The sequence below is a fragment of the Euleptes europaea genome, chromosome 4 (genome assembly GCF_029931775.1).
Source record: "Euleptes europaea isolate rEulEur1 chromosome 4, rEulEur1.hap1, whole genome shotgun sequence".
NCBI classification, from domain to species: domain Eukaryota; kingdom Metazoa; phylum Chordata; class Lepidosauria; order Squamata; family Sphaerodactylidae; genus Euleptes; species Euleptes europaea.
In genome coordinates this window covers 160259-283433 of record NC_079315.1, presented here as the reverse complement: position 1 = coordinate 283433, position 123175 = coordinate 160259, and the positions used below count along the sequence as shown (strand labels likewise).

The window sequence follows — 123175 nt, the reverse complement described above, 5'->3', positions numbered from 1 at the left end:
CATTTGAAGGGATAATCAAAGACCCAAAGTTGCCTGCAAAAATTTACAGCTGAAAGAGGCAGGTTTGGAACCCCTGTTTTAAAGGCTTATTCTATGGTCTTTTAAGCAGCGCAAGCAAAATACTGGTAAGAATAGCGATTAATGGGCACTGAAAGAGAAACCTTTATCCTGTCACTGGCTGGAAGGCGTTGGGCTGACACCATCTATGTAATCCAAACACATACTGTGTCCCTCCAACCTGAGCGGCTAAAAAGAATCTGGAAAGAAACTGGTTTAGCCCAGATATTTTTGACCCATTTGCTACTTTGGGGCAACCCTAATATTAAAATCTGAAATATTTTCATGAGTTAAACAGTGCTGACCTGATGAGGCTCCCGCTGAGAATACGGACTTCCTGCCCCTCCTGCAATTCGTTGGCAGCGTCTCCCGTTAACCCACCGCTTTCATGTTCAAGAGGCACTTGAAGCTTCACATGACGCTTTGTCTTTTTTGACATCTGTAGAGCCATTAACCAAAAGCACATACATATTCATATGCCCACCTGATCATGAACCTAAACTGATGGAATGGGACAGAATTTGAGTATGGAACTGGATATACAAATTCAGAAAGCAGTCCTGGCAAGAAATACTGTGTAACATTAAAGTGCTTTAGACCTTAGATTTATTTATTTATGTATGTCACACATACTCTGCCTTTCTTGCAGGGACTCAAGGCGGATTACACATAGCCAGTTCTTTCAGGGCAAGGTACGCAGTAGGGGAAGATGAAAAGGTGGGCAGATACTTTGGATAAATTCAGGAAGGTAGCATTGGATTTGGTGAGATAGTGTTTGGATGACCCTAGAGCCGTGTTGGCGAACCTATGGCACGCGTGCCGACTCTGGCACGCGTAGCCCTCTCTGCCGGCACGCGCCCGGCCGCCTCCACTCAGCCCCCGGGGAAGCAACCTTCCTTCCCCTTCCCTTCCCGGGCTGGAGGCGAGGGGTCGAGGCGCGGCTTTGCCTGGCCCCGCGCCACGGGCGGTCCGCAGCGACTCCGGATTGGCTCCTCACGCCCGAGGTCGGACTGGGAGGCGCTTCAGAACGGGGGCGGGGACAGCGGGCGAGCCGGCAGCGGTCGCCCTCAGGGCCCGCCCGCCCGCTGCAAAAGGCCCCTGAAGGCCGGGCCGCCACCTGCGGCACCTCCCCCGCTCGGCCAAGAGGAGCCGCCGCCGCCGCCCCGGTTCTTCCCAGCGCGCAGCCCAGCCGAGCAGCCCGCGAAGCGGCGCCGGGGAGCGGGAGCGGCCCATGCGGTGGGGGGGGGCGTGCTGCGGTGATGGCCGGCGGGACTTGTGCCCAAGCAGCCCCCGCAGCCTCTGGGAGGAGGAGTAAGAGGGCTCCTGGCCCAGCCTGGGCTCCGCTGCAGCTGCCAGAGAAACGCAGCGCAGCACGGCCCTCTCTGAAGCCGCAGCGTGCAGGAACGCTGCGGCCCCTTTAAACCCCCGCTCGCCATCGGCAAGAGGAGGCGGGAGGGAGGAAGACGCTTCCCCCAAGCTGGGAAGGCGAAGCGTCCCTTGCACGCCGCGCGGCACAGCGGTTGAAACCTCTCTCGCCCGCAGCGGAGGGAGGGAGGGAGGGAAAGAGGGAGGGGGGAAGAAGAGGAAAAAGCCAGTCGCTTCCTCCCGGGGGCGGAGCATGCGCGTGGGAGCCGATCAGGTGGAGGACTTTTGTGGACTTGGCGGGGGGGGGGGGAGAGAGGTGGGAAGGCTGAAGCCCGGTCGCAGGGAGCCGGCTGTGTGTGTGTGTGAAGGCTCTCTTTTCTTCCTTTTTCTGTCACTCTCCTATTCTTTCTCTCCTCTTTTTCTGTCTCTTTCCCCCCCTCTTTTTCTCTCTCCTTTTCTTTCTTTCTTTCTTTCTTTCTTTCTTTCTTTCTTTCTTTCTTTCTTTCTTTCTTTCTTTCTTTCTTTCTTTCTTTCTTTCTTTCTTTCTTTCTTTCTTTCTTTCTTTCTCTCTCTCTCTCTCTCTCTCTCTCTCTCTCTCTCTCTCTCTCTCTCTCTCCTTTCCATGCTTCCTTTCTTCCTTCTTTCTGTCCTTCATTCTTTCCTTCCTTCCTTCTTTCCTCCTTTCTTCCCTTCCTTCCTCCTTTCCTTCTTTCTGTCCTTCTTTCCTTCCTTCTTTCTGTCCTTCCTTCCTTCCTTCCTTCCTTCCTTCCTTCCTTCCTTCCTTCCTTCTTTCCTTACTTCTTTCTGTCCTTCCTTCCTTCCTTCCTTCCTTCCTTCCTTCCTTCCTTCCTTCCTTCCTTCCTTCCTTCCTTCCTTCCTTCCTTCCTTCCTTCCTTCCTTCCTTCCTTCCTTCCTTCCTTCCTTCCTTCTTTCTGTCCTTCCTTCCTTCCTTCTTTCCTTACTTCCTTTTCCTTGCTTCTTTCCTTCCTTCCTTCTTCCCTTTCTTTCCTTCTTTCTGTCCTTCCTTCCTTGCTACTTTCTTTCCTTCCTTCCTTTCCTTCCTTCTTTCCCTGCTTCTTTCCCTGCTTCCTTCCTTCTTTCTGTCCTTCATTCTTTCCTTCCTTCTTTCCTTCCTTCCTTCTTTCCTTCCCTGCAGATCGACCGCAGGCTGCAAGCTGTGCCCCCCTGGCACCTTGGTTGCCTGGGCCCACCGCTGGCTGCCTTCCCACCTGGGAGGAGGGGGAAGACCTGGGGGAGCTGAGGCACCCTCCAAGCCTTCTCTGCATAGCCTCCCCTAAGGTTGCCAACCTCCAGGTGGTGGCTGGAGATCTCCTGCTATTACAACTGATCTCCAGCCAATAGAGATCAGTTCCCCTGGAGAAAATGGCCACTTTGGCCATTGGGCTCTATGGCTGTGCAGTCTTCCTCCCCAAACCCCGCCCTCCTCAGGCTTCACCCCCAAACCTCCCGCCAGTGGTGAAGAGGACCTGGCAACCCTAGCTTCCCCCCACACACACACCAGGAGATCTACGCCCGGTATGGCCCCCGAATGATGTTATAAATATGCAAATGGCCCTTGGCAGAAAAAAGGTTCCCCACCCCTGTTCTAAACTAAAACCTCAGTATTCAGGTTAAATTGCCGCATTGGCACTCGGCGATAAATAAGTGGGTTTTGGGTTGCAGTTTGGGCACTCGGTCTCTAAAAGGTTCGCCATCACTGCCCTAGAGGTAAGCGGTGTTTTTGGTCTGAAGAGAAAAGGTATGCAGCCACCAGGGGGTCCTTACTGCGGTCTGGTCCCCTCTGTGTGCCATTTGGGTGGAGCAGGGTCTCGGGTTTGTTTTTCTTCCAGGTTCTCTCCAGGTCACCTGTTGAGCCAGTGTGGCTGAATGAGGAGCGGCCTGCTCTTTCCCTTCAGTCTCTGCCTTGTGTCTCCTGTGGGCCACCCTTCCCTTGCACAGGGCTGACCCAGCTTATGTGCCTGCGGGGGCGCAGTAGAAGGCAGGCTTTGACCCCAGAACCGAGGGCCACTGTAAGTCCTCAGTAGCAGAAAAGTGAGCACCGACGAATGAACGCTCACCTTCAGTAGCTGGCCTTGGTAGAAACAGAAGGGTTCCGTATGTCCCATCTTTATATGTTGATCTCCGTAAGAGGCCGTTTTTGTGTCTTTCAGAATACCTTTATCTGGTTTTCTTAGTTGCGGGTTTATTGTGCTTTGGCCTCTCTGGTCAACAGTGATGTGTGCTGTTCTGTAGTCAAAGATTAGAGCACTAAAAATAAACCAAAACAATGCTCTGGAAAATGTCCTGGCACTGAGCTCTTCTGCTGCCCCAATGAACCAGGGGTGAAAAGGCTCGGAAGTGGAGGATCTGTTATAATATTCCAGTAACTTCTATATTCCAGTAATCTATGGTGAGACCACACTTGGAATACTGTGTACGGTTCTGGTCACCACACCTAAAAAAGGATATTACAGAGCTTGAGAAGGTGCAGAAAAGAGCAACCAAAATGATTAGGGGACTAGAGCAACTGTTCTATGGGGAGCGGTTAAGACGCTTAGGGCTGTTTAGCTTGGAAAGAAGGCGGCTAAGGGGAGACATGATAGAGGTCTATAAAACTATGCATGGTTTGGAGAGAGTGGACAGGGAGAAGTTTTTCTCCCTCTCAATGCCAGAATGCGGGGTCATCTGCTGAAGCTGGAGGGTGAGAGATTCAAAACAGATAAAAGGAAGTATTTTTTCACACAACGCATAGTTAAATTGTGGAACTCCCTGCCCCAGGATGTGGTGATGGCTGCCAGCTTGGAGGGCTTTAAGAGGGGAGTGGACATGTTCATGGAGGAAAGGGGTATTCATGGCTATTAGTTAGAATGGATACTAGTCATGCTGCAAACCTATTCTCTCTAGTATCAGAGGAGCATGCCTATTATATTGGGTGCTTTGGAACACAGGCAGGATGGTGCTGCTGCGCTCGTCTTTTTTGTGGCTTCCTAAAGGCCCCTGGTTGGCCACTGTGTGAGCAGACTGCTGGACTTGACGGGCCTTGGTCTGATCCAGCAGGGCCTTTCTTATGTTCTTATAACTTGAACTATTATTAGCGCAGTAAGGTTATAATAAAGTTAAATATACTGTCAGGCCTTTGCCTTTTAGCTGGAGTAAAGGCTCTTGACATGAGTTAGGCCAGGTTCTGGCTACACGTCAAGTCCTTGGTTCTCATGCCTATGAACGGTGGGTACAGTTTCGCTCATCCTGTTTTCTGCAGCTGCGGTAACGTTTAGTCTGTCTTCCTGGGAACCACTTATCTCGGGGTTGCCTAGCAATGTTTTACCTTTTCAGTCCGTAGTGTCTTAAGCATGTAACTTGCCTGTGTTCAGACATTACCAGCCTTACCTACCTGAGGGTAGTCAGTTCTTTAATCTGTCTTTTGGCTTCTAATAAAGTCCTACTGCTTCAGATCTACCTGTCTGGATGAGTTTGCTTATGGGATGCTAGGGACAGACGCTTGATCCTGACATATACTTACCAATTCTGTTATATTTTTAACGCATGGTTCGCCTTTCTCACTAAGATTCAAGGTGGGTTACATAATTGTGGGGGGGAGGCAATAAAGCAACTTTTTATACCCCCCTCAAACCTCAGAATAGGTAATGACATTTTGAAACGTATTAGTTAAAAACATCAACTTAAAAAGGATCTCCCGATTAGTCCCTGATCTCCCGATTACTCCCCCCACCCTAAATAAGATCCTGCCTTGTTTCCATCTCTGCTGTTTCTTAGGAGGTAGAGCATTTTATAGCCTATAATGCTTCTCCACGGTCTTTTGGGGTTCAAATGCTGTACCAAGGCTACTCTGGGGTTACTGTAGAGTTCACAACTGGGTGTAAGGAAGAAGGCCATCTCTACGGGCCTGTGATGTTCAGGAATGTAAAGATGAGTATTGACCTCTTGCACCTTTGTCTGGGTGGGGGGAAGAGAGCTCTGGAACACTTCAGAATGTCCGTCTGGCTTGGCCTACAACAGTAATGACCGATGAGGCGGCCAGCAACATAAAATGTGATTGTGTCTATAACTTCTGCTGAGTCCTCCAGTTCATTCGTTGGACGCCACAGCTGCTGGGCACTAATTTTTCATGACTGTGGGCTTGGTGTGGAGTTAGTCCCAGCATTGGAAAGTAGGGTATCCCATTACCAATCCCTTGAGTGAGCCAAATGCCACTTCATCCCCAAATCCCTCCAGGCCTTTCCAATAGAGTCTGGGGTAAAGGTCAGGTATCACGCACATTTAACGACACTCTTAAGACTGCCTGCACCAATTGTCTCCCCTGCTCTGGATGTGAGTAGATTAATGTTAAATATAGCAACGGTTTCTTCTGCGGTGAAGCTTTCCTGGAGCAATCCTCTGTGATCACTGTATAAACCCAACCATATGGCCAGCCCCAGCATTCTCTTAAAACCATTAGCTAGGATCTTGCTGCTGGAAGACGACGAATTTACAGCTTTTGTGAGGCTTGTGTCCAGCCACTGATGATCATAAGTGAAAAAATTTATTGCAAGCTTGAATAAAATAACATTAGGATCAATATCACCTCAGAAATACACCCACTTCTTTCCCTATGTCTACTTAAACTTCTGTATCAAAAGACTGTGTCCATTAAGAAGGCCAGGTTGGTACCGTGCTCTATGAAACGGGTATTAACAGTTTTGCATTGTGCGCTGTATTTTGGAACTCTTAAAGTGATCGTATCTTGGTAGTTTTAGGAACTGTATGTATGTATATATACCATTTGATGGCTTCTGTATACTTCTGGGAGCGCCAGCTTGGTGTGGTGATTCAGGTGTCGGACTGCGATCTGGGGAACCCAGGTTCTAATCCCCATTCGGGCCATGGAAACTTGCCAGATGACCTTGGGCCAGTCACACACTATCAGCCTCCACCCCTGTATACCTTTTGGTATACAATATGCTTGAAATTCTGCCTGTTTGTGCTATTGTGCCCTATAAATGCTCCATGAGTTCATATGAATATGCCGTTCATCTTCTTTGAAACATGTTGCAAAACTTCTTTGGGAGCAGTTTACTTGGGTCCATTGGCCAACACAAATGCAGCCGCAGTCTGTCTGTGCTCTGCCTTCCCTACAGAAGCAGGGATTGGGTGCCCACTTGAAGCCTAGTGGACATCTGCAAAGACGTTTGATCTGAGAGCACTGCAGGGAGGGGGAAGAGCAATGTATGCATGCGCTACCGGCGATGGTGGCGTTCATGTATTCCCATCACTCTGAAAATATTATGTATGTACTACCCAGTGTCATGGTACTGGCTTTTTTTAGTTTAAATATGTTTACTGCACAGTATCCTATGCAATGTGGCTTCAGTGCTATGATTTTGGAAATCTATTCTTGTAATTCATGCGTAAGCCCTGAGATCGCCCAAGCCCCATGTATCCTCTGTTAAATTCTAAACTTAATCCAGTCTTTTCAGTGCATTCCTGAGCTCGGGACCAAATGGGCTTAGGAGACGCCCAGACCTGATCACCGTGCAGACTGGCATGGATGCCGGTGTAGTGCCACTTGCCCCCCAGGACTACTGCGGCAGCGCGGCCCTCAGACACCAGCTTGGCCTCCCACCAGCGTCCTCTTGGTGCAGGTCCTTGTGCCAACGTTCCAGGAGGCATTCCCGGGGCTGTGGCTCAGTGGTAGAGCATCTGCTTGGCATGCAGACGGTCCCAGGTTCAATCCCCGGCATCTCCAGTTAAAGGGACTAGGCAAGTAGGTGATGTGAAAGATCCTTTTCTGCCTAAGACCCTCGAGAGCCTCTGCCGGTCTGAGTAGACAATGCTGACTTTGATGGACCAAGGGGCTGATTCAGTGAATGGCAGCTTCATGGCATTAGCAGGGTCAGTTTCTGCCAGCCCCCAAGCCAGGTCTTTGTCTTTTCAGTTTGATTGAGTCACGTTCCCCACACCTTGCCGGCCCCTCAGTAGCCCCTGATAGCTGCACCTAAAATTGTCCCCCAACCCAACAATCCAACAGACACCACAAGTCTTTACAGGGCTCTTTCCCTCAGCCGTTCGCCTTCGCATTTGGCCACCCTTGGGACTCAGACATCAACTCTGAGCCAGGCCAAGGCTCCGTCTCACCCAAGGACCTTCCCCCCTCCCCCATCTTCAAAGAATCCTAGTCTGCGGACCCCCCCCCTTCTTTTTTAGTCTGACAGGTGACTGTATTTTACACTGTCCCTTTTATTCCCCCTTCAGGCAGCGTCTCTCCTCCCCTTCAGTATCTTTAGGTACGACTGGATTGTGCACCAGCTTGTTCTGGGTGTCTCTGACATTCTGCTGGATCAGCTGCTTAGTTTTGCACTGGCTCTCTAACTCTCTGCTTTTCATTGTGCCTGTCCCTTTTATTCTAAACAAGTGGGAACCCGCAAGGACTTGTGGGAGGCATCCCATTTTTCCCCTCCCCCATTGTTTGCTCTTTCCCTTTCCTGAAAGCCCCCAGAGCCTCTCCCCTTTTCCTGGATCCTTCTCTCCTTCTAGGGTTGCCAACCTCCAGGTAGGGCCTGGCAATCTACTGGAATCACAACAGATCTCCCAACTACAGAGATCAGTTCCCCCTTAGGGTTGCCAGCTCCAGGCTGGGAAATTCCTGGAGATTTGTGGATGGACCCTTGGGAAAGTGAGGTTTGGGGAGGGAACCAACCTCAGAAGGGTATGATGCTTTAGAGTCCACCCTACAAAGCAGCCGTTTTCTCCAGGGGAACTGATCTCTGTCATCTGGAGAGCAGTTGTACTTTCAGGTGATCTCTGGCCCCCCACATGGAGGTAGGCAACCCTCGTTCCCCTGGAGGGAATGGCTGCTTTGGAGGGTGGAGGCTCTGGCATTGAGCCCCTCTGAGGTCCCTCCTCTCCTCCAACAGGATGTGTGTGGGTGGGGGCTGCGACTCTTAGTGGAGACCTGTTTGACATCTCCGTGAATGAGGTCGATTTGGGGGGAAGAAAGTCGAACTGGGAGATCTTGTGGCAGACAGTTGACGTGGGAATAAAATAAGTTTAAGTATAGATTATACTTGGGAGGAAATCCTCAGGAGTGCGGAGTAAACATACTCAGTGTCAGATGCTTAAATTGCTGTTTGTGGCAATAGAAAGTGGAGGGTTATTCTGGTTGCTGGAGGAAATCGAATTTGGCCACGAGGATCAGGTCTTGGGGACCAGGTCTCCCATGCCACGTTTCAGAATGGAAGACCTGGAATCCTGGCTTTCCTCACAAAATGCCTTCTGCTTTCTTACACCATTAGGCCACTGCAGACAGGAGGGGGATGGACAGGAGGGGGACACTTTAAAAAAGAGAGACAAACCTAAAAATAGCGCTGAAATATGGGTGTGATTCTAAACTGCCTGGAAAATTTGCCCCACAGCCCAGGCCTCTTTTTGGAATTGAATCTTTTACAGTTGCTCTAAAAATAAGATTAGGATCAGTGGGATCAGGCTACCTGTCATCAGGAACACCTTTGCAAGTGGCACTGTTCCACCCTAGGGGTGATGCTTGGTGTTTTGATGGTCTGCCCTTAAAAGAGTACCTCTCCAGCTATGGCAGCACTTCCATTCTGCCGGACATTATTTATTTATGCATTACACTTTATCCTATCTTTCCTCCAAGAAGATCAGTGAGGTGTACAGAATACCGCTTTTTCATCCTCTCAACAACCCTGTGAGGTAGGTTATGATAACTGTCCCAGTTCACCCAGCAGACTTCAAGGGAGAGTGAGGATTTGAACCTGGGTCTCCCAGATCCTAGTCCAGTGTCCTTAATCTCACGGCCATGGGTGTGTGTGCATGTAGCACATTAGCAAATGTGTGTGCCCGTTTTGCAAGCCAGGCGGATGCTTCTCCTGCTATCTGTAGCCACAAGAGAATCCCCTGACTAAGTAGTACAATGAAATGATTTGCACATGTGGTTTCAGTACCCACGTTCTTTCCCTAAAACGAGTCTACAAGTTTCAAATAGGGCAATCCTATGCAAAACTATTCCAGTAAAAGCGTGTTGAAATTAACGTTCTTAGATTGGATGAATTCTGTCGAGGGTTACATCGTAAAAATATCACCTTAACTCTAAAGACTAGAGATGTGTGTTTTTTTAAAGGAACTTTTTTCATGATGTTGAATGTTGCCTTTGATACTATATTCAATATCCATGGGATACAGTTGTGTCTGTGTTATGTGCCGTGAAGTTGCTTCCGACTTATGGTGACCCTATGAATTAATGACCTCTACAACGTCTTGTCGTTAACAGCCAGGCTCAGGCCTTGCAGAGTGAGGGCCGTGGTTTCCTTTATTGAATCCTTTGGATTGAAATATGGTGGCAGCCACGGTTTTCTTCTTTTCTCTTTCTTTCTGTGCACACCGGCCAGGTGAACAGTTGTATTCACACAGGCGTCAAAGCATGGGGGTGAGTTAGTGGTAGGGAGTGGTGATGGGCGATGATGATCTTCACCTTGCAGTGGTCTCAAAAGTCCCGGGTTTCTCTGTGGTTGTCATCTGTCAAAAGCAAGGCCGTTGCTTCTGCCAAGCGGGGTGTTGTAAGCATTGATTGAAATGTTTAGTTGCTGACTGCGGTCAGGAAGCCGGTGTCAAAAGACAGCCCATTGTTCTGAACGATGTGACGGTGACTTGATCTTTAGCCAATTTAGTCATCCTCCCCAAAACACAAAAACCTTCTTCAAAGCTGAAAGCGGGTTGAATTACTTACAGTGTACAATTTATTTAATAAGAAGACCCAACAGACCAATGGCAAATTGCTGTCCCATTCTATTTTGCAGTAAGTGTTTAGCTTTGTTCAAAATGCCAAGAGATCATTAGACTTTTGCTGTCTTAGTAAACCTCCTGAAGCTTTTGCTGTTATAGTCTCAATTCTTTGGAGACCCTGTTTGGGTAGAAAGGTGGCACCGAAAAGTTTTAAATTAGTAAATGTGCATGTGGCTGGAACATAGATATGTCTGGGAAGGGCTGAAAGCATCCCAGGTACCTAAATGTTTAAGTTTCCTGCCCTGTAGAGGCAAATTCCCAGCATTGCATGTGTGTGAAATGGCAGTGGTTTTGGCCATGCTGGGAGCCACCGTGGGTGGGAGGGTAGTCTGCAGACATTCTCCCTCACGGGAAGACCCTCAGAAGATGTGACTGCGCAAGGCGGGTGTTGGGAGGGGCCCCCCAGCATTGCCTCCGCTAGGCTCTGTCCGCTCAGGTGTTCGTATGTACCTTTTATTTGTGCTGGGAGTGCCTCTTCCATTGAGTGGTCATGGTGTCCTTTTCTTTTGGATAAACTTTGAAGGCTTGGGATAACCTCAGCAAAAAAGTGTACAATGGAGACATGATGAGGCCTTGGGGTGTGGGGGGGAGGCCCCTCTGGTTTTGCCGGGTGTCGGATTGCTCGGCGATGCACAAAGCAGTCGGTTTGGTGTAACTTGGTTGGACCTGGGCTGGTAGGGTTCCATCTGTGCGAGAGCCAGCGGGGTTAGGAGCAGTGGACTCTAATCTGGGGGACCGGGTTTGATTTCTCATTCCTTCACATGAAACCTGCTGGGTGACCTTGGGAGGTGAGAGTTTTCTCCAGACTCTCTCAGCCCCATCTACCTCACAAGGTGTCTATTGTGGGTAGAGGAAGGGAGGGCCTTAAAGGTAGAGAAAAGCAGGGTATAAAAACCAACTCTTCTTCTTCTCCTTCTCCTCCCCCACCTCAACAAGAAGCTGATCTGGGAACTTGTAACAAGGTCATCGTACCCTTTATTGGTCCTGTTGGTTTGAGTCACGTAGCCAGGACAAGCTGCAGAACAGGATGTTAAACTGACAGTGATGGGAGATAGGGTTGCCAGCCTCCAGGTAGTGGCTGGAGTTTTTCTGGAATTGCAGCTGACCTCCAGACTCCCAGAGATCAGTACCCCTGAGGGAGGGAATGGCAGAGTCGGCAGGCGAGCTGCATGGGCGTCACGGCCCTGCTTGAGCCCTCTCCCTACCTCTGCTTTCCCCAGGCTCCCCTGCCAAACCTCAAGGAATACAGGAGAGAAACCATTAGGAATAGGAGGATGGCAGTCTAAGAGTAAAAAAAAATCAGGATTCCTGTTCAACAGGGTTATGGATTCCAGCTTCAGCTTCCAAGCTGGATGTCTGCTCACCCATCCGCACTGTTTGATTAGGGACCTCTCCTGATATGCTGTCTGCTGATAGCATCGTTTGCCTTTACTGTGGCATGGCTTAGACATGTGGAAGTGCGTCTGTAGGTGCCAGAGAATGAGTCCTTTTGAATGAATGCAGCAGTCTCTGCAGCAAACGTTGCATTTCTGTACACGAGTTCTTATCTATGAAGTACTGCAGTGTATAGTTTCCTTTGGGCAACTTGTGAACACTGTCCTGGTTGTTTTCCGCTGGGAGAAGGGGCACTTTCTGCTATTTGAATGGGACCCCCCCACACACACACACCACACCCTGTTGAGCTCCCAAAATGCTTGTCCAGCGGACAGGGAACCCTCAGGACAGGGAATCCTCATGGGGGACGGGGGGTGGGGCTCCGCAGTGGGTCTGGGGAGTCAGCAAAAATCGTTGGGTTTAACCCAGGATTAGCAGCTGTTCTACGTTACTAATTCCAAATTTGATAATGGCAAGAAAAACAAATCAGCTTTAGTAAGAACAACTAAGTATTTGAAGATGCTCGATGGAGCTAATGTAGGACAGAAGGAAAGTTTATTGTATGTGGCCAAAGGCTGCTACAATCAAAAGAAAAAAAAACTGTGTACCAGAGGAACATGAAATACAAGAGTGAACAGAAATTACAACAAACAAATTAAAATGAGCAAAACATATAGTGAGTCTGTAAGAGCTGCGCTTTCTTGAAGGGAGTGTTTTGTGCAACACCACAAAGCCCCCACAAAACAGAACGTAACAGACAGTAAAAGAAACTTGCCTCTCTTTGTTGTGTTAGTTGGCTGGATTGTGGCTGCAGATGATATATAGTGAATATGCCGGTGATCGTAGGAGGTGAGTCAGATTGTGAAAAGGACGACGCAGGGGAAGAGGTGGAGGGATCCGATATCTGAAGCTACCGGGTATTTCAACTCTGGATGTAAAATAGGTCAGGATTCCTCCCCTCTGCCTTGATGCGTTGAAGGCAGGATCATGAGAACTCCTTGCTGTGCCTTTTGTATGTTATTGGGCAGTAGTGAGGGTTGTGTGAGCTGCATTTCGGCCGTGGTGGGCTGGCCTGGCTGTGGTTTTTCTAAGGGTGCCTTTTGCCTCCTGGCTGAGCGAGGCAGAGCAGGAGAAACGCAGGGATGGAGCGATGACAGGAGGAGGACATTCTGCGGCGCTGCGAAGGAAGGCCCCAGCGAGGCGGACTCCGGCTGTCACTTTAAAAAACCCCGACCTGCTTGCTGGAGGAGGGGCGGCTTCCTGAGAATCAGGTGCATGTCTGTAGCGATGATGTCATCTTTCTCGCCAGACCTGCTGGAGGGAGAGCGATGCAGAGGAGGGAACGATTTCCTAACAGCAGATCTCCAGCTGGGAGAAGTCAGGAGTGAATAGAGCACAGCGAGGAGTTTGTAAGTATTTTTTTGGGGGGGGGGAATTGCCGAGGTCATCCGCAGTCTTCAGGCGTGAAGGTGACACAGACTGCGGGATTCTTAATTTAGGGCTGGGGAGAGATTGTAGATGCTGGTTTGGAAAAGTTTTTTTTTTTTTTTTAAGGAAAAGGCTGGTGTGTCCCCTGCTAAGAGCGCCTAGGTGCTTCCTCACGACAGCCGGCCTAGGGTGCTTCCTTCCTAGAAAAGAGCATATTGTGTGGCTCATTGAGGGATTCCGCCTGCTTCTTCAGACCGTCAGGAGCCAGTCCTAGAGAGCTCACTCTTGGTATAATGTGGCCACGTATGTCCTAAAGTGACTTACATCAATTTAAAACTAAAATGGAGATAAATTTAAACATCAATGCATATTTGGGCTTTTCAGAGAGATCTGGGACAGGCATGATACAAGATGTAAGCTGATTGAGTTTTTCATGAAGAACAGTGAGCCAGAAATGTTTTAAATAAATTAAGTAAGCGTGGTCCACAAATTCCTTACAGCATAAATGGTATGGAGTAGGTGCATTATGGGTTGGAGCAAGGATTGCTGTGCTCCGTTCTGGGTTAATGATAATTTTTTTCGCTTGTGTACCTTTGTGATTCTGTACCTGTGCAGGCCGTAGTATTGAGGCATCCTATAAAGCTCTGGAAAGCTTTTAGCTTATGCTTTTGCACAGAGTCAACCCTGAGAAAAGCACAGTACTTTACAGTAGAATCATAGAGTTGTAAGGGGCCATACATGCCATCTAGTCCAACCCCTTCTCAGTGCAGGATCAGCCTCGAGCATCCCTGACAAGTCTTTGTCCAGCCTCTGCTTGGAGACTGCCAGTGAGGGGGAGCTCGCCACCTCCCTAGGCAGCCAATTCCACTGCTGAATAACTTGTACTGTAAGTCCCCCCTCCAACATCCAGCTGGTACCTTTCTGCCCATAATTTAAACCCATTAGTGCAAGTCCTGTCCTCTGCTGCCAACAGGAACTGCTCCCTGCCCTCCTCTAAGGGACAGCCCTTCAAATACTTAAATAGAGCAATCATGTCCCCGCTCAACCTCCTCTTCTCCAGACTGAATATTCCCAAGTCCCTCAGCCTTTCCTCGTAGGGCTCGGTCTCCAGGTCCCTGATCATCCTTGTTGCTTTCTTCTTCCTCTCCATTCTGTCACATCCTTTTGGAAGTGAGGCCTCCAGAACTGCACACAATACTCCAGATGTGGCCTTACATTTTACAAGAGGAAATACCCAAATCTGTAACAGTAAAGGAGTTTGCAATCCAAGACACAGATCAGGGGCTATGGAACATTAATGATACTAACACAATAGATTACTGGATTCGTAGTGGGCCCTCATCATGTCAGAATCATGATAGCAACCTTTCAAACTCAGGCAGAGTGCATAAAACAGCTGGAGTAGAGAATACAAAGGCAAGGTATTTATCAAACAATGTGTTCAAATGTGAACTGCGGAATGGGGAGTGTGTAAAACGTGGATGGCTACTCTATTCACCATCCCAAGGCCATTTGTACTGCTTTGTATGTCACCTATTGTCTAAGAAAGAATCTCCCTTTGCAGCGGAGTATACAGCGGGACGATGACATCTTCAGATTTGGATGTTATGCTCCTGTTGATACACTCCAAGACCGCATTAGCCTTTTTTGCCACTGCATCACACTGACTGATCATAGTCAGCTTACAGTTTTTCCATGCCCCAAGATCTTGTTCACACACACTGCTACCCAGAAATGTATTCCCCTTCCAGTATGCATGCTTCTCAGTTTTGTTCCCCAGATGTAGAACTCTGCACTTGGTTTTGTTGAATTGCATCTTGTTCACATCTGTCCACTTTCCCAGTGTATTCAGATCTTGTCGAATTCTGTCTCTTGTCTTCTGGGGTTTTCACTACTCCTCCCAATTTGGTGTCACCTGCAGATTTAATGGGTAGTCCCTCCACCTCACCCAGATCATTTATAAAACTACTGAAAGTACCGGCCCCAGAACCGAGCCCTGTGGCACCCCACTGGACACCTCCCTCCAATCAGATTGAAATGCCATTGACAGCTACTCTTTGGGTGCGGTTCTCCAACCAGTTCCCTATCCACTTCACTATCCTAGAGTCCAGTCCACAGTCTTCCAGTTTACCCATCAGAACATTGTGGGGAACCCGGTCAAAAGCTTTACAGCAATACAGGTAAACAGCATTTATGGCATCCCCACAATCCAGTAAGCTTGTCATTCGATCAAAAAGATTGGTCTGGCAGGACCTGTTGGGGACAACTGAACTTTTAATGATAACATGTATTTGAATGTATTGTTGATCTTTTTGTTGCCCTGTGGTGCTTTTTAAAAATTCTTATTTAAACTGTAGTAGAAGAGATATGTGAAAAGGATAGAATAAAAACGCTAGTTTAACATCTTGGGGGTTTCTGTTTAACTACAATGTACAAATCTGTTTCAAGCTGGTGCTGCTTTATTGACCTGATTCAGTTTGTACAGATTTATTTACTTTGAAAAATTATAATCAGATGTGTTGGGGGTTTCATAGAAGGAAAGTAGTATTGGAAAACTTGTTGCGCAGTTGTAAGAAATGCTTTCATCATTGTTGTGCCCTGTGCTTTATGCCCAGGGCAGCAGATGCTTAAGTTTTCTCCTCTCAGATATTCAGATATTTGCTTAGTGTGGCACAAGCTGCTGCAACCAACTCGTTGTGCTTCTTTGGCATGGAAGTGCTGTGGTCCAAAACAGTTAGTTATGCAGGCGTGCTTAGTTCTGCCTGTCTCAGTGGAGCTGCCAGTCATGGTGTTTTAATGTTGCCAGTTTAGATTCATATGTTCTCATGACTATAATTTAATCTATCTGCTGCCTGGAAAAGGTAAGGCTGTTACTCTATCCATAGTTTATCATTTAACAGCTGCTTTGAAGATATGCCGAAAGTTATAATCAAGTTATGCCTAAAGGCTCATTTGCATATAAGCGCTCATTTTGCACTGGGACTCCTATGTCCATGTGAACATGGCTCAGAATATTCATCCAAATTTGTTGGATATATTTCTTGTTGAAAATGGCGAGCACATTTATATTTATTAGTTCAGGCAAAAAGAAATTGCTTCCAGCTCTTTGTAACGTTATAGACAAACATTACGAACATTACAAACATTACGAACCTGTGGCAGCGGGTAAAATGTTTGCAAACGAATAACTTCTGTGATCTCCTTTGTGAAGCTGCAGTGCCCTAGGATTAGTTCTGTGTTGGTGTGTTGTAGCAACATAAAACAGAAGTTCGGTGCCACCTTATAGTCTAAGAACATTTATTCTAGCATGTGCGTTCATGAGTCAAACCTCATTCCGTATGCACGCATTCATAAGGGGAGGAGGATTGAGGACCGAGAGAGTCTTGGTGTGGAGCCAGCCATGAATCTTTCAGGTGTAATTCTCTTTGTAAGGGACTGGAACCGGTTTGATTATTACACATAATGGACGATGGTATGAGACAGCATGTTCAGAGCAGCCAATCAACGTTTCTGAAACGTGAGTTTTATTGAGTAACAGAAATCACAGTCAGTAAGGAAACCCCTGCTCCCTTCGAGCCAGGATGACAGAAAGTACCCTGTTTCTTTTCTGATGACTGCATTTGGATTAGGATTCACTATGTCATATATATCTCAAGGTTTATTCATTCTCTTGCAGCTCTATATAATATTTGTTGTATTTTAAGACAAATATAGCAGCTAATTAAAAAAAGAACATTTGGATTGTTAATTGTAGGCAAGTCGATATACAGCTGTCAAGACAAATCTGCCGAGTTCCTAAGTAAAACTTATTTAGATACCCTGATGCCAATTGTACATTCTCCTTGTAAAGAACGAGTGGCCCAGGCTGGCCCGATCTCATGAGATCTTGGTGATTTGAACCCGGGTCTCCCAGACCCTAGTGTGAAGCTCTAACCTACACCACACTGGCTTTGACAAGGCAGCTGCTGTTGAAGAGTAGGAAGCAGCCAGGCCCGGGGGAGCCAGGCAAGCCGGGTGGCAGCAGGCAGCCTGGTGGTTGCTGCCAGGCCTGGCCCCAGGGAGCCTCAAGGGCCAAAAACGGGGCAGAAGGGACCCTGCCCCCTCCCCCTGCCTTTTACTGACAGCAACCAATGTAGAATGCTGTGGTTGCCGAGCAATGGCCACGGAGGGCTTCCGTTTCTTAAAGCTGCAGGTGCCTCTTTTATCACTCACCTCTCTGCCACTCAGCTCTGCCCCGCCCACATACTCAGACAATTACACTACACCTGCGTAGGTACTCATACCTTTCATGCTGCCACCATTCAAAATCAAAAGAAAAATATTCTGTTGCACAAACTCCAGTACGTTGAGACTAAAAACAGGAAAAGGCACATGTTTATGCAGAGTACGTCACGTTGTATAATGTTTAATTTTAGAGGGCAGTCTGTGGCGGTCTCCCGCTCCCTCGGTCTTACAGATGAGTTCATACGTTCTAAATTTTCCAGTTGCCTGGCTTCTGAGCGTTGGGTTTTCTTTCTGAACGAAGGAACCGAAGGGGGGGGCTCCCCTTGGCCTATTCCTGGGCTCTGAGAAGCTGCATTACAATAAGGGATGGAACTGGGGGCAGGGGCCTGTGGAACCCCTTCTTCCTCCCGAAGGTGGGGGCGGGTTTGGCGCTCGCCCACTGGACCCCTCCTCTTCAGCCTGCCACAGTGCTGCGCTTTCGTGGTGCTGCCAGTCGTCTTCCCAAGTACAGTTTTTATCTAAGATCGGTGGTGTTGGGGTGGGTTTCTGCAGAAGTATACCACTTTGTGCGCGTGCTTGAACCACTGTTGCTTTACAGGCTGTCTTTCTACTGAGTAAGTGAGGCTCACTTCTGGATTTGCATCTCAATTGTCTTCCGCCTGTCTCCTTTTTGTTTTAGGCCGCTGTATGAATCTGGCTGTCCTTTTGGCACGCCTGTCAGTTCCTGTGGACCAAGGGGCTGCACAAGCGCTTGAGCAAAGCCCCTCGGGGAGTTTCTCGCCCAAGTCAGGGAGAGGCGTTTCTTGGGTAGAATCTTGTCTTGTAGGTGAGAGTATTTCAGCTGGGTGGCCGGCTAGAAGTTCTCAGAGACAGAATTCCAGATCCTTAGCTGTTGTCATCCCATTCTAAACTGTTGCCTTTTCAAAACATGCTGCCAGATTTTAATGGTGGAAGCAAAATACAGATTTGGCAAAATGCATTTACCCACACAGGCAGTATTTTTTCTAGATGTGTCATCACGCATGAAATCCCAGTCTAATTCAGTAATAATTCAGTACTATTGCATTGTTTACTGGATATTGTATGCTGTCTAACTGATTCTTTTCTGTATCTTGGAATCCACCTTGAGTCTCAGTGAGAAAAGCAGGCTATAAATGGAGTAAATAAATTAACCTTGGACTTTCTGCTTCTATTTCATGAGGGTGGTGATTTGATGGAGATGTGAAATGGTGCGGATCTATTGTTCTGTCTTCTGCAGACTTCTTTCCACTTTTCCTCCCAAACGCACTAAGCAGGCTGTGGGGAAGGGCCATGGCTCCATGGAAGAGGTCCTGCTTGGCATGAGGAGGTTGCCAGGTTCAGTCCCCAGCATCTCCCAATGGAAAGGATCGGGCCTGAGACCCTGCCCGAGACCCTGGAGAGCCCCTACCACTCTTGAGCAGACAGGACTGGTGTTTGGTAGATTGATGATCAGGCAGATTCATGTGTCCAGGCAGATTCATGTTTGTGATTCCCGTGCGGTAGTTAGAGTGTGGAGACCTGAGTTCAAAACCCTGCTCACCTGTAAAAAGCTTACAGGATAACCTTTGGCCAGTCACCGTTTCTCAATTTTATTTTAATTGATCTGAAAGAATTGCTGCGAGAATGAAGTATGTGTGTGAATCACCTGAGCAACCCTTTAGATAAATGTTGAAATAAAAATAAGAGAATGGATTAGGTGTGTGTCTTTAAATATTTGTGCTTGGCCCTGTTTCATGCAGACATGTGTAGAGCAAATTAAGTGCATGCAATATTCCAGAAGTTTAATGTGTGATCACAGTTTCTCTGAGGGTGTACAACCATTGAGGCTGATCAACAGCAAAACGATAGCTCTGATTCTGACTGGTACTTTATGCTCAATAATGGCCAAGGTTGCTATTTTTCACCTGCCAGTTTCATTTTAATTGCACAATCGTGGTGTATAGAAAGCAAATCCAAAAGCATCCTTACATTAGCTCAGACAGAGGCCGTCTCTTAAAGCTCGCACCCTCCCAAGATCCTTTGATCTCAGTGAGATTGTACTGCTGAGTGGTAGACTTCATAAGATGCACGGTGATCCAAGGGATTATGCTTATTCTTTAGGTTAAGTGTAGAGAGAAGTTGGGCTCCCTACCGTGGAATCCTTGTCAACTGAATTAAATCGTGTTGCTGCTTATCAATGCATGTATTTAGGAAATAAGTCTGCTGTTAAGATTGGTTGCATGAAGCCCTGTTAGAGGCTGTGCTGCAACGGAAAGCGGTCCCGTCACAGCTGTCCTGGTAGCCAAGAAACCACTCTCCTGGTTAAGTGGGTAGAATTTCCCGGTGCTTCTTGGCAGAGTGGGGGGTGGGTTTGTGACAGGCATCTTCCAATCCCCCCCTTCTCCTTTCTATTTTCTCCTTTACTGTTTTCTGCTCTTTATATACGTGGGTTGTTTCTTTTTCCTCATCCTCTCTCCTCTCCATATTAGTTCCTCCTTCTTCCCCTGCTACGAACTTGGCTATTCTCAGTGTGTTTTGTTTGTGGCTTCTTTTGATCCGGCCACCAGCAGCTCTGAAGTTTCAAACCCAAACACCAGATTTCCTGACTTTGGAAGTTGGGGCTTGTGAAGCAGGTTGCTGCTCTCTTTCCTGATAGCCTTCATTTCAGTTGTGAAGTTTTTAAAAGCAGCTTGTAAACAACCATCTGTGTCAATCGTTCCTTATTCCTTTTGCAGTCCAGGTGACTGTAGAAGGATGTAGAGCATGACATGCGAGAGGTAAGGGGATCTTTTATTGGATCAATGTCTGTTGATGAGATAGGAAATAGTAATGAGTTCTGTGCAAATTTAAATTCGTTTTTGATAACCTTAATTTTGCCTTGGTCCAGGCAGCCTTTTTGGGTGTGTGTGTGTGTGTCTTTTCTCCTGCAAAAAATGTTGCTTCTGAACTAAATTGCAATTGTGAAACTCTTTCTGCTCGGCTATGACTTACGATAGAGAGAGAGAGACAGCTTCTTCTATGAAACATTATTGTTGTGCTGCTTATCAAGAAGCTTGTATCATCTTTGCATAAAATGTTGGAGGTGGTGAAGCGCTGACAGATTTTCCCACGTTCTGGAAGTGGGAACTGAGCAGATGGCCCAGGGTTTGAATAAAACCAGCACAAGAGGAAACAGCTCTTCCTCTCAGCCCTTACCTTGAAAGGCCCTAAGAGATTTGCTTCTTAGTTACAGGGAAGGAACACCTGCTGGGCATTTCTTTTTAATGTATGGGACTTTGAGGCTACCAAGTCACATGATTATTAAGAGCACAGCAGGTAACTCTTCTTCCTGTTCTCTTCCCCATCCCACACAATACAAAAATTGCAACTTTTCTACACCATTTTGTAATACACAGTTAAACTACTCTTCCTCACTATTCACTCTTCTATGAAGACCAAGGGCAGTTCCACCTCTCTCTGTGTATGCCACATGAAGCTGCCTTATACTGAATCAGACCCTTGGTCCATCCAAGTCAGTATTGTCTACTCAGACCAGCAGTGGCTCTCCAGGGTCTCAGGCAGAGAGGTCTTTCACATCACCTACCTGCCTAGTCCCTTTTACTGGAGATGCCGGGATTGAACCTGAGACCTTCTGCATGCCAAGCAGATGCTCTGAGCCACAGCCCCTTCCAAAATCTTTTGAGACAGAGAGCCTTGGACTCACATGAACACATGAAGCTGCTTATAGTGAATCAGACCCTTGGTCCATCCAAGTCAGTATTGTCTACTCAGACCAGCAGCGGCTCTCCAGGGTCTCAGGCTGAGGTCTTTCACATCACCTACTTGCCTAGTCCCTTTAACTGAAGATGCCGGGGATTGAACCTGGGAGCTTCTGCATGCCAAGATGCTCTATCACTGAGCCACAGCCCCTCCCCTAAATAAATAAGGGGAGTAAGCAATCTCTGGACTCACATGAACTCATGAAGCTGCCCTATACTGAATCAGACCCTTGGTCCATCAAAGTCAGTACTGTCTACTCAGACTGGCAGCAGCTCTCCAGGGTCTCAGGCAGAGAGAGATCTTTCCCATCACCTACCTGCCTAGTCCCTTTAACTGGAGATGCCCTTCTTTTGTTAAAGACAGGTGTGGTTCTTGCATATTATGGGGAGCACTGAAGCTATGCATGGTGTGAAGGCATGTCTTTTTCCAGGGCGGGGGGTGTTGATATTTTGGTGGCTGGAGTGTGGCTGTCTTAGGGAGCAGCAGTTTCTAAGGGGCGATGCCATAAGAAAATGATGCTGCATCAAGAATCTTCTGCGAAACCTCCATTGTTCTTGACTGATCTCCTCCTCCTCCCCTTTTGCCCTCTCTTTTTAATATGAAGGAGAGGAGGCCTCAACTAAACACTGTTTGTGAATGCTTACTGCCTTATAGTATTTTGATGGCTTAGAAATTGGTGCTTAAGCTTGTGCTGGACTTTAAAAAAAAATCTGTGGGTGAGGAAAAATTGCAGGGCAATCTACTGTTGAAGCATTAAGGAGCAAATGTGCTAACTTTGGTCCTTTCCATGTGTTCTTTGTGTACTGGAATATGCGAGAGTTACTGTCCTTAAGGCATCGGAGCAGGGTTGCCAACCTCCAGGTGGTGGCTGGAGATCTCCCACTACAACAGATCAGTTCCCCTGGAAAAAATGGCTGCTTTGTACGGTGAACTCGATGGCATTGTACCCCACTGAAGCCCCCTTCCCAAACCCCACCCTCCTCGGGCTCCACTCTCAAAATCTCCAGTTATTTTCTAATCCGGAGCTGGCAACCCTACATCAGAGGTCGAGGTGGATTTGTCTCTGGATTACTAACATTCCTATGAACAAATTCTTTTACCAGAAGTAATTGAAGAAGAACTGAAGCATGCTAAGGGTTTATTAAACTGATACGGCTGAGTGTAAATTGTCTTTTAAGCCCATGTTGTCTCAAATCACCTGATTTTGTTTGTATCTTCCAGTGAATCATAAAATTTGCAAAAGGGCATGCACGTATGTTGTTTCTGTCTCCTTTGCCCCAGTCTGTCTGCTGTGCTTGTCTGAAGCCGAATTCTCGTTGCGTGGCCCCCGTCCACAGGCAGAGCCCCTTTGTAATTAACAGTGTGTGTCCCGCTTTCCATCTCTCTCAAGGTCATGCTAAGCAGGGTGTGAAAGAAACTCCAAGGCATAGATGTTTGTTATGTTTCAAGTGAAGATAATAGAGCTTGATATATTAATGATTGCTAACAACACAACTTGTTTTATAAGCCTCTTTCTCACATAAAATGCCATAACGTTATGCAAACGTGTGTGTGTGTGTACTCCTGCTGTTTTAAAAAAAATCCCTGTGACAAATATAAGTTGAAAATATGGTAAGACAGTGAATAGGGTTGCCAGTGCTTGAAATAAAAACGATTCTAGTGCTTGGGCAGGGCCCAGAAGCTGAGCTTGCATGTCCATATGGGCAGCCCTCCCAGAAAATGTTCTGCTCATCTACACTGTTCTGCCACTGCAATACCATCCATGTATAACGCGTGACACCCCACATCATCCAGGCCTCGACTCTGCCACAGTCACAGAACAAGAAATTATTGGCATAATGATCAAATCACTCAAAGTGGGGGCGCCACAATCCTAATACTTGGGTATATATTGTATGGTCAAGAGATTAAGCATGTAGGAAACTCACCTGTTCACACGTACGAAGCGAAACTATTAAAGTAATTAATGGGAATGGGAAAGTAAGTCTTTCTTCATACAAGTCACAAATGTTATAACAAGAGCTGTCAGGTGAAAAATCTTCCAGTACTTTTTCTTCTCCGTGGAAAATTTTCCATCTCTAAAAATTCATTGTTTCATGAAACAAATATCAATGAATGGATGCCTTTGCCAGCAGAATATTAGATAAGCTTGGCAGTTTCAAAGTGGTACTGTAATGTTTTTTAGGGGACTATTAGAAGAACTATCTGAGAGTGTACCATGTATGTTTTATTGATTAGTGAATCGGGGAAGGAGGTAAATGCCAAAGTACTTGTAATAATCCAAATAAATCGGGTTGTGAATTCTCCTGATTGGTTCTGAAGTCAAATTAAAGTCAAAGGTAAAATTTGTATAGGTATGCCTCTTCTCCCACAATGGAAGAGATATTGCAGTCACCAGTCTGATATGAATCTAACTGGTACTGCAATTAAGAGCGACAGTGAAACTGAGATGCCCCAGAGACCCTCCGTGGCAGAGGGTCAAATTGTGAGTGGACAACCACGTCCCTGGCATATCTTGCTCAGTTCTTTGCATGTGCTGAAAGTCACGCGTGCAGTTGTTTTCAGTGCCATTGAGTCTCTTCTTAAATTTAAACTACGTAAGGGAAGTGCATGCGATATGGTCTTTAAGTTTTATGGGTATTTTTCCAATGAAATATATTTCACATATTTTTTATCCCCCCCCCCAATCAAATATATAAGCTCAAGTATTTATTGCTGTTGGGAGGTAACATTAACCTGAAATCGTCCTAACATTTCTTTACTAAGTCAAAATAAGTATGCTAACAGTGCATTCCTAAAGCGAGTTACTCCAGTCTAAGCCCATTCATTTCAATGATTGAAAGGAAAAGGGATTCATGGTTGTACTCTACCCCTCTACACCACGCTGGCTCTCATGTGCCCATCAGGATCATATTGCCTAATTCAGCCACCATTTATAATTATTTACAACCATGAATCCCTTCAATCCTGTGCATCACCCTGAGCTTACCAGAGAATGAATGCTATCTAAATCTTTGTTTCCCCACTCCTGTGCGTGATGCCAGCTGGGTGATTTTGTGCTAGTCACACTCTCTCAGCCCCACCTGCCTCACAGGGTGTCTGTTGAGGGGAGGGGAAGGTGATTGTAAGCCAGTTTGAGTCTTCCTTAAGTGGTAGGAGAAAGTCGGGATATAAAAATCAACTCTTCTGCTGCTTGTGCTGCTGCTTCTTCGACTGGCCCACATTCTTACGGTGTTGGTGAAATGCCCACCAAATAGTTTTGGAGTGTTTCTGGACAAGCAAGTTCTTCCATCAGGTGCATAGGTTAGTTCTTCCATCAACCTCCCCCACCCCAACGCTTCCTTCAGGCTTGCATTATCAACCAGTTGTGTATCCAGGGAGCAGTAGGAGGCTGTATTGCAATTGCCCACCTTCATTGCGGATGACTCATTTCCCGGCTTGCTGTGCGTGGCCGTCGTGGATCCCTGTCTTCAGTCCAAGCATTGTTACTTGTTTCCGGATTCTTTCTCCCTCGCTGTTCACTAGGTGGCCTTTCGAATCAGCCACCCGGTTGGGCATTCGCTTGCCAAGTAGAGCGGAGGGGTTTGGAAATGTAGGAAGAGGGGGGGAAGCTGGTCTGCGAGGGGGTTTGTCCAAAGGACAGACAGCCAGGTTGTTGCGGCGATGTTCCTGGGCCAAAGAGGCCTTTGGCGGCTCCGTCAGTGGAGAGAGCAGATCCCCCAAATGCCGCCTCTGTTACTTTCCCTTCCCTCTCAGCTTTGGGGCAAGGCCCCGCCTGCCTGGGCCAGCTGAGGAGTTCAGCAGGAGGGAGCTGGCAGAGAGTGGGGCCGCCATTGCGAAAAAGAAGAAGAAGAGCTGGTTTTTATATGCCGACTTTCTCTGCCACTTAAGGGAGACTCAAACCGGCTTACAATCACCTTCCCTTCCCCTCCCCACAACAGACACCTTGTGAGGTAGGCGGAGCTGAGAGAGCTCTAAGAGAGCTGTGACTAGCCCAAGGTCTCCCAGCTGGCTTCATGTATAGGAGTGGGGAAACCAACCTGGTTCACCAGATTAGCGTCTGCCGCTCATGTGGAGGAGCAGGGAATCAAACCTGGTTCTCCAGATCAGAGTCCACCGCTCCAAACCACTGCTCTTAACCACTATACCATGCTGTGAGAAGAAACAGAGACCCTCCCCCTTTGCTGTAGCCTTTAAAGAGCAGCCTGGTGGCAGCTACGAAATGAAAGGGAGGCGGGTGGTGGTGGGTGGCTGGCGTTGGCCTCCCCTGAGTCAGTGAGAGGAGGTGTCTTCCCCTGCACTCCCCAGGAGAGGTGAGCACCTCAGGCCCCGAAGGGAATACACCTGGGCGGAAGGGGCCATTGATAGGCTAGCTTTGCTTTTAGTCACGGTGATGGCATTTGGAACATGTTGCTGGTTTTCCTAACCCTTTAAAAATGTCCAGTAGAAACCAGAGGGAGTGGAAGCTTCTCGCTGGGAACAATTGAGCTAAAGATTTGCTGCTTATTCAGAAATCTGTAATGTAATTAATTTAAAGTATGAAAGTGGCCGTTGCAACAACTAAGTGGACATTTCTTTTCCCTCCCTTGCAGTCCTGCATTTCCTGGCTCACCTCCCCCCCCAACTGTGGGGGTCTGCAGTGTGGCTCAAGGTCGTGCAACGTGACACTCATGTTACGTGTATCTCTCAGCTATGCTAGCAGTGTATCTGATAATCTGATACAAGGTGGGGGATATTGAATATGTGCATTACTAAGAAGCAGCCAGGACTAGCTAATTAATACCTATGGCTGTCTCGGAAGAAGTTGTGGAAGAAACTCTTTCTAGGTCAGTTTTCCATGGGAATACTTTGGAAATATTCCCCTGACTTTAAAAGCACACGGACACCCACACCCATAAATGAGTTTAATCCAGTCTTTGAAAGGCCTTGTTTCAGATATTACAGTACAATCTCCCCCCCCCCCCGGAAACAGGGTTAGCGTTGGATGGAGGGGGCTCCTTCCTGCCTCTTGACAATGAGGGTTGAGCTGGGGTGTCCGCCTGGAATAGGACCCTGCAGGTGAATCCCCTGGTTTAATTTTTTTTGAAGTTGTTGGGTCCAAGTGGCAGGGCAAACCTGGATCAGTTGCTCAGGCGGTCGTTGTAGTGCTTTATCGCCAGTCTAGCTGTGCAAGGAGAGTTCGTAACAGAGAGGAAAACTGAGTGTGAGAAATATCAAATGGATAAAACGGCTTTAAGGTCGCTGAGCAGGCAGGAAAGTCTCGTTTGTGGGCGGGAGCCGCTTCCCTCCTGCTCACCCCGGTGGCCTGGCTTTGTCCTTCTCCTGGGCTTTTTCTTCCCATTCAGAGGAGGATTCTTGCAAACAAGTATTGCGCGATGACCCGGGCAGCAGAGCTTAGGGTTCTGTAGGGCAGCGAGGTTGTTTTGCTTCGTTTTTTGATAGACAATTTCATCTCACCGCGGTGTCTGTGTCACAAGAGTGCAGAGGTAAGAATTGTAGAGCAACCTCCAGATTAGCGGTCATGCAGTTTAGAATGGCTGATTTTAAAATAAATATAACATTGCTTTCTCTATGTTTCTGTTGCCCCACAAAGGCAGTTTTTGTAGGAAGCCTTTGAACCCTGCCCTGTTTTGTTTATGGCAGCATGTTAGAGGGAGGAAGGGGCTGAGACTAAAGGAAACTGGGTCTCAGTGAACATCTCTAGAAGAGGAGGGGCTGCCTTAGAGTGGTGAGGCAAGGGGGGGGTCTGTTGGTAGCCCCTTCCGCAAGGCCCGGTGCAGTTGCTAGAAAAGAGAACTTTGGTGCAGCCAGGATCACCTTCGAGGCCGACTGCAGGCCTTGCCAAGCCGTCAGTAGGTCAAAAGGCCTCTTTCTGAGCTCTCTACGCAACCAGTAAGAGGGATCTTGAAACATGAGGTGTAAATTTAATTTGTAAGCAATTCTGAGCTTAAGTTCTTAATTTTTAAAAAATGTGTTTTCCGTGTATGTGCCTAAAAACAAATTGCAGTCACCACTTGGCTGCAAGAATTAAAATGGTTAAAGTATAGTACACTTGTATTTTCATCATACATAAGGATGCGCTCAGTACAATGACAGATTTATTTATGCTATTATGTTGCTTGACTTGCATCTGTTCTGCTTCTTAACGCATCCTGTATTTTACAAAACATATTTTACAAAACATATTTTGTTTACTAGATGATTAACAGTCTCCTTATGATGTTTTGTCACGCTGGGGCAGTAGAATTCATTCATAATACTGCAGAGGAGAGGCCTTTTGGAAAATTGAGGATACGGTAGTCCAACTTGTAAGTTACATGGGCACATGTTCCCTGGCAATAGATGGTCAGGGATAATACCTTTTTTGCTCACTGTGCGGTTGGGCGCAGGAGTATAGTGTCTTAGAAGGTATCCCCAGTACTCATTTGTAGTCACCGTTGACTCTACTCCTCATCTGAGCGTAGAGTGAGGGCTTCCTGTGGAAAACAGTGAGCTGGGCCCTGGAGAGCGATCTGGGACAGAACGTTTTCCAGTACTGTGTTTTCCCATGGAAAATGTCCTACCCCACATACGTGAACATGATCTCTGTTAATCTGTTGTTTGGGTTGTTGTACTGCAAATCAATTGTGTTGAGTGTGGGTGTGTTTGCTGTCAAGTCACAGGTGATTTCTGGCAACCCCAGAGGGGTTTCAAGGCAAGAGACCTTCGAAGGTGGTTTGCCATTGCCTTCCTCCATGGTCATGGCCCTGGTATTCCTTGGAGGTCTCCCGTCCAAATGCTAGCCAGGGTCAGGGCTGAGAGTGTGTGGCTGGCCGAAGGTCACCCAGCAAGTTTCCATGGCCCGAGTGGGGATTCGAACCTGGGCTTCCCAGATCCTAGTCCAACACCTTAACCACTACATCACGCTCACTCTCATAGCCCCAGTGTTTGTGCAGTTCTAGGCTACCAGGTGGTATATTTGCCTTCTTTTGCTAATAATATGAAAATATTTAAATTATTTATTTAAATTGGAATTGGGAAACAATTTCCAGTTCATATTTTCCCAGACTAGTATCATGACTAGTAGCCATTTTAGACTAGTAGCCATGGATAGCCCTCTCCTCCATGAACATGTCCACTCCCCCCTTAAAGCCTTTCAAGTTGGCAGCCGTCACCACATCCTGGGGCAGTTAGCTCCTTGTTTGCATTCCCAGGCATTTTGGCTGTCGTCTCTCTGTCAGAGGTCATCTCTCTTCCGATGCCCCCCATGCCTGCTTAAAAGGGAGGAAAGTTTGCTTATTACCTGCATGTTAGTATGATTGTGCGTAAACTTGCTTACGGAAGAAGACGGAGTAGCCTAGCAGTAATTATGTTGGCTTGAGAGTGGTCCTTGAATAGTCAGAATTCTTTCTACCTTCCTGTGTGAAGTCTGCATGCTGTTTTTATTTTAACTTGCCAGATAGGCTCTAAGCAGAGGAAGGAGGCATGTTCTGGTAGTTGCTGGTTGGGGGAGAGATCTTATTATTTATTTATGTGTTTACTTTATCATCCACCTTTCTCACTGAGGCTCAGGGTTGGTGTACAGTGTAAGTCTGTACAATTGGAAAGATGAGACATCTAGTAAGCAATGTAATAAGACTAGGATTACAGAAATCTGAAACAAAGCATAAAGTATGACATGTTACACAATACAGCAAATTGCAATTAATAATGCAATTAATAATAGTAATAAATAATTCAGCTAGAGCAAGGTAATACATAGAGCAAACAACCGTAGTTTAGGTCACAGTCCCATTCCCTTTATAAATGTGCCTTCCTGAACCAGTTTGTAATAATATAGCCTTATTACTTTATAAAAATGCCCTATTGAACAGTTTTGTTTTATGTAGTTTGTAGAGTGGCAGAAGCGTGGGAGCCCTTCCTGCCCACCTGGAAGTCAGTTTCAGGTGAACAAGGGCCAGAGGTTCGTCTGTGAAAAACTTGCTTTGGGAATTCTGCATGAGGCGAGGAACATTAGTTCTAGAATGCTCTCCCTGGACGCGCGTGAGCCACCAGCTGATCCTCGTTCTGTGTTTGTTCTGAAAAGAATGCAGAATAATTTTAGAGATTAGCATTGTTCTTGGTTCTCTGCTCTTTGTATTTCAACGTAGTACAAAGTTGTAAGGTAAAATCGTATGAAATACAGCACAGATAGGAGTGGGGCAGACATTTTCCCACACCTTTCATGTCTAATTATAATGTCCTCATTTGAGCATTGTTTTTGTGCGTTTGATGCTCCCCCCCCCCCGCCTTAGTGTACCTGTAATTAACAGGGGTATATTTTAATGAGTGGCAGTCATTAGATTCATCAAGTGCTACTTGAGATGGCTTTGAGTCTTGAAGAAAGAGTTGGGTTGGTATTTGGAGCTGCTTTGAAACAATTCTTGCGTGTAGTTGAGTGTTTAGGAACGCTGCAGAACTGGTTTGTTCTGAGTCTTTATACTGACGCTTCCTAAAAGAGTGTTGATAAGTAGCTGGGAAGCTACATTGAGGGACGAGGAATGGCTCATTGAGAAGCTGGATTTCACTTGTCCTGCTGCTCAGGGGCAGGGGGGAGCAATCCTAAGTAGGGCTACCCATTTTAGTCAGTAGAGCTTTACTTCCAGGAAAGTGTTGTTAGGACTGCAATCCCTGAGATTTAAGATGTATATAATTTGATTCGTAGGGACGTGAAATGAACGAGCAAAATCCCCTTTAGAAGATGGCACTTGAGGGCAGGGTTACCATCCTCAAAGTGGAGCCTATACTTCTGAGAAATACAACTGATTGGACTCCAGACGACAGGGACCAGTTCCTAGGGAGAAAATGGCAGCTTTGGAGGGTGGACTCTATGGTATTGTCCCCAGCTGAGGTCCCTCCCCAAACTCCCCCTCACCAAGACGACCCCCCCCCCCAATCTCTAGGAATTTCCTAACCCAGAGCCAGCCACCCTATTCAAGACACTAGTAGGGCAGAACCAAGGAAGTTCACAGAATTTGAGAATCTGAAATAGATTGTTCTGGAATATGTTCTCTTTTCTGACATAAATCTTGGTGAGCTGATTTACATGAAAACGTTTTTCTTTTCTTTTTCTTTTTTTGCAAAATGTTGTGTCACAAATGGCCGTCTAGAAACTCGAAGAAGAGTAAGTGCACGATGAGAGATACGGTAGCCTGTGTGCCTTCTTAAAATATTTAAATTTTCCAGTAGTCATAGGAAACCCAAGCTTACCTTTAGAAATGTCTGCAGCACCAACGGAGATGGCCCCTCTGGGCTGCCATGGGGTTTTTCTTTTGCCCCTGAGTTTCTGGTAGGAGGTGAGGTGACGGCGCTGTTCTTGGCAGAAGAGAGCAAAACCCAAGTGAGTAATTAAGTGACGCAAGCTTTTGATTCTCTCTCTCTCTCCCTCTCCCCCCCCCTCTCTCCCTGTACTTTCTGGCACAGCCGGGCATTCCACTTTCAAGAAGACGAGTGCGGTAGAAGAAGCGGCTCAAGTTGTGTGCAGGAAGTTAAGCGAACTTCAGGAAAGGAGGACCTTCCCTACTCAGAGTAAAGGACATCGTTCTGGAACCGCTCCTTTCTTGGTGTATAAGAAGCCCAGTTGCCTGTATCGGTGCTCCAGTGAGGAGCAGCTGACAAGAGGCAATCAAGACGTCGGTGTTGGTTTGCCTGCTCTTTTCTTGGCGGGGTTTTGCTCACGCGCCTGAGAAGGTCACAAAAGAACTACAATAAGTCATTTTTACTTCTTCCAGTCTCTTGTTGATCTCCAGCAACCGTGCTGTTTGCAGAAGTGTTCCACTGAATTAAAAAAAAAAAAAGACTAAAGGATGGTACCGCTGCCCATGGATTATTGAGCTTGTTTTTCATCGATTTAGATGTTAAGGCAGGTGCTTCCCTGCGTGAGATGCACTGTTCTAGTGGCGTTGACTGGATTGAAAGGAAAAAATACAAGACATATATGTAGCCTCATGAAGTGTAGGTGAGCAATCTGGAGAACAAAATTTTGTTTGGGGATTGCACAGCGTCATTCTTGTGCTGAACGAAAGTGGCGCCTGATCAGAATAATATCCAGGAATAAAAACACCTGCGTGCTGCAGAGCTCGATGTGAAAGATGTCTTGGAAGAAGAACTATTTTTCTGTGGGACGGGGCGGCGTGCAGGGAATGTTCACACCACGCAATGCAACATCCATCGCACCTAGTAAAGGCCTCAGCAATGAGCCAGGGCAGAATAGCTGCTTTCTGAATAGTGCGTTGCAGGTGAGCGGTCTGGATGAACGTCTGTCTGCCTGTCTTTCTGTGCACGTTTCCTCTTTCCTTTGTTTCACTCAGCTGTGCCTAAAATACGGCTTGAGAGCATCTATGAAAAAAAAAAGCAATTACACAGAAATGTTGAACGCTGTCCCAACCCATCCCCTATTGATCCAGGCATAAGAGTGTACTGGTACAATGAAATGTTTTCCTCTGGGATTTAAGTCTTCGTATTGTATTTTGCTACCATTGTAAAAGCACATACTTTGAAACTTACATAGTTTCAAGCGGGCAGCTGTGTTAGTCCGCAGCAGTAGGACAAAATACTAGTCCAGTGGTACTTAAAAGACGAACAAACTTTTCAGGGTAAAAGCTTTCGTAAGGTATGTGACGAAGTGAGCTTGACTCACAAACACTATTTATGCCCTGGAAAATGTTCTAGGTCTCTCAGGTGCTACTGGATTCGTATTTTGTTTTAAAATGTACCTGTCTTTTGAATGTTTAGGTAGGGTAGGATCCATCGGATGAAAAAAGGCACATGGAAATCTGTTCTCCTAGTTCTGCATTTTCTGTTATTTTAGGTGTTCTGTAAAGAAAGGTGATGATTTTGTGCAAGTTAATTAAGAACAATTTTGAAAATATTTTCAAAGAGTTAATAAAATATTATTTAGGGATTACCTATGATAGAATGAGAGAGATTGGGGTTAACACTGGCTCTTGACGTTTTGCCTTTTAAACAAATTGCCTTGTGAGAATCGTGTTCAGTAAGGAGGACTGGGTCCTATATTACACACCCACTAATATGATTTGAAAGCTTATTGCTTGATAACAAACACTTATTTGTTAATAGTTCTTTGGATTAATTGAGCAGTGTGTTTGTCCACTGGTAGCCAGCATTCTGGCTTTATAGGAAGGGATGCTAAAGTATATGATCATACTGTTTGTTCAGGAATACTAGCCACTGCACACTGCCCTGAGCACCATGGAGAAAGTGTGGGGTAAAGATCGATATCCATCTCAGTGGTAGAACCAGGATAGTTGTTCGATTGATTATTCTTACCTCTTAGCTGTTTAGGTTATAAGTAGAAGAAACAAGGCAGCTCATAGAATGACTGCAAGATAAATAACCTCGTGTTGGTTGGGGACAGAAATAAGAGTAAGGGAGACTATAATAATAATAATTAATAATGTATTAATACAGACACTGACCAGCAAAAACAAACAACCAAGCAAACAACAACAGCCACAATAGATAATAAGAAAACCACAACAGCAGCTACCACTGGGGGGGAGACTATTGCGTTTGTGTCTGGCAGTTGCCCCTGTTTCCATTTGTTCTATAGATTGAGTCATATTGTTTTGTTACGTCATTATTAGGCCATAGCACAGGGTTTATGTTTCACGGAAAAACTGTTGCGTAAGAAGCTCAAGACAAAGGAACGATTCTTTGGTTGCCTAGTCTGGAACCCGAGCCTGGTGAACAGGTTACGGTTTTATTGGTGCGCCCAGATCTTGACACTGGAATGATACAGACCCCGTTTGTGAAACGGAGCATATTTTTCTCGAACTAATTCACAACTACTTTGTAGTTCTCTCCCCCCCCCCATGATATTGATCCTTTAAAACTGATGAAATGGTTAATGAAAGAGGTTAGGAGATGGTTTTAATGAGTGAGGTTTGTTAATGTGTTCAGCTCTTGAGATCCTGTTTAAAACTAGATCCTTGCTCAGCAGAAAGAAAAGTGTTTATGTATCTTTGTCCACATGGAGTCCTCAGGAGTCACCTTCTTTGCATTTTGAGTGCATTGTACTTCATCCGCTGAAAGGTTTAAGATTTCTTGAAATAAATGGGCCATAAAGGCAGGGGTGGGGGTACCAATGCCCGGACTAAGAAGTTACAGAGGTGGTGGGAGGGCCCGGGAAGTCACAAACGCAAGCAGGGTCTGGCATCCTTTAGTTCATGCGTAAAATGACGGATGCCCATTCTCTGTTAGGTGCTATCAAATCACCTAAATACTTTTAATTAATTTATTATTTGTCTAATTTTAGCCAAACCTTCTTGTCAAAGCATTCTCCTGTTAATTTAAAAGTAACCAAATAACCCATGTTCTGCTTTGCTTTTATAGGTTCTCTGGCATCTTGATATTTTTCGACGCAGCTTCCGACAACTTACAACTCACAAATGCATGGGAGATTCCTGTATATTTTGTGCTCTCAAAGTAAGCAACATAGGGAATGAGGGGAAAACTCTCAAAGTCCACGTTAATAGTTCAATCTAAGTACAGCATCAAAAGAGAAAGCCAGGTTAGATGCTCCTGGAAGAGAGAGAACAATATTACAGCAGCCACAGCATTTGATAATTGTAGGGTTTGTCTATACTTCAGGTAGTGTGTGCCCCTGATAGATTGGGCGGGGGGGGATTGTCAGGTATAGAGATGCATCGGCCTTCATGTTTTGCCTCCATCCTTTGAAAAAGATGGTTGGGGCAATGAGATGTGGTTGAACAGCATGGGATGGAGCTAGAACAAAGTTGCAGCCCCCTGTCTCATAGGTGGTCCGTTTTAATTTGTGAAGTGAAATTTAACACAATGGACGTAAAGTCTAACTGCTGGTCAACGGACTGAGAGGCATGTTGGCTTTTGTGGGTTACTGTAACATGAAAAATAAGATATTAAAAGTTAGTTCCTTTCTTTGTCAAAGAGTGGTAGCTTTCTGTTGCACTGGAAATTTCTCACTTTTTAAAAAAATCTCATAAAAATGCCTGTTATGATATAATGTGCAAAATTACAGTAAACTGGTTAACTGGAAGATGGTTAATCAGCAAAAACTAACAAGTAGATTCCTAGTAGAAACAAAGCCTCAAACACAACAACTGAACAAATTTCAACATGTTGAGTGTTCAGAATAAATAAGAGATCACTATATTAAATGTTGTATGGAATGTGATGTTATAACACATTGTGTATAATTGTGCTCTGCAGAAAATGACTAATAGAGCAATCCTGAAGGGTGTGTGTGTGGATGGCCTTAGGAGCCAGTGTGACCCCGCACTGCCGTTAGTGCCGCTTGCGCTGGCTAAATGGGCACTAACTCTGGCGCAGGGCCACTTATGCTGGCGCTGGGGAGCCACACAGCAGGGCCACGCACAGGCACTGGCACAGCCACCGCAGCATCATTTCCCTGGCGCAAGGGCTTGTGCAGGCGCCAAAGGGGGCATTCTGGGGGGTGGGGCTGATTTTAATCAGCTCTCTGAGCCCTTTTGCCCTGGGAACACTCCTTTTTGCCGGTGCGAACATGCCCTTGCAAACATGGTGGCACAGCCCTGAAAACTGCATAGAGCAATTTCACAGGGTTTGGGGGAAACGGAATTTTTGGCTTGCTGCACCTGGCCAGCAAGCCGCTCAGGAGGCGGTGTGGCGGTGCTATCTCCAGGACCCACTGCGACTACCCCCCCCTTAGGATTGCGTCATAAAAGAGAAGCTTCAATAGCTTCTTCACCAAGTTGGTCAAGCATAGAGCGGACCAGTGAATTTTTGTTTAAATAAAAGCAGGCCACAATTTGGTCTATAGTACAGGAATAATCCATATTTGATTTTCTAAAACAAAGATAATAAAAATAGAGGATGGTCCTAAAAAAAAAATCTGGCTGGTCCATATCAGAGAAGACAAGCCTCATCCTGCATAGGATGCCCCTAAACATTTATTTAATTTTTGTCCCTCCTTTCCTCCCTATATATATAATTCTCCACTTCTCCATTTTCTCATCACAGCAACCCTGTGAGATATATCAGGGTGGGGGAGAATGACTGGCCAGTGCGTTCCTTGTAGGAATTTGAACCTGAGCCTCCCCAAGTCTAATTGATCAGGGCCCAGTGCTGTGAATGAATGAATGGGTAAACACCTTCCTGCCTCCTCTGTGTAGAATTCATGTTCCTAGTGGGTGGTGTCGGGAAAAGAGGGCCTGGGGCTAGCCTGTGCAATAGGCCTCTGGAAGGGGGGATAGCTTGGAATTTTGAAAAAGTTATTCTCAGTTGGTAACCAAGAGGATTGGTAAGAAGAGGGGTCGAGCAGCTAGTACAGTGATGGCGAACCTTTTAGAGACCGAGTGCCCAAACTGCAACCAAAAACCCACTTATTTATCGCCGAGTGCCAATGCGGCAATTTAACCTGAATACCACCCCCAGAGGGGGCCCAGAGGGAGAGGCTAGGGTTGCCAAGTTCCTCTTCGCCATGAGTGGGAGGTTTTTGGGGTGGCGCCTGAGGAGGGCGGGGTTTGGGGAAGGACTTCAGTGCCATAGAGTCCAATTGCCAAAGTGGCAATTTTTTCCAGGGGAACTGATCTCTATTGGTTGGAGATCACCTGTAATAGCAGATCTCCAGCTAGTTCCTGGAGATTGGCAACTAGTTCCTTAGTGTTTTCTCTCTACATATCAAGACAAATGGAAAGGTGTTTGGAGGATAGCTTGTGGGCACTTCAAAGGTGGAATAGGACTACACACCCCTCCGCCCGCACAGACCCAGAGGGTGCCGGAGAAGCCGCTGGAGGGAAAGAAGGAAGAAAGGAAGGAAAGAAGGGAAGGGAGGGGGAAAGGGAAGGAAGGGAGGGAGAGAAAGAAAGAAAAAGAGAGAGAAAGGGAGAAAGAAATGGAGCAAGGGAGAGAAAGAAAAGGACAGAGGGAGACAGAAAAAGAAAGAGGCCATTTATGCATGGGAGTTTTTGCCTTGGATTTGCCACTCGGTGGGGCTCGGCGGCAGGCTTGTGAGAGGCGAGCAGGGTGGGGCAGAGGGCGCCTCCTTCGCACCCACCGACCAGCCATGCCCCTCCGCCCGCACAGGCCCAGAGGGCGCCGGAGAAGCCGCCGGCCATGCTGAGTGTGAGCGCTCGGTTTCTGTTCCCCGCTCTCCCACCCGCCTGGCTGGCCGCGCACACTCCAGCGGCGGCAATGGCGGCAGCTTCTGTGGGAGAGTCCGGGGGCCACAGCCAATGATGACGGAGGTTCCCCACCCCTGGGCTACAGCCTCCCCCATCCGGGGTGGGGCAGAGCCGGAAAGGCCAGCGGCTTGGAGGAACAGTGCGTGCCGGCAGAAAGGGCTACGCGTGCCGGAAGTGGCACCCGTGCCATAGGTTCGCCAACACGGAGCTAGTATTTGGGAACACTTGTTCTTACATTGCTGGCCTTTAGTGAACATTGGGGTTGAACTTAGTTCCCTGTTCTTCTGACTGTGTGCCTTGGGTCACTTGAGACCATTTTTGTTTAGTTGACAAATGAGCAGTTGTTGTTGTTGCTTGTTTTCAGAATTGCACCTCTGATCTGGTTAGACCTCACCTAGAGTATTGTGTTCAGTTTTGGGCACCACAATTTAAGAAAGATGTAGACAAGCTGGAACGTGTCCAGAGGAGGGCAACAAAGGGGGTTACCGCACTTTGTATTCCCAGCGATGTATTAAGAGTTTGAAAATGTTATAAAAAACATCGCTTTAAAAGGGTTTTTGGATACCACAGCTAATAAATGGTTGGAAGACGTCTTCACAGCTAAAGGGGCCAAACAAAGTGCGAACAGTATTTTTTATAACGTTTTCAAACCCTTAATAAATCGGTGGGAATGCATAGAAAGTGCGAACAGTATTTTTTTATAACATTTTCAAACTCTTAATACATCGCTGGGAATACAAGTGCGGTAACCCCCAAAGATGGTGAGGGGTCTGGAGACCAAGTCCTATGAGGAAAGGTTGAAGGAGCCTGAAAAGGAGAAGACTGAGAGGGGATATGAGAACCATCTTCAAGTACTTGAAAGGCTGTCATATAGAGGATGGTGCTGAATTGTTTTCTGTTGCCCCAGAAGGTCAGACCAGAACCAACGGGTTGAAATTAAATCAGAAGAGTTTCCATCTAGACATTAGGAAGAATTAGAGATGAAGAGTTAAAGCAGTTCCTCAGTGGAACAGGCTTCCTCAGGAGGAAGTGCTCCTTCCCTGGAGGTTTTTAAGCAGAGGCTAGATGGCCATCTGTCAGCAATGCTGATTCTGTGATCTTAGGCAGATGATGAGAGGGAGGGGCATCTTGGCCATCTTCTGGGCATGGAGTAGGAGTCACTGGGGTGTGGGGGGAAGGTAGTTGTGAATTTCCTGCATTGTGCAGGGGGTTGGACTAGATGACCCTGGTGGTCCCTTCCAACTCTATGATTCTATGGTTGGTTGTGAGGGGCGTGTGCTCAGGGCTCCTTCTTTTTGTCACCCCAGCTGCCTCAGTGACTGCAGGACCCAGTGAGGCGGACGGAACACTGGAGCTGTTTTCTGATCTGGTTTCCCTGTGGGGGGGCGGGGGGGGGAGTCTGTCGGGCACAGTCCTGGCTTTCTGTATTCATCTGCTGCATGACTTCAGACTGGTGTTTATCTCTGCAAAGGGGAAGAGGGAGATGGAATTGGTCTGCAGTTCCTAAGGGTGCCACGAAGAGCGTGTTGGCCTTCCAGGGAGTATCATGCCAGGAGGTAGGACAGAGAGTGTTTTGTTGTTTGTGGAGAAGAATGAAGCATTGATTTGTAGATTCTCTTAGAGCTTTTGTGTTAGAAGTTTTTCATATGCAACAAAGGCCGGAAGAGTTCGCCTTCTAGGCAGAAAGGGTGTTTTTCTTAGGAGAAAGCCAAGGTACACAACACTTGGATTGAGGTCAGGGACAGGAACTTAGCCAGATTGTTCTGGTGTTAGTAAGTGAGTCAATACGGTGTAGCCAGAATGGATTTTGTATATGCTTTGGTTTCTGAAGCTCTTCAGCAATCATGGCCACCTTCATATTTTACCCCAGAATGTCCTCCATGAGGCCTAGGTGCTTCCTTTGCTCTCTGGGGAAGTTTTAATCTTTTTCCGGGTGCCCAATCTGCTGCTAGATGGCCCACTGCATGTTTGTGCCATGGAAGCTGCAGACTGCCAAGGCCAGGAGAGCCAGTGTGGTGTAGTGGTTAAGAGCGGTGGTTTGGAGCAGTGGAGTCTGATCTGGAGAACCGGGTTTGATTCCCTGCTCCTCCACATGAGCGGTGGAGGCTAATCTGGTGAACCGGGTTGGTTTCCCCACTCCTACACACAAAGCCAGCTGGGTGACCTTGGGCAAGTTACAGCTCTCTTAGAGCTCTCTCAGCCTCACCTACCTCACAGGGTGTCTGTTGTGGGGAGGGGAAGGGAAGGTGATTGCAAGCCGGTTTGAGACTCCCTTAAGGGGTAGAGAAAGTCGGCATATACAAACCATCTCTTCTTCTTCTCTGCTCTCGATAACGAGAGCGGGTGCCACAGACATGATGCTATGGGAGCAGCTACTACTCGGGCTGCTGGACTAAGAAAACAGAGGGTGCATTTAAGGTGCTTACATTTCTCTTTGCATCTCCTGCCCTCCCCTGGTCCTGTCACCTGCAGTTTACTTGCCGTCGAGATGAAGGGCAAACAAAATGGGCCTGTTTTAGATCATTCAGGAGTTTTTTTTTTTTAGTTTTTCACATTTTGATCCAGAAGGGTTTCTACATTTCAGTTTATTGCTCACACCCCTCCCCAAAGAGGAAGGGTCCAATACGTGTTTTAAACCACCTTCCTTCTTTTCTGTACAGGATTTATTTTTTTTATTATGAATGATGTCTCTGCCGCTTGCTTCAGAGGCGTTCAGAGACTGAAAAATGATATTCCAGATCTGCAGGGTTCTGCAGGATTTGAGTGGTGGCGCTTCCTTGAAAAGTTCACTCTGTTGGCATCACTGTCAGGCATAACAGTAAACTAGGGTTTTATACTGTATGAAAAAACCCCTGTGCTAAACGCAGATCAGATTTAGTTCTCCGTTACATCCCAGCCAACACACTGTGGCTTCTTTTTCAAAGCTGGGTTTGAAACCAGCTTCAAATGTTGGTGCAGTTCTGGTTTGGATGGGGAAGCACAATCATAGTTCCCCTGTTTGGATGTAATGATGAACTGTGGTTTGTGCTAAAGCAGAAGTTACTGGTTTCCTTGCAGCCTGAGAGGAGAAGAAGAAGAGTTGGTTTTTATATGCTGACTTTCTAAACCACTTAAGGAAGAATCAAACCGGCTTACAATCACCTTACCTTCCCCTCCCCACAACAGACACCCTGTGAGGTAGGTGGGGCTGAGAGAGCTCGGAGAGAACTGTGACTAGCCCAAGGTCACCCAGCAGGCTTCATGTGTAGGAGTGAAGCGGGTCGTGCTGTTCAGATGACAGGCTCTTAGAATGTATCACTTACTGAGAAGTTATCTTATTCAGCCAATCATCGAGTAAGCAGGACTCAACAACTTTACCTACTTTTAAAAAGCAAGTCTTTTTATTGATATACTTCTAGTAAAATATGTGTACATGCAGATTATCAAGTCTTTAACACTTCTATAAAAACTCTTGTCAAAATACGATGTACGTATTAACAACGTTTGAAGTAAAAGCAAGCAAGTCTTACATAGTATTCAGTTTCAAAATCCAACTTCTAAAATATAAGTCAACTTATTCTGATTCAGTTCAAAGTATCTAATTCATAAAGTCTAGAGTAATGTATTTAAGCCATACATACCAGTCAGCCTTTTCTTGAGAGCCTTTGGAAGGTTCTGATTCTCTGGGCTTACTGTGGCTGTATTTATACTGTTTCAGACTCATTAAGAGTGTTGATTTTACCATCAGGAGGGATATCTTCCTCCTCACTTTCAGATAATATGAGCAGTGCAATAATGTACAGTTGCAGCTGTTCAGGTTATTAGCTTCTTCCCATGACCAAATATGGGCTTCCTTTCCTTTCAGTCTATTTTGCTTAAAGTATAAACAATCATTTCTGAGCTCCATGATCACTCCCTCCACTCAGTTTTCATACCATTCTCATCTTCAGTACAATACACATTAAATGAGACTATTTAGAAATCTACAATACAATATATAACTATATAAATCATAAAACACAATTATTGCTCACATTGTAACATGTAACCATCTGGTCAGTAGGAAACAGCCTTCAGCAAGGTTATAGAAAACAAGAAGCTTACTGCACTTATAGCCTTGAGGTCTTTGAGTAGACCTTCTCAAGGTTTGAGGATAGCAGGACTTTTCTGCTCTTGAGATATGAGCAGCTGACAGCTGGCAGCTGAATCAGGAAGGGTAATTTCAGATACACCTTTCTGGCAGATAGTGAAGAATGACTCTGTTCTTCTCCCTTCAAGGACAAGACCAGGGTAAGTTAGTTAGCTCTTGAAAGAATTCAGACCTTGAGAGAATTCAGTCAGCCTGTTCTAAGGACATTTGCATTTTGCAGGCTGTTGCCAGGCTTTTCATTACACAAACCTCTGCAGTTTGTGGTTCAGTTAGTATGTTGTGTTCAAGCTCTACATGGAATTCTGCACATGTGCACAAAATACCATAATTATGTCAGAGACTGTGACAGGAGGAGGGGGAGGAGGAAGGTGAGCAGAGCACCTGTTCTCAAGGGTGCCACATCCCATGTGCTTGAACCAGCTCGCTTGTCCCCTGGGGCAGCGGCCGTGTTGGCCATTACTTGGACATTCCCCCATTTGGTGCAGTCAATTCTCTGAAGACCTGCTTATTCTGAAAAGGGCTGTGTCTGCTTAGCCTCCTTGGAGAAAATGCAGCTTCCTCACTGTTGATCCCCACTGCAAACATCTGCCACAGTATTGCCAAAGGTCCTCGTGCCAAATTTCCTCAAAAGGATGAGCGAGATAAGATCATAAGAATACATAAGGAAGACCATTAACCAGTGAATTCTAAATCCAGTCTGACATCAGCAGGATATGCCCTATTATGTTTTCCTCAATTTTAGCTGTGTGTCCCAGTCCTTCGCCCTGGCTAGCGTTTGGATGGGAGACCTCCAAGGAATACCAGGGGTGTTTGGCGGAGGCAGGCAATGGCAAACCACCTCCAAACGTTTCTTGCCTTAACCCCACCAAGGGTCGCCGTAAGTCAGATGTGACTTGACGCCCCCCCCCCCAAAAATCCCAGAAGAACTCCCCACTCCCCGACCAGTAGACTCATCTCAGTTCTTAGAATTGCCTTCTCTGGGGAGAGCCTCCTCGAGGGACCTTCCGGTTGGTTATAACCAGGCAATTGATGGACGTTCTGCTTGGCAACTGCCATTGTTTGAAGGCCTGGTTGCTTCTATGCTGTTGTGGATTCGAACTTCCCCGCCAGTGAGCACGAACATAATTTCCCGAGATCTCCTGTAGGCACAGAAGGGCACCGCTCCATTTCAGGGATGTCCTGATGGGGGCTTTGGCAGGAGCTGCTCTGGTCATCGTCGAGCATCTGCACAGATAGCATCTGGCTCTGGGTTTGGCACAGGCAGCTGTAGTACTGCAGCCCTGCTTAGGCAGGAATGGAGCTGGTCTCGGCCATCGTTTCAAGGCTGTCAGAGGGAACAGCTGCTGGCACGGAAGGAATTGCTGCTGCGTGGAAGTTCCCACCTCTATGTGTTGGTACTACCAAAACTTCACGCTCCAGTACTGACTCGGGATGAGCTGTGCTAATTTGTTCTTTTTGTTTCTTTTAATTACTTCCTTTATCTCTGGCCTTCCTCCCCAGTGGGCACTCCCAAAGCGGCTGACTTCGTTCTCTCCATTTTATCTTCTCAACGATCTTGTGAGGTAGATTAGGTTGAGAGTGTGTGGCAGAGGGTCGTCCAGCTGAGGATTCTGGGGGAGCGAGAGGAAAGGACACACCGAACCCAAGAGATGGTGATGCTTCTGGGCCTCTCTTGTGGACTGTTTTGAACACATGAACACATGAAGCTGCTTCATACTGAATCAGACTCTTGGTCCATCAAAGTCAGTATTGTCTACTCAGACCGGCAGCGGCTCTCCAGGGTCTCAGGCTGAGATCTTTCACATCACCTTCTTGCCTAGTCCCTTTAACTGGAGATGCCAGGTATTGAACCTGGGACCTTCTGCATGCCAAGCAGATGCTCTACCTCTTGTATAATATATACCATTAGCAGGTTCACACCTTTCCTAGGAAATTACCTTTTCAGCCAGGGATGCAAACAAATCTCTTGTGCTTTGGTCTCTTAAGGAAGTGTGGCAGTTTCTTTGGGCAGAAATGGAGAAATGTATATAAATTGTAAAAACGCTAGGGCACCCTCCATTTCCAAACATTTGGAATAGAAATTGTCAAAGCTTTATTGTAGGCAAACGTGAACAAGCAGTCATTCATGAAGATGCAAGTATAATGAAAGGCAGGGCTCATTCTTGATTTCATTAGGAGGGAAAAACAGGTTACAGGGTGGATCAAGAGAGAATTAATAAAAAATAACCTTTTAAAAGACACACCCAGTTCCCAGATCTGCTCCTCAGCAGGAGGGATATGGAAAGCGTTTGCTTTCCTTTGTTAATTGTTTCGGCTTCCCTTGAGAGCATCCCTGAGACTTTGCCATCTGAGTGTGTGTTGTCATGGGGGGGGGGACACCACTTTTTAAGAAGTTCCAACTTTTTTGTGATAGCAGCATAGGAGAGGAGTTTACAGCTGTAACAACATGAACAGATATTAGGCAGGCCAAAATATTAGAAAGGGGTGAGAAAGCTTCTCTCCTGATGAGCAGCAAAAGCAGAATCCCCGTGGGTACCCACTGAAAGGGGATGTGTGCTCTGACAGTTTTGGCAGCTTGCAAGCGTCCTCCATCTTGAAAATTTGCACGCCATCAGATTCCAACTTGGGGCTGTAAAATCAGTGTTTATGCGCCATGTCTAGGCAGGGGAACTAGAAATAAGACTGATCAGAAGATTTCCAAGAGCATTTGAGTACAAATAACATACCAGCCACCCGGTCCTGCGTATAATTTAATTAGAGAGTGTTGGGCTAGGTTCTGCCAGGCCCTTGGCTGCAGCAGGAACGGCTGCTGTTACGAAACAGGGCGATGACCACATTCAGGTGTCATGACGAACCCTCTTGTCTGTGGCGGCTGCCGACGCGTCTGGTTCTTCTGCTCTTCCTCCTGCCTCCCTCCCTCCTTTAGCTCTCAATTGAGCATCCCGTGTCATTGGGAGGAAAGTTTCAAAAGTGTTTTCATCTGGATAAACAATTCACAGGTGCCTAATGAGCGCTTTATGTTAGGGGGGGCATTGACCCAAAGGGAGATACCTATTCAGAAATTAGCCAGTTGGCTAAGAAGGTGTGTGGATCACTCACAGATCTTAGGGCTTAGCTTGAGTGGTAACCGTGAGTCATGAAAACTGCCTAGAATATACAAAGTGTACCTCATATACCAAGGAGTCGGAGCCCTCGGTGCTTCCGGCATGCGACCCCTTCTTGGATCCGTTTGTAACTGCAAGAGTCCACTAGGATGCAAAATAGCAGTAGATTATCAAGAGTGTGTTGGCTGTCTGGTGTGAGCCGAGAAAGGGTGAGCTTACTGAGCCTTGTAAGTATCGATCACCTGGAGCACGCTTGCAGGAGAACCAGCGTGTGTAGTGGTTACAGTGTCAAGTGGGGATTTGGGGGACCTGGTTCAAATTCCCCGTCAGCCGTGAAGCTTGTTAGGCTGGTCAGTGGCTTCACCTGCCTCACAGGGTTGTGAAGAAAGGGGGAAAGGAGAGCTGTGTAACCACCCTGGGGTCTTGGGAGGAAGGATGGGATGCACATCAATGAGATAGATGGATGCTTGGAGTCTCTGATGACCCATTTGCCCGGGTGCCTGCGTTCAGTTGTCACGTCAAGGAACACCTGGAGCAGCTTTATATGGAGCCGGACCATGAGTCTGTCAAGGACAATAATGTCTACTGTGACTGGCAGTGGAGTTTTTTTCTTTTCACCCGAGGTTTTCTTGCTGGAGATGCCATAGGCCAGACCTGGGACCTGCTGCATTCAAAGCAGCAGACACAGCCGTGGCCTGCCTCCCTGGAACTGGAGAAGGTTCAGTCACGCTCCTCCACGCCCTGCTGCGTTCAAGAGTTCTGGCTGAAATTGGGGGGCTCAGGGAATATGTACTTCAGGAGGTGCATAATGTTAAGTGCATATCCCCCGACCCCAGTTTTCACCTATGAAATCTAATTTTTCTGTTTCTCCCCTCCCACTCCCTGCCCCCCCCCCATCCAGGGTATCTTCAACCAGTTTCAGTGCAGCAGTGAGAAAGTGTTGCCTTCCGACGCCCTGCGCAGCGCTCTGGCAAAGACCTTCCAAGACGAGCAGCGTTTCCAGCTGGGCATCATGGACGATGCTGCGGAGTGCTTCGTGAGTAACGACCTCTATGGAACGGTTGCCGGGTCCTGGCCCAAACAGAAATCCTTGCCTGGCCAAACAGGGATTAACCAAAGCAACATCCAGGATCTCATAAGGAAAGCCTCTGCTAGTATGATGATGATGATGATGCATTTTTGTGACTACATATCAGGAAGGAATATTTTGTTTATTCAAAGTGTTTTTATGCCACCTTTCCGCCCATTTAGAGATACATGGAGTGTCTCTAGTTGGAGGCTCTTTTGCATAGAAAGGGAGTTTGGATAAAATATTAAGTCCCTGCTGGGTGAATCATTGTGCTCAGGTTGTCAGGAAGAAAAACTTGTCGTACTTGATACGGGTCTGCCGTTAAGTGGATCTGCCAGCTAAGCAAGCTGATGGGCATGAGTCCTGCCTGTTCCCTTCTTGCACCGCTGGCCCCAGCAACGCTGCCAGTGCCGCGGAGGTCTGGCCCGGGGTGGCAAGGAAGTGCTCTGTAGATCAGTTAGCATCACTGTTTCGAGAATATGTTGAAGGCTCTTTGGATGGTAGAGGTTGGAGACCTCACTTTGCCCTTGAGCCAAACCCACGGGCATCTGAATATCAGTCAGGACAAAGAATGGCAAAACCCGAGGATTTGTGAGCAGAGGCATAAAAGGTTCACTAGTGTAACAACCAGTAAAGGCGGAGGGCCAAAAATAGCAGTTTGTGTTCATATCAAGCACCGTCATTCTCCTTAGTTCTTAAATGAATTTTAGTCTTCTAGACAGAAGGTTCCAGCCTTCCCTAAAATGCCACCATCACTCTTTTATCTTAGTTTTTGGTCTGCAGTTACTTTTAACCCTTGTCTGTGCTTCCTTTCCTCCTGTGTGCAGGAGAATCTCTTGATGAGGATTCACTTCCACATTGCAGATGAATCTAAAGAAGATATCTGCACTGCCCCACACTGCATTTCACACCAGAAGTTTGCCATGACCTTATTTGAGCAGGTATGACGATGAAACACACACGCAGGACTAATTTCATCATGACTCATAGACACACACCCTGACCTGGATGGCCCAGGCTAGCCCAGTCTCATCAGATCTTGGAAGCTAAGCAGGGGCGGCCCTGGTCATATTTGGGTGGGAGACCACCAAGGAAGCCCAGGGTCACTCCGCAGAGGCAGGCCTTGGCAAACCACCTCTGAGCGCCTCTTGCCTTGAAAACCCCAGCAGGGGTCACTGCAAGTGGGCTGTGACTTGACCGGGGGCTGGGGGTGGGGATGTAGAGACAGACTTGTGTGCAGGGGATGCTCTTTTGCTTGGTGTACTGAAATTGTCTGTCTCTCTGGTTTAGTGCGTCTGTACCAGCTGCGGTGCTACCTCTGACCCTCTGCCCTTTATCCAGATGGTGCATTACATCTCAACCACTTCTCTCTGGTGAGTGTCTGCTCTTTGCCCTGGGAATGGAAGAGTTGTCTCTCCACTCAGACACAGCAATGGGGCCCAGCAGTGAGCAGCTCAGGCACAGCTCTTCAAACCTGTGTCAGGCTCTGGTGAGGCAAATCCACATGCCGTTCACCTGCTGGGGAGGGAAAGCGAGAACAACACCTGTGAGGAAGGTCCTGTTGCTACTTGCTCAGAGGTAGCAGGTGACTGGGCAAGCAGAAGCTCCTTATACATCCTAATCGGCGAAATCAGTTGTCTGCCACAGAAGGCGGGTACAAGAACCTGTTCTGTGAATATGAAAGAGGCCGAGCCAGAAAGAGGAGCTGAGTAAACACTTGACGTGTCTCATCTGGCCTCTGGGAGTCAGATTGCCCCATAGAGCAGAGGGGTCTCATAGGGCAGAAGCAGAAAGAAGGGGTGGGGAGGCTGGAGAAGGCCTGCATACGGAAATGTCAGATAAACTGTCAATAATTAGCCCAAAGTACTTGATAAGAATCTTAATAGTTTTAAATGGCCGATTTGTGTCTGTTTCTTCTGTATGCTGATTGGCATTCTGGAAGGAAGGCCGTAGAACACTACAGTAAGGAAAATGCAGCAGCGTACTGTTAGGTGTCCAACCCTGCCGTCACTTCTGACTCTGTGTGTAAATGCCTAGCAAGTGCTTTTCTTTTCAAAAATCTTAATTGACTTGGTAACTCATTTCTTTTACCTTTTATGGTTGTATTTCATACAGCTATCAGATTTAGGAGCCCCATGGTGCAGAGTGTTAAGCTGCAGTACTGCAGTCAAAAGCTCTGCTCACGACCTGAGTTCAATCTTGACGGAAGTCGGTTTCAGGTAGCCGGCTCAAGGTTGACTCAGCCTTCCATCCTTCCGAGGTCGGTAAAATGAGTACCCAGCTTGCTGGGGGTAAAGGGAAGATGACTGGGGAAGGCACTGGCAAACCACCCCACAAACAAAGTCTGCCTTAGAAACGTCGTGATGTGACGTCACCCCATGGGTCAGGAATGACCCGGTGCTTGCACAGGGGACCTTTACCTTTTTTATCAGATTTAGAGGGCCAGTCCCTTTGGAGGCAGGTTGTTGACTGGCAAAGGACATGGTCAGAGTGGACTCGAAAAGGGCCTCCAGTGCAAAGGGCAGGGGACAGAGTCCCTGGCCGCTGGTCTCTGCGCTGGTCGCTGCTCTGTGCTGCCTCCCCCACCTCGGTTCTCACTCTGATAGCCAGGCGTGGAACAGGTGCGGGCGCTAGGCGCTGGGTCCAGTCCCACATGCAGCAAGAAAGGAAGCCAGCCGTACGAGCGAGTGGAACTGGTCAGGCTCTCCGCCGCTTAGCACAGAGCCGAAGTCTCCTGGGGGGTGGGGGAGGAGGCCGCCCCTGCTCTTGTGCTGGGGCTGGCTGGGGCCTGATTCTGCACAGCCAGGCAGGGATCTAGCTCCGGGGGTGGGAGACAGGCGGCTGAACTGCCCCTTCACAGCCCCCCCCCCCATCTCTACTGGGCCCTGCGCTGTTAAGCATCTTCATCAGTGACTTGGATGAAGGGAAAGATATTACATTTGCATTAAATTTGCAGATAATACTAAATTGGGAGGGGTAGCAGATACGGTAGAAGACAGAGCCAGGATACAGGGCAATCTTGACAGGCTGGAAAACTGTGCTAAAACTAAGAAACTAATTTCAGCAGAGATAAATGTAAAGTTATCCATTTGGGTAGGAAAAATCACATGCATACTTATAGGATGGGAGAGACCTGTCTTGGCAGTAGCACGTGTGAAAAGGACGGAGGAGTCTCAGTAGACCACATCAGCAGTGTGTTGCGGTAGCTAAAAAGACAAACGCGATGTCACCAGGGAGAGCATGATGGGCTTTGACTAATTTTTTCCTGTCCTTTCTCCCCCCCACCCCCAACGGAAGCAATCAGGCAATTTGCATGCTGGAAAGGCGAGAGAAACCCACTCCCGATATGTTTGGAGAGCTGCTTCAAAACGCCAGCACGATGGGGGACTTGAGGAACTGCCCGGTGCGTATATTTTCTTTGCCTTGTCATGAAAGCAGTAGACTGAATAGGGGTAACAGGATCTGTATCTGGCTGCAGCCTGTTTGGAACGGAGCTCTTCTGTCGGCCAGAGGTGTCTGAGTTAGAGCAGTCCTTGGAGAGATGCTGGGTTCTCTGAGCCCCCAGAGGAAACGTCACGTGCTTGGGTGGCCGGTGCTTCCCAGCAGGGATGTCAGAAAGGTCAGAGCGGTGTTTGGTGGATGTGTGTGGGGGGGTGGGATTGGCCCTTTAACTCACGGGGATGTTGCTGGCGGGCTGCTGCCCGAGAGGGCCATGGGTGGCCCAGCAACTCTTGCCAGCCCCTCTGGGCCCACTTTCTCAGGCTCTTGATTGGTAGTGGGCATCGGCTCTCCCATCGCCTTCCCTTGTGGGCCGAGGGTGAGCCAGGGCCCCTTGTTGGTGCCACGGGATTCTGTGGCCCCTGAAGGGCTGGCCTGTGGCCCCGCGGGCCCTGCACTGCCGAGCTTCTTCCGGGGGCTGTTTCCACTTCCCGCCCCACTCCTGTTGGCGGCGGCCCTCTCTGAGCCGCCCACCTTCCTGACTCCGCTGCTTTTGCCCCAGCCGTTCCTGTTGTCAGCTGGCAGCAGGGGCAGGGCTGAGAGGGGTGTGTGGCTCCTCACCATCCAAAGGGCTGGGTGTTGAGAAGGATACCAGCAAGCCCGGCTTGGGATGATGTCAACAGTGAAGTGGTCTTTTTTTGAATACTCTATGATGACATTTCCTGGGCAAATTTTGAACTGCTGCTGGCCACACGTTGAACTGTAAGACCGTTGTCTGAAATCAGCAGTGTGAATTGCTGAAGAAAATGGAAATCTTTTTAGTTTAGTTTTGTTTTTGTTTTCATTCCTCTTTGCAGCTTTTGGGGGAGGATCTTCCCCTCTTTCTTGGGGGAAAAAAAATCCCTGCCCCAATTGTATCTTTCTTGCCTGTCATATTCCTTGAGGAGCTAGGATCACGGCGAGAAGGAAGCCCCGGTCTACTGGAAGTTCAGCTTTTTAAATCAAAATGTCGTGCCCTTGCCTCAGCATGGCATTCCGTTTGCGCAGGCACAAGGGAGAGCTCAGAGGCGGAATAGTTGTGTGTGTGTGGTGTGTTTGAGCACATGCCGATGTCTCTTATTTATCGGCTGCGGTTAGCTGAGGAGCAAGTATCAATGGTGTGTGCCTTGTGTCTGTATCCTCTCCGTGTTCCCCATCTGTTTAAAAATAGGCATTTGTTCAAAAGCTCTCTTCCTTTCCCATTTGATGTATAACCCTCGTTCTAAAAACGTTCTGTCCTTGGCTTGCTTGGCCTGCCCAGTGGCTGCAGCAGAGCTTCCCAAAAGAATCCTGCTAAATTAATTTGCTGAAGCTGGCTGCTCTGGAGAGGAGAGGTGGCACCAGAAAACCGCTTGGCTAGAGGAAGGGTCAGAGCTGATGAGATCCAATGGTAAAAAGGGCCTCTCCAGGAAAGAGGATGTTTTTGCAAAGACTTTTGTCCTGCAAGACCCTGTTTCTGAAGTGGAAGGAATGGCTTTTGAAGTACGGCAAGGTGCAAATCAGTCTAAAAAAAAATTCATCGTTACCCGGTTACATTCTGGGGACCTTTCTGGGCTTTTAAAATGGGCTTGTTGATACCTTTCTGGGAGTCATGGACATGTGTGTTCTGTGAGAGGGGGCACATGAACCCTAAATACATTTCAAAAATAAGTTGTTTTAAAAGCATAGAAATACATTTTACTAAGGCTACAGAATAAGCTTGAATTGTTCTCCAAATAAAGTTTCCAAAAGGCTTTTTTAAACCTCATAATTTGGTTTCTCTCCCTCTCCCCCCTCCCCCCTCCCCTAATGTTTGTTTTTATCTTTAATATTCTGGGATACTGCCTTTAGTATTTATGTACATTTGGAGGAGTATATTCTGTCTTCGAGGAATTCATCAGCTTCTGCACTCCCACTTAACTTCTGCCGGAGAATCTGCTATGTTTCAAGTCCTTTATGTGTGAAAGGAAGACTCTCGGGAGTGACTGGAAAACCTGGGAGTGGGAAGGTGCCATCCGGCCAGCCTCTGCGTGTTGAATTTCATTGTAGTTAAACAAACCAACGCTTTCTTTTATGCCTCCTCAGAGCAACTGCGGAGAAAAGATCCGCATCCGCCGTGTGCTGATGAACTCCCCCCAGATCATCACCATTGGCCTGGTGTGGGACTCGGATCACTCGGATCTGGCGGAGGACGTCATTCACAGCCTGGGCACCTGCCTGAAATTGGGAGATGTGAGTCTATGATATGATAACCAAGTACTTGAAGGGCTGTCATATAGAGAGGAGGGTGCTGAGTTGTTTTCTGTTGCCCCAGAAGGTCGGACCAGAACCAACGGGTTGAAATTAGATCAAAAGAGTTTCCAACAGTCAGAGCGGTTCCTCAGTGGAACAGGCTTCCTCGGGAGGTGGTGAGCTCTCCTTCCCTGGAGGTTTTTAAGAAGAGGCTAGACGGCCATCTGTTAGCAATGCTGATTCTGTGACCTTAGGCAGATCATGAGAGGGAGGGCATCTTGGCCCTTTTCTGGGCATGGGTGTGTGTGGTGGGGAGGTAGTTGTGAATGTCCTGCATTGTGCGGGGGGTTGGACTAGATGACCCTGATGGTGCCTTCCAACTCTACGATTCTATTCTATGATTCTGTTACACTTTGTGGGGGTCCGTCTGCTCTGCTGCGTGTGTTTATGTGACACCGTTGCTCATATATTTTCTTGGTCTATGGAAGGGACCCCACAGAGCGTGCATGTGAGGTTGAATCTGGAGCGCTTCATAGATGGCTTTCAATATTTGAAGTGAGCCGTGGCTCACGAAAGCTCCTACCCTGCCGGAAATTTTGTTAGTCTTTAAGGTGCTGCTGGACTCCCTTGCTCTTTTCTGTTTCAACATTTGATTCTCTCTTGAAGCGCCCCCCCCTCCCCACCGACCCCGTGCTGGAATAATTGTGACAGGGCGGTTGTTGCTCATTTTGCAATTAGACCTGAAACATCTTCCTCCAGCTAGTTTACATTGAAACAGGCGCTGATAATACATTTCTACAGAATGAATTTAAGTTTTTAAATGCAAAATAAATGTTTTGTGGTTATTCTACCTTTTTTACCCTTCAAAGCTTTTCTTCAGAGTAACAGACGACAAAGCGAAACTGTGTGAACTGTACTTGGTTGGGATGATCTGCTATTATGGGAAACATTACTCCACCTTCTTCTTCCAAACAAAGATCCGCAAGTGGATGTACTTTGATGATGCGCATGTCAAAGAGGTAAGGGGGGGGGGGTCAAAGGGTTTTGGGGGAAAGTGTCAAAGTGCTTGAGCACTGAGGGAGTACGGAAATTCAGACCACTTTCCCAAAGGTTTTCCAGGGATCAGTGCATCAGGCCACACTTCTGTCCGCTCACAAAACTTGTTCTTGTGCAGTGGGTGTTGATGTCTAGGTCAGCTTGTACCCTGGCTTCCAACAGTGGCACTCATTTGAGATGTTTGCTTCTCTGAGCATCTTGCTGTGGAGTGTATTAAGAGGGATAAAGCAGAAAAAAGAACAATTTTTGAACTTCTGGCAATCACCATGTGCTGCCCAAATTCCTTTCTGTATATGACCTCCTGGCACCTCCTGCCCCTTTGGTCCTGGAAGGGTGGGGTCTTTCTTCTGTGGACCTGAATAGCTTTGAAGGGTGTGGGGAGGGACCACAATAGGCAGATTAATTTGTAAGAGTAATGAACAGTTTATATATAAGTTGAATCACCTTAGGCAGATGATGAGAGGGAGGGCATCTTGGCCATCTTCTGGTCACTAGGGGTGTGGAGGGGGGAGGTAGTTGTGAATTTCCTGCATTGTGCAGGGGGTTGGACTTGATGGCCCTGGTGGTCCCTTCCAACTCTATGATTCTATGAATAATTCACATTTGCATCCTTAAAAGTTTTGATCACCTGTAAATGTTCATTAGCATATAACCATTTCCTAAGGCTTATAACCATTTCCTAACCCTAACTTTCCTTTCTAAGTATTATTTTGATCATATTTTGAAACATCTGAGTGTGTTTGTAAGACACAATAGTTTTCCATTGTCAACATTTGCTTTGACTAGCTGTCAAGGCCAATTTTTTTTAATGATATGGTGACACTCAAAAGGAGGCTAAGAAATACTAATTATCACTTACATCTTTTATTTTCAATCACACAGCCTCTTATAAACAGGCAACGAGCATAAACTGCTTCTTTGCATTGCTTATAGACAGTGCTGCAGCGCAAGACATTCAGATTTCATTTCTATCCTCTTAGTTGATTCTGGGACATTAAATGAAGCCCTTTGAGCAAGATAAAAAATGTGTTATTTTAAATGCAGAATAAAACGAGCGGCACATCTTTTTAAAAAATCTAAATCTGGAATGACTAATGATGTGTAAAGAGAGCCAGCATGGTGTAGTGGTTAAGAGCGGTTGTTTGGAGCGGTGGACTCTAATCTGGAGAACCGGGTTTGATTCCCCACTCCTCCACATGAGCGGCAGAGGCTAATCTGGTGAATTGGGTTGGTTTCCCCACTCCTACACATGAAGCCTGCTGGGTGACCTTGGGCTAGTCACAGCTTTCTTAGAGCTCTCTCAGCCTCACCTACCTCACAGGGTGTCTGTGGTGGGGAGGGGAAGGGAAGGTGATTGTAAGCCAGTTTGATTCTTCCTTAAGTGTTAGAGAAAGTCAGCATATAAAAACCAACTCTTCTTCTTCTAAAGTGAACCTCAGATTGAAACCAAACCAGGCGGGAGCTGCTGAGACATGTTTTGTTTTGTTTTGAAACTGTCCAGATAGGTCCCAAGTGGAAAGATGTGGTGACCAAGTGCATTAAGGGTCATTACCAGCCCTTGCTGCTCCTTTATGCCGACCCCAGAGGCACCCCTGTATCAACGCAAGAGATTCCTGCGCAGGTGGATCTGCAGCAATACACCCGGACATACTACGACAGTGAAGACTCAGGTGACTTTTTCAAACTCTTCTGGGTTGGAGGTTTTTCTCTCTCTTTATCGCTTCCTGAGAAGGACGGTGGGTGGCGGCAGCATCCCTTGGAAAAAAGCTCTCAGAACATGCCTGAAAGGCGCTCTAACCTCCCAGAGAGGGCGGCCCTTGAAGACTGCAGCTGCTCCTCTCTTGTCAGGCATGGTATGCTATAGACACATGAGGGCCGTGTTCGAATGCCTGCACCACCTTGCTTTGGGTATAATTCAGGGCATGATTTTTATTTTTGTTCTCCCCGGTCCCAGCGCTTATTACCACCCACGAGCCCTATTCAGGCAGCAGATGTTCACAGAGAGGCCTTCTTCGTGGCCTCCCTTTGGCAATGTAGCTCTCTGCGCTTGCATGTCAGAACATCTGACAGACATGTTGTGAGAGCTTTCCATTGGACATGCTTTTTGGGGCCTGGGTTGAAAAGATACCGGCAGATTTTTTTCAACTAAATGAACTTGTACAGCAAATAAACATTTTTTTACTATCCTTTTTGAGGCAAAGGGATGTGATCAGGACCAAAAAGTGACTAGTCCCTCTGTGGGGTTCTTACACTTGGTTTATTTGCTTTTGCTTATGATCCGTCTTCCTTTGACTGTTTCCAGCCCTTTTTGGATCTGCGGCTCTAATTCTTGAGGTGGTTTCCATTCCCAGGGCGAGAACCTTCCATTGCAAGCGATACCAGGACAGACTCCTCGACAGACAGCTGCCCTGTTAAGCACTCGCACCACGAGTCCGTGGTCAGCCACTTCTCTTCTGACTCTCAGGGAACGGTCATTTGCAACATGGAGAACGACACGGCGTCACAAAGCAGCAGGGACACAGGTAACCTTTTCCTTAATGCAGGGTAAAGATAGAAAAACCTGTGTGTGTAATATAGCAGAAGCCCGGTGGAACCTTGAAGGCGAACCGCAGGGATTCCAATGTGAGCTTCCATCCGTCAGAGTGCTGAAGAAGGGCGCTCTGACTCGCTCATGAGGGCTCGTGCGGGAAGAAACGGTGTCCGTCTTTGAGGACTTTTGCTACAGTAGGCCAAGACAGCCACCCCTCTGGACTTAGATTGGGGAACCAAAAGATGGTACTTGGGGTGGCTCCTAAGACCCTTCAGTAGCCCGGCCGAGGCACATGCCTTTCTGGGAGCTTTTTCAGCAAGAAGAATCTTCTTCTTAACAGCAACTGTAGAAGTAATAAAAATTTCCTAGGTTTTCTCTCTCAAAAACAAGCCTTCAATTGAGGAGGAAGAGCTCTCTCTGTTTCCCTGCCTGCTGCTGTGAAGATAAGTTTAAAGGGAGGGGGGGTAAAGGGAGGCCTCTGGATGGCTTCAGGGCAGGGGCTTTAGGGAGGGGGTTGATTGTGTCTCTTCAGGCTGTCCTCACCTTGACAGAGCTGCAAGTTGGGTGTGGTGTGGCTCTTGGGAAGGGGAGGAAAATTGATCCTCCCGTGGCGAAGCCTTGGTGTCATCATCCAAGAAGCTGGGCCCTTTTTGCTGAATGTAGCGCAGGGGGAGCCACGGGTCAAGCAGGCCAGGACAACTGGCATCCCTTCCCCCGCTGGAAATTGCCCCCTCCTCTCCCCAACACATGCACACATCACACACAGGCTCAGTGATGGGGGAAGAGATCAGGAGAGAGAACAGAAGAGCGTCAGGATTTGAGGGAGGCTGGCAAGGGGAAATTGCTGTCGCGTCGATGTCATTTCCTGGTAAAACCTTAGGGGTTTCTGCTGAATGATTGCTGCGGTGCGGGTGTCATGCCTGGGCTCACCCCACAACACTGCCCCCCAGGCACCGGTCCATTGAGTGCTCAGAGAGTGATGCTTCCTTTTGCCAAGCGTGGATCTGCAGCCCATTATCAACATGACTGAGTATCATAGAATCATAGAGTTGGAAGGGATACCACCAGGGTCATCTAGTCCAACCCCCTGCACAATGCAGGATATTCACAACTACCTCCCTCACACACCCTACAGTGACCCCTACTCCATGCCCAGAAGATGGCCAAGAGGCCCTCCCTCTCATGATCTGCCTAAGGTCATATAATCAGCATTGCTGACAGATGGCCATCTAGCCTCTGCTTCAAAACCTCTAGGGAAGGAGCACTTACCACCTCCCGAGGAAGTCTGTTCCACTGAGGAACTGCTCTTCACTGTTAGAAACTCTTGATTTAATTTCCACCCGTTGGTTCTGGTTTGACCTTCTGGGGCAACAGAAAACAACTCTGCACCATCCTCTATATGACAGCCCTTCAAGTACTTGAGTACCCCCGAGTTATACTATTACAGGAGAGGAGAAAACAGCAGGGGTTCTGGGGTCTGTCTTGGATCAGGACACAATACGAGGGGAGGGAGGGCATCAGCCTTTTCCTCTGCCCTGTTTTCCTGACTTCTCGGGAGGGCTGTCACCCCCAGTGGGGCAAACAGAGAGGTCCATTCATGTTTCCTCAGTGGGGGAAATAGTACCTCTGCAACAACATCTCTGGTGGTGTAGAGAAGTTCCGTGCAGACAATGTCCTGCCATGGCCCTGATCCAAGTCAGATCCTTGCCACCCTCTCCAAACAGCTAAAGGTTGAAATGCACCCTTGTCTTGCCTGGTTGGGCTGGATAGTAAGGAGGCACAAGGCCCTTGAAGGCTGGGCCTCCAGAGCCAAACTAGACATTACATGCGATACCAGTTGGAACGTGGTTGCCCGGCTTGTTGTCACACAGAAGAACGGGGTACTTATCTTGAAACCTTTCCGTGGTTCCACACCATTTTTGCTAGCGGAAAAGGCTTTGGGGACCTTGTGCCGGCCTCCCTGTGGATGTTTCTGCTGGCAAAGATGGCATGGTAAGGATGCCAGGAGCCCCTTTTCCCCACCCTCACCTCACTTGAGCCAGACAGAGAAACGGGACAGTTGCGAGGTCAGTCCCCTGGCTCCTCCATGTGATGGCGAGTTGGGTCAGGTGCCTGTGTGCTTGTGTCACACATGAAGTCTAGTTTGGCCCTGAGTCTCTCCTTCCTCTGAATGAATTTTCTGTATTTTGCCCCCTCCTCTTTCCCCTTGTTATTATTTCCATCATTTGTCTTCCACTCTTTTTTGGGTGTGTATGTGTGTGTGATACCTGTAATGCAGAGCGCTGCCGTGATTTCAATGCTGGAGAAGGGTCTACGGTAAGGCTATGGATGTTGCGGAACTTGGCTGTTGGATTCTCTGGGCCTGATGCTTCCAGAGAGGTTTGGTATCCTGGCAGGTGTGTGAGTGAGAGAATCTTCCTCTCTTCACTGAAACGAAGGAGGAGCTTGTAGGGCAGGCAGTGGTGCATGGTGTGGTGCTCTCATGTCTGCTGCTCTAAACAGCCTGGTGGTGCCTGCAGAACCTGCCCTACTCCGGGACACCCAAGGGACAGCCATAGCTTGGTGTGCCTTTTACCAGCTGTGGCTGGTACGACGGTTGCTGCCTTTCCTGGAAAAACGAATCTTGGCACAGTTTTACCCAGTTTTTTTGCCTTTCATACATCTAGGTTACATTACTGCATTGCCTTATATATGGGGTGTTTGGAAACTTGAGCTGTTCATAACGCAGTAGGGATCTTATGAACTGGGATCTGCTTCACCGAATACCTTCTGCCAATGTTGAAAGATCTTTACTGTCTTCAAGCACAATTCAGAATACTGGTTTTGACTCACAAAGCCCTAAAGAACCTGGGACCAGGGTACCCGGAGGACATCCTAGAACCACATACACCTGTCCATGTACCAAGAACATCGCCCTGACCCTGGATGGCCTAGGATAGCCCTATCTTGGAAGCGAAGCAGGGTTGGCCCTGGTTAGTATTTGGACAGGAGATCACCATGGAGGTCTAGGCTCGCTACCAGAGGCAGGCAATGGCAAACCACCTCTGAACATCTCTTGCCTTGAAAACGCCATGAGGGGTAGCCGTAAGTCACCTGTGACTTGACAGCAACCCCCCCCCCCAAAAAAAACAAGCAAGAACATCAGCTAAAGCCTTGCTAGGAATATCCCTAGTGGCCCCACTTTGGAGGTTAGGTGGCTAACCAAGAACCAGGGCCTTACTGTCCTGTTTGTGGTCTTTCTCTGTTGTTCAAGCTGCCTTCTGATGTTGCCTGAGACCACAGTTGAAGGGCTATTCCACATGGGAACAGGAAAAACAACAACCCCACCCCGTGTAGTTCTCTCTGCATCCTGCCCCCCTCGGCCCTTGCTGCTGTCACCGCCCTGCCCTCTTCCCCTTCGTTGTGTGGGCACAGAAGCACCGTCACGGCAGCCCCACAGCCCCTCTCCTCCCCAGAACGGCTGAGCTGCTGTTCACAGCTGTTAACTAAAGGAAACTGGGAAAAGCTGAAGCGTGCGGGGTGTGTGTGCTTGTGTGTGCGTGTGCGTGAAACAAAACTGTTTTGAAGGTTCAGCACCTCCCCCTCTTTGAGCTGGACCCAAGGCAGTGGGTTTTTTGCTCTGGCTTAGGGGAAAGCTCTGGGAGATCCACAAGCTGTGCTTGGAATGACCATGATGTTGTGTGAAAGCCGCCAAAACTGTTTTGGTTGGGGAGAGGAGGGGGAGAGCAAATGCTCCGTGCAGAAAGTGAAGGTGCACATCGAGCAAGCGCCCCCCCCGCCAGATGTTTCAGTGTGCTTCTCCCCCTTCTTCCTCCACGAAACACTGTTGCAGGTGTTGTGTGCCCCCCCCCCCCCCGGTGACTTACTATGAATGCGGGAGGCCTCCCTGCCTGAGCTCGGCCACCAGCCGGCCCCTGGTGGGCATGTTTTCCTGAAGGCAGCCCAAGGCTGATGCTGCTGTGCTGTGAGTTTCCATGGCTGTGTTTTATTACACTGGTGGGGGCGTTTTTAAGTTTTGTACGTACACCATTCTGGAGACCGTTGTTGTGAAAAAGAATCATTTTCATCAAGTAGGACTTTTGGATTCTTGTAGCCGGATGCTGCTTCAGCAGTGCAAAGACCCGGCCTCTCCCTGCTGTGCAAAAAGGAGACTGGTGTGTCGTCAGCTGCCTGACCCTCTCCCTGTGGAGAGACGCCGGGCCCCGGCTGGCCCTCAGGGAGCTCAAAGGAGTTCATGCTGGACCCAGCAGATGATCTCTGGAGCTGGGAACGCTTTGGATCACCATGGGAACCGGACAGGACACCGAGTGCCTTTGCGTGCTCATTGACAGCAAGCGCGAGGCGTTTTTCTCTCAAGGGATTAATGGTGGAGGGCTGCCCCTGAAAGCCTGCTCCAGGCAAAACGTCGTATTCCATCATCAGCCAATTGCACTTGGCCTGGCTAATCTTGCAGGGTTGGGTTTTTCTTTTTTCTCTGTACCTGTCGCTTCTTTTTTAGAAAGATACTGTGTGTGTGTGTGTGGGGGGGAGGTAGTTGTGAATTTCCTGCATTGTGCAGGGGGTTGGACTAGATGACCCTGGTGGTCCCTTCCAACTCTATGATTCTATAGTTTAGAATGGGGTTTCCAGACACTGCCAGCTTGTGCCTGTGAGCCTTTCCCTGCTGCACTGAGCACTGTGCTGTGTCATAGAACACGGGGAGGCACAGAAAACAAGGGCACCCCCTCCCCCATACGACCCCGAGGGGGCCTCTGTATGCTGGCAGCACAAAAGCCGTGGCCCTCTGAAGGAGGAGTGGACGTTGCCTCCTCAGGGGTGAGGAAGTGGCTGCTGCAAGGTGAGGAGGATGAGGGGGTGTGTCATGGAGGATTTTGGGTACGGTTCCCCCTTCTCACCTGTCTCATTACATGTACTTTCCAGCATTTGGGGAGGTTGGGGTTTTTTTACACGTCCAGAAAATAAACATTTCATAATATACTGAATTTTTTAAAATATGAAGTGGATCTCATCTGCCCCTAGAGAAAGGGCTCTGATATGCAAACATTTCCTCGGGCTGCAAAATGGCTCAAAGAAGAGGCAGCATATCCTTCCGGAACAGAGGGAAGAGTAAAATAGGAGAAGTTGTCTCCATTCGGAGAGGCGGTGGGTGCGTTCGTGCGTTCAGCCTTTTGGTGTCTGCGCACTGGGAGAGTCCAGTGGCCCCGGAGGTGTGGGTGGTGGAGGGCTCTGCACATTGTTTCTTGCCCCCTGTGGCTTAACCTCCTAAGGAATCCCATCACTAGAGAGTGAATTGTTTCATAGCTGTTGTGTAGCTTCTAAGTTTCAGGTCCAGCTTCTCTACAGCCAGGGACTTTTTGTTTCTGCCGGAGTCTTCGCTGGCGGTTTTTAGTGTATGTGCCGTTTGCGGGGAAGGCGCGGAGTCTGCTGTTCTTAGTGATGCTGCGCAGCCGGTCGGAACGCTCCGTCCACCTGAAGTCTGCTCTGTTCTTTCAGGACACCTGACCGACAGTGAGTGTAATCAGAGGCCTGTTTCCAAGAAGGGCTCCCTGGCAGACCGCAAGCGGAGTTCCAGCAGGTCTCGGAAAAAGGGGGATGAGCCGCAGCCATCAGGATATCATAGTGAAGGCAAGGGGAGGCGGGGGCTTGATTCTTCCGTCTCTGTGTGTCTGTCTCTCCCGTTCGGGTGGGGGGGGGGTAGACGAGGTCTCCTATCAGGCTTCGTCCTTTCAGGAAGGTGATATGAATAATAGTGCAGTGGATTGTAAAAGGAAACCATTTCTGCCCTTCAAGCTGCTTTCTCCTCTTCAACTGCAGGAGAAACGCTGAAGGAGAAGCAGGCGCCCCGAGCTGCCCCCAAAACGTCCAGCAGCACCAGCAGACTGCGGGGCTTTAAAGAGACGGTCAGCAATATGATCCACAGCAGGCCGTCGCAGGCCAGCCAGGGCTCTCCGCGTGGAGGGAAGGGCCCTGCTGAGATGCATCCACTGCCCAGGGCGGTGCCCTCCCACGCCCGAGACTGGGAGATGGACAGCGGTAGCAGCGAATCCAAGTTGAGTTCGTCAAGCAAGTACCGGCCAACCTGGAGGCCAAAGAGGGAGGCGCTGAACATTGACAGCATCTTCAGCAAAGAAAAGAGGAAGCAGTGCGGCTACACGCCGCTGAGCCCTTTCTCCGAAGATGCAGGTGAGGATGTGGGAGAGTTTGGGGGTGCAGGGGAAGGCCAAGAGTCGTGCATCATTAATTGCGGCCTAGAAATTTCTGCCAGGAAGGTTAAGCTCCATGGCTGCCTAACAGGCACATCTCGTCTGCTTATTCAGGCTGCACTGGAAAAATCTGTGAAGGAGCTGGGAATTTTTCTTTGTGCTGTTTGTGTGTTTTGTTCTCTGCTGCTTTCCTAATGGTAGCTCTGGCCCTGTTGGCCTGGCAAAAGGAGCATTTGCAGCAGGAGATCCTCAGTGCTTTGGAGCAATCTGAAAACCTCCTGGCATTCCTCTTGACTGGAATATGCAGTCAAGAGGAATGCCCTGTCCTGTACCTGGGTCTTCTTGGGACTAGAGAAGAGCAGAAATCACCTGCTTGCTACAGCTGCTCTTGAGAATGGCTAATGATGAGGTTTGCAGGCAGAGAGAGAATCAACAAGTAACTTAAACTGGGGTTTGCCTCTAGCAGGAGAATTCCACAGGACTAGGCCAAGACCTAGTCTTTGGAAAACAAACCCTGGCAGCGTTCCCTGTTCTTCTGGTGAGAATCGAAGAGGATTGTCATCCCGTTCCTCTTTGTTCTCTGTTAAGAGGCGTCAGGGCGTTAAGGGTTCCTCCAGAATCCTGCATAAGGAACGGAGGAGGCCAGCAGCTCCCTGTAGCTCAGCCCCTTTCCCGAAGGTGTCCCCATCCCTATTGTGAAAGAGGGCAGCTGTGCAATCGGTGCCTGGAGATTTGGTGGGAAAACGGAGCCGATGGTTGGAGCGGTGGGCGGATGGGAGAGGCAGGGAGCGCTTGAAAGCCCCAGACATACGTCCGTGGAGGTAGAAGGACGGACACCCATGGAGTGACCTCTGACAAGGAGGAAGAGCCAAATCAGAGGCTGAACAGTGAGGCAAACAGGAGTAAGGAAGGAATGGGTGAGTTAGATTTGTAGTTACATGACTGACTGAGAGCAGGATACCAGCATCCCACACCGCCCATGTTCCCCTGGGAAGAAGTTATACATGTTTCAGTATGTCATTGAGAAGCAGCATGTCGATGCTGAAAAGCAATGGAATATGAGAGGAAGGGGTTTGTGCCTCTGCGAGCAAAATAGGTTTTTAATTTAGACAGGGTGGTTAAATATCATAGTTATTAATCTCAGAATGGGCTAATTTAAATAAGACAGTTTTAAAGCTGATTTCAAACCGTGTAAATCACCAGTTCTGTTGTTCACATATTTCCTGGGCAAGCTTATGCAGTAATTGGTTGCTATAGCAATAAAGACATACTGGTTGACAACTAAATGGAGTCCCTGTACATCCTCTGAGAATAATGCCATATAGATTTCTATACCTTTGGGGGTATAGAATTATTGGTTTAGAGGCAAAGTGGGCAGTTATGAAGCGGATCAAAGGCTGTCAAAGATAGGACATTTTGGAGGACTTTCATTCATAGGTTCGCCATGAGTCGGAAGCGACTTGACGGCACTTAACACACACACACACACAAAGCGGATGGATTTTGTTTGGCTCTCTCCGTTACACCAGTGGAGACACTAAGCCACGTCACCTCTTTGACAGCTGGGTGTTCAAAATTCCCCGGGAGCCGGGAGCCCCTGGCAGGAGCTGGTTTGTTGTGGTGAAGGAAAGTAAAGGCATGATTTCTTGCTCCCTTCGGTGGGATTAACTGAGATTAACTGACTCTGCTGGAAGTCTGTGCAACTGAACTTCTGCCCTACAGGCTATTAGTTCCTTGGTGATAAATATAATTAATTGCCAGTAACATCTACTGCACCGTTTTTATGAATGGCCTTGAAAGTCTTTTATTCCCCCCGTTCATTCTTGTGCAGAGAAACATAACCTTAGCTTCAAAGACTCGCTTAAAACACAACAAGGAATTGTGGCGCACCCCTGTGTGAAGAAGCCTGAAGGAATTTGTTTCCCCTTTCTCGCAATCATAACGATTTAGTTAGATGCTTCCATGGCAAATGGTGTCGGGCTTAGTCCCCCCCCAAAATGGCAGATGATGGATGGTGTCTGAGCATTTATAAAGTTCCCATGATACTCAGAAAGTGCTCCTGAGTAGCCTTGCCTGGTCATCAGGTGTTAGACTTCAGTACCTCATTGCATTTCTTTCATAAGGAACTTCACTCCAGACGTAGTCGCAGTTTGAAAGTTTTATTAAGAAAGCCAGCGAGTTCAGTAAGTCCATAGAAAAATAAGGCTAGAATACAGACGTGGGAAAACACCAGTATAACTATAGGGTACATACAATAGGATTGATTATGTTCAGGGTATAACACAAAAGGACGAGGTGCGGCAGAGTTGTCTTGATAGTTCAGATACAAGGAAACAATACAGAAGGTAACTGCCGGTAACTACTCATTGAAAACGCATACAAGGAATTAACGCATGAATTAGCTAGACGATCTCCAGGTCTCCCTGGCATTGTTCAGCGGGACCTGGTATCATACTAGCGATTATCCTGGGCGGGTCTCCATTGTGATGCAGATGCCAGGCGGGGGACAGAGGCCCTAGCTGACATCAGGTACGCTCCACACAAGAGCCATTTCAGGCTTCACCTTCTGTAGCAAATCCCAACGCCTGTTCACGCAGTGCAGAAGTGGTGGCTCTTTTGCGGGCCCTTTTTTCAATTTACGGGGTCTTGATCTGTCCCAGAAGAGTGCTTGCAGCCCGGTACTTGCAAAACAGAGTTGGGGTGTGTGTACGTGCGATCTGGGGCATAATAGATTGAAGTTCTTTCAGTACTGAAAGGAGGATGTGAAATAGACCGTGTGTGTGTGTGTGTGTGTGTGTGTGTGTGTGTGTGTGTGTGTGTCAAGGCATGGTCAGTCTCATGCTGGGGGACGTGTTGCAAATTCTCTGTGGCTCTGCTCCCTCTTGCTGACCTGAAGCCCCACTGGGCAATGGCCTTGCTGGTTTTTGTGGTTCAGGGGCAAAGGCCTTGTTGGGGAACAGAAGGGCAAAAAAAACACATTTCAAGGCCTGACATTCTGTTTCTGCGGGAACTGCTAGGACTCTGCTATACGGATCCCCTTGAACAAGTGTAGGCGAAATGCATTGGGGCCACACAGCAGAATAAACCAACACCCCCCCCCCCGCACTTCACTGTTATTTTTTTGTCTTTTCACTCCGCTCATCTCCCACTTCCTGCTGGGGAACAGAAGAGCCACAGACGGCATGTCAAAGGACCGCGTGTGGCGCTTCAGCCGCTGAGTGAATGACATTGTCTGAGGGAATCTTTAAAGCTTTCTCTTCCTAAATATTGACTAATAGCTACTGCCGTTTGCCCACAGAGATCTTTTCTGCATTAAACTTTCATTTTGACCCCTTTAAAAAAAAAGCGTATAGAGGCTGGAAGAATAAAATGTGACTCTTCTGTCATCTGAACTTTGTCAGCTAAAGAATTTACAGAAGATGGGCTGAAGGAGTCAGTGATTCAAGAAACGAGACCGAACCACTGCCACAGGTACAAGCAGTGGACTCTGGGCCGCGGGGTGCACTACGTGGCCGATCAGCATCCTCGCCTGATCCAGAGGATGGAGTCCGGCTACGAGAGCAGCGAGCGCAACAGCAACAGCCCGGTTAGCCTGGACATGCCTCTGTCCGAGAGCTCCGGCACATCCAGGTAAGGCTCCAGGCAGGGTGTGGGGGCCCCCTCCCGCTTCCTCCTAAACACTCCGCAGGTCTCGGTTCGCAGGTTATCCTCGTGATGAAGCAGCGCATGGTTTAACTGTTAGCTGCTTTTACGTTAAGAGGCAGCCAGTAAATTACAGTAATCATTGAGTGATGTACAGAAGCCTCGTAATGACTTGCAGTAGCTGCCACGCTAAACAGTTGCTTCAGACAACTGTAGTTTTTGAGCTGCCTTTCATTGTCCAAGCAAGGAGAAAACAGTTGCTGCAGAAGGAAACCAGGAAGCGTAGAATCATAGAGTGGGAAGGTGCCATACAGGCCATCTATTCAGGATCAGCCTAGAGCATCCCTGACAAGTGCTTGTCTAGCCTCTGCTTAAAGACTGCCAGTGAGGGGGGAGCTCAACACCTCCCTAGGCAGCCGATTCCACTGCTGAATTACTCTCACTGTAAAAAACTTTTTCCCTAATATCCAGCCGGTACCTTTCCACCTGTAATTTAAACCCATTATTGCAAGTCCTGTCCTCTGCTGCCAACAGGAACTGCTCCCTGCCCTCCTCTAAGGGACAGCCCTTCAAATACTTAAATAGAGCAATCATGTCCCCGCTCAACCTCCTCTTCTCCAGACTGAATATTCCCAACTCCCATAGCCTTTCATCGTAGGGCTTGGTCTCCAGGCCCCGGATCATCCTCATCACTCTCCTCTGCACCTGCTCCATTCTTTCCACATCCTTTTTTAAGTGAGGCCTCCAGAACTGCACACAGTACTCCAGGTGCACCCTGACCAATGCTGTGTACAGTGGGACTAGGACATCTTGCGATTTGGATGTTATGCCTCTTTGGATACACCAAGATTACATTAGCCTTTTTGTTCGCTGCATCACACTGGCTGCTGATATTTAACTTACGGTCCACCAGTATGCATGCTTCTCACCAGCGTGGTGTAGTGATTAAGAGCGGTGGTTTGGAGTGATGTTCTGGAGAACCGGGTATGATTCCACACTCCTCCAAATGAGCGGTGGACGCTCATCTGGTGAACTGGATTTGTCTCCCCACTCCTAGACACGAAGCCAGCTGGGTGACCTTGGGCAAGTTACAGCTCTGTTAGAGCTCTCTCAGCCCCACCTACCCCACAGGGTGTCTGTTGTGGGGAGGGGAAGGGAAGGTGATTGTAAGCCAGTTTGAGTCTCCCTTAAGTGGTAGAGAAAGTCAGCATATAAAAACCAACTCTTCTTCTTCTATTACCCAGATGTAGAACTCGGCACTTATCCTTTGTTAAATTGCATCTTGTTCACATCCGCCCACTTTTCCAGTCTGCTCAGCTCTCATTGGATTCTGACTCTATCTTCTGGGGTGTTCGCTGCTCATCCCAATTTGGTGTCATCTGCAAATTTAATGAGTAGTCCCTCCACAACCTCATCCAGATCATTTATAAAACTATTGAAAAGTACCTGGCCCAGAACCGAACCCTGTGGCATCCCACTGGACATCTCTATCCATTCAGATGAAATGCCATTGACAACTACTCTTTTGGTGCTGTTCTCCAACCAGTCCTCTACCCACCTCACTATCCTAGAGTCCAGTCCACAGTTCTGCAGTTTACCCATCAGAACATCATGGGGAGCCCTGTAAAAGCTTTACTGAAATCCAGGTCAGTGACATCGACAGCATTCCCTTGATCCAGTAAGCTTCATCACTCGATCAGACTGGCTGGGTTCTTGCAGCTCTGAAGTCCCTGTTCTTGGGCCTCATGCTCAGGCACCTGGCTCTGAACACATGAAGCTGCCTTATACTGAATCAGACCATCAGACCTCAAAGTTGATATTGGTCTACTCAGACCGGCAGCAGCTCTCCAGAGTCTCAGGCAGAAAAGGGTCTTTCCCATCACCTACCTGCCTAGTCCCTTTAACTGGAGATGCCGCTGGGGATTGAGCCTGGGACCTCCTGCATGCCAAGCAGAGGCTCTGCCACTGAGCCCACAGCCCCTCCCCAATACTCAGCCTCTGCACCTGTTTGTCATGTAGACCCCACTTACTTGTAAAATTGGCATGGCAATTTTTAGTTTTCCGTTGTATTTATTAATTAAAATATTTTTACTCCACCTTTCCTCTCGGGTCAAGACAGCTTACAGTAATACTTAAGGAAAGGAATTAAAACATTGCTAGTTAAAACCAAAATAAAATAACACCCCCCCCCCCAAGATGCCTGCTACTCGTAGCCCATGAAAAGCTCCGAAAAACTAAACAGGTCTCACTGCACCTCCTGAAGGTCTGTGACTAGAGGACCTCCCCAACTGCTTCAGGAAGCCCTTTCCACAGAGTGGGAGCCGCAGCTGAAAAGCTCTGGTCATAGAATCATACGTGTTGGAAGGGACCACCAGGGTCAATGAAGGGGTCGATGTCCACTCACCCACCCAACCGTGAGGCTACAGAAGCATTGATCAGTGTGGCCAATCTGGCTGAGCCTAAGAGGGAAGAGAGTTGGCGAACTAGGCGCAGCTGGTAGAGGACCCTTGTTAACAGTGAGCTTCAAGGCTGCATAGATGGACTAACCTTACCCTTTGTAAATGCCTGGGGTTGCTCCCCCATCAACCATAAGCACGTTGCCTGTTAGGAGGCAGTTCTAAGCCTTCAGACTGTGCGTTTGCCATGGACTGGAGACAGCGTTTGAGGTACTCGGCTGAGGGTCACAGGAGACAAACGGCTGGATCCAGTTCAGCAATTCCACTCGTAGCGGAGCCTCCTCCAGCGCAAAGTGCCTTTTCCGTGGGAGCATGGCATCTCACTCCAGAGGAAGACTCAGCTGCAAGTGGACCAGAGAGCCAGCGTGGTGTAGTGGTTAAGAGCGGTGGTTTGGAGCGGTGGACTCTGATCTAGAGAACCGGGTTGATTCCCCACTCCTCCACATGAAGCCAGCTAGGTGATCTTGGGTTACTCACAGCTCTCTCAGTCCCACCTACCTCACAGGGTGTCTGTTGTGGGGAGGGGGAGGGAAGGCAATTGTAAGCTTGTTTGATTCTCCCTTAAGTGGTAGAGAAAGTCGGCATATAAAAAACCAACTCTTCTTTTTTCTTCTTCGGGTTCATAGAATCCCCCTCATCATGTTAAAGGGGTCCCACTCATCATGGGTGACATCTGTGGGACGACGACGTGCTCACTGCTCCCACACAAAATCCCCTTTACTAGCCTTAACCAGAGACTTGTAACCACAGTTCAGGTTACCCAGAATTTGCTCTGACCAGCTAGATTTAAGGCGAAGGTTCGAAGCTGGCTCAGAGCTGTTTTTTAAACAGGGGCCTTGGTTAGCATTAACCATAGCTGAGACTGGTGTAGATATTAAAGGTATTAAGGACCGGGCGTGGGGATGGTGGTGGATTTGAGCCCAAGGGGAGAGTGAGTGCGCAGTCTTGCATACCTATTCTGTAAATGTGGATGAAAAATTAAGAGTAAGACATACAGCAGCTACATATATATGGATCATTCATATATGTATGTAAGTATGTATGTATCAGCGAGTCCTAGAAAAACTGCAGGGATCCTCCTCTCTCTTCTTCAAACTCAAAGGTTGTGTGTTTCATGCTGGAATAAACGTTTTCTTCCTTTCAAAAGGGATTCTCACATGAAGCGACCTGGTGCTTTTGTTCCTGCATGGCGTAATATCCCTAAATCCCACAGCAGCAGCATCTTGGAAGTAGAGTCAGCTTCATCTCCTAGTTGCTGGGCAAAGAGCAAGCACTCCAATGGTAAGGAAGGCCTATTTCCATCTCAGACTGGCAGTCCTGGACCATAAACTAGTTGTGTGAGCTCCTCTGTCTTCTGGCTCTTCCATTTTCATAAAAGCAGGAAAAGGCATCGGCAGACATTCTTTCGGTAACTGACTCCGAGCATTGTGTGTATTCCTCTGTTTTCTTAACTTATTTCTTTATTGCAGCATTTCTATCCCAGTGGGTGGCCCAGGCTAGCCTGATCTAGTCTCAGAAGCTAAGCAGGGTTGGCCCTGGGTTAGTACTTGGATGAGAGATCACCAAGGAAGTCCAGGGGCATAGAAGCGAAAATGACCAAACTGTGGCTATCGTATTTTGGTCACATGAGAAGGCAAGAGTCAGTGGAAAAGACAGTCATGCTAGGAAAAATGGAAGGCAGCAGGAAAAGAGGAAGACCCAACACGAGGTGGACTGACTCAATAAAGGAAGCCACTTCCTTCAGCTTGCAAGACCTGAGCAAGGCTGCCAACTACATGACATTTTGGAGGACATGGATTCATAGGGTCGCCATGAGTAGGAAGCGACTTGACTGCACTTCTCACACATGCATGCAGGCAGGCAGGCAATGACAAATCACTTCTGTTCATCTCTTGCCTTGAAAACTCTATAGGGTTGCTATAAGTCGGCTGTGACTTGACCGCTCTTAGCACGCACCCTTGGCCACCCTTCAGCACGAACGCCTCCAAGGTGAACACACACATGAACACACGAAGCTGCCTTCTACTGAATCAGACCCTTGGTCCCTCAAAGTCAATATTGTCCACTCAGACCCGCAGCGGCTCTCCAGGGTCTCAGGCAGAAAAGGGTCTTTCCCATCACCTACTTGCCTAGTCCCTTTAACTGGAGATGCTGGGGATTCACAAGTTCACAAGGTTGGAAGAGACCACAAGGGCCATCCAGTCCAACCCCCTACCATGCAGGATCCCACAATCGAAGCAGTCCCAACAGATTGCCATCCAGCCTCTGCTTAAAGACCTCCTAAGGCGGGGACTCCACCACCCTCTGAGACAGCACATTCCACCGTCTAACCGCCCTCACCATCAGGAAGTTTTTCCTAATGTTTAGGTGGAATCGCTTTTCTCTTAGTTTAAATCCATTGCTCCATGTCCTAGTCTCTAGAGCAACAGAGAACAAGCTAGTTCCCTCATCCACATGACATCCCTTCAAATATTTAATCATAGCTATCAGGATTGAACCTGGGACCTTCCGCATGCGAAGCAGATGCTCTACCACTGAGCCATGGCCCCTCCCCAAGGTGGCTGACTGTTGTGCGGGTGAAGCACAGCCCTTGGGAGTGACCCTACAGTTTGGTAATAGGAGTCCATCTGCAGAAGCGGGCTCTAGTCCTTGAGGGCTTTTGCTGAAATAAAATGTTACTAGTCCTAGTTTCTTAGTGTTTGTGTCACAAGACTCCTTTTTTGTGTGTGTCTTGGCTTTTCTTAAGAGCCAGTTTCTAGCTTTCACGGCTGTGAAGATTGGTTTGAAAGAGCGTAGATGGGGGCTGGGATTGTCTGGGGAACTCATGAGATTATGGGGAAGAGGTGCACACAGCAGATGGAAGCAGCAGGGCTGTACCTCTGATAATGTTCTTGAACATCTGTGTCAGGTAGCTAATCTGCTACTGGGGGTGGGGGTGTCTAGAAAAAATAGTTCTAACTAAACATCCTATGGTGGTTTTGACATGTCTGTTTCTCCCCAGGCGGGGAGGTGCTCGTTTCCTCCAAGAGCGAACTCGATGAGTTGCAAGAAGAGGTGTCCAGGAGGGCCCTGGAGCAGGAACTCCTGCGGAAGCGGGAGAAGGAGATGGAGGCCGCCGTGGGCTTCAATCCCCGCCCCAGCCGGTTCATGGACCTGGATGAGCTGCAGAACCAGGGTAATGTGCGGTGCCAGGGTGGAGGGGGCTGGCCTATAAAGGTCTACCCTTTTTCCTGCGGGGGGGCACCTTCTCACCCTTCTGGTTTTGCAGCTAAAGTGATACCTTCTGTAGCAGATTACATTACCCCAGACTCTGTTAGTCATGCTTACCAAAAAAAAATCCCACACAAAGGAAATCCTGAAGGTTCAAAATGCTCCAGAATCTAAATTCTGTGAAGAACACATGTTTTTGCCATGTGAGGGAGAAAAATAGAAAATGCTTCCAGAGATGGTGTTCATCTGGTGGTGTAGTGGTTAAGTGGTTAAGAGCGGCATGGTGTAGTGGTTAAGAGTGGTGGACTCTAATCTGGAGAACCGGGTTTGATTCCCCCACTCCTCCACATGCAACCTACTGGGTGACCTTGGGCTGGTCACTCAGAACTCAGCCCCACCTTCCTCACAAGGTGCCTCTTGTGCGGGTGGGTAGGGAAGGTGATCGTAAGCCTCTTTGGGACTCCTTTCGGTATAGAAAAGCGGGTATCAAAACCAACTCTTCTCCATAGTGTATGGTGTAATGGCTTCGGTCATGGTGTGATTTGTGTGACCTTGAGATCCTCAGTCTTTCCTTCCTCCTGCTGAAGTTATTTTGAGGATTTTGCCCTCCAAGAAATAACTTTACCCAGAGAATAAAACAGAGTGAGCCCTGGTTTATGATCCTTCACTGTTAATTGAACCTCTCCTTCTCACTGGCTCTTGTGAGGGCCCTGGTCAAACAGCAGGGCCAATAAATGCCAGCAGTCCTGTCCCATTTTGTCGCTGGAAGTGTGAGCAGCCCCCTGCTCTTGTGCTCACCCACGGGGCCTCTGGCTCAGGGCTGTTGCGGCATCGGCTGCTTTTGGGGTTGCCATAAGTCGGCGGCGACTTGATGGTAGTTTGCACCCCCGCCAGGGCTCTGGATTTGAGGGCTGCTGTTTTAAATGCTGCAGAACGGAAGCAGCTATGGGCTGAGGCCGAGGGGGCAGGAGGCCCCGAAAGAGGGGCTGTGGATTGAAGCGTGCTGCCTGCCCACTTGCAGGGAGGACGGAGGGCCCAGAGCAGTCTGTGCAGGAGGCAGAGGCGGCCCTGGAGGAATCCCTGCGCCAGGAGCAGAAGGGCGACTGCGCTGCGGCTTTGGCTCTCTGTAACGAGGCGATATGTAAGTAACCCTTAACCACTTCCACTGCTTCCCACCACTGACTAACGCCACCCGCTGTAGCGCTGGACTGGCTGGCACAGACAGGCCTCGGGGTGGCCGCTTCTTGGTGAGCCCCCACCGTCACGGGCTCTCCTTGCGCACTAGGTGGCCACAGACAGTGACGGCTCGGAGGGGCTCCTCTGGTCAGCTCTTTTGCCTGGTAAGTTTTCCTCCCTCCTGCTGTCCAGCCCTCGGTGCACAGTCCCCCCCCCCATTTAAAGGGTGTAAAACTCCCCAAGTGCAGCTTGTAGAAAGGGGAAGAGAAGCTGGCCTACCAAAAAAAATGTGTCTGCTCTACTCCTTTAAATCTCAGGGGGAAGAAGAAGAGGAGACCCCAGCTTTTTGAGAAGTTTAAAATGTGTGCTGTGACTTTTTGGGAATACTTGCTGCTGCGTTTCTTTATTTTGACACTTTTTTGATTGGTTGGCTCTCCCTCCCCCCCTCCTCCATCGCCTTCTTGCTAGCGAGCAAGGTTGCAGACCAGTGGGGCTTCGGGCATCACGGCTGTGTGGCTTTGAGAGACGCTTCCGGGTTCAGGCAAACCCGACAGCCCAGCACCAGCTTCTTCATCCAGGCTTCTGCTAGCAGGTGTCCCAACTGGCTGGGTCTTTAGAATTCCTCTCCCGATCAGATTGACAACCCTGTTTGGGGGTAAGGATGACCACTGGAGAATGACCAGTTGGTGGTGTGAGGGCTGGAGTGGAACCCATGCTACCTGGGCGGGGGGGGGGGTTGCCTAAAAAAAGAAAAAAAGAATTACAATTTGTGTTCAACGTCACTTCGTTTCAGTTCTGATTAACCTGTTTGGACACATAGCTAACAATGTGCATTAATGGGAACGGATGCATCCTTGTGAACTCTTCTGTGGCGGCATTTGCATGTTCCATTTTTCTTTTTATGTTCCTGCAGCATCTTTTGGTTTTTCTCTCCCCCACCCTCCAGGTTTGTTTTTTGTTTCTGCTATGTTTTCTTTTGCTTTTTAGCTAAACTAAGACTTGCCATGCATGGTGCCGGCTCTAGCACTCACACCAGAGCCCTAGTCGATAAGAAGCTGCAAATCTGTATCCGAAAAGCACGGAGCCTCCAGGATCGCATGCAGCACCGGCAGCCAGCACAGCCGCCGCCCACGGGCCACCCGCCGCAAGGGGGCCCCCTGACCCAGTCGACCAGGTAGACGCGGGATGTTTGCCCTGCTCTGGACCGGAATGAGGCCGGAGCTGGAAAGCAGGAGGGAGCTGGGGGTGCCCCGGTTTGTTTGACCCTGACGCGTGTCATTACTCTCCTCGTGGAGGGGGTTGTGGGCCTCTCCAAAAAACAGGAGCCCCGTGGTCCTGATGGCAGCTGTGAAATAGTGCCAGCCGCCATCCAGAGCCCCCCTGCTGCATGGATCACAGCTCTGGGGAACGGGCGGCCCTGATTGCCAAAGGGCTGTGGGGCGGGTGGGGGGGCGGCGGGGGGAGAGCACTCGAGTGCCGTAGAGGGGGAGATTTACAAAAAGCCCCCAATAGTGTACAATCAGTAGGTAATTCTGCGAGAAGAGGGCGGAGCCTTGCCGATGCTTTCCAGAGGGCCCTGGTGCCAGGGTTCTAAAGCAGGGGTGTCGAACTCATTTGTTGGGGGGGGGCCGGATATGACTAAAATGTCACTTGGTCGGGCCGGGCCATGCGCACATACATACATACATACATACATACATACATACATAAGGGAGGGAGGGATGGGGAGAAAGAAAGAAAGAAAAGGGGAGAGGGGGACAGAAAAAGGAAGAAAAGAGAAAAGCCTTCCCCCCACACACCCAAACATGCTAGCGGCCCAACGCGACCACGGGAGGGCTTCCACCCGACCCCCAGGCGTGCTAGTGGCCACGCGACAGCGGGAGGGCCTCCACCCCACCCCCACGCACACCAGCGGCCCCCCGGCCCAGTGCGCCTGTGGGAGGGCCTCCACCCCACCCCCAGGCACTCGGCCCAGTGCGACCGCGGGAGGGCCTCCACCCCACCACCCCCGGCACGCAAGCAACCCCACGGTCCAGCACGACTGCGGGAGGGCCTCCACCCCACCCCCCGGGCGCGCCAGCGGTCCCACGGCCCAGCGCAACTGCGGGAGGGCCTCGGCGTGATTGGGCAGAAGCCTTCCCCACTCCCTCCCCGGCCAGGCACGGGCCCCAGGAAGCCCAGAAAAGGCCGGGGGAAGGGGGACTAGATTCCTCGGCTCCGCGGGCCGAATAAAAGCCCTCCGGGGGCCGGATTCGGCCTGCAGGCCGCACGTTTGACACCCCTGTTCTAAAGGCTGTGTGAGCACCCCCTCCTGCATTGGCCCAGGTGGGTGCCAGTTTTCGCCCAGCTCTCTCGCTCTGCTTTGACCCGTCAGGGTGTGAGGAGCACAGGGGCTGGCTCAGTGTCATGTCTTCTGGCAGCTACCCCACGGGCGGGCATCACCTGACTACTACAGCTTCAGCTGGGATTGCCAGACCCCCGCCAGGGGTGGGGATCCCCTGCTTTGGGCCCTCTCCCCCCACGCCATCCAGCTGGCTGGGTGTCTTACCAGGCTTAAAATGAGGCTGAGGCCTCAACATGGCCTGCGTGATGACATCACTTCCAGAAGTGACATCATCACACAGGCGATGACAGGGGGAGATGCTCTGATATTTGGGGAAAACTCTATGGCAAAACCAGCTTCTACTATAGAGCTTTCTATAGTAGCTCAATTTACACGACCTGAGCAGAGGCTGCCAGAGGCAGGACATTTTGGAGGACATTGATACATAGGGGTCGCCATGAGTTGGGAGCAACTTGACGGCACTTAACACACACACTAGAGCTTTTGCCCAAATACCAGAGCATCTCCCTCATTGTTGGCATGTGATGATATCACTTCCTGAAGTGTGACATCATCACACAAGTGCCGTCGAGGCCTAGGCCTCCTTGTAAGCCTGGTGAGGTCCCCTCCCTCCCCCGCTGGTGGCCAGGGCAGGCGCCTGGCAACCCTAGCTCCAGCACACCGAGAACCCGGAGGAGGAGGGGGGGAGATGCTGTTGAGTCGCCACTGACACTCCGCAACCCCCGGGGGGCCGTGGGGCGCTCGAGGCAAGAGAGGAGCAGCAGTGGTTTGCCATTGTCCTGCCTCCACATAACACATCTAGCCTTCCTTGGTGCTCCCCCCCAAAAAAAAATCCAGGTCCATTAGCTCCCCAGCTCTGAGGCGCCTGGGCTGTTTGGGCGCTGACGGGGGTGGGGGACTTGCATTTTCCCAACCACACATTTGCAGCTTCAGTTCTGGAGAAAAACCGGTTCCCTTCAACTGACCCACTAGCTGGGAGACACGCCGCTTGACCCACCATCATCACCACCACCACCACTTGAGAAACCAGGGCTGGGCGTTTATTTTGCAAGGAAGTTCCTGTTCAGAAAGGCCATTAACTGAATTTAATTCTGGTTTGTCAATCCAAGCTGATTTTCTGTATTGCAAAGGGAAAACGATAGGTTATGCTACAGTTTATAAAGAGAAGACAAAAAGAGGAAGTTGTCAGTAGAAGCGGGATTAGGAATTGGTTTGATGATCCCAAAAATTGTATCCACCATCTAAAGTGAAGGAAGGTCTTCCTATTGAGGAATCTGGAAGCAAACTCTGAAGCTATCAAGATGACCTCCCTGTAGTTGCTGCCCGGGGAGGGGGGAGGCTGCAGCCCAGCAAACCCCCCCTCCACGCCCCCAGCAGGTCTCATCCTGTCCCCTTCTCATTAGAATTTGGGGGGGGGGACAACCACCGACCTCCCGTTTAAAACAAGTGTGGGTGTCAGTCTCTCATACTCCTGGTTGGTAGATGTGCGCTTCAGTCCTGGACAGACTGCCAACCTTCTGAATGACCGGTTCTGAGCCAGGAGGGGGCAGCTGTCTAACAACACTGAATGAAATGGATCTCAATTCGGCACCACTCTGAAAAAGACTTATATTAATTGTATTCTAGAGTATATTTCTACTCCAGGCCAAATTCCAATGTATCTTGGAGAAGACGAATGTCCCACAGTTTAAAAAAAAAAAAAGTTTGTGGTGGTGGTAGAAGATATTGTGAAGTAGAGCGTCCTCCTCGTCACTCTGGTTCCATCCAAGAAGAGGGCAGAGCTCAGACTTTCTTTCTTCAGCTTCATGCAATATCGTTCTGTGCCTGTTTCATGCAGGGTTCCCAACTATCTGGAGAAGAAACTGCCCCTTCGATAAAGGCTTCATGTGTGGAAATGGGCAGGGGAAAGCTTTTCATGGCATGGGAGTAAATCACATCACCTGCTCTACAACATCCCATCAAGCCTCTGTTAAAGGGGCGGGACATTTTGGTCTCCAGATTGTTGGCAACCCTACTTGTATCCCTTTTGAAATTTAGGTGGAAGATGGCCTGAAAGTCAAATTCCATTTTTAGTTTTTGTTCCCCTGTACTTGTCGGTGAAAGAAATGCATTACTTTGAAACCAACCCAATATTTCTCCTTCCTTCTCTCCTGTTGCTCTCCCATGGGAATTGTGACCCCTCATTTAAACAGGAGGAATCTCCTCTTTTTAAATATCATTGCCTTGGTTGTAGTTCAGAGTTCTGGGTTTTTATTTCCTGTAACTGAGTTGTGACATCTTGAACTCTCTTTAGTTCTATGCTGTGAGGTGAAACTCATAATTTTGAAAGTTGCAGAGTTTAAAAATATGCTACCACCCCCCACTCCAAATCCCATAATATTATACATATTATATTTCGTAGATTATCTCTGTTAAATAAATTCTCTGGCTAAATTAAAAATGCTATTTTAGACCAACGTGTTAGCAGCGCAGTGAGTAACTGAGCCGGAGAGCGTTAAGACTGTGGTTATGGCCTGCTCCGAGGTCAGATTTGTCCCCATCCCGTATTTATTGAAACAACCTTCTGCATGATCGTGTGGACTTTTCTCTGGGATTTGCAAATAAAAAATGAAGAGTCCGGCCATATTCTCCTTTGGAGTAACTGGGAGGGCAGGTGGCAGTCCTCGGAAGGGCGGGAGGTTTTCCCTCGAGCCTCTGAGGAGGCTTCCTCCACCCCTGGTCTGCTTTAAAATGCAAACTTTGAGAGCTTCGGCTTCTCTGGCCTCAAACGTCCTTCTTGTAGAAACCTTCAGGTGTGCTGCTCTGTGTTTCACGGCGCATCTGAACCGACCTCACGTGGAGCGTTTCTTCCCAGGGATGGGTGAGAAAGACCTTCCTTCGGTGGCACCTCAAGTCCAAAAGAGTGAAGGTCATTGCTCAAGTGGGTGACCTCTCCCCTCTCCCCAATTAAAAAAAAACAAATTAGCCAAGGATGGATTTGCTAAAGCTGAGTTAAGGTGGATGAAACGGGTGGGGTTTCAGACTCTTGTGTTGCCTTTTCTTCCTTTTAGGAATCTCCCAGTTAATTGACGGTGATTTTCTGTGTGTTCCAGTGAACCGGCTGGCCCGCTCCAAGTACTGCTGAGCCAGAAGATGCAACTGGAGCCCAGCAGAGAAGCTGAACTTGGGTCCAGTTCTCACCTCCATCCACCTGCTCCCCATCATGAATTGCAGTCATCCTATCCTGAATCTTTCCCCCCACCCACTCCTGAAAGGAGCCCCTCACCCAAGGCCTCTCTGAATGTCCAGGCGGCTTCTTCTGGTTTCAGTGACTGGGCTGCCCCCTTTCCCTGTAGACCTGGGGTGAGTGGCAGATCCGGACCAAGTGAGAATGGAGCCCGCTGTGGTGGGGCGCTGGAGGGAGCCTCCACCAATGGTCTCCGAGGCAACAAAGATTGCAGTAGGTTCGAAGAAGCTCGTGACGTAACATCATCTCTCACTCCTCATTGCAAAATGAAATTTAACATGGCAAACTCTGGATCTTTGCCTGTCCTCTTCCCTCCTTCGCACCCAGCGCACGTCCCGTCTGATAAGAAAGGCCTCCGCGGCCCATGCTTCAAACCCTCAGGCTTCCCAGAGTGGCCAGGTGCAGTTCCCGAAGGGGCCTGTCCTGCCATCCCCCCAGGTTCTCCTTCCCTCCCTCCGCCTCCTCCTTGCCCATCACAGACTGCAAGGAGGCCCCTCCAAGCAATAAGCCACGAGAGTTTACATCACTCGCCGGAGAAAGCAGTGAACGGGAACCCTTGGGAGTCTGAGGCAGTCGCCGCGAAGGGGCGCGTTCGTTCCCTCGCAGAACAGTTTCAGCGCATGCAGGAAAGGGAAAGGGCTCACGAGAAAGAAAGAACGGTGGCTCTCTGTCACGATCAGAGGGCCCCACAGTTATTGCCGGACTCCTTTAGCAATCCTCCCTCCTTGGGACCCAGGCAGCCAAGCACTGGAAGCCTAAGGAACGGGATCTGGCCCGCTGGCAGCTTGGACACGTGCCTGGATGCGAGGGGAGAGCTGAGCGCTGCGGATTGTTTTAGCGTTCACGATACGGTTTCTCAACATCCTGGCTGGCACGATGGAGAGCCGTGCTACAGGGGGAAAGCGAGTGCTGCGGATCCTGACGTTCACCAAGGGAGGCTCAACCACGAGGGAGAAAGGAGGCAGGCGAAAGAGAGGAATCCCACTGGGTTTGCGGCCTCCGTGCCAGTGGACTGCTGGGTAGACAATGTCCAGAGGTACTACAGTTCTCGGCAGGACTGCCAGACGGTGCTTGGGCAGCTGCCCCCTGCCTCCGGCCTGGGAGCCTTTGCGGAGGAGGCCCTGCAGAAGCACCCGCAGTGGGATCAAGACACAGAGCAGGAGATTTCGGAGCTGGAGTCGCTGTATCAGGCTAGCTTGCAGGCGCCTCAGACAAGCCACTCTGCACTGGGAAGGCGGGACAATCCGTGGCCTCCCTCGGGCAAGACGGGTAAGGCTGCCGTCAGTGGCGGAACCTGGTCTGCTTAAGCGATGGTTGGTCGGTGCCTTGGAGCGGATCAGCTGCTCTCCGCCGAGCCTGCTCGGACCGCCTTGAGTAGGAAGGTGGAATTTGATCCCACTTGGCTGAACTGCTGTGGCTTTGTTGACAGAGAATCTTTTGAACAGTAGAGGGTTGGTTTTTTTTACATTTGGGGAAATATTTATTTACTTGGGAGGCCACTGTGGGGAGGCTGTGCAGAGGAAGGCCAGGGCAGACTGCCGCTGCTTGACCACTTGCCTTGAAAGGCCCTTGCTGGGGTCGCCAGAAGTCGGCTGTGGCTCAACAGCACTTTACACACACACACACACACACACACACACACACACACACACACACACACACACACATCTAGTCAAGGAACAATTGTGAAACTCCCTGCAGAGAGAGCCTTTTGTTCCTTTTAGTACCTGACAGGGGTCTGGCTGCTATGCTAATAAATGAGGGAAAGCCAGAAAAACCAAAAATGATCCATAAATGAAAAGCTGATTTCTGCTCCCCCCCCCCCCCCCCGTAGCATCTGGAAATTTAACTCCGCGGAAGTTTCTCGGTGCAGCTGGCCTGGGCCTTTCAAAAACTCCGACAGCAGAGATTGAGCGCAGCCTCTGCCGAAGTACCACGTCTCCAGGATCCAAGGTAACATTCTTGGGCTGTCCTAGGAGGAGGGGGTTATGTTAGTCCAACACCCAATTCATGCACTAACAGAAGTTGTGTGGAAATGAAAAAGCAATAACAAACACTGTCGTTTAAAAGTCAGCATTCAAACTGAGAATAACTAGGAATGTTTGCTTAGTGCATATCCTAAGCTTTTAATCTCCATAGTTATAGAAGACTGATTACCTTTTATTGTTCTGCAGTAGGATACAAGAAATGATTTCATTAGCAAATGTAAAACCGACAGAGTAGGTGCAGAATGTAGACGAAGCACACAGATGGGGGACAAAAAAAACAAGTCTCATTTATCAAAAAGTAAGATGCTCAGATTCAGAAAGCAGATGCTACATTTTAAGAAGGCTGTACCACTTCCAATATAATTTTTCAGAGTTTTCTGAAATTACAATGCCTCTCCTTTAATTGCCCGGAGGTGTGGGGCCTGCCAGCATCTTTCCTGGCACCTGTGAAGTGTTTTTAGAAAAGTGGGTGGGGCAAGGAGGGGCTTTTGCCCAGCAGGGCTTCTGATTGGCAGATTGTCCCGATTTTTTTTAAATTGCTTCGGCAGCAGCTACTACCACAACTCATGGATAGTCACTGTATGATTGAATGTAATACAAGAAGATATTTTAAAACAATATTTTCATTTTAAAAGTCATGAGCAGAGCTTGTGCCTGAAATGTTGGTGAGTTACTGTTAGCAATAGGCTAACGACAGGCTTCACTCCCTGACATTTTGTGGTTGATTCTACCTCCTGTGGCAGCCATTTTGTGGTTGCCCCACTACCCTGTGCCAGAATTCCCTAGGAGCATTCAGGCTTAAAACGGTTGGGGATTCCTGCTGTATTGTATACCTTTTCTGAATTGGAAAATTTAATTATTTGTATAATTGTCTGTTTCAGAAAAGGTCCTTGTAGACTTCATCAAAAATTTCATTGTATTTGAAATGACAAGTAAACTAGGATCAGGAACTGAGAAATTATTAGAAACCTATCCAGTTGTACCATTTTCTGCCCACCAGATTTCAGACCCCGCCATATATTGGAAAAACTTTGGAGTCTGACTGGAAAGAACCACTTTAGTAAGAATCACATGTAAGGATCTGTTTGGATATTGTCCGGACAGCTCTCCAGTTCTGATTTGCCTTCCCTGATTAGAAGAGACAGGATTGAGAGACGAAGTGGATCAGACCAAGTCAAAGAACTCAAAAGCACTAAACGTGCAAGTCTTACAGATGCTTTCTGTTTTAATGCTGTAGACTCCTTTGGCCTGGAGTTCCACAGGGCCATTTTCCATGCGAAGATCTTTCTGAGCGTGGCAGTCTCTCTGCAGGTGCCGTACACCAGGAACCACGGCCAGAAGCCAGAGGAGGAGGAGATGTACAGCGCAGAGAACTTCCGCCGCATTGCCCGTAGTCTCAGTGGAACAGTCATTGCAAACCGGGAAGACGTGCTTGCCTCTTCCCACAGTTTTGTAAGTCCAGAGGTCAACGAGTGGCGTGCTTTGATTGGGCGTCTCTCCCCCCCCCCTTTGTCCTTCAGCACAGGCGTAAACTAGGAGCAGGCAGAGTTTGTCTCGAGAGCCAGGCTCAGCATCCCCTCTCCTGGGATGGGAAGCACCTTCCCACATGTGCCAGGAGATTGGACAGCTTTGCTTCTCAGGGAGGTAGTTTTGAGATTTGCCCTGTGTCTTCCCAACTGACACCAGTATTCTCCAATGCTCTTTTTTCTCCCATCTTTACTCAGATTTGCCTTTCCCTTCCTTCCCGCAACCCCCAAGCTTTCTGTCATCAGACTAACAGTTGAGAAGAAGGCATGGTTATAGACCGTGACCATTTAAAAAAAAATTGATATCTCAGTGATTCATTCCATTTGCCACGAACTTAGGCAGATCATGAGAGGGATGGCATCTTGGCCATCTTTTGGGCATGAAGTAGGGGTCATTGTGTGTGTGTGTGTGTTGGGGGGAGGTAGTTTGGAATTTCCTGCATTGTGCAGGGGGTTGGACTACAAGACCCTGGTAGTCCCTTCCAACTGTATGATTCTATTCTATGACCATTGGACTGGTTTGCCCAGGAAGGCTGTCCACGTCTGCTGCCCGTTTCAGGCTTTTGGTTTAAGTTCTGTCTGTGTTTGCCTCGTGGAACATGGGTTGAGTTCGGTGGTCCATGGGCTGGGACTGCCGTCTCCCAGCATTGCTTTTTGGGACTTTTCTGTGAATGAGCGAATTTACCATAATATGCTTTCTCCCTCACTCATGCCATCTAGGTGGCTCAGAAGAATGAATGCCACATGGCTCATGAGACCACCTGGTTCTTGAGGCCCACCGTCTGCCAGTCATGTTGGCAGGCCATTCCTCCAGAGTAGACAGGAAGCCGTGTGGAAGCATCCTTCCCCAGGGTGGAACGCGTTATTTAACCCTTCTCTTTTCTTCTGGCTCTGATTCCCTGCTAGTCTAAACCCTGGCCATCCCCACAATAAGGGGGTGGTTTTAAGCCCTCGTGTCCCTGGAGCAGGGTTCCGCGATGTGGTGGCCCACCAGTACTTCCCTTGGTACCCACTGAGCTTTTCTGAGAGTTGGCGGGGTCTTGTACGGGAAAGCTTCTTACCGGCTTCCCTGATTCCCGTGAAACAGTTTTCCACTGGAGGATGAGGAGGACGGATTGGCAGTCAATCTTTCATTAGTGAGCAAAAAGGGTTCCTTTTCTCCCTTCAGGATTTCCTTCTTGTTGCAAGGTGTGAGGAAGGGCATAGTCTGTTTGTCTCTGCTTCCTGAGGCAGCCATTTTAGATTTTGCTGTGCCTGCTTTAGAAGCCATTTTGGGGTGGCGCTCACCACCCCCTCTCAAAATCCCAAAAGTGCACGCAGCCTCCAAAAAGTTGGGGGGGCTGCCCTGGAACATTATTTTCCTGGCCTGCAAAGAACATGAAACTGGAGATGTTCCCTGAAATATGTGTTGGGCCCAGGGTGAGTTCAGACAGTCCCACGCATGTCAGGGCAGCCATGAAGTACAAACCGACCTCGGACAGCAAGAGCCCCGGAATAAAAAGCCCTGTGGGGGCTCTCAACCGATGTTGAGATTGTAGGGAGGTCGCTCGGCGATGGGACTGACGGTAGGCAGAGAGAATCCCTCGCCTGTCTCATGAGCCCCCAGAGGCAATCTTGAAGCCTGTTGAACAGCAGCACGCCTGGGGCTTTAGAGTCTCGTGTCTTATAGTCTTCTATACTAAACACCTTTTGGGTGTTTGATAGTAAAGATCTGATAAATACTGAAAACAAATAAATAGGACTTTGGAGCACCTGAGGAAGGTGCATAATCTGCAAGGATTTCAAGACACGCTTGAGCAGCATCTCCATTTTGTGTAACTTCAGTGCCGTCTACAGCGCAGGGCCCTCTCGCTCAGCCCTTCCTTAGTCCGGAAAGTCTCCTTCAAGACTTTAGACCATCAAGATTTTAAGAACCACTTTCTGGTGTGTGGAGATATCCTTTTTTCCTGCTTAGAAGACACTCTCAGCGGCCCCATAACCTTGAAGAAGGCAGGGTGGGGGTGGGGACTCTGGGTCAAGTCTGTTCATCACAGGCTGTGAAAAGGACCTTTGGGAAACCTTTCTGAGGATCATCACAGACATTGGCTTGGGAGGGGCTTTCTCATCAGTTTGTCCCTCAAGGAGGCCTGTCTTCATTCTGCCCGGACACCTGACTGTCCTAAGCACAGAGGTCTCCTTCACAGTTCTACCTTTGCGTCTCGTGACCTGCTCTGCTCTGCTCCTAGAGGGGTTTGAGAGCCTGCCAAAATCCCAAAGATTTCCAGAAAGGTACAGACCTCTCTGATGATGACTCTCCCTGGAAATTCCTTGTCTCCTCTCTCATTTCTGGGAATCCCTCCTCTGTCCAAGTTTAGTAAAAGTATCCTTGTTGGAGGAAGCCTTGTGCAGCAAGCGCATGGATCAGGCATCAGTCGCTCTTGGGAAAGATGGTTTCCAGCATTGACACAACAGAAGTAGGCACAGCTCCAGCTTCACATTTTCAGAACTTACCTCCTTCTCAACAGAAAGTAGCCTAATCCAGCAACTCCCGTCTGGTTTTCATAGCACACCACTTGCAGGCCACCCATCGCATGGAGGGCGCCTGGAAGGCATTTGCAAGCTTTTTGACCCGTGGAAACACGCGTGGGGGGGGGTACCCAAGGGTGCGCGTGTTGTTGATATTTGCCTGCTTCCCGCAGCTCAGCCTGGTGTGGGGACTCGGCTGTGGGCTGGATGGGAAACTTCCAGCTGAGGGTTGTACAGGAGCATGCTCAGAGGATTCGCAGTCAGAGTTACTTGTCAGTTTGTCTTCCCCCTCTATCTCTCTCTGGCTGAACTGACTGGTGGGACTGGTGCTGGTCAGGTCTGTGAAATCAGAAAGGACATTCTGGAGGGTTTATAGTAAAATTACTTGGCTGGATCCAGTGGAAGAGTTCACAGAATGAATTGGTGGAGTGGCTCTTCCCCAGGCTGTCAGCAGAAGACACGGACACATGAAGCTGCTTTTCTCTTGTGTCAGACCCCCCTTGGTCCATCAAGGTCAGTCTTGACTACTCAGACTGGCAGCAGCTCTCCAGGGTCTCAGGCAGAGGAAGTCTTTCCCCTCCCCTGCTGCCTGGTCCTTTTCATTGGAGATGCTGCCAGGGATTGAACCGGAGGCCTTCTGCAATGCCTCCCACTTTCCTTTCACCACTGCAAGCACCCTGCATTGTGGTGCATGTTGCTTCCTGGCAACTTTCAGAGCAAACTGTGGGGCTGCCTGAGGAAGGGAGGAATCTGGGGAAGATCTCCTCCAACCTCTGCTGTGAACTGTTCAGCCGGATCAAAACCCCAGGTGTGCAGAGTATGCAAGTACCAAACAAGTTCTTTTATATGTACAGAATTGTGGTAGTACTCTTGTAGTGAATGTGATTATTGGCCATTTATTAGGTTTTTTCTTTTGATATAAAAAAACCTCTTAGAAATACTTACAGAAAAACACCTCATTTCTGAGAAACTCACATATTACAGTCGTCTAGGTAGAGCTAAACCAGAAGGCTTCCTTTTAACTTGTCATTGCGTGTGCCAAAGATCTTGGTAGGACACCATCATGACTTGAAGAATCTAAAATGCTGTACATCTAATACTGCCTTATGATATTCAGCCCTTGACTGACGTGAAGGTTTATTTCAGTCCTCCAGGGTATTTCGTTCTCAGTCTCTCACCTGCTTTATTTACAGCTGCACACTGATTTTGTAATTTCTGATGCAGACCTTTGCGTTTTCATCATTAATTAAAAAAAACTGGTATCTTTATTGGTTCCAGTTACTTTGATCACATCCTTGTCAAGTGACATATTGTAATGTACCTTGCAAATGTCTGTTTAATTTTTAAAAAATATATAAACAAAAGGGTTTTTAAAAGAATGTTTGGGAAGTGTCGGGCCCCCCGGGGCCACGTTTCTCTTTCTTCGGCAGGGGAGTGCCCTTGTTCTAGCGACTGTATTGGTTCTTTTCCCTGCCTGCCTGCCCAGCTCTGTGCTCGCCCAAGTCGATCTTGGTTCTGTGTTTAACCATCCTATTTTCTGTTCCTTTTGTCAAAAGGAAGTGTCCAATGAGAGGAAAATGGCAGCGGAAGCCGGGCACCGTTCTTCCAGCACCACCTCCCTCACTTTCCCTCACGATTCTCCTCCTGTGTTACCCTTTGATCCCCAGCACTGCTCAGCCCAACTGCAGCACCTCTCCCATGATGCACCAGTGCCTAGCATGGTGGGCAAGACACATAGACAATCAGGTAATGGCTGGCCTCTGTGAGGGGAGACGGGAGGCGCTGTTCCTCCTCCTCCTCTTGTAGCACAGCTCTCTGGGCTGGGCTTGTCTGTGGTCGTGCGGCTGTGGTCCCTTCTGCTATCTGGAGTGATGAATACCCCCCTTCCCCTCCCGGACATCGTCTTGCATATCATGTGACTCAGCCAACCCTTAATATGGGGGGGAGGCATGTGAAATCAGGTGTGTGGTCTGTTTGTTAGAACGGTGGCAATTCAGGACAGCATCCTCTAGAAAGCGGGTGCCTCTCAAGCACCCCAGTCAGTGCATGGGAAGATGCAGGAGGCTCGGCTGTTGAGCCTTTGTTCCGTGACCCACGTTGGTGGATTAATCCTGCCGTAAGCTGAGTGGTGTGTCCAGAGGCCAGCGTGACTCTCCGTTGGTTTGGGCTGCACGAGAGAAGAGTGTTCTTGTTTGTTGGCTTTTTCTTTAGGTACTCAGTCAAGGCCTGTGACGTTTTAGGGGCGGGGGCAGGATGGAGAGTTTGACTCCCTTCCCCGATTTACTCCCTCCCTCCACACCCCTACCCCCACTTACCACCACCACACCCCACCCTCCCACCTCTTGAAGAGACCACCACTGTAGTGGAGGAAGAGTGGGTGCTGGGCCTGTTTTCTTGGGGGGGTGTCGGAACCACTGATCTGCAGGATGCCCCCCCCCCTTTTGCATGCCTGCCTATGTCCTCTTTTTCGAGACATTCAGGAGTTTGTTGGATTTGGGGGAGATGGTCCGTCTCTTGATGTTGCTGAGTGCTTGGGAGACCTCTCGCTCTGGGAATCCATGTTGGCCGCTGAAATACCCGCTAACTGCTTTGCGCAGATCGTAGCGTTGCTGGTGGTGGGGGGCTTTCTGTGTCGATGGCATCTCAAAAGGGGTACGGCTGGAGTCCTGGGCGAGTGCTGGCCTTCCTGGTGTCCCATTCCTGGTCTCTGGTCTTTGCAGCCTGATCCTGCTCGTGTGGACAGAGGCATGGGGGCCCCTCCAGCGGGTGTGGTCAGGGCTGGCTGGTCAGTGTGCTCGGAATTGTAGTGTTAACAGCAGCTGTTCAGTCATTTGATCTGTTACTGTCATCTCAGCTTTCAGAAGTCATCCCTTAAGAACAAAATTCCTTCTTGTAAGTCTTGGACCGTTTGGCACAACCCACCAGCTGTGGCTCCAGTGCAGCTCCGGCGGTTTCCATCCGTTGTCATCTTAGGGAAATGAATGGAGGCCCCACAGCAGCAGTGCCCAGCAGGGTGTGGGAGGTGCCTTTACACTTGCTGTTCGTTGGGCCAGCCGTACTTTTCATATCGACCTGTGCCGCTCCGGTCTTAGTCAATGTTGCTGCATGAAGAAGAAGAGTTGGTTTTTATATGCCAACTTTCTCTACCACTTAAAGGAGACTCAAACCGGCTTACAGTCACCTTCCCTTCCTCTCCCCATAACAGACACACCCTGTGAGGTAGGTGGGGCTGAGAGAGCTGTGACTAGCCCAAGGCCACCCAGCTGGCTTCATGTGGAGGAGTGGGGAAACAAATCCAGTTCACCAGATTAGCCTCCGCCGCTCATGTGGAGGAGTGGGGAATCAAACCCGGTTCTCCAGATCAGAGTCCACCACTCCAAACCACCACTCTTAACCACTACTGAAGAGAAGGTTTGTTCCGTGATGCTCTGCAGTCTTGATGGCTGAAGACAGTGGACACTCCAAGAAGAGAGGGCCCCCAGTGCCCTGCTTTTGAGTCCTGCATTGTTGCTTCAGTATTTGCCCCTCTCGGCCTTTCGCTGCTCCCCACAACCGTCAGGTTTCAGCCTGTAGGATCTGCAGCAGCTGGTCCACCCCCTGCTTCAGCAGCACTGACCGCTGGCGGCCTTAGGGTTAGCCCTAAATGCCGCTGACCCATTTCCCCCAAAATACACTTTGCAAAGCAGCTGGGTGAGTCTTCGGCCTTGCCGAACTGTGTAGCACCGGTCAGGACGAGTGTGTGCGGCCTGTGAAAGCTGAAATGGCTGTGATTTGTTTTTTAGGCATGGCAGAGTGAATGCATAGGGACGGGGTGTGTGTGCCTCGATCGCCTTCCCCATCATAGCAGTCCAAGTAGCAGCCGCAATTCTGCCTTGATGGCCTGCGACTGCAGCTCGGTTGACATCTTGGTCCATGGCGCTTTATTAGAGCTGAGCAGAGATGATTACAAGAAGATTGTCCAAGGGGGCACTTATTTGGGACAAGGGGGTGTCATTTTGATGGATTGTGCCCTTCCTAGAGACAAGAAACCCAAACCATGGCTGAGCGTTATCGACCAGCACTAACTGGAGGGCAGCGGATGTTCAAAGTGCTGATCCGTCTTGGCTTTGGCGTGTGCAGAGTCCTACCCTGGGGACTGGCTTAAGTGACTTTGTGCAGGGCCTTTTCCCTTACATGTGTGCTGCCCCTGCCCTTTCCCAGGTATGCCCTGGCATGGAGTAATGTGTGAACCAGCAGGCAGAGGCTAGTCAGGCACAGTGCCTGTGTTCATGGCCCTGTAAGTAATAGTCTTGGACCGCTTTTGGCAATGGTGAGAGAACCAATATGAGCTTTGGTGGTAAGAACACGAGAACGTCAGAAAGGCCCTGCTGGATCAGACCCAGGCCCGTCAAGTCCAGCAGTCTGTTCACACAGTGGCCAACCAGGTGCCTCCAGGAAGCCCACAAACAAGACAGCTGCAGCAGCATTTATCCTGCCCGTGTTCTTATGCACCTAATATAATAGGCATGCTCCTCTGAACCTGTAGACTGAATAGGTATGCATCATGAGGATGGTGTTTCATCCTCAGGTTCTCAGGTGCCTTTGTGAGTAACTTCCTAGATACACCATTGGCAATCTGTTACTTTCATTATGCAGCTTTAGGAGAAGAAAATGCTATATTTATTTGTGTTCCCTTTTCTTTTTCTCAGGAAGTCAGAAGAACATCCCACAAATTCTGGCTGTGCTTGACAGGAGTGAAACATTCCAAGGTGAAGACCACCCAAGTGCGGCCTTGAGTGGCGGGACCCCCCCCTCCAGACAGCAGGCCCCCCCTGCTCAGGGGCCAAGGCCTCTCCCCAGCCAGCATCCAAGCAGGCAAGAAGCATCCAGCGCCTCCGGCCCCTGGCTGCAGACGAGTCTCACTGCCAGACAAACAGCAACACTGCCAAACAAACGGACTGTCTGCTGGTCTCATCCTGCCCAGCCAGAGAAGGGATCGCAAGACCATTTCTTCCCGCTGCCTTTACAACAAGGAAACCAGACGTTTTACATCGCGAACTGCCGGCCCCCGCTGGGCATGGGCTGCAGTCCCTTGAGAATAGGGCGTGAGCCTCACAGGGACATGGCTGGGGTCGAGGCTTGCCCGGTGCCTCCCCCCCAGGCCAAGGCTCCGGGCCCAAGGAGGGTGGACATGCCCCCGGATGAAGACTGGCGGCAGAACAGCTACGTCCCTCAGCCTGGAGCCCGGCGGATGTTGCCCGTGCACATGACGGGCCTCACTTACTCGTCTGCTTCCGAGGCGCACCGGAAGATGCTGGTCCGAGCAGCTGCTGCTGCCCCTGTGCCCAGTGGTGGCTGGTAAAGCCGCGGCCTCAGACAGCTCTCGCACGAAACGGGCGGTCTGACTGGCGGCTGCTGAAATGCAGCTGAACCCGACAGAGGGTTGGGTTCTTCTCCCCCCACCCCGTTAGTGTCTGTGCCAATCTTGTCTTAAAAAGTAGCTATACAGTAAGTGAAAGCGAATTGCTCTGTGTTTCTGTATTGCTCAATCACTGTTGTGGGGTGGGGGTGGGGGATGCGTCCGGTGACTCCGTTCTCGGGTTCTCTCCACGGGTACGTCTTGCTGGCCAGAGAGCCAGACCAGCATCCAGGCTGGAAACGGAATCTGCTGAGGTTCGGCAACAGACCGTCTCTTTGGGGACCACCTTCCATGCGAGGCAGCCCACGGGCTGACCTGCTGTTTGGTTCTGAGTGGTTCTCTGTTAGACGGGGATGGGGTGGGGAGGCAGAGGGAGCTCTCGAGGCTTCCCCACGTTTAAAAAAGGGAGTGGCGGGATTTGCGAGTTCATGAGGCAGGCGCCTGTCCAACACGGAGGACTGCTGTCGGTGGTGCCAGGGAGGAAAGCACTGGGGGGGCATTGCTGAGGCATCCTCCAGGACCTCCCCCCCCCCATGCTCTCCTGGCAAACTAACAGTTGCTTCAGATAGCAAAGACTCTTAAAGCTGCATGCTTAGGGATAACCTTGTAAACACAGAATCACTTTAACTATTTTAGGGTCAAACATACTTGCCTTTGTAAGTATTTTTCAAATAAATCAATCCAATAGTTATATTCATTGAGTGGTGTTTCTCAAATGACAAGTGATCCAGAATCACTGGGGGGGGGTTTTCTCCATGCTCTTTGCCTCTGGGCACATCATTTTTCTCATTTGCCAGCACTAAAGGTTTTATCATTTGGTGTTTATGGTACAGTCTGCACCTAGAGTGACTGGGAAGAAATGCTCTATCCAAATTAATTTTTTTGGGCTATGACAGAGTTTACACCAACATTAAACATTTTTAACCCCACAAGGAAACTACTACTGAAATCATGCCAAGCAGATTAATAGTAACATGGTATAAGGATGGATTTGGCCTGAACACAGTAGTTTAAACTTTTGTATCTTTGAAGGAAGCAAAATTCGAGAGGGTCAAAGCATATTGCCTCCATGGGGAAGATGTTGCTATTGGGGAGGTAGAGGAGGGAAGAGCTGAGAGTAAAGAGAAATATAATTTTGTGGGATGAAGGCAATATGGAATTTAGGAGGGCTTGGGAAACCATGTTCAGAGCCAGGGAGTGAAAAGAACCTTAAGTGGGAGGAAACATTGAACCTTCGTATGACATGTGAGGAAATCCCTGAACCACTGGACTGATTCAGGACTTGGCCGTGGATCCTGCGGCGGTATTTTGCTGGCGAAGCAGCAGCTCCTCGGTTGGAGCAGGTTTTCCATCCGTGGAGGAGGGGAGTGCAATTTTTACCAATTCTCTCCCCTGGCTACTCACTCTGTTTGCTCCCCAGAGTGTTTGTGGGGGTCCATAAGAACGCAAAATGGTTTTTGAGAAACCTGCCCTAGGACTGGAATGACCGTCGCCAGAGTGGAAAGATGGCTGCGGGGGGCAGCATAAGTGTCCTCGGACTGGAATGAAAACCCCCAACGTGGAATAACTGTCCCAGGGAGTGACTGAGGTGTTCAGCGACTGGGCCTGGAATTGGCAGTCCGGGACTGGAATGACAGCCCCACGGGTGGAATGACGGTCTCCAGGAGTAGCATTTTGGGACTGGAATGACAGGACACTTCTGCTATGCCCAGGGGCTGTTATTTCAGTCCCAGAATTCTTCTACCCCCAGGGGCAGTCATCCTAGGCCCAGAGCAGTTTATCTGGTTCCAGGGGCTGTTGTTCTAGGCCCAGGGCAGGCCTCTTTCTCTCTCTCTCAACCCATTCTACATTTGGGTTGCAGCTTTTGTTTCCTACCCTGTATTCCAGAGGAGCCCCACGCAAGTCATCGGGCATTCCTGGCTCCCATTATCTCCACTGGGCCTTCAGGCATCTCTCATTGTTGCCAGGGGGCATACCTTTGCCATTTGTTTTAGAACATCCCAGCTGCTTGGACCGTAACCCCCCCCCCCACACACACACACACCTGAGTTAGGCAAGTTTAGCTGTTGCTTTGAACCCCCTCCCCTAATTTTCCCCAGGGAGTCTGGTTGGCCGCAGCCTTCTGAATAGCTTTGGGCTTTGGACACGATACACTCCACTTCATTTTGAACGATAACTCCGTCTCTCCCAACAATGGTGGATGACTCTCTGCAATGGGTAAGCATGGTATGTACGCAAACTAGAACATTATATACTGCGTTAGAGGCTTTAAGAGGAAAAAAGTAGGCACCCCATTCATAAATGACCACTTGAAACAGAGGGTGGGGGGGGCATATGGCCACAGGATGGCAGCGCTGCCATGACCGGGAGCCAGAAATCCAGCCGCGGGGAAGGAAATGAGGTCCACTGGATTCAGATCTGGGCTTGGCTATCAATGCTGTGCCGGCCTTTGGTGAATTTCAGCCTTTGTGTGTCACAGTGGCAAATATGATCCTGTTTGGCCGTACAGGATATCGTGAGGATTGATTAGATGTCAACTCTGAGTGTTTGCTTGCACCTGCCTCGGCCAGAAGAAGCCTGCTCCTAAGATGAATTGCTCAGAGAAAACACTCCCCCCCCCACCACCACCACACACGCACTCCTTCTGTGAACGTTTCTCTTCCACCCCTCTGCTGCTGCTGTTTCTGGGCCATGTGTCGTGGAGGTGGCAGAAGGCCAGGGAGGGTGATGCTGCCAGCGGGCGCAGGGATGGTCCTGGCTAGGCCAGGCTGCCGGTTGCCCTCTAACGCGGGTGCCTTTTTGCAGTTCTGCCCTGACCCCTCTTCCCCCAAATCATCACAAGGAAGCCCCCAGCAAATCCTGAACACGGCCCACTCGTGGCTCAGACCACGTTACTAGACGTCTATGCTTGGACATGACTGAAACAGACCTGTATCAAAATGGCTCATGCTACTTCTACACCATTTAGTAAACACCTTTCCTATGAACTAGAAAACTTTTCTGCATGTCCCCCACCCCACCCCACCGCACTGGTTCTGGTGCCATATTGCTTCAGGTTAGCCTCAGATTTCCAAATGCATGTTTGTGCCTTTAGTTTTTGCTCTCTTTTTTAAATTCCCCGGGGGGGGGGGGGGTTTCAAGCTCTTTCGAGCCCATTTTTACCCCGATCTTTTTCTGGAAGCCAATCCTGAGTTGCCTTTTCCTTATACGTGAGGTTCCTGTCAGTTTTGTCCTGCCCGCTCCAACCCGCCTCTAGCCCACTTTTGAAGGCCTGGGCTGTTGGCCTCATCAAACCAATGCCCCCCCCCACCCCCCCCCCCGGCAAGGCACTCAAGCGTCGCAGCATCAACCGGCCAGTAGATAGAACGACGGGCTGAGGCACCCGGCTTCATTCTTGCCTTCCCTGGCCGAGCGCGGCCCTTTTCACGAAGGAGACCTTCGGGACGGAGGAGGCTCGAGTCGGAGCTTTTTTTAAGGAAACAAATGCTTGGGGTCCGGAGCCCCCCCCCCCCGCCCCCCCCCGCCCCGCCCCGGCCAGCCGGGCGGCGCCACAGCAGCTGCACGTTCGAGCGCCGGCTTGGAAAAAGGCAGCCGCGGTATGGAGGAGCGTCTGCAAAATACCCCGGCGGGGGGGTGCGGGGGTGGGGGGTGCAATGACGCCACCGATGACCCCCGCCCGCCCGCCCGCCCGCCCGCCCGCCGGCCCGCGAAAATCCCGATTCTTTAAGTCGCGTGCAGAAAACAGACGGAGTCTTTCAACTGTGGACATGGGAAGACCCCCGACCCCCCCCACTCCCCCCCCGCCCCAGGCAGATCCGCTCCCAAGGAAGCCCGGAGCGTTTTTCTTTTGGGGGGGGGGAGAGAGAGAGAGAGAGAGAGAGAGAAGCGCCCAGGGTGACCCGAGAGGCCCCCCCAGTTCGTATCAAAGCCTGACTGCGGGGGGCGGGGGGGGCGTTTCTACTTGCCACAGTGGGGGGGGGGGACTCTCCGTTTCATGGCGCTTCAGCGGCCCCCCCCCGGGCCGCCAGGGGGGGAGGGGGCGGGGGCGTCCCTGCTCTCTCGCCCCGCGGAGGCCGTGGGGGGGAGGGGCGGCGGTGGGCGGGGCTTCGCGGCCGCCTCCTGGGGCGGGGCCGCTCTCTCCGCTCCTCCCTCTCGTCTGCTCTCCTCTCTGGCGGGCGGCGGCCTCGGACGCCCCCTGGCGGCGGCGGGGGCGCGCGGTGCATGCCGGTCCCCCCTGGCCCAGGCCGCCGCTCCGCCGCCATGTTGCCGCTGCGGGCCCCGGATGCCGGCGGCCGCGTCCCCTAGGCCGGAGCCCCCCCCCCACCGCCATGTCAGGCCCGGAGGGGACGCGGCCGCCGGTGGGGGGCCCCCCCGCCACGCCCCCCCCGCCGCCCCCCCCGCCCCTGCCGCCGCCGCCGCCCCCCCCCGGCACTCGCCAGCGGGCCGTCAAGGGTGAGTCCAGCCAGGCCGCCTCGGGGCCCCCCCGACCCCCCCCCCGCGGGCTGCTTGAAAAAGTCCCACAACAGCCCTTCGAGGTGGGCCGCCTTTCGGAGGGGAGGGGGCTGGCGCTCCCGGCTCAGGGCCCCCCACCACCACTCCCCACCCTGAGGAGGGAGGGTCTTCGCCGCCGCCACTCCCCCCCCATTCCTCGCTGGTGGGGAGGGGGGCCCCTCTGCAGCGGGGGCTCCGGGCCGAGGGCGCGCCCCCCTGTCCGGGGGGGGCCTTTTGGACACCCCCCCAGGAAGAAGATGCGCCCACGTGGTGGCGGAGGGGGGTGGGGTGGGGAGTCAGGTGGCCCCCCCTGGGATGGAGGAGCAGCCCGGCCCCCTCCCCCTCCCATGCCTTCTCTTGCCCCCCCCCCGCTCCCCATCCAGCAGGACTGACCAGGCTCCCCACCTACACCCACACCCCTTGTGCGGAGGGCGCTTTTCGTAGAGCCCCAGAGTGGGAAAGGGGACCACCAGGGCCATCTAGTCCACCCCCCCCCTGCACAATGCAGGAAACTCACAACTACCTCCCCCCCCCAACGCCCACAGTGCCCAGAAGAGGGCCAAGATGCCCCTCCCTCTCATCATCTGCCTAAGGTCACAGAAACAGCATTGCTGACAGGTGGCCATCTAGCCTCTGCTTCAAAAACTCCAGGGAAGGGAGAGCCCCCCACCACCACCTCCCGAGGAAGCCTGTTCTTCCCTGTTGGTGAGACTCAAGTCCAAGAGAGCAGACCTCCTTGTTTCCTTCTTCACCTTCTGGAAAATGGAGTTGTCAGCAAGACAAGTCAAGAATTTATTAGACCTTTCATTTTTACTGGACTTTGACTTCCAGCAGATATCAGGGTAGTTGAAATCTCCCAAGACCGCTATGTCCCGTCTATTTGAGGTTTTTTTTTTTTTTTAATCTAGGAGTGTCTCATCCAAGTCCTCAACCCGGCTTGGCAGGCTATAACAGACCCCCCCCCCGCTATTATTTCTAACTCTTTTTTTCTTTTTTGCTCCAAGACTCTCAACTGACCTTCCATGCTCAGATTCATGTATTTCCTTTATGTGTTTCCTCACAAGCGTACATATCTTTGACATATAATGATCCTCCCTTCCTTATTGGCCTATTTCTTTTAAGCAAGTTGTACCCCTCAATCCTAATATTGCAGTTGTGAGTCTCATCCTACTAAGCTTCAGTAGTGCCCGTCAGGTCACGGTCCCCTTCCTGTATTAAGACTTCAAGTTTCCTCCTGTTTGTTTCCCAGACTGTGGCTCAAGCGCCGCATATGCAGCCACTCCCTTCCACCCCGTTCCCTGTCCATTTTTGCTACTGTTCACACATGGAGAATCCAGTTCTTTTTCTTTCAGAAACAGCCCTCCCCTTTTGGGATCAAAAGTGCGTTCTTGTTCAGAACTGTTTTTCCTGGCAGAACACTGTGAGTAATTCTGGTAGGTTTCTTTACATTTCAGCCGTCCCTTTCCCTCCCACTCATCGACTGACGTCAGAAGAGGTGTTTGATTCAGATGGAAAGCCTCGAGTTGATATTTTGAAGACTCACCTAGTAAAAGAAGGCCGAGTCGATGAAGAAATTGCACTGAGAATAATCAACGAGGGTGCTGCCATTTTAAGAAGAGAGAAAACCATGATAGAAGTTGAAGCTCCCATCACAGGTGTGTGTTCCGTATGACCTATGCTGCGTGTTCATGCCGTGAACGCAAGGGGGGAATATTTCAGGAGGCGCTCTTTTGAAACTAAATTGCTGAGATGTTGAGGCCTGGGTGTTTGGGGCATAATGAAATAGAACTGAATCTACTATATTGAGTGTCACCTACAAGCCGAGCAGATAAAAATCTGCAAAATGATTTTGTTTTTAAATCATAAAATCGAATTTTTTATTTAAATAGGATTTTAAAAAATAAAGTGCTTTTTTAATCAAAATGTATCTCAATTTAGTTTTCTATTTAAGATGCATTATAATCCAAAGGTTATTCATCATGAAATTAGTTTTTAATTATGTAGCACGAGGCTGTTTATTCATGCAGTGTTTAAATTTTTTGGTAAATGAATTCCATCAGTCCATTCAAAATGTCTTGCATATTGAGCAGTGCCTTCTCCGATGTGGCCCCATAGCTGTGCCGTTCAGAGGTTTGCCTCCATATGTGGAGGTTCCCTTTAGCCGCCGTGGCTAATAACCCTTGAGGGGCCCTAGCCGGCAAGACTCTTTCCAATCCCCTTTAAAAGCCCTCTGTGCCCGTGGCCGTCCACTATTACTCCCTGGCAGAGAACTGCACAGTCTGATCATCTCTGTGGCATCAAGAAGCACTCGGAGGCCAGAGTGGCCAAGAGGAGGTGGTCTTTAAGTAAGGGTGGCCTTATCTTGTTTGGAATAAAGAAGTTTGATCTGAAATGTTCAGTGCCTAGGCCCAGTTTTGGATTTGGCGGTTTTCTAACAGGAAAAAACAACCACTTTCTCTAATCTGTGTTTGGGCACAGTTCATGGTGCCGGTTGTTACCTTGAAAGCCCTTCACTGCCTGGGACTCCCGTCTCGAGTGGGACTGCCTCTCCCCATGGGATCCTCTGCGGCAGCTGAGGCTTCGTTTTGGGTGGTCCTCTTTGTTTGGGAGGGGGTCTCCTCATCCGCAGCCATGAGCTCTAGAACATAAGAATGGCCCTGCTGGATCAGACCAAGGCCCGTCAAGTCCAGCAGTCTGCTCACACAGTGGCCAACCAGATGCCTCTAGGAAGCCACAAACAAGACAACTGCAGCAGCACCATCCTGCCTGTGTTCCACCGCACCCAAAATAATAGGCATGCTCCTCTGATACTAGAGAGAACAGGTATGCAGCATGACCAGCATCCATTCCAACTAATAGCCATGAATACCCCTTTCCTCCATGAACATGTCCACTCCCCTCTTAAAGTCCTCCAAGCTGGCAGCCATCACCACATCCTGGGGCAGGGAGTTCCACAATTTAACTATGCGTTTTGTGAAAAAATGCTTCCTTTTATCTGTTTTGAATCTCTCACCCTCCAGCTTTAGCAGATGACTCCGTGTTCTGGCATTATGAGAGAGGGAGAAAAACCTCTCCCTGTCCACTCTCTCCAAACCATGCATAATTTTATAGACCTCTATCTTGTCTCTCCTTAGCCGCCTTCTTTCCAAGCTAAACAGCCCTAAGCGTCCTAACCGGTCCCCATAGGACAGTTGCTCTAGTCCCCTAATAATTTTGGTTGCTCTTTTCTGCACCTTCTCAAGCTCTGTAATATCCTTTTTTAGGTGCGGTGACCAGAACTGTACACAATATTCTAAGTGTGGTCTCACCATAGATTTGTACAAGGGCAGTATGATATCAACAGTTTTATTCTCTATTCGTCGTCTAATTATGGCCAGCATGGAATTTGCCTTTTTTACAGCAGCCGCACACTGGGTTGACATCTTCATTGAACTATCCACTACTACCCCAGATCCCTTTCTTGGTCTGTCGCTGCCAGCACAGATCTCATCAGTGTATATGTGAAGTTGGGATTTTTTGTCCCAATATGCATCACTACACTTACATTGAAATTCATTTGCCATTTTAATGCCCATTCTTCCAGTATGTAGAGATCCTTCTGGAGCTCTTCACAGTCCGGTTTTGTTTTAACCACCCTAAATAATTTGGTGTCATCTTCAAACCTGGCTACTTCACTGTTTAACCCCAACTCCAGGTAATTGATGAACAGGTTGAAAAGCACCGGTCCCAACACAGATCCCTGAGGCACCCCACTGCTCACATCCCGCCATTGTGAGAACTGACCGTTGATTCCTACTCTCTGCTTCCTATTTTTCAGCCAGCTCTCAATCCATAAGAGGACTTGTCCTCTTATCCCGTGACTATGGAGTTTGCTTAGCGGTCTTTGGTGGGGGACTTTGTCAAAAGCTTTTTGGAAATCCAAATACACAATATCCACAGGCTCGTTCCTGTCCACATGCTTATTGACGCTTTCAAAAAACTCTTAATAGGTTAGTGAGACAGGACCTCCCTTACAGAAGCCATGTTGGGTTTTGCCCAGCAGACCTTGTCCTTCTATATGCTTGACAATTCTATCTTTAATAAGGCTTTCCACCAATTTACCCGGAACAGATGTTAAGCTAACTGGCCTGTAATTTCCTGGGTCCCCCCTGCAACCTTTTTTATAAATGGGTGTTACATTAGCCATCCTCCAGTCCTCTGGTACAGAGGCTGATCGAAGGGACATATTACATATCTTTGTTAGAAGTTCAGCAATGTCCCATTTGAGTTCTTGAACTCTAGGATGAATACCATCTGGTCCCTGTGACTTGTTAGTTTGCAGTTTGTCCAGACGTTCTAGGACTTCCTGCCTTGTTACCACTGTTTGCCTCAGTTCCTCATTTTCCCCTCTCCCCTCTCCAAAATCTCTGTTCAGGAGAAGGAATCTGCCCTGTATCTTCAACAGTGAAGACAGATGAAAAGAATTCATTTAGTTTTTCAGCAATCGCTTTATCCTCCCTTAGAGTTCCTTTACTCCCATTGTCATCCAATGGTCCAACCGCTTCCCTAGCTGGTTTCCTACTCCTAATATACTTAAAGGACTTCTTATTGTTTGTTTTGATGTGTTTAGCAATATGCCCCTCAAAATCTTTTTTTGCATCTCTAATTATCTGCTTGCATTTCCTTTGTGCAAGTTTGTGTTTGCTCCTGTTTGCCTCGTTTGGGCAAACCTTCCAGTCTCTAATTTCCAGCGGTCCCGCCAGCCCTGTAGAGCTGTCTGCCAGAGGTGGTTGGGAAGCTCCTCCGCTCTCTCCTGCAAAAGGTCCCGAGTGGAGGTGTGCTTTGCAGTGTGCCTCTGGCGGGAGCTTCTCACGATGGGGCAGCCAGTGGGGCTGCAGGAGTGGCGGTTCTGATTGGATGCCCACGCTGATTTTGTGTGTGTTCAGTTCTGCTTTCAACGCCATATGTTTTATATTTTCTAAGTTGCCCTGGGCACCGTGGAAAGGTGGGATATAAATATTTTAAGTAAATAACTGGAAGCATTTTTTGTTTCAGTGTGTGGTGACATTCACGGCCAGTTCTTTGACCTGATGAAATTATTTGAAGTGGGAGGATCACCCGCTAGCACAAGATACCTCTTCCTGGGTGACTATGTGGACAGAGGATATTTCAGCATAGAGGTAACGGAATGGTCGTGTTATCTCAGTACCATCTGCTTTGTGTGTGTTTGTGTGTGTGTGTGTTACATTTTTACCGTTCCTTTGTTTTTGCGGCTCTCTTCGTGCTGTTCTGCCATGGTGACATGAGTATTTCTGCTGGCCCCTGACTTCTGCCCAGCGCCCTGTCCTTTGTCCTCCTCTTTCCTGGTATAGATTTCCTCCAGAATGATCAATCTGCAGGGGAGTTTGTTATCTGGTAGCTGAGGGGGTGGGGGGAAGGGAAGGCCCAGCAGGCAGGATTCACCCCTTCAGCCCAACGTTGCCCGACGCTGGCCCATGAACAGTGGACTCTGATGGATTGCCATCCCCTGAGGCTCTTCCCCGCAGGACCAGTTCTTTTTCTTAGGCAGAGCACGGGAGAAAGCTGCTTTCTGCACCCCGTCCCAGGCCAGAATTCCACGCTGTCAGGGCAGAGTGAGTGGCAAGGCATGTGGGCTTACCGTCTCCTGGACTCCTAGGACCATGGGGCCCATGCAAGCACTGCCAGCAGCCTGCTTCCGCATAGCTCTCAGAATCAGGACACTGGGTTCCTTGTTACCAGGGCAAGGAGTCCAACCCACACCGGACATGTTCCGTTTTTGCACAGCACTGGGCACGAGTCAGTCGCTTTGGGTCTCTGTAGAGGAGAAAGGCAGGGTATCAAGGAAGTAAACAAACAGTGTCGCTTTTCTACACCTGTGCAGTAACTTCACTGTTCATCAACTATGTAAATATCCAGTAAAACAGTGATCTTTGACTCGGTGTCTTTGCTTTTCAACAGTGTGTGCTCTATTTGTGGGTTCTGAAGATTCTATACCCAAACACATTATTTCTCCTGAGAGGTAACCATGAGTGCCGGCACCTGACAGAATATTTTACTTTTAAACAAGAATGTAAGTATTAATAATGGAAGCCTCTGCTTGTTTCCCCACATCGGCAGCTCCAGGCTGCTTCTTTCTCCACATTTCTGCTTTCCCCCGGGAGCGTCAGCAGGGCTTGGTGGAAGTGCAAACTCCCTGGGTTTGGGTGGGGTCGTGTGCTTGCACGTGAAAGCCTGAGCCGAGGGCATGTCGATTGTGTGGACAGAACCTTCCTCCTCCTTGGATCACGGCCCCTTTGCCTTGTCATTGGGCCTGCAGCCGCCATAATTAGTGGTTTGCCCCCCTGTCTTCAGATCCGAATCGGCAGAGCAGTGGCAAGAGTGGCTTGACAGCCAGGCAGCTGTGAATTCTTAGAGCCCAAACCTTCCAGTCACGGCCAAATGCATCCCTCAAGGACTGTGGCCCCAAAGTTGTCATAAACTCAGCAGTGTATTGGGCATGGCTTCCACACAGACTAGTATCTGCCAGAGGCCCATATCTGTTCGCATGCGTTGCCGTGTTCCTCTTACTTTCAAGCACCTGACCTGTGAATTCCCGAGCTGTTTAAAACTCAGCCTCCTGTCCTTTGACATAGTGGTCCCAGCTTTGTTTCATGGTGAAGGCTTAAATCTGGCTATTGTCCTCAGGTTTGTAAGAGAGGTTTACTGGCTGTCCTCCTTTCAGTATGTTGGGAATGAAGGAGATCTGATTGCTGGCGGACAGAAGGAAGTTTATGCTTAAACAACAGAAGGTTAAAAAGAAGGCCTACCACAGAGCCCAACATTTGGCACGATATGTCGCAGCTACCGGTGTGACTTAGAACCCCTGATTAACCGACCTGCTGCCTGTCTTCCCTGCCAGTTCTGTCTTGGTCGATCGGTCTTGATGCCACGGTGGGCTTCTTATCATAATGGGCTTGTAGGTGGGCGGCAGGAAGGCGGGGGCTCAAAGGTGTGCCCTCAGCCTCCGTGCAGGTACACGACAGTTAAATGATGCCTTGTGGTTGAGATTGGTTGAGCAGCTTCAGAGATGAAAACAGGCAAATGGCTCTGCTGGGAAGCAAAGATTTCCAGGGCTGATGCAGAGAAAAGACGTTTACTTTTGATTTTTACCGCAGTTATGCCTCTCAGTCATCTGGTTGTGTGAGGCTAAAAGGCAGGTCGTTGCTTACATGTCCCTTTAAAAGAAAAAAATGCAAGCTACTTGCGTCAAGACTTGCATGGCGGTCTTGGAATTCAAGACTTTACAAAATGTGCACCGTACGGTCTGCTACCTTAATGCCAGAACAGAAGCTGAGTCAGTTGGTCAGAGCTGTTCGCCGCTTACAGACTTCTCCTGCTTGGGGAGATGGAGGGCCAAACCAAACGGGACTCTGGAAGTTCTGTGAATGGTGCTTCTGGCATTTGTTTTTCTTTGAGAACAGGCGGCAGGGACTCAGAATCGGGACCACGTGACGGAGGGTGTGTAGGAAATCTGTTGCTCCTACCTGAGACGAGCAGGGGATTTGCCTGACCATGGGTACTTCTCCAGCAGACAGCAACTCTGGGGGGGAAACAGAGGAAATGTGGGGGGAAGGCTTTACCCTTGCTCCGTGGTCTGGATCCAAATTGGGCCTCTGTTCAAATTAAGTCCTAGTTCCTTTTCCTCTTGGAACGGGGGGACACCTTTTAGAATTATCTCTGTGGGAGAAATGCATAACGGCAAATCTTAGAAACAGGAAAAATACACTGAAATGTACCAGCAAAGTCATAGCAGAAATGTATGAAGGAAATGTGTCTTAGGTGCCATCACTGGAGTTTAAAGTGAGGGTTGAGTGGGATTGTGGGGGTGGGCTAATAATGTATGTGGGTTTATTTGTATGTCTGATTTACAGTTGTACTTGAGTAATATCCTCCTTTTTGCATTTCCTCATATCTCATTGTTGGGATCATATTCACCCAGAAAAACAACAACATTATTAAAGAATCCTTCTTTATTATATGTTTAATTTTTAAATAGTGAGGCTCATTCATCAGTGTGCACCAGGCAAGCTTAAGAATCCATTTTTCCTGTTCCATGTAAGCCTGCCTTTATATACCAATGGATGGCATGTGATCCTTGGGTTTTTGCTCCCCCCACTCCCTCAGGTAAAATAAAGTATTCGGAAAGAGTCTATGATGCTTGCATGGAAGCTTTCGACTGCCTCCCTCTGGCCGCACTTTTAAACCAGCAGTTCCTCTGTGTCCACGGTGGTCTCTCGCCAGAAATCAACACGATAGATGACATCAGGAGGGTGAGTCTGACGGGAGCGGGGAAGATTTCCCATTCTTTTCTGTGGGAGACGTTGGGCTTCATCCTGTGGAGGTGTTTTCCTCCAGAGGAAGTCTCCTTCCCCTGAGTTAAGAGGCTTAAAAGGCAGCTTCCAAAGGAGCAGAACACCTCTGCTGGCAGAAATGGACCCCAGGATCCGACCCATCATGTTTTACCTGGTGATTTGAAAGAGATTTCTTACATGAGTGGAACATATTTGTGTGTGTGTGTGGGGGGGGGATTCTCAAGCTTTACTTGGGTTGATAAATGTCTGAAGGTAGGCAAAGAAGTTCTTTAAAAGCCTAATTTGCGTGTTTCAAGTATTTCTATACAATGTTTTTGCAGTGATACAGAATGTAAATAAGGTGCTAAAAATAATGAGCAGTGTACTACTAGTATTTCTCTTCAGATCGTATGACAGATACAGACATTGTCTAATTCCTCTTTTTAGATTTCATCTGTACTTCAAGTCGGGAACAACCGTAAGGGTAGAGAAGAGGTAGCTTGAATATAAGCCTGATCAAACAGAGCAGTGTTAATATATGATAAATTTGTTTGGGTGGGTGGGCGGGTGCGGCAGGACAAGTTCCAGAGGGTGAGTGTTTTGTGGGGGGGGTGTTTGTGTGCACACCACTGGGTTCTTTCTGGTCATCCTTTGAGCTGTGCCTCTGACATTTTCTGAAATGCTGCTTTGGAGAGTGGGAAGACCCTCTGGAGGCAGCCATGTCGCTGTGTATGGGTGGGGGGAAGGTGCAACTGGGGGAGATGTGTGGGGCCCATTCTGTGAGTAGCTCTTTCTGGCTGGGGCCATTTTTACAATGACCTGACTTGTGGGGAGGGCTTCTCACAGAGCTCTTTTCTTCATGGAGACATCTGTGCTTGGCCCCCACGCTTGCGGTTGGGTTGTTCCAACATCCACCCCGTCACAAGGGAGCTGGAAAGGGTCTCTTAGGCTGGTGGTTTCCCCCAATTAAAATGTTCTGCCATCTGACAGGCATCCTTCAATTTTACTGAGTTTTGGCCAACTTATCTAAACCTCTGTTCTGTATAACCACTACAACATACATAAGTCAGGCCTAAAATGCCAGGCTACCAGAAAGGACTTAGGACCAATTTGCGCCCCTCTCAGGATGCAGATCCTCCTATATACGTTGGGGGGGCAGTCAGACACTTGGACTTTCCACGGGATATAAAAATGTTATCAGATGGCTGAAGGTGTTTACATCAAATTTGTGCAACCTGTTTCTATGGAGGATTGCATAAATTGGGCCTATGACTGGAAGGGAGAAAATGGACATCTCACAAATTATAACCACCTTGGTGTTTTCTTTGAAACAGCTAGATAGATTCAAGGAGCCACCAGCATTTGGACCGATGTGTGACTTACTGTGGTCAGATCCCTCTGAAGACTTTGGAAGCGAAAACTCACAAGAGCATTTCAGTCACAATACAGTCAGGGGCTGCTCCTATTTTTATAGGTAACAATTTATTTAGGATTATGTCGATCACGCGTTACACGGAAGCCTCCAGCCTGACCCACAGTTGTTTTATTTCACAGCTATCCTGCAGTTTGTGAATTTTTGCAGAGTAATAATTTGTTGTCCATTATCAGAGCTCACGAAGCACAAGATGCCGGGTAAGCCTCCTACAAGAGCAATATTCCGTCTTTCAAAATTCAGAATTACCGGTCGCTTTGAGGTGGAGAGTCAACTGTTTTTATTTTTCAGTTATAGAATGTACAGGAAAAGTCACACAACAGGGTTCCCATCGTTAATAACCATTTTTTCGGCACCCAACTACTTGGATGTCTACAATAATAAAGGTAAGAGAAGTTCATAAACTTCCTGCAGTTAAAAAGTGTGGAGGTAGATTAATTGACCCATCAGCATAAAAATCACAGATCGTTGAAGCTGGTTGGTTGAAAATTCGCATGTGCCAGTAGTAGCCCCAGGGGTCCAGGAAGGTTTTGCTGAAGACAGCAAGGGCCAGGTGAGCTTCATGCGTACGGGGCGGGTGTGTGTGTGTCTCACACAGATTAGATGTAGGGTAGGCTCCAGCCAGCTTTTTCACTCAGTCTTGGCCAGTTCTCTATACTATGGCCTCTGCCCCACATGGCATTGGTACATGCAGGTTCCTTGATGATCAGCATAGCCTATTTTTGACGGTCAAGGATGCCTCTGCCTTCCCTTTTTTGTCACTCACAGAAAAGCTGATTGGATAAATCACAGGGAGAATCCAGACCTCCTGAACAAAAGAGAGCAGTCTGCCCCGTTCTGTGTCAATGCATACAAATAAGGCATTCTCTAAATCCATGCCCACACTCCAGATTTTGTGACCCCTAAACTGTGCTCTTTCATCACCGTGATCACACTGACCTGGCTGTGCCGTGTGCAGCGCCAGCTTGGAAGTCTCCCCGCCAGTCTTTTCAGGCAGCAGGGACTTGATACAATTTGGGAAATGATTGTACAGCTGGACCCATCAAGTATAGCCAGCGTGGCTCCTGTGCATAGTTTCCTTTTGGTCTCCTGAATATTACTAAACCAGTGAGAATATTCCCACAGAATATATTTTCTCTGAAAGGCCTGTCAATAGAACACAGTATCTACTGGCACATTCTAGTGTAAATTGACTCCCTCTGGTCAGCCCCCCCTTCATTTTGTGCCCCCCCCCCCACGGACGCAGTTTTTGCCTTTAATACAGCTTAAAACAGAATCGTTTCCATGTTTAAAGAAATAATCATATTGGGAGGATGTTGGTGTGGATGCCCTTGATAACAGGTTGGCATTTGTTGTTGATGGAGATAAAACTCCAGCTGTTCCCTGTTTTACAGCTGCTGTATTAAAATATGAAAATAATGTGATGAATATTCGGCAGTTCAACTGTTCGCCACACCCTTACTGGCTGCCAAATTTCATGGATGTCTTCACGTGGTCATTGCCGTTTGTGGGAGAAAAAGGTATGTTATATCATGGAAGCATAGCTGTTTTGCTGCAGGGTGAGATGTCTGCTGTGGTGTGTATGAAGAAGAAGAGTTGGTTTTTATATGCCTACTTTCTCTACCACTTAAGGGAGACTCAAACCAGCTTACAATTGCCTTCCCTTCCCCTCCCCACAACAGACACCCTGTGAGGTAGGTGAAGCTGAGAGAATGTGACTTACTCAAAGTCACCCAGCTGGCTTCGTGTGTAGGAGTGGGGAAACAAATCCAGTTCACCAGGTTAGCCTCCGCCGCTCATGTGGAGGAGTGGGGAATCCAACCCGATTCTCCAGATCAGACTCCACCACTCCAAACCACCGCTCTTAACCACTACACCAAGTTACTACACCACTACACCAACCACTACACCAAGTTACTTCTGACCTTATGAATGAATGACATCCAAAACATCCTGTCATTAACAGCCTCGCTGAGGTCTTGCGAACTGAGGGCCAGGATTCCTTTATAAAGTCAATCCATGACTTTATTTTATGTTGTTGGGCCTTCCTCCTTTCCTGCTACCTTCCACTTTTCCTAGCATGACTATCTTTTCTGGTGACTCTTGTCTTCTCATCATGTGACCAAAGTAGGACAGCCTCTGTTGGGTCATTTCAGCTTCTGCCTTGACTTGCTCTAGACCTCCCTTATTTACCTGCTCTTGCAGTCCTGTGTGAGAACGCAGCTGTACCATGTCCACTGAGGACAGAAGCCACCTGCCAGCCGTGCGTTAGGGCCTGCCCAGGGCTGGAGAGCTCCTAGTGCTTTGCAGTACTGGCTGGGGAGCAGACCCTTGTTCGGCTGCCGTGTGCTACTGCCGTGAACTTGGCTTGGCAGATCACACACTGGACAAAAGCTCCATTTACATTGCTGGGTGCTGACTTCCTTTCAAATACTTCCTGGAATGTATACCTGCATGCTAGCATGAGTAGCAGTCGTTTCTACATTAAAATGTGTCACGAGAAATAGATAAATGTTTTTGTGTCGCGATTGGCTGCTTGTGACTATAATAATGTTTTGGAGAGCGTGTCAGATATTAAACTGATAAGAACACATACTACTACGTAGTTATGTTTTGGTTTAAAGCACAGCTGATCATTATGGCACACTTTAAAAAACGATTAGGCAAATTGATGGGGGGCTGCCTGGCTGTTCAGTAACCGTTGGCTTTGCAAACTTGCCGCGGGGGGGTGGGGGTGGCCAGGGCTCCGCAGCTGCTGAGTGGAGCAGACTCCTTTGGTGTGGTTTGGAGCCAGACAAGCAACGATCACCCGTGATCTTTGGACACATTTCTTTCACATTCAAACATCACTCTTCCTCTTTATTGGTAGTATATATGGTACTTGTTGAGAATGTTGTTTTTATTGCAGTGTTTAGTAACACAGTCTGATAAATTATTTTAGAAAGGAGGTCAGATACCATAACTGAGCGTCCCGTCATAATATAAGGTTGTTATAGAAAGGAATTCAGGGATGTGGGAAGGAGGGAAAGGGGGAAGAAACATGAAGTGTGACACAATTGTTGTAAAGACGGGTCGTGCCGTGGTCCTCAGAAGTTTAGCTAAGCAATATGCAGATACAAAAGAGCTGGGCTAGTTATGAGATTCAGAGATGTTTCTGATTAAAGAATTCGTCTGTCTTAAACAGGTAGACTGTTTTCTCCCCAGCCTCTCAAGCTGCCTAGTATTCCCCCCCCCCCCGTTTAGAAAACAGTGCCTGGATCCTTCTTCCAGCAATTAGGGCAAAACCGTGATGGGATTCTGCGCAGCGGGACAGCAGTTGTGTACCACCAGCTAATTTTTAAAATGTGTTTCTTGACTTCTTGAAATGCGGAGTTCCAGGTTCAGCCCTATGGACCTTACATGGCAGTGTACCGTCAGCCGTGCAGCCTGTAATAATTGTTTTGTTTTGTTCTTAATTCAGTGACAGAAATGCTGGTGAACGTTCTGAGTATTTGCTCTGACGACGAGTTGATGACGGAGGGAGAAGACCAGTTTGACGGTAGGCCTCCCCCGTTGTTCAGTGGGTTTTCATGCAAGGTCCTGTGGAAAGAGCTAGTTTTATGGGAGATGGTTGCACACTAGTGATGTGTGAGCAAGAAGGATGCCGTATTTTAGTTCCAATGAAAATATTTTAACCAAGAGCAACTGTTTAAAGTGCAGGGTTCTAATGTATTAAGAATTACTGTGGTGGTATTTTCTACATTAAATTCTTCCATGATATACCAGATTACATTGCCTATAGAATTACAAGACATTGAATAGTTAGTAGAAAAGAGCAAGAGTCCAGGAGCGCCTTAAAGACCTAAAATGTATGGCAGGGTAGGAGCTTTCGTGAGTCATAGCTCACTTCCACAGATACCTGTGACTCGTGAAAGCTCATTCCCTGCCAGAAATTGTGTTAGTCTTTAATGTGCTCTACTGCTAGTGACAGACTAACACGGTTACCCATCGTGAATAGTTAGTATTAGCCTGTGTTTCATGTGACTGCTTCATTGTATGTATAATTAATTATTCATTCAGGGAGAGTCTGAGGTGTTTATATTTTTTAAAAGGCCTATAATTGAATTTGCACTCTTCTTTCTGGTTCGGTAACTCCTCCTCCTTTTGACTTTTTGATAGTTTTATTCTAACTTCTTTTTAGCAGTTTTCATTTGTATGACTGTGCTAATGGAATCTGTGTCCTTCCTGCACTTTACATCATCATTTCAAGGAGGTCACTGAGTGTTGGACAAATTTCCCAGATATTTTCAAAGTAAAACACATTCAACAAAATGCAGTTTTATGAGAGTGGTCGTTTCCCATTTTTTCCTCACTTTTCCTTTCCGCATTCATTCTTTTACTGTCTCTGCCAGTATAAAAGACCTTTCTTTTGGTTTGCCTCACTCACCTATTTCTCCATCATTCACTTCCTCTTTTCTGGACTCTCCATCTGAAGAACGACTCATATGTGGCAATAGAAAAGGTACAGACCAGACAGAATCACGTTGTTTTGAAATATGACTTCCTTGATCACACCTCTCAAAAGCACAGAAGGCAGTTCTATGTCGTGCTTCTATAGTCACGTCGCATTTGTTTTATTGCCCGTCTTTCTCAGAGCAGCGAGTACAAACCCATCTGCTCCTGGTATTAGCAGAAGTCATATTTTACAGCATCTGTCTTCTGTGCATGAAGAGTTTTCTCCTCCTTTCCATACCCCCCTCTGTTTTGGGTGGAATTTCAGTTTGCCTACTTCTAATATATATATATATATATATGGTCCTGCACGTACAGGGAAGTTTTCAGTTCTTTTGTCTTGTTTTTTATTTTTATGCTTAAAATAGTGCATGAGATGTGATCTGTATGTCTCGGTTTCTGCGTGTGCTGTAAGTTTTTTCTTCCAGCCAGTATTTATATGATTCTTGTATCTCTGTTGTATCAGTTTCCAATGAATGCGTTTTGCTCCCTTAACACCGCTTGATATAGTGAGCTGTTCTGCAGTCTAACTCATGAATACAGCATTTACACAACAGAAGGGGATGGATTTCAGTAGGGCCCCGCAGAAGTCACTAAGAAAGAGCGCACTGAAGTGCTGCTGCATCAGAATTGGCCCAAGGGACCCATGAGAGCTTTAGGGCTCTGTGTCCCATGAACAGCACCCTGCCCCCCGGCGAAGCACCGTAAACATGGGGCAGGAGTTGAGAGAATGTTTGCAGTTCTGCCTGGCAAGGAAGGGGGAAATAATCTGCTGCTCAAAAGGAAAAAAAACCCACTGGGCATTTCCAAGCGCTTGAGCATACTGAAATAGCACTACCGGCGTAGTATGTTTGCCAGGTGTTGGACAAAAGAATTACCGTAAAAGTTTTGTTGTCCGGCACTCAATCGTCCACAACACTCAGTTAACTGAGCAAGATTCAAGTCCAGCACTTTGGAGGCCACCAAGATTTCCAAGAGGCCCGCTTGTGAGCGTCAGGGCTCCCTTCACCAGATTGGACGGAGGGAGCTGTGGCTCCGGAAAGCTTGAATCCCGGACGCCTGGTTCGCCTCCGAGGTGCTGCTAGACTCGGATCTTGCTCCTCTGCTGCGGACTAATGTGCGTGCTCACCTGAAACGCAGTTAACTGGCGTTGCTCGGGGCGGGGGGGGGGCAGGCTCCTCGCCCTCACCCACATGCCCCCTGCATCTTTGGGTTTGCATGTGCCCCCCCGCCTCTCCAGGCAGCCACCTTGATGCCTCCAGCTGTTGCCGGGCTTCTGACAGCTGGCCTCACCGTGGGGGGGGGGTGTTCTTCCCCTTCCGCCTGCTCTGGCCGGGGCCTGTTTGCCTGCCTGCCTGCCGGGAGGGTTGCTTTGTCCTGCCGGGCGTGGGGGCTCTTCCCATGGGGGCTGTGGGCAGGGGGTGGGAGAGGGCCAACCACTTGGGGATTTGGCCCATTTGAGTAACCGGCAACCCTCATTCCCCATAAGTGCCACATAACAACTCTTTTCCAGTAAAACGGTTAAAATAAAATGTAAGTCATTGCATGGCAGGTTGTCCCTTCAAGACAGAGGAGAGCAGTTCCCCAGAAACGCCTCTGCCTTCCAAATGCGGCACTGAAAACTGTTCTCTGTTTTCCTCACCGGCCTTTCTGGGCTGTCCACTCTTCTGTTCGTGCTGGCGGGCAGGGGCCCCCTGTGTGGTCACCCTCCGCCCCCCTTCGTTGGTCTTCCTTCCCTGTTTCTGCTTTCCCGTGGTCTTGTGGGTGGGGCTCAGCCCCCTGCCCTGGCTGCTGCTCAGCCAGGGGGGTCTCTGTCCCGAGGGAGGCCTGCAAGACGCCACGAGGCTCCTCCGCTAGGCTTTGCTTCACCTCCTCACGGTTTTTCTTAAGGCAAAGCAGCCGTGGTGGGGCTTGTTGCTCTCTGTGCCCCTTCCTAACAACGTTGCATCCCCCTCCCAAGCTGCTTTCCCTCCCGTGTGGGGGGCAGACTGCAGGGATCCTGTGTCTCTCCCCCCCACCATGGGGAGAAAAGCAGCCAGGGAGTTTGGATTTTGAGTCAACAAATGACAGGAAGGGAGAGGGTTCAACAGCTGCTGCTGAGGCTGCGGGGTGGATTAAAGCACGAAACAACGCTTTGAGGGCCAGACTCGGGGCCGCTTTGTGGGGCTGTGCCCGTGAGGCGCCGTGCGCTCGTGCGCTGGGCCATGTGGGGGGAGGCAGCTTCGGGTGAGGCTTTCATGCAGGCTCTGTAGGCTGGTGCTGCCGTGGAGGCCTGAGAGGAAGGGGGCCCCCGCGGTGCCCTCGTCAGCCCCTGCCCCCCAAGTGGGCTCCTGCTTGTCTGACTGCAGTCAGAGATGGCCACGGGGCCGAGAAGGCGGCAGCTCGGCTTTTCCTGCTTCGTTCGGGAGTCCTTTGTGGGTGGGGGCCGCTGGTCCCATAGCCTCTTCTGCTCGAAGTGGAGGGGGGGGCGGGCGACCTCAGCCCAGCGGGCACGGGGAGCAGAGGGGCGCGGTAGAGCTGCCCCGGAGCCCAGCCTGCCTGCGCCACCTGGCTGGCTCTGCCCTCGAGCACCAGGGAGAGGAGGGGCCGGGCCGGGAGAGACTGGCGCGTCGTTGCTTTATTTTTGTTTCGGTGTCATTAAAAAAAATCACCATAAACAGACTCTCATGTTCCAGGGTCAAAAATTGAGGAAGAAAGGTGTTCAGGGACTTGTGTATATTTATAGGGGGGAAAATAACTAAAATTGTTTAACTTCAAAGAATTATAATTTTATCTAGTTGTTTCAGAGTAATAATGGACTACTTTGTTTTTCTAACAAGCTTAAGTATAAAACCTACTGAAAATTACTTTTTCCATTTTGTTTTAATAAAGAATAATGGTTTAAAAATACTTGACCAATATTTGACAGTATTTGACTGGCCGAACAACTACACTTTTAAAAGTTTTTGGACCAGTCAGATTCCAGGTGTTAGGCCTGCCGAGAGCTCGCCATATGTTATGGATCATTTTCTCAGCACCTGCTGCCATCTGTCAGCAATGCTGATTCTGTGACCTTAGGCAGATGATGAGAGGGAGGGCACCTTGGCCATCTTCTGGGCATGGAGTAGGGGGTCACCGGGGGTGTGGGGGGGAGGTAGTTGTGAATTTCCTGCATTGTTCAGGGGGTTGGACTAGATGACCCTGGTGATCCCTTCCAGCTCTATGATTCTATGAATGATTTAGATACCAGAGGTGTGGCTTGTGTCCTGCATCCCTGTCTTTGTCTCTTTGGGGTTGGACTGTCCTTTTATCTTCATTCAGAGGTCTGTAGGGAAAAGCCCTTAAAACACACCCCACCCCTCAGAAGGGCAGAAGTGGTTTTATGGTGTTTAGAACGGTTTGAAAAATCTTGGGGGGGTGCTTTGCTTCTGGGATCATCAGGGATTTAAAGAGGAGGCATCTTTTAAAAAACCAGCCACGAATTTTCAAAGCTGAATTGAATGTTGCATGGTTTACTCGTCTTGTTTTCTGCCTCATGAGCTTGAGATGCTCTTATTCCATTGAAAGTAGGTACAGCGGCAGCAAGGAAAGAAATAATCAGGAACAAAATCCGGGCAATTGGCAAGATGGCCAGAGTCTTCTCTGTTCTCAGGTAATCACCTTTCTCAACTTGCTCTGATCTGTTTACACGAAGAGAAGATCTGTCTCCGTTGTCCTACCGTTCAATGTTTCATTTAGCAGGACAGGTTGCTTACAGAATGTGGAAGTGACCCCTGGACCTTTTCCCGTTGTCTGAATAACCTGAAAAAGAAGTCAGGTGAAAGCAGTACTCAGAATGGATCGCAGGAATCAGAAGGCCCTGAGCGTGAGGCCGGAAGAGAAGAGAAATCTCGGGTCGGATGCAGTGGGCACAGTGGCAGAAGGGGGAGAAAGGAATGAAGGGCGCCTGGAATAGTCCCGTTTTTTAGAATTAGTCCCACCGCATGTCTGTACCCAAAGCTGTTTCTGAAACAGAACAGGGAGCTTCTTAAAATGCACACACGGTGTCAGCAGTGAAGAGGCCGCAGCCTGGCCCGTTCCTTCCAAAGTGCTCCAAGGGACCGAGTTCCGCACAAGCAGGAAGGAGCCCTGTGTGTGTGTTGGGGGGGTCATGGAGTGGACGGCTCACAGCAGTGGAAAAGGCAAACCCCATACTGAGATTGAGACTAAAAAGCAAATATTATAATGCTCCTGTATAGACGGATGGTGTGGTCTCATTTGGGGTACTGTGTGCAGTTCTGGTCATTATAGTTCTGAAAAGACTTTGCAGTGCTGGAAGAAATAACAGAAGAGGGCAACCAAGATGTTTCAGGAGTTGGAGCCCCTTCACTTGGGCTGAGGAGGGCAGGGTATAAATTAAATTAAACTAAACTAATTATAAGGCTGAAGAGTGGGACTTTTCAGTTTAGAAAAAGACTAAGGGGGAATATAATAGAGGTTTATAAAATTATCCACAGGATAGAGAGACTGGACAGAGAGAACTTTTTATCTCTGTCCCAAAATACCAGAACTCTGGGGCGCCCAGTGAAGTTGATGGGCAGCAGATTCAGGACAGATGAAAGGGAAATACTTCTTTACTTGACAAGTGATTGAAATGTGGAATTCACTCCTGGAGGAGGTAGTGATGGCCGCTGGCACGGAGGACTTTGAACAGGGACTAGACAGATTGTGTCAGTGGCTGCTAGCCGCAGTGACTCCATCTTCTCCGCATCTGGGGGGCAGCCAACCTCTGTATCCTGGTGTCAGGAGGCCACATCGGGGAAGGCCTTGGCCTCTGAGCCCTGTTACTGGACCTCCGGGGCAACTGGTTGGTCACTCTGAAATGGGGTTGGCCTAGAGGGTCCACTGGTCCGATCCAACAGGGCACTTTTCATGCTCTGATGTGCCTCATGCCCTTCAGCCCCCCTCCCTCATGTTCTGCTTGATCCCTGCGTGCTGAAGGCAGGCTCAGGGGGCCTGCTGGTCCCTCAGGCATGCTGGGAGGTGGGGCCTGTGGTGACTTCTCAGCACCTCCAAGTGGTTTCAAGGGCAGCAAATGCTGCTCTGGACTCACTGGAAGGAAGGGTGGGTCACAAGAGGGATGGGTGCACCACGTTGGGCGTACACGACTGGCCAGGCGGATGGCCCAGGCAGCCGTTCCAGGGTTTGTGTGTGTGTGTGTGTGGGGGGCTTCAAGAGCCAGCTGGGTTTTCTGAGAGCGACCCTTGGGGTGCTCCTTTAGCCCAGGGGTGGGGTGGGGTTTAGACTAGCAACTTCCAAGTTCTCTGGTATTTCTAGTCCTATTGTTACATAATCTGGATTTTTGCAGTCTGGGCCATGAGCTGCTTTAGGAAAAGCTGCTCCCAGTCGGGGGGTACCAGCTGCCCTCTGATTCAAGAAATCACCTGTCATTGTTTCAGTGGTCCCTGTGGCTGAGGGACTTCAGCCCTTGGGGGCCCAGGTGGCGAGTGAGCACAAGCGCCCGCTGCTCCGTGGGCAACAAGCCTGGCGGGCGTGCCCGGTGGGGGGGGGGAGAGATAGCAGACGCTCCCTTTCCCACAGAATGCTTAGCCCGTTCCCAAGGAGCAGCCATTGGGACTAGAGGTGGTGGCCACTGCCCGTGCTCGCATGTTCGGCCTCCAGATCACGCTTTGGTGGGGTGTTGATGCTTTCCCCCTCCCTCTTTGTCTCCTGTCTTCAGGGAGGAGAGCGAGAGCGTGCTGACCCTGAAGGGTTTGACCCCCACGGGGATGCTGCCCAGCGGCGTGTTGGCTGGAGGACGGCAGACCTTGCAAAGTGGTAATGACGTTACGCGACTTGCTGTGCCCCAGACGGACTGGGGCTCGTCCCGCTCTTTTGTCCGCCCCCCACACAGCACGTGCCGGGAGTTCCTTATGCTTTTCAGTTCCTGTCTTAGTGGCTGATGATGAAAGCATAACGTTGTGTGTTAATCGGACAATGTAAAATCAGTATTTAACCAGGGTATAAAACAAAAAGCAAATTATTTCAGTTGTGCCTGCTGGGTCTTCGTCAGTCTTGGAGGTTTCCCAGGTAGCACTTTTCAGGCGGCACGATTGCCCCTGAGCTGGGTTTGGGTTGGCAGCGGAGGTCAGAAGATGAGGAATCCGTTGTTGCAGCGTCAGACGCGGAGAGTGACGCTCCCCTTCTGTCCGGCAATGGGTTTTCTTGCAGGACGTCACCAGCAAAGGCCAGGTGTTTTTTGGACGAGAGGCTTAGGCTTTCACATTTCAGTTCTGCATTTCTTTGGCAGAAAATGTGCTGTGTTTTGTACCCTGGTGATTGATGCCAAAGTATGTTCCTTCATGTTGTTTGTCAGATGTTCTGTGTGATACTACTGACTTCCCTGGACTGTCCTTGTATATGGTTGTTTCCTTCCTCTGCTGATGTGGGGGCTCTGCTTTCTCAGACCTGTTTGTCTTTCTCTAGGTATCGCTGTATGTCTGTATCAGTGTGTATCAATTAAATCTCTATCTCAGACACTCCTTGTCTTTCTCTTGATGTACGAGCCCGACTGGGGCAGCTTGTTTTTGAGACCGGCTGCCTTCGTTGCTGCCCGCTGCACATTTGGGATGCTCGTGTAATTGGAAAATGCCCAGACATTGGGGTGGTTTTTTGAAGTCAACAAAGGGACTGAATGAAAACATTGTAAATAAGTTGAGATCAAAGGGTGTTCATTGTGCTATTTTTTTGCATAAGAATAAAAGAGAACTATACACAAAACATATCTGTAATCCGGCTCGTTGACTATTCTATAAAAATGGGTACCTCATAGATTGATTAATAGTTGCCAGAAGAATATTGTAAGACTTGGTAAAAAGGCATTCAGAAGACGGAGTTTGTTTGTTTGATTTCCTTTTTTGTGGTGGACTTTCATGCTGCTCTTGAGCTTTACAAAAAACCCTTCTGGCTTTCTGTATGGGCCTCTTGTACTGCCCAGCCTCTGTCAAGTGTGGTGGAGGGCTGTTGTGTAGGAAATATTTAGTTAACCATCATTTTTCCTCAGTCTGCCAAAAATAGCTACCTCTGCCACGCAGTAATTTTTTACAATTATCAGAATTGTTCTTACAAGATATTGAAAGTTTCTGTTCCATTGCCTTTTTAAACTGTTGCATTTTCCTTTCAAACAATCGGTGCCCTCTTTCGGACATATAATGTCTACAAGTTAAGTTTTTATATGTCCTCATATGTGTTTATGCTCCGTGGATGTCTGTGACAGCAAAGGGGTGTCACGTCTGTCCCTTGTGTGTCGTCCATATTCAGTTTGTATATTCACTGCCCAGCTTAACGTGTTGCAGGTTCCCCCCCCCCCCCAATATTGTAAGAGCTGCAGAGGACGGCCTCAGACTCTTAATAAGGAGGCCTTGGGGGTTATTTTAAAACAAGCCAACCCAGTACGTGGATCGGCATGCTGACCAAAACTTTATCTCCAACCTGACTACAGCTTTAGAATTTTGAAATTTATTTCCATAATTTGAAATAGAACATGCTCAAGATTTCTTGAGCAACTAGAGGAGCCTGAAGTGGTGACATTTGACCTGGATGTGCTCTGACAGAGCATGGAGGTTGAGGGTGGGCTTCCCGCTGGTAATATTGCTGGGAGAGGAAACCAGGTGGCAAATTCTCATGGCAAATGAGTTTCTGTTGAAGCACAGAGCAGCAGTGCGTTTATCACTGACGAGAAAGGAACGTTGTGAGAGGGAACGGGGCCCAGAGCCAAGTCATCCTTCCTTCAGGAGACACATCGTTTCCCAGACGCACCTTGCCTAGGTCTAAATGCGACATCAGGATCAATCCCCATGGCTTTTCATGGCGGGAGCGCCGTTGAGCCTTGTGGCTTCTGGGCCGGGCCCACTGCGTCTTCTGGCTGAGGCTGTTGGGAGTCGGCATTCAGCCCCCCGTGGCCGGGGGTTTTCACTTAGGGTTTTTTTTTCCCTTCCAGAAGAATAAGACTCAAATGAAATATTATCGCAAGATATTTTAGTTTTGGTACCTTTTTGCCAAAACAGCCAGTGCTATATATGGGGTTGGCATTATAAACACTGGATTCAGTGCCGTACTTGAGATTGTGCCTAATTTGATGCAGTTTTTTTGCAATCAGTTGGAGTGATTCTGTGCTTAAAATAGATGCATGGTTAATGCTGATTAATAAGGGAACGCTGTGTGCGTCCCGTGCACGCCCTTGCATTGCACAAGAGCCTCCTGGGTGCTTCTGTTGGATCCTCCGGATCTGATCATCTGGCCCACTTCTAGGCAGACGGGGCTTGCATCCTTCCTGAGAAAAAGATTGCTGAACGGGAGCCTTGCAAATCAGCAGTTCCATTTCCAGCCCTCCACTCAGTGTCTTGAAGAAGACAGATGATCTCCCTGCAGGAGGGAAGGGTGCCGGAGCTCTTTGGGAAGTTGCAAAGGAGAGGGGAGAGGAGGGGCTGCAGCACAGAGGGGAAGCCCCTGCTTAGCATGCAGGAAGTCCGGTCCCCAGCAGCGTCTCCAGTGAGAAGCACCAGTCAGTAGGTGGTGGGAAAGGCCTCTGCCTGAGACCCTGGAGAGCTGCTGCCAGTCAGAGTAGACAATACCAACCTTGATGGACCAAGGGTGATTTGGTCTAAGGCCGCTTCAGGTGTTCAGAGACTGTGGGCTCTGTGTTGCTGGCTTCTCATTGGCCCTGGTGAGGATAGGAGGGGCTTCAGATAACGTTGTTGGGGGCCGAAGTCATGCCTTGTATAACCCATCCTGGTTTGGTCCACAACCGAGGGATCTGTGGCTCTCCTCCTGACCGTCGGAAGCCCCGTTTCATCCCCAGGTCAGCCTGTCTTGCAAGCTGTGCCTGAGGTGCTGGGAGGAATCATAAACCGTCTGGGGTCAAGTCAGAAGAAAGCCATGGGACTTGGGTGCAGATGCTCGTTCTCAGAGGTGGTCACTGGATTGAAATGAGACAACTTTGTAAAGAGTATTTTTCCTTGGGTCAGCTTCAGTGCCTGCGGCATCTGGGGGCCCTCTTGGTGCTCCCCTATCATGGAAAAAAAATCGTATACCACACAGAAGAGCAAAGATCTCACTGGGAGCGGGGGAGGGGGAGAATATAGTTATACTGTTCGACAACACATTGACATTGGCAGTCTAAAGCTTTTCAGGTTGGGTTCAGAGCTTTCAAATATTTCCAAAAGCTGTTTTGACTTGAACTGTGGACGATTGCTTATTTAAAGAAGAAACATTTCCCAAGGGAGTGGGGGAACATCTGAGTAATTGAGGAAAGTGCAGAGCGGGATCAGTGCTGGTGCCAAAGAACCCGGCACTCGGTCCCGAGGCCGTTTTCCAGGCGTCACAGAGGGTGAGAGAGCAGAGGGTGTTGGTGGTTTGCACTGAGAAATTAAGTTTGGTTTTTAAAAAAATAATTTCCCAGTGTTGATGACGACCTTCACAGATGTGGTCTGTCGTAGCTCATTGTTCAGTAAAATTTCTTCCCTTGTGCTGGACGTGCTGTGGTCCTTTCATACATCACAAAATGGCCTTAGAGTGTTTAGGGGCTTGGTCTAATTATATTGTTTGAAAATACCCCACCAAACAAATTAATTTGTTGACTGACTTTGTGACGTTCTGCTGTGGTCATCGTTATCGTGCTCAGTCTTAAGTACGCGTCTGCTGGCGCAGTAGTTGCCACGGCCAGGCCACGGTTAGGATGCAGCCAGTTGTCCTGAAACATGCTCCGAGTTGGCTGCGTTCCCTGAGTGAAGAACAGTGTTTGGCCTTTGCAATACCGGGTAGGGGCTCTTGTGCAAAAGAAGCCTAAGCTGCTAAAGAAGTCTACAGAGATCTTGGCATCGGATGGCCAGTCGGAAGAGGGGGCCCCCTTCCCTCCCACTGTTCCAACGTAAAGGTCTTTCCAGTGCTCGGTCCTTTCTGGAAGCTCAAGGGCCCTTCGGGGCAGTCTTGCCGATGATTCCCCACCCACCCAGCACTCCTTTAGGGTTGTTCAGCCTTCTGTGTGACTTCAAAGTTAAACTCTGCATTCCCTCTTTACGAAGAATGCAGAGCAAGTTTTGGGTTGAATCCCGTGGATCTGTCACACTCTCACGAGGTTCTTGCACCTGAGGGAGGTGCCTTGCTTCAGAGAACAAATCGGTGGAATCCAACTCATTTAGGCTGCACACATCGTTTGAGAGAAACAGAAGTGTGAAAAGCACCATTATATCAAAGACCTACTGTATTAGTCAACTTGTTTTCTGGCATTGAAAAGGAACGTTTTAATGCCTGGAACAGCTGAAGGAAAAATACCCCACATCTACTTTGAAAGTCCAGAATCTCTTCCCGGATTTGCATCCCCCTCCCCCCCTCCAAAGGTCTACCAAAAATCCCTGAAGAGCCACCATGTATGAAATGCTGGTGGGATCTCCCTTACAACTCCTTCCCCCAGATTAAATATTCTGGAATATGGTTCCATGATTCCTTCTATATTATAAATGTGTGGAGTTCTGTCTTGCCAGCTTGTGTAGGAAATGGTTAAATTTTGGTATATAATCATCATTGTCTATAAAGAAACGGCTATTCATGATGATAAAAAGAAGAAACTTCTCTTAGTTAAATTAATATTTTATCTCACTAGCAAAACATGGCAACGCTTCACTGAATCTTATTCGGGGGCCCTGTGATGTTGAGAAGACCTCCAGTAAATGTACCAGTGCTGTGTGCCCTTTGGAGTGTTGCTGGGAACTTGTGTTAACTGCGTTTTTGGAAGTTGATAAATGCCAGTATAAAAGACAAGAAGCAAACAAGCAAGAAGTTGTGATTTAAAGGGAACTTAATAAATCGAGGTGTTATAACAACATAACCTCTTCTACCGTGTGACGTTACCCTCTTCCATCTTTTTTCCGTTCGTGTTGCATGCACCCTGCTCCCCTTCTGTGCAGCCACAGCAGAGGCCGTTGAGGCTGGAAAAGGTAGGGTCTTTGCTGCTGACAGGGAGCGGTGGGGTCTGGGAGGGAAAGTCGAAGGCGGGGTGGGGGTGGGGATGGCGTGTTTTAGGCTCAGCTTGCACACCCCAGAGATGAATCAGAGCATTGATTCATTAGATCGGTGTAACATCTCATCTTATTATTTGAGGGATTTTCTTTTCTGAGAGTGGAACCGAGTCGGTGTCGCTTTCCTTGTGGCAACAGCATGCTGTCCGTCTGCACTGTGCTTGGCATGCTTATGATCATGGCTTGGCCCAGCGGGCTCCTTTTCACACAGAGGCACAGGATGAGCACCCAAAGCAGCTGTTCTGGGCCTGCAGCTGCCCCCAAGTTTTAAGAGCCGTTTCCGGTGTCATGCAAGGGAAGCTGATGCTCTGGGAAGGGAACCAACTCCTAGTCGAACCACTGCTGCCCAATCAAGTCTCTCCTTGTGCTTTTCTGAATTGGAGCCTGTACCTCTCCATTACTTACTGTAACACATCTGGGAGTGCAAGATTTATTCATCTTGGACCAGGAACTATTTTGTCATGTGTGACCTTGGTTTGTGTGTAACATGGGCAGAGTGTTCGGGCAGAGTGGCAAGCATGTACAGTGGTCAAAATCCAAAGAGGTGACTAGCCGGGGTTGCGGGGCACGGCATTCCTTGGGGCCGCAGGCTGCCGTGTGAGACCACTGACCTACTTGCGGTTAGGATGCCTCCTTGGGCATTTGAAATGCTTCTCTGGATCTTGGCTGTAATTTGGTCTACTAGTACTGCTCTGGGGTTTAGCCCTATTCTTCCCCTCATAGCATTGCTATAAAAGCCATTCCTCCTTGACTATACAAAATATTCAGCTATCAATACAGTAATCAGATTTATTGTTCTGTATTTTAATCTCCCCCCACCCCGGTCTTACCAGACAGGTGTGTGATTGGCACGCAAACGTCCATATCTGGTCAACCAATGTGCTTCCTACCAGGTATCATTCAAAAGTCCCTCAACTGTAGGGCGATGCATCTGTAAGATTTTCAAAAAGCCTGCCTTCATAGGTTCTTGGACTGAAATGGTTCCCCTTCCACCATAAAGCTGTTGAGCCCGCCTTAAAAGTGGAGGCCGCAGCTGTGATCTCAGAGCAGCTGAGACGGGTGGGGTGGGGGCCCAGGCCAGATGCAGCGTGACAACATAGCAGAGGCAGCCAGGGAGAGAGGGGGGAGAGACGTCAGAGGTCAAGTTTGTAGGGGACCACTGAACAATCCTCCTGGCCTGTTACAGAGAAGGACCACCTGCTTATGTGAGTAATGAAATGGATAGAAGATGTTTTGAGATGCTTTGGCTGGATGGTTTTTGCAGTATAGATTCCAGTGAGGCATACAGTTGCTGTGTTCTGGGAAGAGCTTCTCCTCTGAAAGGGAAATCTGCCCCCCTCCACACACACACACACATTCCTTTGCTGTGCTTTTGGGACTCAGTTCCGTGGCTCAGAATCCACAGGATCTGCTGCAGCTTCTGTGGGCCTTGCGTATGCATGCATGGTTCCTCCCCCAAACTTAAAATTGCCTCTTGCCTGCTCTGTTGGACTCCAGCTGCTCCCCTTGTATTATGGTGACTTCCAGTTGGTGGTTTCCAATTTAACAACCGCTGTGTTTCACATGGATATTTAAACCCACACCTTCCATTTTCCCCACTTTCTAATTTTAAAATCTTTTTTGATTTTCATTAACATTTTATGAATGCCCAGCCAATTGGGCTTCTGATTACTACAGACAGTGATTTATGCAAGGCAGAGAGTTAGAGGAGTTACCCCCCCCCCCAATTCCCAATCATTTTCTGGAGGCTTCCCCAGGGGGAAAAGTGTTCACTGTCTGAGGAAAGCACTGTTAAGGCGTATCAATGTTCACACCAGCTTCAGGGCTGTCACCTCTTTTTTAAAAACTAGTATTAACTGTAAGATGTTATACAGAATGCAGTTAAATTTCCCTCCCATTACTGACGTGTCATATTTGCATTTTGTTCAGCAATACGAGGATTCTCTCCGCAACATAAAATCTGCAGTTTTGAAGAGGCCAAAGGTCTGGACAGGATCAACGAGCGCATGCCGCCCAGGAAAGATGCTCTTCAGCAGGATGGCATTATTTCAGTCAGCACAACTAATGCCAATGGAAACAAGGGGACTGGCAACAATAATGCACAGTGACCCCCAACCACCCCCAGCCCAGGTCAGTGCCTGTTTTCCTTTCCTACCGTCCGTCTTGCTTGAGAATTCCTAGGACTGCTTCTTGACAAGGCAGTAGCCAAAACAGCCCAAGGAAAGCCACATCAGATGCTTCAGAGTGGGAGCCACAGCTCGGTTCTACAGCCGAGAAGCCACACTTGGAGAAAGAGCTCAGAGCTCAGCTGCAGAGTGAGATCTGGGGACGAGATTCAGCTGTCATCATGAAAGCAAAATAGAGATGCACATTTTACTTTCATTAAATCAGTCAGCACTTCTTATGTTTACAGAATGGGATTGTCTTTTCAACATAAAGCTAGGCGGTTGGTTGATTGTGTGTTTTGTTTTTTAATCAGCTGGCCAGATGCATCCCTATTTATTTAATGGTCTTATGAAATGTCTTTAAATGATAGTTTGGCAATGGTCTTAAAGTAGAAATCTGAGGCTGCAGACAAATTGTGTTTTAAGAGGGGGGAAATGCCAAAAATCATAGTAATTATGTCAAAGGCGGACCTCAGGTGTGTCCTTCCTCTTGCTGATTTTGTACACTGTTCAAACATAACTTTTTTTAATTTGACAGTTTCTATATAGAAATGTTTTATTACTTGAACGTAGGTTTTGAAAACTTTAATTTAGAACCCTTTTTTGCCTAACTTTTTGAGACTTTCCCCAAACTTGAATGTTAAAAAAAGTCTAACAGTATAGCAGTAGGTAATTCTAATTAAACTTTGTACATTATGTTTAAAGTAAATTTTTATTCATATCAAATCTGTAAAGCTTGGCTTTGTATTTTGTGTATGCATGTTTTCATTTTGCAAATATTTAATATATAGAATTATGATGTACAGGAAAAACATCTTAAGGGGTCTGTAGATGTTATGGATATTTTAGTTCACTGTAATAAAGTTGCTTAAATGGCTCGTGGCCATTGAGACGAGGGGGGGCTGCTGCCAGATGTGTTATTTTAATTGGGGTGGGTTGTTTTTTTTGCCATACAACGTGTAATTGCTCTGTTCAACATTAAGATGTTAGTGAAAATATAAAATCAGGATGCATGTTATGTTTTTGATAGCTGCTGGACTGTTAGGTAAAATCAAATGGAAACCATGTGCTGATTTCATAAATAATGAACTGTATCCAGGTACCACTTACTTTTCTTTTTCTGACATTTTGCTACTTACTTTTGTGTGGAAAACAGTTTGAATCTAATGTCCACTGATTTCATCTCACATTGGTTTACTGCAGACTATAACATGTATATAACCCTGTCTGAGATGGAGATTTGATGCATGTTTTAAGTATTTTTTTAAAAGAAGCGCACAGTAAATTTTGCGCAATGGGCCACAGACGCAACTGGTGTTGGTCTTTTCTTTTTATATTGATGACTGATTTTTTGCTGATTGACAATTAACTCATATGATCTTGCATAAATTCCAGATGCTTCTCATTAAGAATTCGGTCCCTTTCATATGGGCTCAAAACCCTTTTGGCTTTGAAGGATAACAATTTTTAAAAAAAGGTTTAGAACACCTAAAGGATAAAGCGCATACGCGTGCGCACACAGGGGCAGGGAAGCCTACTGAGCGGAAGCCCCTGGACCACAATGCTTTATCTGAAGCCTCACGCACCCCTCCTGGTGTGGAAACCCCCATTTCCTGTGGGAGGACACTGTTTTGTCTTTAAGGTGTAGGAACCCTTGGGGGGAGGGGGGGACACGACACATTTGCTTTAAGAACCCAAGTGGGCTAAAGAGCCCATATGAAGGGACCTCAAAAGGCTAAAATGTTGGTAAAGGCTTTGAGCTATGTATGGAATTAATTCAGGATTGGCTTGAAGGAAGAAATAAGAAGGGCTACTTTTGTAAAAAATTGATTCGCGTTCACATGGAGGATGGTATGTGCAGCAGAACATGGACAGCTACAAATAATTAAAACACCTGAAGGGTGTTTAATGTAGTTGCATGGTTTTGGGGTAGTTTTTAAATTTAGATATACCTGGTTTTTTTGGCCGCCAAGCCACAAGGTGAGGGACTCACAGAGGGGGTTTGGCCATTGCCTGCCTCTGCATAGCAACCCCCCGGGTGGGGGGGCTTCCTCAGTGGCCTCCTAGCCAAGTGCTGACCAGGGTAGACACAGCTGAGCATCCCAAGATCTGATTCGCTTGAGCGAACATGGTAATAAGATGGCGGCGAACTTCAGCATTTTCCAGATTAGACTAGGACCGTCGGTACTCACACCGTTCCACAGAAAATTCTGAATGCAGTAGTAGTGTAGTATGTTTTTATTAAGACCAACAACATCACAGGCCGGTGAACAAGCTCTCAAGTTCCCCAAAACGGTTCATCTGCTGGATGGCAAGGAAACAAAAACCTTCAAGCTAGAAAGACATGATAGCTAGATGTGCTACCAGGTGATGCAGCAGTTGGTATCAGCAGGGGGAAACTGGATGACTTGGACAGTTGTGCCAGAGAATAGTGGAGGCACGCCCAAGAATGCGTGAGGCGGAGAGGGTCTGGATCTTGTGGAGAGACCCCTTTCGATGTCTGCAGTTCATCAAAAATTGCCTCTTTATTCCCTCCAAACCCCCCCCCCCAGATTTTTTCTACCTTTTCAGAAGGGTCCTTCTAGTGTCAAGTTACTCATTCATGGTCCTGCTCCAGGCACAGGCCGATAGTCTGCAGGATGGGTGTTTGTGAAGAAGGCCCTTTCTACAGACAGCCTTGACCGCGGGATTAATTTTTGGGATCCAGCTCCGTTTAGAATCTTTCTCAATGCCGCTACATTAGTCTCCATTTAACTGATAGCTCCCCAGAACTAGGGAGGTATGGGGGCCCTTTTCTACACCGGTGTTGCAAAGGATCCCACGGTATGAGAAGGCACGCATTCTGTTCATACACTGCACCGGTCAGGCTGACAGAGCCTCCGTGTTGCCCTTGACTGTCACTATATGCTGCAGGGAGAAAGAAGCCAGGGTTGGTTCCCCTGCTGGGCTAAAGGAGATTGTGTCAGGTGGAGCCCCCCCAGCTCCCCCTCAAAAGCTCTGGGCTGAGACCTCTGCTTGAGGCAGTGGGGGGGGGGTTCTGCTCCTCAGAGCAGATATCCCTAAGACAGCCTGACCTCGGCTCTGCCTCCTCCTCAGAAGGCACCTTCGCATGCTCGAAGAGGGCATTCCTGAGGAGGCTCTGGATTCCCTGGAACATGGGTGTGTGTGTGCAATTTTTTAGGAACATGTTTGCAAATCTGAGACAACACAAAAAACAACCAGCTCTTCTCTCGCCAAATGCCAATTCTATTTAAGAGAAAGATTTTTTAGACTGAAATTTCTTCCCTACATACTGTGCCAGAAAGCAAAGTAACAGTGACTAGGAAACATTTCAATCCCAGGCCTCTCTGGTTTTCAGTTCTTGAGCCTAACTCTGATTCTAGCACAAGTTTACTGTCTATTTACAGCCCTTCCCCACCCCCCCCTTAAAACACACACCTTTGTTTTAGGATCCTTCTCTACCCAACTGGGCGGGGGAAGATGGGACTGCAGGATGGTGATGCTTCCTGTGCCCTACCGCTGACTACTGTTCCACAATGTGGGTCAGATCCCAAGGATCCTTTCTACAAACGATGGTGCCCTTATGCCAGAGGAAGGTGTGGCCAGTGGACTGGTGCTGTAGAGGATCCAACCCTACGAACTGCTGGCATTTAAGTGAAGGGGTAACCAAGTGGGACCCTCCAGCATTTTTGCTCGCAGCCTTCTGAAGCTCCACGCCCTACAATGAAGTCTCTCCCCTCTGGCATAGGCTTCCTTTCTGTATCAATTTCTACATAAGAGATATATGGCTTATATTGTGTT

At 48.8% G+C, this 123175-nt stretch overlaps 2 protein-coding genes across 5 annotated transcripts; both read left to right on the top strand.

Moving 5' to 3' along the window:
- The first annotated feature begins 31112 nt into the window (after nt 1-31112).
- On the top strand, nt 31113-87375 carry USP54 (ubiquitin specific peptidase 54). The gene is made up of 22 exons (XM_056848102.1): nt 31113-31259; nt 33376-33468; nt 44317-44451; nt 45312-45425; nt 45775-45857; nt 47782-47887; nt 50026-50172; nt 51042-51191; nt 52730-52898; nt 53580-53750; nt 59252-59383; nt 59573-59941; nt 63363-63591; nt 67207-67340; nt 69061-69234; nt 70291-70410; nt 71433-71619; nt 75882-77284; nt 77850-77968; nt 79315-79455; nt 83591-83780; nt 86723-87375. Exons 1-22 carry the CDS (start codon nt 31113-31115, stop codon nt 87373-87375), a joined length of 5166 nt encoding a protein of 1721 aa, XP_056704080.1.
- A 6160-nt stretch (nt 87376-93535) lies between these two features.
- Nucleotides 93536-119317, top strand: PPP3CB (protein phosphatase 3 catalytic subunit beta). Of its 4 annotated transcripts, none has more exons than XM_056848195.1 (13): nt 93536-93578; nt 96958-97082; nt 97882-97993; nt 100087-100232; nt 101588-101727; nt 101808-101885; nt 101977-102071; nt 103080-103205; nt 105146-105223; nt 109726-109807; nt 111875-111972; nt 117099-117128; nt 119139-119317. In XM_056848195.1, exons 1-13 carry the CDS (start codon nt 93551-93553, stop codon nt 119315-119317), a joined length of 1317 nt encoding a protein of 438 aa, XP_056704173.1. In that variant the 5' UTR covers nt 93536-93550. The 4 variants fall into 4 exon arrangements, with proteins under 4 accessions (XP_056704173.1, XP_056704172.1, XP_056704175.1 ...); XM_056848194.1 differs by having other exon boundaries at nt 109723-109807; XM_056848197.1 differs by lacking the exon at nt 117099-117128.
- Nucleotides 119318-123175: the final 3858 nt, after the last annotated feature.

Excerpts from the sequence above, each read along its gene's own strand:
- USP54 (XM_056848102.1), top strand. The coding sequence starts at position 31,113 with ATGTCTTGGAAGAAGAACTATTTTTCTGTGGGACGGGGCGGCGTGCAG. Across the intron at positions 53,751-59,251 it reads ACAAAGCAGCAGGGACACAG|GACACCTGACCGACAGTGAG; the intron begins GTAACCTTTTCC and ends CTGTTCTTTCAG. Across the intron at positions 77,285-77,849 it reads GCCTCCCTCGGGCAAGACGG|CATCTGGAAATTTAACTCCG; the intron begins GTAAGGCTGCCG and ends CCCCCCCCGTAG.
- PPP3CB (XM_056848194.1), top strand. The coding sequence starts at position 93,551 with ATGATAGAAGTTGAAGCTCCCATCACAG. Across the intron at positions 101,886-101,976 it reads CACGAAGCACAAGATGCCGG|TTATAGAATGTACAGGAAAA; the intron begins GTAAGCCTCCTA and ends TTTATTTTTCAG. Across the intron at positions 102,072-103,079 it reads GGATGTCTACAATAATAAAG|CTGCTGTATTAAAATATGAA; the intron begins GTAAGAGAAGTT and ends CCTGTTTTACAG.